The 144,179-nt window shown below is 41.0% G+C and overlaps 7 protein-coding genes across 14 annotated transcripts in view; 2 read left to right on the plus strand and 5 right to left on the minus strand.

Moving 5' to 3' along the window:
- Window positions 1-27,829: 27,829 nt before the first annotated feature.
- On the minus strand, window positions 27,830-35,983 carry LOC311050235 (aldehyde dehydrogenase, dimeric NADP-preferring-like; the record flags this gene model as incomplete). Its single annotated transcript, XM_084064229.1, has 9 exons — window positions 27,830-28,444; window positions 28,818-28,917; window positions 29,463-29,629; window positions 31,405-31,546; window positions 32,092-32,209; window positions 33,188-33,396; window positions 34,308-34,393; window positions 35,067-35,298; window positions 35,828-35,983. The coding sequence occupies 9 exons, from the start codon at window positions 35,981-35,983 to the stop codon at window positions 28,125-28,127; spliced, it is 1,530 nt and encodes a 509-aa protein (XP_083920355.1). The 3' UTR covers window positions 27,830-28,124.
- Window positions 35,984-37,706: 1,723 nt separating this feature from the next.
- Window positions 37,707-51,434, minus strand: LOC311050236 (aldehyde dehydrogenase family 3 member A2-like). Of its 2 annotated transcripts, none has more exons than XM_084064231.1 (11): window positions 51,311-51,434; window positions 49,834-50,001; window positions 48,634-48,865; window positions 47,734-47,819; window positions 47,404-47,612; window positions 41,930-42,047; window positions 40,944-41,085; window positions 40,652-40,818; window positions 40,069-40,168; window positions 39,433-39,671; window positions 37,707-38,293 (listed from the first exon to the last, which is right to left on the minus strand). In XM_084064231.1, the coding sequence occupies exons 2-11, from the start codon at window positions 49,993-49,995 to the stop codon at window positions 38,273-38,275; spliced, it is 1,476 nt and encodes a 491-aa protein (XP_083920357.1). In that variant the 5' UTR covers window positions 49,996-50,001; window positions 51,311-51,434; the 3' UTR covers window positions 37,707-38,272. The 2 variants fall into 2 exon arrangements, with proteins under 2 accessions (XP_083920357.1, XP_083920356.1); XM_084064230.1 differs by having other exon boundaries at window positions 37,707-38,296.
- A 4,147-nt stretch (window positions 51,435-55,581) lies between these two features.
- On the plus strand, window positions 55,582-63,454 carry LOC311050370 (G-protein coupled receptor 171-like). 3 transcript variants are annotated; one of them, XM_084064405.1, is made up of 6 exons: window positions 55,582-55,735; window positions 57,463-57,639; window positions 58,239-58,422; window positions 58,550-58,756; window positions 58,960-59,085; window positions 59,452-63,454. In XM_084064405.1, the coding sequence occupies exons 3-6, from the start codon at window positions 58,255-58,257 to the stop codon at window positions 60,010-60,012; spliced, it is 1,062 nt and encodes a 353-aa protein (XP_083920531.1). In that variant the 5' UTR covers window positions 55,582-55,735; window positions 57,463-57,639; window positions 58,239-58,254; the 3' UTR covers window positions 60,013-63,454. The 3 variants fall into 3 exon arrangements, with proteins under 3 accessions (XP_083920531.1, XP_083920533.1, XP_083920532.1); XM_084064407.1 differs by having other exon boundaries at window positions 58,292-58,422; XM_084064406.1 differs by having other exon boundaries at window positions 57,466-57,639.
- A 144-nt stretch (window positions 63,455-63,598) lies between these two features.
- ulk2 (unc-51 like autophagy activating kinase 2) lies at window positions 63,599-113,262 on the minus strand. 2 transcript variants are annotated; one of them, XM_084064401.1, is made up of 27 exons: window positions 111,989-113,262; window positions 107,318-107,410; window positions 106,833-106,874; window positions 92,821-92,853; window positions 90,319-90,355; window positions 87,680-87,853; window positions 87,200-87,273; window positions 85,912-86,013; window positions 85,576-85,634; window positions 85,363-85,445; window positions 84,727-84,777; window positions 83,587-83,663; window positions 82,969-83,137; window positions 81,997-82,057; window positions 75,314-75,472; window positions 73,882-74,027; window positions 73,551-73,634; window positions 71,613-71,890; window positions 70,591-70,772; window positions 69,729-69,838; window positions 69,306-69,443; window positions 68,563-68,810; window positions 67,637-67,818; window positions 67,117-67,235; window positions 65,768-65,925; window positions 64,675-64,810; window positions 63,599-64,395 (listed from the first exon to the last, which is right to left on the minus strand). In XM_084064401.1, the coding sequence occupies exons 1-27, from the start codon at window positions 112,076-112,078 to the stop codon at window positions 64,331-64,333; spliced, it is 3,150 nt and encodes a 1,049-aa protein (XP_083920527.1). In that variant the 5' UTR covers window positions 112,079-113,262; the 3' UTR covers window positions 63,599-64,330. The 2 variants fall into 2 exon arrangements, with proteins under 2 accessions (XP_083920527.1, XP_083920528.1); XM_084064402.1 differs by lacking the exon at window positions 69,306-69,443.
- Window positions 113,263-118,526: 5,264 nt separating this feature from the next.
- On the plus strand, window positions 118,527-121,242 carry tex12 (testis expressed 12; the record flags this gene model as incomplete). The annotated part of the gene is made up of 4 exons (XM_084064698.1): window positions 118,527-118,625; window positions 119,084-119,183; window positions 119,735-119,786; window positions 121,098-121,242. The coding sequence occupies 4 exons, from the start codon at window positions 118,527-118,529 to the stop codon at window positions 121,240-121,242; spliced, it is 396 nt and encodes a 131-aa protein (XP_083920824.1).
- Window positions 121,243-122,289: 1,047 nt separating this feature from the next.
- On the minus strand, window positions 122,290-138,346 carry bco2b (beta-carotene oxygenase 2b; the record flags this gene model as incomplete). The annotated part of the gene is made up of 13 exons (XM_084064699.1): window positions 122,290-122,444; window positions 122,568-122,678; window positions 122,885-123,067; window positions 123,322-123,459; window positions 124,189-124,356; window positions 124,748-124,908; window positions 125,197-125,325; window positions 125,912-126,014; window positions 126,225-126,340; window positions 127,159-127,370; window positions 128,164-128,402; window positions 132,528-132,599; window positions 138,329-138,346. 13 exons carry the CDS (start codon window positions 138,344-138,346, stop codon window positions 122,328-122,330), a joined length of 1,767 nt encoding a protein of 588 aa, XP_083920825.1. The 3' UTR covers window positions 122,290-122,327.
- The window catches only part of col4a4 (collagen, type IV, alpha 4), a 141,020-nt gene continuing 123,110 nt past the window's right edge, over window positions 126,270-144,179 (minus strand). For all 4 annotated transcript variants that reach the window (XR_014601356.1, XR_014601357.1, XR_014601358.1 and 1 more), the window contains one exon: window positions 126,270-126,282. The gene's annotated coding sequence lies outside the window, so the exon portion shown is untranslated. The remainder of the gene's footprint in view (window positions 126,283-144,179) is intronic.

Here is a 144,179-nt window from a genome sequence, read left to right on the forward strand (position 1 = left end):
ACACATGCACACACACAACTTGAGATGACTGACAGATTTGATACAATTACAAAGATAGCCTATACATTTATTTCACAAAATACTGACACAAAATATGTATTATTTATTTAGAGGCCAATTCATATAGGCCAAGTGGTGTAAAGTAACTAAGTACGTTTACTCAAGTACTGTACTTAAGTACAATTTTGAGGTATTTTTACTTTACTGGAGTATTCAAAATTTTCAGTATTTTTACTTCTACTCCACTACATCTCAGAGGCAAATATTGTACTTGTACTCCACTACAATTATTTGAAAACTTTAGTTACTAGTTACTTTGCAATTGTCAATTATTATATTATAAAACATACCATTAACCACTTTAGCCTGTTTTATACATAGGCTATTTGAAAATAGCCGATCAACAAGCTCACAACGCGTCGTATCGCGACGCTTAGTGAGCTTGTAGATCTGCTATTTTCAAACATTTTTACTTTTACTTTTGGTACTTTAAGTACATTTTGATACCAATACCTTTGTACTTTTACTCAAGTACATTTTTTATTCCGGACTTTAACTTGTAACGGAGTATTTCTACATTGCAGTATTGATACTTTTACATAAGTAAAATATCTGAGTACTTTTTCCACCACTGGGCCATATATCTCTGTATAAAAGCGGGTAATGCCTCCCAATTACATTTCTGAACCTTCTATACAGAATAGTGAGGCATAGCGATGCTACTGTACATTCCTGCCTCTAACAGGCTGTGTAAAAAGGGCTGCAGATTGCTGCCAATGTTCTGAATGTATGCAGTGTGAAATTAGATATTTATTTTAAGTTGAACTGCTTTTAGTTGCAAGCATTAGGGAATAGTTACAGTAATGCATGTGCATTCTCAAGAGAGACGCGGCCAAGGGAAGTTAGGACACACACAACACAAAGGGATCTTTAGTAGCCTACAGTAACAGTGGGTTATCCATACAGGCATTGTTCCCATGATTCCATTGGTTTTATCTGTTCTACTTTACTATTCTGGCACACTCAATTAGTTGTCTGACCTGAACTGAACCTGAGACATCAGCCATCTTTAGAGTTATGGTGCATTATGCTACTCTATCCACCAACCGCAACAAGCGGCAAATATAACTCAACACAGCTAATGACATATGCTAATTGAATAAAGCCCTGCTCTGTTCTGCTGACAGATCACCAGGCACCAGTTTCCGAACCAGAGTAACCATAGTGTGGAGAGATGATGCCACTAATGTAAGTAAGTGATAGTACAGTGAGTCAGGACTGACAAGGTCAACAGGAAGTTACTATCAGGAAGTAGGAGGAACTGGGTATATTCTGAAAGCCACAAAAATATAGTAGCAGTGGTAGTGATACCAAAACATGTTCTCACCGCCTAGATGAGACTTTTGTTTGAACATGTGTCCTTTAATGAACGGGAACAACAAAACACACATCATATTCTTAGAAGAAGTGGGTGGAAATCCCTCTCTGATTACCTACTTTGATAATACGTTGTTTCGTTTCAAGACCTGCTTGACCTGTCCTGTGACGAATCATTGGATGTGTGTAACTTGTCACCCCGTCGACATACTGAAGTCTGAGGAAGTGTTGCTCAGAACTTCACTGCATTAAATTCAATCCTCTTAATCTGAGTTACACCATCAACAAACACTTCTCTTGTTTACTTCTCTTTGTGAAATGTAACGACAATTCTGTGAAGACTCTTATTGCGACACTACCGTAACTACCTGTTTCATCAACTCACTCAAATCCGTTTCATTTTTTTTTACCAGAATCAGTCAAAAGGAAGGGGAGAAAATGCATGCAATCCAAAAAACAAATTGGAAGGGCCTAATTGTCATCTATCTATTTGGTGTCTTATCGACCTGTATACTGTATATGAGGCAGGTGTTTGGCCAAATAAAAGTCATTATGCCTAGGTTGTGCTCTCTGGCTTATGAGACTCTCTGAAGGCTTTTGCATCTCTCTGTCTGCCTCTCCTGCCATTCCCAATTAGTGGCATAGAGAGCATCTGGGCTGATTAGTCAACAGCTTTTCAAGTCCTGCCAGGGAAAGAAGCCAAAAAACGAGAGAAGGAGCTCTTGGCCTAGATACCCAACTAAGCAAAGTTTAAGAGTAAAAGAGCATGTAGAAAATAGAAACATCAGCACAATGAAAATGTGACAACGCGTCTGAACTTCCCATCTCTATTATTTTGGGGATGCTGGAGAGAAGACTGCAGAATGGAATCCCAGGGGGAATGTGCTGCAGATGGAGCCATAGTCGTCCTTACAAAGACGAAGACACAATGTACAGTTCCTGTGACAAAGTAACCATGCTATTTGTCAGGTAAGTGTAATTTCCACCAATTATATAAGGCCACGTAGTCATTAACAGACATTATGATTTGCTGTACATTGTACAGCAAATCATAATGTCTGTTAATGACTAAGTGTGTATAGTACATCACTTCTCACCATACCTTCTTGTTCAAGATTTTTCCTGACAATATGCCTTGTTGTAGGACTACAGTAGGACACATTACAATGGCTTATATCACAGGTCAGTGCAGTAAACAGTATTAATACACAGATCCTATATAGCCGTGGCCTCTGAAAAGGAAAGCTAATAGACCAGTACTTCTACGCACGCACTCACACACGCATGCACGCACGCACACAGTCTGTCCATCTAGTTTAATTGCAGAGAATCAGGTCATACCCTAGAGTAAGCTGATCATCAGAGTTTTGTTTTGGGCAGGGCAGGGTGTGATGACAGATGAGGAGGGTAGGGGACACTGGCAGGGGGTGACAGACAGACCAAGGTGAGAGACATGAACCACTGATAGCCATTATGGTCCATCAAAATCATCCCTGTGTCAGGAATAGATCAGTGGTGAAATGTTATGATATAGGTCACAAGAACACAATACAGCAGACCTGTGGTTCACACTGACAGACGAACCAATGACACCGCTGACCCATGTCAAAGAATCTTCAATCTCACTGATTACACTCCAGTCATGCTTAAAAATTCACTGTCAACATGACTTGGATAAGAGAAGAATCATGTCTGACAGATGATGAAGTGGATTCACTCCTATAACTCTCCCGCTCTATTAAAATGATGAGATGATGCAATCATTGTGGATGTAATGTAATTCTTGCAACACAGAGTCGAGCGCATTAGGGAACAGCGAGGTCATTGGGCACACAAAGGAAATGTCTGACAATAGTTTTTTGAAGGCAGATAATTAAGATGTTGATGAATGCTGACCACAGGCAGTTTAATGATTTGATGAAGAGATTGAGTGTAAGGAAGGCTGCAGACCGTGAAACGGTAATTTTGTGTTTGTGACTGCAGGCAATGCTGACCTTCCCAGGGTAAATAAAGGTGGAATAAATAAATAATAACAATACTTTTATTTCATCATGCATACTGTAATTCCCTGTACTCTGGGCTCAGTAAAAAGGCATCGGTCTAAACTGGTGTAAAATCCAGAAACCCATATTACACCCATCATAGCTTCTCTTCACTGGGTGCCGGTGTGTTTCAGAAGGGATTTTAAGATTTTACAGATTACTTTAAACTTAGAGCCTTGCAAGGTCAGGTTCCCAGTTACATTTTATATGCTGGTCCCGTATAAGCCTGAGCACAGCCTTAGATCCTCAGTTTTGGCTGTTGCTAAAACTTGCCTCATCACCTGGGGGGATTGGGCTTTTGCAGCCCGGGTACCTCGGCTCTGGAACACCCTACCAGCGGATATAAGGCTAACGAAGTCAGTGTCATCCTTTTAAATCACTTCTAAAAACCTACTTTCATATCAGGGCCTTTTCATAATATTTATTGCTTCTTTTATCTGTGCTTGCATTCCTTGCATACTGTTTGTCTTAATTTGTTTAAACTGAAGCTATGTGCTATTTGTGTGTATTGATGTTTATTTTATCCTTTGACTTTTTACAGCGTGGTTCTGCAGGAGTCTAGCCATAAGAGACAATGGGGCTTTGGTTGGGCTCAAACCTTGCCCGGATGTCATACGCCATAGATATGTCATAGACAACTGATAGATGACTGACATCATAGGCTCGTCACATGAAGGCCGACATCCACATTGGAGCCATGCCGTTCCTATGTGGATCCCTATGATTAGATCCACGTGATTAGATTGTTTCCTTATGGCTGAATTGTATCTTGCTATTGTAAAGCACTATGACCCTGTTTCAAAAAGCACTTTATATAAACACAGTTTACAACCATTATCATTGTGCTAGGCCAAGTGTGTGTGGCCTTCTTAAACCACACCATGGGATATGTGGAACTCTAATAATACTAATGCATAAGCTGTCATGTGTCAGTGAAAGGCATCTCAGATATAACAAAAAAACACAAGGATTAGACATTACATGTTATGTAGGCCTATATGATTGTATATTGCCTGACACTTTGGCTTGAGAGACATTGAGACAAAAGCTGCTGTGCCTCTGAAACATTGTCATCACCAGATGTAGATGTCAAATGAATTCTTAGCACAAAAAATCCCACAGCTGCCTCTGAGCCCTGTAGTTAAGGGAATGTTTTATGATAACACACTCCAGTTAAGAGACACTTTGCAACTATGTGGGCAGCCACGCTGAAAAAAAAAAAAAAAATGAGTTTTAAGACATTTAACCACTTAAACGCTTTGTAAACAAGTAAACAAATACAAAGTTGACTGGGGTCGGATCTGTACTTGGTCCGTTCTACCAAAAATAGCAGATCTAGAAGCTCACAAGCTCTCGCCACACGCAAAGCATTGAGAGCTTGTGGAGAGGCTAATATTACCCCCAGAAAAGGGATACTATGGTTCAAGTGGTTAATGTTTTTGCCTATTAAATCAAACTGAAACTAGTGCATCATCAAACTGTGTTAACAATGGCACTGTTGGAGCAATGACACTGTTGCAGCAACTGTTGTAGCAATGACACTGTAGTAGAAATGATACTTTTGCAGCAATGACACTAGTAGCATTGACAATGTAATAGAAATGACAGTTACAGCAATGACACTGTTATAGAAATGTAATAACACTCTTGTAGCGCCCATACACACTGATCCAAACCTCACTACCTTGGGCTTAACGTAGAAGGCAAATAATAATCATATTCATGTAATAATCAATAATTCATTCATTGTCTTGCCTTGTGTGGTGGATAGACGGATGACAAAGCTTAGAGTGGAATCAGGTATCAGGTAATGGTATGTGACTCACAGCAGAAAGCCAAGTGATCATTTGCAAGCATCAGGCATCTGTCTAGTTAGCTAGCCCAGTTAGATGCCATGTTACAGATTGACCCAGAGAAATGGATTCACACCATCTGAAAAACAGAAACGCTGTTATGAATTCACAAATTCCTTTGTATTACACTCCACTCTCAAATAATGTTCCTAAAGTTTGCTCTTGATATCTAAGCAGTTTTAACATATGGTCATGTTATCCGCCCTGCTTTCTAGAGCAGGGCGCATAAGGACACAAGAATTGAAAAAATGCCGCATCACTGCCAAGAGCATAGAGAACATACAGAGCTCAGTTTTAGGAAACTGTTTACTGGCACATGACAACTTCATGGAACACGTCTTTATTTTCCTACAGATGGTCTTCAGCCAGGCTTCCCTACTTCTGTACTGGAGCCTAATTCTCTCTCTCTCTCTCTCTCTCTCTCTCTCTCTCTCTCTCTCTCTCTCTCTCTCTCTCTCTCTCTCTCTCTCTCTCTCTCTCTCTCTCTCTCTCTCTCTCTCTCTCTCTCTCTGCTATGAATAAACAGCTCGGAATCCAGGGGAAAAACAAGAAATAACCAAAGTCATAATAAAGCCACATGCGGCAGGCTTTTTTTGGTCCAATCTTTTCATAGACCTGATTACTTGTTTTTGGATTGCTTGTTTCTCTCGCCAAACCTGGCAACATTAGCGTCACAGAATCTGCAACGCTAAACGCTCTAATGTTTTTATATAAGTGGTGGCAACATTTTGTGACACCACACGGGTCTTCCCAACAATAGCTAAGATTGAAGTCTGTGTGAACATGGCCAAATAATAACTTAATAGCCAAACTAGGTCTAATGAAGCACGCTAGCATTTAGGCTAACCCTCCTGCCTGAGGCTCTCTCCCTCTCTCTCTCTCTGCTGCAAAGAAGGAGAGGCGGGTGCTGCAAAGGGCCGTCTCCCCATTGGCTTAAAAGGGGGAAGTGTGAAGGACAGCCAGGACAGCCAATGACAAATAGGTGTCAAAGGAGGAGAGGCGGGTGCTGCAAAGGACCGTCTCCCCATTGGCGGGAAGTGTGAAGGACAGCCAGGACAGCCAATGACACTTAGGTAGGTGTCACTTGGGTGTCGGACTAGGACTAGTGCTGTCTGTAGAGCCGCCAGCTTTCAGCATGCGGCTAAAAACTGTTGCCAGCTTGTGAACTTACTGTATATAGAATATTTTCAAAATCAGATCAGGAACAAGCAAAACAAATAGTGCAGGGAAGTGGTAATAGATTGTTTAAAAGGTCAGCTGTGAGGCATACATTGTTATCAGCTTGTCCTTTAAACACTGTGCATATTTACCCAGTGATGTGGGGTTTGGAGCAAACAGATTATGTGGTCAGTGTTTGTCATAGATGCAACCTTTTTAAACAGGACGTCATTGAAGGTAAGGTAAGGTAAGGTAAGGTAGAATTTCATAGTGCGCATTTCAAAACAAATGTTACACGGTGCTGTAGAAGGAACAAAAACATAACAATAAAAACAACGTAACAGAAAAAGAACGAAGCAAAATACGAGTGGGGACTAGGACTGCAAATGCTCGGCCACCACCGGAAGTTTGTACTCCCGAGGCGAACGTGCAAGTCTGAACTTCAGAGGACGCAAGTACAAACTTCACAAGTTCGGGTATTGAGTTCTACGCCAGGCATGCACCATTGATGCACCTGGGAGGAAAATCGATGGAATGCATTGAAGTGAATTAGAGCTGTGCAGGCCCCCCGAGGTCACTGATTATCTCTGGAGGAACAGCTCATTGGAGTTAACTTGACCATCTATGACAAAGCAACAACACCTCCAGCAACGCCGGTCAGAGCCGAGGTCAACGCTGTTTGTCCAAGATAAACTGTCACACCATCAGCTTGCCATCTTCTCTCTCAACCTACGAGCGAGGCTCCTCATGGCCAGAAGTCATCGTCAGAGCTGTTGTGTATAACTGTTGTGATCATTGACTGTTTAGTCAGAGAGATATTTTTGCTGTACGGTGCCACGTGTATTGATTCTTTCTCTTAATACAATGTCAACCTTTTAATTTGCGAACCGGCCTGTGTCTGTCTTTGATTTCGTCTCATCCTTTTTACACTGGGGTTTCTGCTGTTTAACTACAAATAGTCTTAATTAACATAGAGCAGGATTTATGACCCTTATCTCAACTCTATTAAATATATTTTTAGTGATTGCGACCATGGTCAGATAATCAGTTAAAAAAAAAAGAAAAAAAAAGAATCTCTGATATCTGATTCTGATGATTGACAGTCTCATGATAACAGTTCAAAGTTACTGCACAGTCAGAAACTTTCACTGTCTTTAGATGTAAAATTATATATAGTGTGGACATAGAAAAACAAGACAACCGGAACCGGTGATATGTCTCTTCTTTCCTGAACCTATCATTTTATAAAGGTCGCAATTTCTCAGAAATATTATATATTCATACACTTGTCCACCCAACTCTCATTGACTCCATTGCATTACATCGAACTTCCAGCTCCAATTTGCCTTCTTGTGCGACAAATCTGCCAGCTGTAATTGCCAAGACAAAGAAAGTGATGTGAATGTCCTTTCTTTCTTTACGTGGCCTTGCAGGTGATGAGGAAGGGAGGGAAAGTCCAACATATCTGGTGGACAGGTGGAGGACGGCAGTTCTGGGGTGTTGAAAGTACATGCATGGCCTTGAAAAGGGGATAGACACCCTCGTTCAATTGATAGTTTGGTCACACAAAGTCTAGCCTCGAGAGCCTTTTAGAGCAGCCACTACTGAACTTTTAACCACAGTGGGAATATTCCTGCATTCATATTTTATATAATTTACATTAGGAGTGGTCTGCTCATCATTAGTGGCAGCAGAGATTTTGGATTTCCATAATGTATCTAAAGTGAAATCTTTAACAAATGAATGCCATCTTCAATTATTCATCACACATTCATCACAATAATTACTGGCTCTATTAACAGACAGAAGTGATTCCAATGCTAATGTGATGCTGATTAAAATGGTTGATTATATAATTAGTTACTGGAGTAAGAACTTTGTGACCCACTTTCTAAAACTATCATCCAACACAATGAGCATCATTAATGCTTCATTTATACTTTGTCCATGACTGTGTCAAGTGACACATTGTGAGCTTGTAGTCTGGCTATTTCTGGCATGCGACACTGCTGTACGATAAAGTATCAGTGTTGACACTGCTTTGCTGAGCACCAAAACATTGATACCAGCAATGATGTGCCTGCCTCGATAACTAAAATTTAACCCGCCAACAAAAACTCTACATGTTTCAAATTATACAAAAGAATGCCAAAATATATACATACTGCTTCTATTGTGTACGCTATATTGAAAAACGTACTATATAAAATCGATTCTAGGGTCCAAAATATATTTTTAAATGAATTTTAGGGCAACTTTGTATATTTGAAACCTATAAAATGTAATGTTGTGTTTCCTATGGTTAAAAAACACTTTCATGATAAGCCTACTGTCAGCATTTCACTAAAACATCCCTTATTTAATGGCCTTCCCAATGAAAGGAAGGTTATTGGGTTTCTGGTATGTTGATCCAAACAACACGCTCTTGCAACATTTTCGTATTATCATTTCACAAACGAGGATAGACAATTTTATGAATCTCTTCAGTGCAAAATAAGGCAGGACGAGCCTTTGCAACAGGATCGAATGTATTTATTGTTTAATTGGCCCTGACACTTTATTGTATTTCCATCCCACTTTGCTAATGCCCTGGGGAGCCTTGGCCCCGGCTGGTGCCTCATTGGCGAAACTTGAGCTCAATCAAGACGATAGACTCCTCCAATAAAGATCTTGTGATTGTGCCGTGTCAGAGATTCTGCCTCCAAGTCTATGTTCAAAGTGGGAGGAGATGTGCTCATTAAACCTGACAAGGCCACCACTAATCACGTCTTCGCCTGATGATGCAGTAACCGATAGCCAACGCGATGGACGGGAGGGTAGAAAAAGTGGACTATTTTACTGCTGCTCCGACACTTTCTCTGTAATACTTTGATATTGTGTTTCAAAAGGCCTTTTTCCCGTTCTCTGTGCAAGGACCTCAGGTCAACAGTGAGGAAGTGGGCGTCTCTGAAACAGTTGATATTGGTATACTGCAGGCATTGATATGCAATAGTTTCAGATGACATGTACAGCATACCAGCATCAATATAGAGAAAGAAATATGAGGGATGAGGTGCACAGGGTCATGACTCAAGCAGCTCACTTGCTCAGTCATCCCAGCTTTCAGAGAAATGCCTCCTAATGATATTCTGTTTAGACAGATGGTCCATCTGGGGCTTGTGTCGTCGGCCCACTCCCTGCTTCCAAGAGGGTGACAGTGAGCAGGCAACCTTGGCATGGCCATGGAGACATACAAATAAACTCCCAGGATATGGTAATGCTGAGCACTGTCTTCAGATCTTCTTCCTCTGTTATCCATCACACCCCTATAACCTTATCCCCTGAAACATAACATGATACAGGCTAGTCTTGTGTAGCCACACAATAAGAGATCTACACCTACCTTTGCGTATGGGGGCATCTAAATTCAATGTAGGGGCTATCACAACGGCCATAAAAGCCACTAACAAACTTACGGCTACCACTATGAAAGCCAATCCTAATTACTGTCCCAATATGAAGGATCATCCTAGAGTCTTTGCATAGTTTTTTTGTGTGAAATGTTTGTGAAAAAAAGAATGACAGTGGCAACATTTTCCTGTTGTCATCAATGTAATTGACAGATGCCAAGCCTTAATGTTCAGTAAATCAGCACAAGAAATGACAGGAGAGTAATAATAATAATAGCTTGAATTTATATAGCGCCTTTCATAAACCCAAGGACGCTTTACATCAGAACAATGAACAACTAACAGACAAATGAACAAACAAACAACAAACAACTATATACCATAAGCCTGAGAGAATCTTTTCAAGTCAGCTTTAAAAGAGTCCAGTGTTGGAGCAAAGTAAGCAAATAATTATGAAAATTATGAAAATAGTTTATAGTGCTTCTCCCAGTAATGTGAGGACAAAAAAAAGCAAGAACACTGTGAACAAACGAAAGACTGAAGTAAGGTAATGTTTTACCGCAGTGAGTTTGTCTGGCAGCCAACACAGGCTATGATGATGGTAGACTACAAACTGCCTCAGGTTCAAAAATATTGCCAGCATTACCACACAGATTCTGACCTGCTCTGATTTCACACACCAGCTGCAGGGTGTATGATTATAGTCCTGTCCTGTGGAACTTGCCTTCAACCACCTGGATGTGACTGCGGGTCTCACATGGGAAAACAAAACATCCAGAATTCACCCATTGGCAAGGAAGATGTTAGGTTTCTGGTCTTCAAGCAGAGCTGATCTACATTGCCATGGTCAAATTCTGTTAACATTCCTGAGAGCGCAAAAACAATAGAATCCACCCATTGCTTGCCAAATATACTTTACATGCCATGAGAAACTGTACACATTGGACATATCTTTGTACATATTGTTAATGTACGGAAGTGAACATAATATATATTGATGTATTTATGTCTAGCCCTGAGGTCTGACATTTGATCTATTCTGTTTTCATTTTGTTGAGACTTGAGTGATTATACACTGCTGCCAAATTCTCATCCGTCCATTGTGACCCCATCCAAGCTGTAGCTACCCAGTTTCCCCGGAAGAATTAATCAAGTTTTATCTTATCAGATCTAACAGGCCTCTTTGTATGTTTCAGAGACTTTGAATGGTGTTTTAAATCTGTTTAAGGTATCAAGTCAGACAGTTTGTCTCCTTGAGTATCTCTGGTGAAAGGAGACCATTATCAGGATGAAGGCCTGGTACAGAGATCATGTTTTAAACACAGTCTGTATGTCTGTGTGTCTGTGTGTTTGGGGCTAATCTTGGAGACTGCTGGACCGATCAGAAACAAACTTTACTTGCACACGGCCAGTAGGCTACAGCAGTACCTTCACGCAAGTTATTTTTAAAAAATCAGCCTCATGTTGGCACTATATCAGCCGCTTTTTATTGGCCTAAAAGTTGTACAATCAAAAATGTGATTCCTGGATCACGCCCATTTCGGCACAGGACACCGTTGTACATCTTTAGCCGGCATGAACAGAACCTGCAATGTCCTGCATTTCAATGATGATTGAGAGAGAGAGAGAGAGAGAGAGAGAGAGAGAGAGAGATAGAGAGAGAGAGAGAGAGAGATAGAGAGAGAGAGAGAGAGAGAGAGAGAGAGAGAGAGAGAGATAGAGAGAGAGAGAGAGAGAGAGAGAGGGACGGTAGACCTGTATTAATCTTGTAAGGGAAATTCAGTTTCAGCTTCACCCAGCTGATGACTGCTCACAAGGTCATGATGAGCGCTCGATATGGGGAGCCCATAGGCTATTGGTCGGATCAGTGGTTCAGGACAACCAGATCTGCAGTACATAGGCTACCAATATGGGCATATTGGTCAGATCGGCAGTGCTGGCTGGACAACCACCAACCGACTGACTCGATGCCGGGCACCGCACTCCCTTGGGTTGTCGATGACACGCCGAGTTTGAAGTTGGACGGACGGTTCTCGAGATACATGAACTACAGACGCACGCTCACGCACGCTCACACACACACACGCACACGCACACGTACAGACAGACAGACAGATGGACAGAGATTTCGCAAATTTATAGTAGGATTATTATTATTAATAATAGTAGTATACATTAGGCATAACAGTGTGGAGGCAAATTGAGTATTTCTGTGAATTCCTGCTGAGAGGCAGTAAGATAGGCACCAGTAAAGAAATGCTGTGACCTACACATCCATGCTGGTGAGTGACAAGTGAAGCAGAGGCTGAGCTCAGTGTTTTGTCAAAGCAGGACAAGAAAACGTTTTATATCAAATAGCTTACATAAATCCTCTACATCTGACTCCTTATATAAGAAGTAGTGAATGAGTGAATTTGGACAAAATGCTTATAGTCTAGACGTATTGCCTTCTAGCAGCATATTCTAACAGTGCAGGTTTTAAACAGGAAATTATTGTTCTATTGTTTCTGCTGTGAATTGTTTTAATAAGGACTAATGTGAGGGAAATATTAAAGTGCCAATATATGTAACTATTCATTCTATTTAAACCTTGTATTGGGACTGTTCAGCTCCACTGCAGAGGTTTAGAGTTAGGTCATGAACCCCTGCCGCTGTCATTTGACCATAGAGACCAGTCAACAGCTGTTTCCAAACAAGGACTGCTCAACACTACTATTTTCAAGTTTACCTGTCGGTGTAACTATTGTTGTTATAGTGTCTATTAATGTAGCATGCATACATATAGAATACGACTATTCAAGGGTGGCTTCTCGGTGTATAAGAAGCGTCTGCGATTACTCTGCAGTGGGCTCACTGATGGGAAATGTCTTGCCCTTTAGGGGTTTGTGGACAAGACGAAAAGTGTTGGATAATATTTGCTTTTCCTGCTGATGGATTTCACAATAAACTTTGTTCTTATACTTCACCCTGGTGTGGAATATATTTTTTCCATAACACAACTTCTGATCTGATATAACTTCCTTATATTCTGATAATTAGCATAACTATATGTATGAGCTGTATGATGTCACTGTCCATGGTACTGAATCATTGCATTGTCATGTCCTGATTTACTCAGAGGGCCTGCCAAGGCCAAAGGACTGAGAAACTATTATTTTGATTTGATTTGATCATTGTTATACTGTATGATGTGGAGTTTCTAGAGAGTCAGACAAACCTTTATTTGATCAAACCTTTATTTTCTGATTTTTTTTATTACTGTCTATTTACTTAAGGTATTGTTAATGTACGGTTAATGTATGGTTATGTTCCTTCCTGTAATGTATGTATGTATGTATTGTTGGTGTTGAAAAATCAATAAAAACAATTCAATAATAAATAATAAATGTTGTCGTGGTTTTTCGCTCAGAGAGAGGCATTGAAGACACTGTTGTGTCTCCTGACACAGAGATGGGAGACTACAAATCTTCTCAGTCCCAGGGCACTGATGGATATACTGTACAGCAGTACATCATCATGAAGAGATGAAAGGAAATGGATTATGGCAAATGGAAAATTCCTTCCCCTGGAAATGACTGGAAACCTCAGATGTCGGATGTTTGTGCAAATTGTGCAACAAGTATAATGTCACTGGGTCGATGCTTTAATGACTACAGATGACTTAAAAAAGGTCCCATCTATCTACCTAACAGCATGTAATGACGCACCATCCTGACAGCTGGTAAACAGTGGTGAATGTCTGAGTCAATCAATAGTCCAGTCTGAAATTCACCTGGAATACAACCATGGCAACTGTAGGGGCTTGAAGATGTCGATGATGTGTTTGTAGTGGAAATTCTGGAACTCCCTCTAGGCTGGCCAATAGACACACGCACACAGATACACGCATGCACGCACAGAGTATCCTTAAATTCATACAGCACACTTTCAGATCAATACTATGCTAATGTAGAATGATGGTTGTGCAAAAGATTGATTTTACTTTACCATGTTCTCAGTATGGAAGGAAGCAAATGTGGCACGGAGAACAAATACAAACTTTAACACTGTGTTGGTAATACCACGCATGTGTGCTTAATGACATCATGGGGACATTTTCCCTGCAGACGTAGCAAATGACACAACTCAAGGTTCCCTCACAACACGCGAACCTGATTATCAGGACTTCACACAAGCTTCCAGTTATGACCCAAGACACGTTTCCATGATATCATCTGTAAAACACTTACTGAAACATGCGGCCAAGTCTCTTGTAGTGAATGCAGAGTAGCGCCGGGTCAGATGTCAAGCTCTCATTCAGTAGTGATCCATTCAACTCTCTAACAGCTTCAAGCCTGGATGGAACATGCAACTGCTTCAGTATCACTCCAGGGATCATGAGCTCATTGAATAAATGGTGCCAGATGTCATTTGGTTATGCACTCGTCTAATAACAATCTATATGCAAGATTTACAATATCTATTACCATTTACAGTACGTCATGACATGAAAATTTCAGTGTGATGTTGCCTGGCGTCTGTCTCCACGTGTTTGTTTTAGATTGCAGTGTTTGTGTGGATAAGTTACACATGAGCTGTGGAATATGGATTTAAGATAAAGACTAATTTATTATGATCACAGCCAAGCCAGCACATCCACTGAACTGTAGGCGTTAAGTGTGAATGGTAGTGAATTCATTACATTCTATGTTCCTGCTACAAACATTAATATAATCTGTCAAAATATACAACACAAAATTGATAATGGGGAGCGCTCACTTAATGGCAGTCTTGTTTTTTTTAGGCCACTAGGTATAGAAATATTTTGAACTTACGCCTGTGTAACACATGCTGAAGGCATAAGGTCTGCTGTCTACTTGACTGTCCTCAACTTCTCCTCCAAAGAAATACATTATTATTAAAAAAATAATGACATCAAAGATTTCCATCAAGTCAGTGCTCATCATTCTTTTTTTATATTTCTTCCCCCCCAATTCATGGACCTGATGAAGTCTGCATTGGTCAAAACGTTGGTAGTATGACCTGTTGACTTGGATGTGCGTGCATTGTCCTTGCACTGGTTTGACTAAGTTATGGCCCACAAAAATGATGACCTTTTTGTGACCTTTGAGCTTGACCTAGTTGCCCAGTTAATAAATCAGGTAATCTAGAGCAGTGGTTCTCAAAGTGGGGTCTGGGGACCCCCAAGGGTCCTTGAGGGGGTTCCAGGGGGTCTCAGCAAAATGAGGAACAGTTTAAACACTTGAGCGCTAAATGATTATTATGAAAATAGCCAATCTAGGCTATTAGGGGTGCAACAGTTAATCAAACTAATTGATTTAATCTATAGTTTAAAAAAACAAAAATAATCGATTAAACTTACTTAAATTATCTATACGTATTCGAACCCTGTTTCGAACATGCCCCTGTTTGGGGCATGTCGTTATAGGTGGAAATCCTCAAAGAAAAACATTCTAAAATAGTTAAAATAGCTGATCTACAAGCTCAAGCTCAATATGTGTTGTGTATGTTTTTTTTAAAAGTGCATTTCGATTATTCAATTGGAATTCAATGGAAAAACTCATCGATAGAATAATCACTAAGAAAATAATTGATAGTTGCAGACCTACATGGAATTAATTAAATTCACATCATATTCTCTCTCTAAGCATTTATAATGAACCAACCAGGAAGTTGTTAGGTTGAGGTTAAAGATCCTTCGAGCTCATGTATAGGATGAAAAATCCATTTGAGTGAAAAGGATGGGACCTTAGTATCTCAACCAGTAAGTATGAACAACACCAGGCACATAAAGTATCCAATTACACAGAATATCCAATTGCGTCATGAATCATGAATCATGTCGACTCATGTGAGGTCCATATAATTCTTCCCACTAGACCTACCTCACTACTGTAACTAAATCAATTTCTGGAGCAGAGTTGTGCCCTCAGTGATCCAATGAAAGTTTACTCTAAAGAATGAATGATTCAACAAAACAACAACAACAACAAAAACATTTTAAAATCCTCAATGTTACTGATTTTTGTTTTGCTCACCTAGGATTGAAGATCATCAGCCAGTATGACTTCTATTTTCCACAGCTCATGAAATGATTAGCAGTTTGATAGCAGCGCTGACCTCCCTCCTAACAGCTCAACACTGTTGGGGGAGACTCCCAAAGCAAAATAAATCTGAGCTTGACCCGCTTAGAACAAAAGCTACCATTGTTATAACTCCTGCATGCTGGATCTTAAAGTATTATTGGACTCCATTGGAGAAAGACAGGGGCTTTACACTCAAATTGTTGGTCAAGCTAAAAGCCTGTGTCCTGCAGGACTTCCTACTCCTGTGTGCTCCGAGCATCTGGAGAATCACTCAAACAGGCATGATACATCATACGTTTAATCCTGTGTTCTTGAGCAAGACACCTACCCATTTATTTTGAATGGCTAGATAATAAGGTCAGTTGAAGGTCACAAATGATACTCCTTCTTAAAGGTGTAGTGAAATGAAAAATATGTTTTTCACACTTTTAGAGCATATCCGTGGTCATCATATGGGCATACCTAACAATAGATGCCAAATAAAATGAAAAACCCATTTTTGTGTATTTTTACATCTAAAGTCCCTAAAAAGCCAATCTTAATTACTTCCTGTAAACGAAAACGTGCTGCGTGATGACATAACGCAGCCTTCATGAAAATAAATGAATCTTGATTACATGCACCTGTTTGATTCCCATAGCTGCACGTTCTTCAAACACAGCTGATTTTAATTACAGAGATACTCCGTTTTGAATCTCATTGAAGATGAGTGTATTACTCATTTTAAATTTCATCTGCACACTAAAATATGTATCTGAAAACATTATAGGTTAGAAATAAGCCAGGTAGTAGCAAACGTGCTTCACTGGCCGTCTCTCTCTCACTTGTAAACAAACACTAGCCGTGTTGCACACAACTGAAGTGATTGAGATCCAACGTCCCATAGCCTGAAGGGATGGGACCTTCTGATTGGTTTAGAGTCGTTGAGCCGACGTTTCAGGCTGAACCTTCAAAATAAAATGACCGAAAATGTCACTTCAGTGCGTCTTTAAGGTCTTTGAAGTTGTTTGCTGAAAATACCACTCAGAACACACATTCTAGCCTGCCTATATACCCCTCTGTTTCAGTCCTTTCGATTATTCCTGCGACCCCGCCAGGCCAGAACCTCCAAAGGCGATGGATTTTGTTTTCACTCCTGTGAGTCTGTCTGTCCATTGATGCGCAGCCAAGAGGAGCCAGGGATCAAACCAGGAGCCTTCTGTTTCCAAGATGGCCGCTACCTCCTGCATGTTCGCCCCACCCACACACGCAAATAAAGTTACCAAATACAAGTAAACCCATGAATTTATAGTGTATGTTCATAAAGAAAGAGTGAACATGACTGAGTCAGGGAGTGAAAGGAGGTGGAATTGGTGATCAGCAACAGTCAGGTCACTCCAAGTTTAAAGAAAACTAAGATGTTAACAGATACAGTATGCAAATATGCAAGAGCATTATGATGTTTAAACTTTACTCCCACACACACACAATTGCCATATGCAAAAATGTTCACAGCTGGCTCTTGCAGTTCAAACTCAAAGGAGGAGGTTCAACCTAAGGTTCAACAGACCAAACATATTTAGCAGAACTATTGAGTCTGACCCACACAAGCAGAAATACCCCACTGGACCCCACTGCAGCAAAATTTCTGAATTCAGCTCAGTTCTCGGTTCGTACTCGGAGTCAGAACACAGCATGGATCCAGAAGCAGACAAAGGAAAATATTTCACCCATTTTCTAATTAGCTGAATCATTGTCCAGGCTTGTGACATGTCACAGCTGCATTCATTAAACTCTGAATCTGCCTCCTGTAGTAACCCATGAAATGCAGTTTCATCCATTCCAATCCCAATCGCTCTCCATACTCTCCACACCAGAGCGGTGCCCTCCACTATAGGCCTACTGGTCAGTGGGTGGTATGTCAGGTGTACACACAGATTGTTCCACAAGGTGATATGTTTGACATGTGGCGTTGATGATCCTTGTTATGTCCAGTGCTGCTCAATGATCAGATGCAGGAAATAAAGAAAAGGAGGGGGAAATTAAAGAAACAAATGAATAAAGAAAATCATCACACAGCTAAATGCTGTTAATTCAAACATAATATACTCAGTCCAATAACAGTGGCCAATGACATTTTAAAGATGTTTTATTTTGCATCCATCCATTTACGTGGTCCTTTGTGCTGCCATCAATGAGTGAGTGAGTGAGTGAGTCATGATTACTGCGGGGTGTGATAAAGGGCAAAGAGAAAATGAAAGCGAGAGAAAGTGAGAAAATGGTTGAGGAAAGTCAGTTTAAAACATCATCATAATTCCCTTGCATTTGAGTATATTCTACTATTGGAGTGAACTGATTCTCATTGACCACCAACTCCACCTCCTGTCTTTTTGTCATTCTCTGAGCACACGATAAATCCATGGATTTATTTGCTTTGCATTTTTTGCATAAGACAATTGCGTGCGTGGGAGGAGAATGCATTCATTCCAAGAAAGGGTGGGGGTGGAGGGAGGGTGTTGCCATAGCAACAGTACCTAAGTAATGGTAAAGGGCCTGTCTGTCACAGATGGCTGAATGCTGTTCTGCTTGGCAGTGGAAGCAGACATCTTGGGTCTTCAATAAATGTTTACATTCTTTTCAAGATTTGTATTTTTTTGTCCACTTTTTGTTATGATGAAACTGCTAGATGTACAATGTAATGTTAGACTACATGCAGGTCTACAGTATGATGATGAGTATAACATAATGTTCTCTATTGTGATAGGGAATTGCTCCGACCTCTGAATTTGATTTTTTTGATTTTTTTTAGCCTGGCGTCCCTATTTTGGGCATACTGTTACAGGCAGAATTTTCTAAAATATAGCGAAAACAGCTGATGTATGAGCTCACAACATGTCTGCGACGTGTTGTGAGCTTGGCTTGGCTATTTGTTCTATTTTTTAAATGGGGCTCAAGTGGTTAATCTATATCTATCTATACTGTAACTGTGTGCTGTGTGATAGCAGGAGGTAAGGTGAAGCACCACAGAATGTGCGAGTACAGCTGAGGTTCTATTGCATTTTATAACCTGCATGTGTATTGGCACCCTGGGGGTTGTCAAGTTCTGCCATGCGACTGCACCAGTACAACAGAAGCTAGCAGTCACTACTGAAAGGACGTGCATTACATGTTATTCAAAACCATGAGATTTGGATTCAGAGAGGCCATTTTTAGCTTTATTTTAACACTAAATGGCTTTTTGGGGGAGCATTTTATATGCTTTATTTCAGGTAGTAGAATGTAGATAGAGATGATACCAAGAGCAGAGAGACATGGTTCATATTCCGGGTATTCCTCAGAAAACTTTTTTTTTTAAATATCAGATTTACATAATCATTGTGAGAGAATGGGAAGTGTGTTGTGTTTGCGTCAATGTTTCTGGCTTATTTGATTTCTAAAGGGGGGGGGGGGGGGGGTTGTTGGAATAGGAAGGATCTGTTGAAATATAAAAAATTGAGGAACTGTGGCAACATTTCTTTCACAAAGCTTTTTGTGTAAATAAGGACCACACGATCATCTGTGCTTCCTGCAGTTTGTCATGGAGGCAAAGAACACAATAAGCCTTGGCCACTGGTTATGAGCACAGAGTATTTAGGGGTCAATCGTCAGTGTTCATCTTCAGAGATATAGTTGGAAAAAAGGTGAAATGCTGTGTACATCCAACCGAAATGAGTTCAGGTGCAGAATAATAACTGTGACATTAATCTCTTTGATGTACAACAATATCAGTATGAGGGATGTCAAGCCACATTGCTCTGTGAGCCAGAAAGCACCATCTATTTCATTTCATGTTGGTAGCAGAAAAAAAAAAAAAAACAATTAAATTACACAGACTATTATTGATTTTAGTGTTTATTGCTGTTGTTTTACCTGATGGCTTCCTTATGGCTGTTTTTTATAAAGCACTTTCTAACCCTTTTGTCAAAAATCATTTTATAAATATAATTATAATTATAATTATTGTTACTATTCTTATTATTACCAAACTAGTAGGCCAGTCCCGTAGGCCTGTCTGTGCACATTATATATGTGTTAATGGTTTCTTATGAATGCGAATAGACAGGGAATTCTTGTATTTAGTGTACATAATGCTGCTACCTTTTGCACCTTACTGTATATCTAACCACAAATAGAAACAAAACTCTCCACTTGCATCTCAACATTACATCTCTGATGACGATGTTCCCCGTCTCACTGGCTCTCATGTTCAAATGTGCCTGCGTGTGTGTGTGTGTGTGTGTGTGTGTGTGTGTGTGTGTGTGTGTGTGTGTGTGTGTGTGTGTGTGTGTGTGTGTGTGTGTGTGTGTGTGTGTGTGTGTGTGTGTGTGTGATGTATTAAACTGAATCCAGCCGGAACCTCTTCTCTTACTTCAAATTAACTTGAACTATTATGTTTACAGATCCAATTTCAGATGACTTTCATATACACTATGTGTTATATAAGAACATAAAGTGATGTATTGATTTAATACACCCCCTCCAAGCCAATCTCCATGGGAAAAGACAACCTATAGTTGCCTACTTCTATAATGAAAAAGAAGTGCCTGAATGGACAATGTGAGTGCTGGCTATCATTTCTTATATAAAAGACAACCTACAGGTATACCATTTGTTTTAATGACTCTGTTTAGTGAAGATCTTTGTCTGTAATCACTGGGCATTCAAGCATTATTTTTTTCTTTTCTTTTTTTTCTTCTTAAGGGTGAAATCTCCAGATGACATCTTGACTTAGTTGTTTCTACTTAACTGTCACTTAAAGTGCACTCAGGGTTACATGCATGGTAGCTGTTTCCACCAAGTGGATCTAATGGCAGGTGGACAAAGTTAATGAGATGTTACATACTGTAGCTAATGAGTGGTCCCGTTGCTTTTATAAGTTAAAGTCAGCAGCAAATGTTGCTCTGTAACTCTGTCCTTATAGCTCTTACATCTACTAAGTGGGCATGTGGGCATGTTTTGCCGGTGTATCTAGTGAACTGTGTGATGTGATGCAAGAGTGTGGGCTAGCCCAGTGGTTCTCAACCCCCAGGGGGACCGGGACCGGGACCCCCCCCCCCCCACATGATTTTGGGGGACAGATGACAGTGAAGTGAAGACAGTGAAGTGACAATTTAAGTAACCGTTTTAATACCTAAAAAAAGAAGGAAAGCAAAGAAAAAGACCATTACAGCATCAAAAGTAATCAAAAACTATAGTATAAAAACTGGTCAAACATTGACCAAATTGTCAAATAATATAAGAAAGAGGCAAAAATTGTGGTGCGAGGTGTTGTAAACTTGTAGATCTGCTATTTTCATATATTTTATATATATATTAATATTTATCTATGGAACCAAGTCAAACTAAATGTAATGCCTCAACTCCTACAATTCTAAGTGCTTGTCAGGGTGGGGGGTCCCCAGTTCAAATATGATTATTTTGGGGGGTCCCCAGTTCAAATATGATTATTTTGGGGGGGGTCCCCAGTTCAAATATGATTATTTTGGGGGGATCCCCAGTTCAAATGTGATTATTTTGTGGGGTCCCGGCCTGAAAAGGTTGAGAACCACTGGTCAAGCCAACACCAACTCGGGACTCCAGGATCGCTGCCCTCCACACTCGCACTCTCCTATCTAACATCAGGGTCTTGAGCTCTACAGTGTTGTTAGCAAAGCTGTCGCACCGCATTGCATCTATGTAGGTGGTGCTCTTCTTGCCTTTCCTGGCTTTGCCCTGGGTTGACTTGGCTCCCATAGTGTCAGCTTGCTTACCGCTAGTTCTGGGTGCCTGATGCAGTGAACTGTAGGAGTCACTGTGGAGCAAGTGGTATGAGACATTACCCCCTTCTTGTGGCAGGACTGCATGTACCATTCCTTTAAATATCCACACACTGAATAGCTCCCAATATAAAGGGATTCCCTTCCAGATTTCATTACAAGACATTTTGGTCCAGTAGACGGAGGCACTCTGCATTAGGCATCCTGATTAATCAAATATTGGGAGCTTATTATTAGTGTGCGGATATTTCTTTTTTTTTTTTTTTTTACCCTGCACCTGAAACCATTTGGGTTGAATGTGTACACCACTAACCAGTTCACCTTTTTTCCAACTGTCTCTGTACCAATGAAGATTGGCCAATAAATGCTCTGCATCACCAGTGGCCTAATCTCTCAAGAACAGATTCCGACCTGCGGTGGAATCTGTCGGAGCGGTTCGTCCTAACCAGTGCGCATTGGATACAAGTGGGCGTGCCTTCAGATCAGGAAGTGAGCCGCGCTTTACCCAATCAAATGTAGTGGGCGGGATTCACGTGTCCATCCACCATGATCCACCCTCCCCCCCTCGAAACTAGCCGAAACTAATTTAACAATAGCGTCCTCGGAGCGGACAAAACCACGGAAAGATATTCACATTTTAAATTACTCTTTCATCATAGAAACAAGTGGGCTTATAACCAAAACCATCCATGTTCTCTGGGAGAAGTGGTGTTAGTGTTCCGTGTAGAAATATTGTTAGTGGGAATGAAAACATGGTCGCACCAACCGGAAGTGATGCGCTATAGGCAGACATGAAACCGGTGTTTCCCTGCGCTCTAGTCTAACATTATACTCCTGCCAGACTCCACAGAATATCAGAAAAGCAGAGGTCGCTGTTTTTCATTTTCTGTGGGGTCTGGCTACGCGAGACTACCAGTGGCCAAGCAAAGAGGACAAGCTGCGGTGCTGCTGTGCTGCTTATTTACCCAAGCTCTGTGAAATAAATGTTGACACATTTCCTCAATTTTTTATATTTCAACAGACCTTTAGACTTCAGAAATAAATGAGCCAGAAACATTGACTCTTTCTTCACACAAACACACAACAACCATTATTCTCTCATGATGCAAAAACAAAGGTATATCTACATATTTACAGTACACATAGCATATCCATCCGGTACAGTATGTACATACAGTAATAGGGTTAGACAGTATGTGCATGAGCATAGCAGCATGTATATTATGACGATGTATCAAAATTCTGAGGAATACCTGGAATAAAAGAATGATGATGATTACAAGACATTTAAACCACCTGGCCAACCTATGTATCTAAGAGTTACGAATTTATTTTTGCATCAAGCTCCATGTGTTATTTAAATCTCAGCTTTTTGGTTGATTGGAGACAGACAGTACTGAACTATTGGACATCAGACAAGAAGTGTGTATGCATAACTTTATCATTTTTCCATGGGCGGGAATGTGAAATTCTAGATTATTTTATACTTTCCACCATTTCTTGGGACTTTTGATGTTATAAATGACATATGTATGAGAGTAGAACATTTGGCCAATCAAGTAACAATCATTTCTGTTACAATGTGTGTGGTGGGGTCATGTTATACAATGCATGCCCTGTATTATTATAACGAAACTCTATACAAACGTTTTGGTACAATTTATGCACATAGTGTGTGATTATGGATGTGGTATAGTGTAACAAACATCAGAGTGGGAATAATGTGTGTAGGAGGGAGCCGTTAGCTTGACACCCCGTCCCCCCAAAAGATCTGTGCATGGCCCTGTAGAATATCATGCTGGGGCCCTCTAGTTTGTATTCATTTGATAGACTGACTTTTTATATACACTATAACAATAACAAATATGAGTGCCACTGTAATTAACATTTCCAGGTAGATTTTTGTTTCCATTCCGCCCCTGCACTCAATCATCTTTGTCTACTCCGTAGTTTGTAATCCATAGCTACACTAACTCTTCTCAGCTAGTGCAAATGCCTCTCACCGGTGTATGACCTCAGCAATGCATTTCATAATACATAGTACATTTTTAATACAATTGTAGTGATTGAACTAAATTTGGCCCAATACCGCCTTCAGTTCGGTCACGGTGGCGTTTGGACTCACCAAAAGTTTGTTCTTGACGCGCTCGCCTCGCTCACTCCAGCCTGGCTCCTTCCAGCAGCACTTGTATTGGCAATAATAATAATACCCCAAAGTTACCCTTGTGTGTGTGTGTTTCCTAATTCTTTTTGTTTCTATGTTTGTCTCCTAAATTCCTAAGTGTGTGCTATAACGTGCGGTAAGAACTGTTGCTTCTCTCCGAGTCCAAACACACCGGAGTTGCACACGTGTCTTCATTATATCATTGAGTAGGTGTCGTGAACCACCACCAATGCGCCATAACTCCCTTGTGGCTTGGCAGTGCAATGACACCACCAAATAAGGAATATAAATCAAATAAATTAAAAACACCCATATTGGCTCCTACAACAATTATTATCAAACTTATTAGGTATAGGTCATTGCTTTATTTATCAGTATGGATAGGAATGAAACTTACCACCTAAACCTTTATCCACCATTGAAAATGAAAAAAAAGAAGTTTGTTTAGCTTTTATTTATCCATTCATGATGAGATACAGTATTTTAAAGGAAAAGCATTGTAATAGGCTTATGGAAGTACACAATACACACACACACACTGACATAAAAGACCCAAGTCTTTTATGTCAGTGTACAGTGCAAAAGGGACCGCCAGGCAGTATAGGACTCTGTAACAGTAGATAATGAAACAAGCTAGCCTGAGACATATATAAATCTTATCGTAGTGACCTGCCATGTGCCATCAACAACCAATTGTTCTACAGTAGCATATACAGGAAGACCAGGGGCCCTGTGCAACCAGTAAGGACAGCATAAATACATAATAGTCTTTTGTGAGCCGAGACGATTCTTGAGACTGTTGGGACCCTTGGCCTGATATGCCTGTTCAGGGATTCAGCTCAGGGAGGCCGTCTGGTTATCAACCGTCCGGATCACATCTCGGCCCCCAGTCTATGTATTGAAGTGTCCCTGAGGTGTTTCATTAGAAACATTGAACTCAGTTAGACTGTGTTGTCTCAGTGTGGAATTGATGGAGGACTCTTGTATTCCATGCTGTATGTTCATGTGCCGGCCACGAACAATCTCCCTGTCATCATCGTACCTGAGGGGATGGGGTCATTATCACTGATCTATACTAGATCACTGTTCATTATCGGCTACAACACTTGTTGGCAGAGAGGCTGCTTTATTACTCAGTGATTCTACCACGTATTCCCAATACTTAACTGAAATTAGTATACTGCAGAGGAATAAACACAGAGTAGCCTAGGTCATCAGTCCAGTTTGACTGGAATCCATACAGAAAGAGTTTATTTACACATCTGCACTGTAGACATTTTACCACATTTAGGACAAAGTGTAGTTATATGTATATACAGCGTTAGAAGAGCAGCGTTTAGTGCATTTGCAAGTCATTGTGAAGAGCTGAATGTTCTCAGACCTATTCCCAGCTCAATGCTGCCATCTGGCCAACAGACAGGCTTTGCACTGTAACTGTAACTATTATGCCAAGTCTGTTGCATACATTACTTTATGCGATGTGGTTGTATTTGCTAAATTATTACTTTGAATTCTCACTCAGAATAGCCCAGGTTGGACTGCAGTGCTTATTTGTCACTCAGTCATACAGGTACAAGCAACGAAGTGAGAACACCAACATACAGTATCTCAAAAACTACTGACTGGATGGCTTCATCACGGGATGAACCCTACTGATTTCGGTGACCTCATGGCCTTTCCTCTAGCACCATTTAATTTGTCTGCCAATTTGTAGGTGGAGCAGCATCTAGGGACTGTTAGCTGGGCTTTAAGACTCTAGCCTTCTTTAGGCTAGGTTGAAACTTCAAATCATGGTCACTAAATAATGTGGGTCCCAGTGTGAAAGTTGCTGAGAAGCACTGCTTTGGATCACATTATTGTTTTGATAAAATCAACAGTGCGCTCTCGCGCGCGCGCACACACACACACACACACACACACACACACACACACACACACACACACACACACACACACACACACACACACACACACTAGACACCAATAGTTAAAAACTGCATGAATTCTGTCAGTCATAGTTATGCATCTACACCGTAACTCTGACAGAACAGGGTGAACACACAATGGTACACAAAGACATGATTCTAGAGCAAGGACCACCATGCAGAGATTACACAAACACAATGCTGACACGTGCTTTTCCCTTCGTTTTACTCTTTCCTGACTTTCCTGTCTGTTTATTTTCATAGAAAGAAAACACATGTTCCACACATAGTCTTAAGACCGACTATAAGAGTACAGAACGGTGTAGCATTAGTAAACAAAAATGACCATCAGTGCTGTTACATTTAACAATATTTAGATCATGATTTAATATAAAAGTGAAACACAACAACAAAAGCCATCAGTTAGGTGATTTTCTTCCCAGCGGGGTCCCAGTGTTAAATCATTTAAAACTTTGTAAAAGTTCACCAGTAGGTGTCAGCACTGAAAATAGCACAGAAGCATTGCAAATAGCCTACAGCAGTGAGGTTGTTTTTAACAATAATAGAACAATAGACAGGAAAAACAAAACTGACAACAGCCCAGTATGTGGTCTAATGCTGCGTTCACACTAGCGATGACAAAATGTGCAAAACAACCAAGCGTGGCCAGCTACATTTCTGCCACGTTGAAGTGTTTGTTGCTCGAGTCACACTGCGTAAATGAAAAGGATAGGGTTGAATATCACAGGGAACATGCGTTAATGGCAGGAATTAGGTTTTCTTCCTTTTACGGAAGAGCTAGAGCAAGAATTGTGGGGAAAGAGAAGGGGAGTGGAAATAGTCAAACAAAAACATTATGATTGATTGACGCGTCACTGCGCCATTGTAGCGCTGAAAAATGTTGAAGCCAGCTCAACTTTCTTTTGCAGTGCGTCACAATGTCACGTGAACATAACTTATTGCTTTGTCGCCGCTAGTGTGAACGTAGCTAGGGTTGTTATTTGGTGTCCATGGTAACTGCACTGAATTCTTGAACTTTATGCTAACCTCATCATACTATACTGACGTTGTTTTATCATTACCTCCACCACCAAAATTACCTTCACAGTAAATGAAGAATCCAAAAAGGAAGAGAATACTTGATGAATTGAAGAAAATAGGGGTCCAAGAGATTAACAATAGCAAAGCTATATCAAAAATAAATATAACTCTAACACAAGCGAGGAGCATGCCTGGGCGAGCTCGTGCATGTGAACTGAGCTTGTGTTGAACCAAACGAGTACACCCAGCCGCGTTCCTTGTTCCATGAATTCAATGCTTCAAGGTTGAGTAATTGGGGTGAAGTGTTACTTTAAGATCAGCTGTTAATCAGTGTTATTATTTTGTTTTTGTTAAACCACCCCTCTCACTGTCCTGAACTGTCCTAAACTAATTTACCATGACCTTCACCTGTGACCAACTGTATTAAATGATAGTAGCATTAACGTTTATTGGTGGGTCGAAAGTTCTAACAATAAAGAATGTAAGACAGCAACTAATGCTTTTATTCCCGCTTGTTTTGGGCAGGTCAATTGTCCTTTGAATGTCTCTCAGGCAAAATGTCACATAATCATGTATGGTACTGCAGCATATTTTTTAGTACGTATTATTTGGCCCTTCAGGGCATGACCAGCATTATTCAGTGTAATGAGCATTTTTTCTTTTTGAATCAGAGCTCTGTTTGTGTCTAAGGTCAATTCAATGTTTCCTCCAGTTTAAGAACGTTTCTATAATACAGTCCTGACTTTGAGATGGTTAGACTAATTGTAATTCTTTTCATATGTCCAGCTAATTCAGAATGCAGCAGCCAGGCAGTTAACCAATTCTAATAGATCACTCCCATCCTGGCCTCTCCGCACTTGTTGCCTGTATATTTTAGAATTCATTTTAATATTTTACTGATCAAGTTTTAAAACTTAAGTACATGACTGTGCTCTAAGTTATGTTTTATTGTTTTCTTTCATAGTTTATTGTTTAACTTTTTATGCTACATCTATGTTCTGTTTTCCTTATTGTCTTTATCTCAATTGTATTTTACCTCTGTTACTCCCATTTCATTTTGTTCCTTGTCTTAGCAGTCAGTTTATAGCAACCACTGACATTAATAGAAAAGTGAAGTTAAAATTGAACAGTGAATGTTGTTGCTAATGCTGGCAACCATGTTATGAAAGCATAAATACACGCAACACCATGGTATATCATGATCATACCACGGCTACATGTGTTTAAGGCACTAAGATGCCGATCATGAGATAAAAAATAAAAAAACGTATTACCTAAAAATTAATGCTTATTACAAGGACCTTAATACAAAGTGTTACCAATAGGTGTAAAACCCTCGCCAGTACCAACAGGTGCAGTTGAGCCCAGCTGCGATTAACAGAATCACCAGTAGGGTGATGAAGAGGCCAAACGCAATGACAGAGACGGTCACGGCCCAGACGAAGGTCTTTTTGGAGAAGTCGATCATGGGCGACTTCAGGGCCATCCGGGCCCTGCGTGCTCGCTGGCGGTCCTGAGGCGGGTACCGTGCCAGGTTGACGCTTTCCATGCCCAGGGACCTGACGAGACATGCCCTATGGTGGCTGAGCTGGTCGAAGGAGTGTTTACCGTGGTACCGACCCATGCCACTCTGACCTGCAGTGGTCAACAGAGTTCATGTTACTGAGCTTCAACCACTGTGTCTTTTGCTCTAAGATTAGGACCATTTGTTGTGCAAAAGAAATATGTCTTCATCAGTGTATATATCATCTTAACTAAATGAAGGTAACATGTATACTGAATTAATTCCTGCAGGGTTACACATGGGATCGTTTACTTAAAACAAAGGAAGACCATAGGATCCGCTAATAATAAGTAAAACATTGCACTGATGATATAGGGGAAATTAAATTGTTACCGTAGCCGGTAACAGGATACACGCTAAAAGGATACAGATATGGATACCAAAAATCCATCAATGTTTCACACCAGGAAGTGTATTTGAACATGAAGTTTAAAGTAGACGTACCGACACCACCGAATGGAAGAGAGCTCATAGTGTAGTGCATCATGACGTCATTGACCGTCACTCCTCCACTGGTTGTTTCATCCAACATTTTCTTCACTGCCTTTGAAAGATGAGGAGAAAGATGGAGTGAAATGGAAGAAATATCTGCATGAGTGAAGGAGAATTTCACACAAATGCCAAAACCTGATAAACTAACGGATGCTTATCTTTGGTATATTATGACCATAAAATGTGGTATAATTGCATTTATTTTCAACGTGAAAGGGGGTATTTTCTGGTCTCCAGGGGGGAAATTACTTATATTGCTTCACCCAGGAAAAGGCTCTGATGAGTGCATGGGGAGAGCTGTTGCTCAGGGACACTTCGACACATAGGCCTATCTACTGAACTATCTATGGCCAACGCTGTCTTGAAAATATGTCTTGAAATACCACCAGTCTCAACTTTTGGACTGTTTACAAATAGCAGTGCAGTAGCCACACATGCACAGGACTAGCTTAGAAATGTGACGTTTGTGAGATTTATGTCTTCAACAAGGTAAAAGCGCCTCTGCCCCATATGAGCCCAGAAGGGATTGCATTGCCTGCTCTCTATCGCCTGAATGTTTATCCTTTTGTGGACCGTCGGTGGTAAATGTTCTCTCACCTTCTTGTCAGAGCAGAAGATGTAGAGGGCAAGCGGCTTCTCTCTCTCGTTAATGAAGCGAATGGCATCGTCCATGTCACTGACCGTCACTATAGGCAACAGAGGTCCGAAGATCTCCTCCTGCATCATCCTGGCGTGGGGGGGCACGTCCTTCAGCACGGTGGGGGCTGGGGATGGATGGGGTGGAGAGACAAGGTCAACACTACAGACAGGAAGTACACAGCTGCAAGTTAGCAGATGACTAATCTCTCAAGAACAGATTCTGCACTGCAACGAACAGCAGAGGTCGCTGTTTTTCCTTTTCAGTGTGTCTCTGGGTTCGAGATTGGCAGATGACTGCTTAAACCTAGCCTGGGTGCCAGCCTGCTTCGCTACGTTCGGCGGATGTTTTTTTCTCTCTGGGCTTCTCAGTCTGGAATGCCCCCGATTGACTCGTCTTGTAGAACTACACTGGAACTACATATGTTACGTTAGGCAACGTCGTTGCTGATTGGATGTTGTTCAAACGAAAGACGAATCAAAACGATCACACCGTTTTTTTTGTCCCGCCCCGCACCACAGACCAATCAGAAGCCACGGTAGGTTTCGAACCTTGGCTGCTGTGTCCCGCCTCCTGGAGATAGGAGGCATTCCAGACTGAGAAGCGCAGAGAGAAAAAAAAATCCGCCGAACGTAGCGAAGCAGGCTGGCACCCAGGCTAGCTTAAACCGTGCTATCGTTATGTTCAGTATGACACAATCCTTTGACCAAACTGAACATTTCATATGTTAGCTTACTAGTAACTGGCAGCCATTGGCACCCAGTTACTAGTCTGGGACCAGACGAATCTGCGAGTGCAAAAAAAAATTGCACTCTGTGATTTGGGTCTGGCACCGCTCCATTGAGAATCCATTTCCTTCTCCAGAAGACGTGGGTGGCCAATCAGGGCCCAGTATTCAAATATGGGAGACTGTAATTGGTAGTTTGTTGTAGGTCTAACCAATTGCGACACTGGGTGGCAGGCTCTAGTTTGAACAGCACTAGGTGTTACTTAAAGGGTCACAGGTGCACTGATTAGTTAGTGCAGAGGACACAGGGTGGTGAGCTTTTATACAGTCTATGGTGGTGAGGAGCCACACCATTTCTACCAGCAGCAAGGAAAAACTGGCAGACAGGACCACAATACAAAGATTCACTACAGAAATAACCCTGCAATATTCAATGGTATGTTCATAACAAACTGCAACTACAATAAATGCACCTAAAACTGGATTTTTGGACTGGACTTCCATCTGTTATGTTTTTTACTTTTCTACTGCATAGGATCACTCCATACACCACCTGTTGAAGTAATGTGCAATATTGGAACATTGAAAGCTGGAAATTGCCATTACAGATGTATTATGATGTACAGTATTATGATGTATTATCTTGTGTCCTTGCTTACTGTAAATCGCTCTGGATTAAGAGCGGCTGCTAAATGCCTAAACTGTAACTGTAACTGTAAACTGTAATGATAAATTACCTGTTCTGTCTGCTGACGCTGTTGACGGAATTATCGATGAAGGCATTTTTGTTTTTTTAAGCTTTTCCCCACTGCCGGAAAAGCTTTACCGCGTTTACACGGTAAAGTTTTTCCTGCAATGTGGGAAAAGATTGGGAAAAGATTCCTTGTGCCTTCAATGACAATTCTGTGTGGGAAATGCTTCCCACGGGCGGAAGTCGCCTCATAGTTTCATCATTAAACATTAATAAACTGCTTCACAACAGTGCTGGGTACACCAATGCTGGTGTGAATAAGGGCAAATTCACACTGTGATTAGTTTGATTAGTGTGAACACTGCGTACCGTACTCAGGAACGGAACGGTAAATCTCAGGATTCACTGTTCCGTTCCGAGTACGGTACGCACAGTTGTGGATCTGGGTCTAGATCCGAAACCCTAGTGTGAAAACACATCCTACCGATGTAGCGCAGTGAGGAATCGCTCTGCCCTCCCACCACAGCTGTGTAACCCTCCATCAGATTCATCACACGGTTGAAGTGGCGCTGGTTGATGATTCGGCCGTAGTCTGGTGAACCTTTGGGGTCTGCGCTGTAGAATTCCTACATTTGAAAAAAAGAGTGTCTGTTGAAGTTTTGAGTTAGACTATAGAGGTGTGTTTTTAAATAATGAACTGAAATGTGACAACATGTGACACTAATTAACACTCATAGTGGATGGAACCAAATAGAGAAATCAGCTGGTGTAGAGTTGGGCTGGGATGAAAGCCTAAACTCGCTCCAGATAGGTAGATAATTGAATAATATACGACTGCTCCACCCAATGACTAAGCAAGGCCATAAATATCAGGGTAAATTAATGTAGATATGGCAGAACTGAGAACAGGTTTGATCAGAGATGAGAGCATGTGTGTAGAGAGGAGCAGCTAGTTGCTGAATTAAGTGTCCATTACCCACCTAAGCTCTATTTTATCATTCATTCAAGGTGTCAACTCTTGAACATTTCTTGAGAAATATTCAACATTTTCGACAATTATTGCTTATAATGACGTGCCCAAAATAGGGATACCAAATTCGCACTGTGATTACACATGTGGTTAAAATAATAAAATACATAATAATAAATATCCATGAGGCTGGCATTTTACCAGGAGGGTTTGTCGAATGGCCTCCACCACTCGGCCCTGGATGCTGGATTCACACAAGATGTAGTCGGGCGCGATGCATGTCTGACCACAGTTGACAAACTTTCCCCATGTGATACGCCTGTGGACAAACTAAGGCTGTGTCAATTCGTGTCCATCTGACAAAATGGCAATGATCTCTTAGGAGGATATGTCAGTAAATCACATATACAGCTGTTATGAGTATACACACGCATGGTGAGTGTGCTTCTATACTTAAACTATAAAGGTAAGCAGTGAAAATAGATATAATGTTACATTTATCTACTTCAGGCAGTCAACTAGAGTTGTACTGCCAAACATGTGATACTCGGTCCGCCTTTGTTATAAGGTGGTCTATTTAATCAGTAAAATGCACTTGCTCACTCTCACTCTGCCTATGTTGCTGCTGCACTGCTCTAGACTGCAACCAGTTCTGCAACATTGCTGCTGCGTACTACTGCATTACATCACCCCTCTACCTCGGTATCCACCTGTATAGGCACAGATTTTAGATTTCCCCTTTACTATCATTCATTCCCTGCTCTCCAGCTTTAAGGTGCATGCTTGCAGTGAAAGTTTTGAGCCTACCTAGACACCAAAATCAACTATAATTTATAATAATAATTTAGTCTGAATACAGTATACTGCCATTTATTCTCAATAAATCTGACTGTTTCATGTGAGTTGTCTGGCAGAAATAGCCTAACATTATTACACGGCTTTGTTGAACAAAAAATTAAATTAAGGCATTCTGATGCCTTAATTCATTCATTCATGCTGCGTAATATCCTCCTGATCATGTACAGCGACTCAGCGAGCCAGCTCTTTATTATAAAATAAACTAAACCCCTTCATGGGGAAGCAAATGGCACGTCATATCACTATTAATTAGTGGTAGATTACCGTACATACTCCTCAATGTTAAAAAGCACAGTATATCACTATTATTAATGATAGATTACCATACTCCTCTATGTTAAACAGTACTGTATATCACTATTATTAGTGGTAAATTACATAATACATACTCCTTTATGTTAAATAGTAGTGTATATCACTATTACTACTGGCAGATTACCGGCAGGCAACTCTGAGGTCACAGTTCTTATCTATGTAGCAGGGACTCTTTCCTCCCAGCTCCAGAGTGACAGGGGTGAGGTGGCGGGCGGCAGCCTCCATCACAAGTCTACCCACTGTGGGGTTCCCAGTGTAGAATATGTGGTCAAAGCGCTGCTTCAACAGATCCTGGGTCTCTGACACTCCACCTGTCACCACTGGGTAGAGCTCCTGAAAAACCAGATCATCAACAAATCACTGACATATATTCAGACTTCTGATGAGATTCAATAATGAAAACGACCTGTAGAGCCATTTAGTGTATTCTGTATAATTATTATTATTGTTATTTTATCTATTTTATCAAGAGATGGTGGTCATTTTACTTGAATATGATATAGATTATAGATCCATCAATATCTTGTTACTGTTGTAAAAATAATTGATCAGTTTTGGTGCCTAAATGTCATGCTTGATTACAATTTTTCTTTGTGTTAGGTTTTCACATGTGCTGTCTTTTCATCACAGTTTTTTAAAGTCAGATGTCAAGTGTGGTTATTATCTGTGAAACCATCCTGCCAGGATGCTACATTTATTGATTAAAAAGTAAATGTACCAGTTTCCTATTTAACGAGGACCAGCCAAGTGTGACTTACCTGTAAGTTGTCATTGATCAAACATTGGTCAAATATACATTTCTTGTTTCTTTGTGACTAAAGTCTATGGGTATGTGATTGTGGATAACTTCTCTCCCTCTGGATAGACCTCGGTAATAAACCTTGCGCCTGGCTGCATCTGCCCTAGAAGTTAAGTCCCTCGCTGGCCTATAGGAACAGATCCTTTCTGTGTCCCAGCTGTTCAATCAGCATTCCACATATCCACATCTTCAGCTTTTAACCAGACCTCTTCAAAGAAATGTGTCAAATGCTAACCTGGCCATTGCCGAATTACATTTCTTATGACACTGTATATGGCACCATTTAGTTAGAAACCATACCAAGTATGCTGTGAAGAACTGTGTTGGTGTTGTGATTCAAGTAGACTATGGAGAACAGTGAGGGCAAAACAATAGTCCTACTTTGCACTCACATTCCACAATAACGCTACTCTCACAACAATAGCAGAGCGTGCTGGCTACTGACCTGGTCCACATAGCGAGGCAGCAGACCTCGGAGGAGGAGTGACGAGTACTCACTCAGCTCGGACGGCTTCACCACAGCTGCATTGCCTGCACACAAACACATGCGCACTCACGCACGCGCGCACGCACGCACGCACACACACACACACACACACACACACACACACACACACACACACACACACACACACACACACACACACACACACACACACACACACACACACACACACACACACACACACACACACACACACAGAATGAGAACCTATGAATGGGATGACATCACAAGTGATGATAGGACAATAATATGGAGGTCTCTGGGTTACTGCCAGCTCAGAGCAGGTTCAGTCTAGGCGACGGCTTTCGCCATATTCTGAAGGCCAGCGTTGCAAAACAATAGTCAGTTCTCCATTGTTAATCTAGTGTGGTTAAACAAGTGGAAAGAATTAATAATTTGTTTTTTTCTGTCAATACTTTTCCGTTCATTCAAATCTTATTGACTGAATACTTATTGATGACTAAGTATGGAAGGGTGGAGGGAGGGCATAGAGACACTTTTTTACCCCTTTTTATCCGACCTTTGTACATATAATGTTTTGTATGCTATTCTGATGAATTGAATACATAGGACCACAATGGAAACAAGTCCCCAGGACATTTTTGTGTTAGCCTTATGTCTGACGGTACCTCGTGCTATTTACATTTTTGACTAATAAAGTATTCAATCAGTCAAGAACAGAGAGAAAAGCCTGGTTACCAGCAGCGATGGCTCCAATGAGAGGCGCCAGAGTGAGAGCCCAGGGGTAGTTCCATGCCCCGATGATGAGCACCATTCCCAGGGGCTCTGGCTGGATGTATATTTCGTCTTTTATGGTGAGGAGGTTCTTCTCCACGGGCCGAGGGGCAGCCCACTGCGCCAGTTTAGATATAGCCAGCTCGATTTCTGCCTCCAAGCCGTTTAGCTCCAAGAGAGGTGTGTCATACTGGCTCTGAGGGAGGAAATACAACTTGGTGACACAAATTGGTGTGAAAAGTGCTTTAGGAATATGGAGTTAAAACACTGATGACAGTATTATTACTTCATCTCTGACCAAACTAAATGGGCTGATATTCAGTTGTGGGTTCTAGTCATTGACTGCTAATTGTGAAGCCAATTCATGTAGCTGCAATATTCACTGCTGAGTACGGTAGGTACGTGACTTTACAATAACCTGGCTTTTATCTAATAGCTGAGGCATGTGTAACGCCCAGGATTCGAACCCGGATCTCCCACGTGGAAAAGCCAACATCTTAACCACTAAGCCAAAGGGAATTCCCTATAGCTCAGGGGAGATATTAGACTTTCAGGCCATCAGGCTGAGGTTGTGAACCACTCTGTTAGACATGCATTATTGCTTTATTGACATCGACATCTTCTCATACCAGTGTAATGCAATGTGTCCTCTTTTTTTTTAACATGTGTCTCCCCATAACAAATGCACCTGTCTCCTACAGGTGGCGATGTATAATACAACTCACCCTGTTGATGTCTTGCTTGAGCGCCGTGGCGATCTCAGCCTGTCTGTCTTTAAGCATCCTCTGCAGGCCTTGGAGCTGTTGCAGCCTGAACTCCAGGGGTCTTGTCCTGCCACTCAGGAAGGCTTCCCTCGCCCGGTTAACAGCCTGTCTATCCATGTGAGCCTCTGTCTACTGTGCCAGTGGTGGAAAGAGTAGTCACATGTTTCACTTTAAGTAAACGTATCAATACTGCAATGCAGGAATTCAAAATGTACTTGAATAAAAGTACAAAAGTATTGGTATCAAAATGTATTCAAGTAGAAAGTACTCATTATGCAGAATGTCCCATTTCACAAGTTTTCAAATGTATGAAATGTATAAAAATCCTTTGAAAATAGCAGATCTACAAGCTTGTAGATCGGCTATTTTCAAACGTCCGAAATGTATATAGGGCTGAAGTGGTTGTGTATGTTTTGCAATTAATCTAAATCTACAAACTAGTAGGCGGAGTAAAAGTACAATATTTGCCTCTGAGATGTAGTGGAGTAGAAGTAAAAGTAGACTTCTGAAAACTGGAAATACTCCAGTAAAGTAAAAATACCAAAAAAAAGTACAGTACTTGAGTAAAAGTACTAGTTACTTTATACCACTGTCTACAGCACAGCCACAGTCAGCTCTAGACAGGGGGGGGGGTGCATCTCAGTTTTATACAATAGGAAATCATTGAAAGGATTTCCATCATCTTCCATCATCTGGATCCAAGTTGTTCTTCTACATGCAAAAGTTGTCATTTGCTGGGTGTAAATCAATATTTAGAAAACATGATGCTCATTTGCTTGAGATAAAAGCATTCAGGAACACACCACTATTTGTTTTAAATGTAGTATGATTTTGTAGGCCTATTTCACCTCGAACATTTCCACCAATATCTATTTATTTTTTTACTGAAATGTAGATAGATAGAATATGCCTACTTTATTTGAAAGCAATAATAAAAAAAAGCTAATTTGCTAATATTTCTCGGTAAAGAAATATTGATTGATTGAATACTTTCTTAACAGTTTGCAAAAACAAGGCACAGGTACAGATTTATACAAAAGGATACTAAAAGGATAACCCAGATAAGCCCTCATGGCTTGTTTCCATTAAGGTCCTGTGTATTCAATTAATCGAGACATTTAAAGACAAACAATAATAAAACTTACCGAAGTCTATGAGAGCAAAGGTTAAATAGATATTCCTGCTGTCAAAACAGTGTGTGAGTGTGTGTGTGAAATGAATGCTGTTTAAATCCCTGGCCATTGACTGGAGACTCAGGATCAGATATCATCACAACGTCAGTCCAGCGCCCACTGCGTCCCTGTAACTGGCTCACTGACTGACTGACGTGTCTGTGGGCGATCGGCGGACAAACGGCGTTTTGTTGTCCGTTCACATGCCGTTGGTATCAGTTTACCGCCGGTGAAATTACCATGGAAGTCACTTCAGTCATTTATGATCGGCAACATTGATACAATTATAGGCAAAAGAATTAACTCATTAACTTATACAACTACAGTTGTATAAATTAATGAGTTCTCATGCCTATTTCATATATGCATTCCAACGGACAACAGCCCACTTATCGTTACTTTTACAGTAGGCTATGTAAGCTCATCTTTAGGTCAATTTACCGAAAGCTAAGCCCAATAACCCCCCCCCCTGTAATCTTTATCAAAGGTGCCAGTCCAGACAGTCATAAGGGCACTTAGGAGAGAGCTAGGCTGCCAATCATAATTCCAGCTAACAACCATAAAAATAGGTCTTTACATGAATAGCCTTTACACACAAAAACAAAGTCAGCATATCAGGACAATGTGATGTATTTCATAAAAGTCAAGTTTTTTTTAGATTTGTTTTTAATCAGATTTAAATATTAATGAATGAACAATTCATCATGGTTTGTCAATGCAAACCATTACAGTGGTGTCACTTCTGACAGTTGGAAATCAAAAATAATATATTTCACATTAGTGTATGTTTCAAGATATACAAAAGTATGTTAAATATATATTTGAAAATACATATTGGACCTTGGAAATACATACAAGTAAGTATACTTAAGTATAATTGTTGCATTGTAACAGATGGAATTTTGAGACCGACAGTATAGGCCTACTTTGAGAAAAAAAAAAATATTTACAAGGTTACCTCATTTCATAACTTGATATACATAAAACATTTCATACAAAAGAAAACTGGCAAACATTCATAACGTTGTAAAACTTATAGCAGCATGTTCTCGTATTCAGTGTAACATGAAATCCTCAGGACATAATTCAACATGTGAAAATAAGAACCACCTTTTAACAAACCAGTACCATGATGTGATAATAAAACATGTTGCTACATAAAGATGAAATGACTAAAGCCAATACAGGAAGTGTCGAAAGAAGAAGTTTCCGCCTGGGTACCGGCTTGTCCTCCTCAGTGTCCTCGAAGGAACCTCTGCTAAGAAAACACAAGACACAAGATACTAAAGTTAACCATAATCACTGGTTACACAGGGCTAAAGTCAATTTAGCTGCTCCCACAAGCAACGAGTGTAGATGTCAACAAAGGTAAATAGTTGACCAAAACAAAAGGGTCATTTAGCTGAGGGGAGTGAAGCATGCTGGGTAATTAAACCGGCTGGGGTGGAGAGGGGGGGCTAGGAAGATCATAAAGCATTGTGTGGCTGAATTTCCCTGGACAACACCACACATTGTCTGGTAGAGACAAGGCCATTCTTGTGTGAACGTCTGTGGTGCTGTGGGAGTGGGGCACACTCACATCTGGCTATCATGGGGAAAAATGTCATTCCCAGGATTTAAAAAGGCGAAACACAGTCATGACATAAATATCCTGCTGTGAAATGAGTAGGCTACTGGGATTCTCTTCAAGCAATAATTGAAGTGTAATCAGGTCAAATCTAAATGTATGATCTGAATTACAGGGAACAATTAATCTGTCGCACTCATTTCCCCCCTCCTTTCTTTATGCCATGTCTTTATGCCACACTGCACATAACTGAGATTTAAGATATGACATTTATATCTTTTCCATTCAAAGACATTCAGATTCATATTTCCTTTACTTTCCATGAATATTTCCTGACTGACTGATTAATGACCCTTTGGGAATAAGCTTCTTATCTCATGATCTCACCTGACTTAGATCAAATGTGGTTGAAACATATTTGTGTTTTGCACAATAAATGTGGTGAAAAGACTTTTCATTTTCTGTTTATCTTGACGATTCCATATAATATCTCATCTTAGGATCAGTGATGACTTTATGCGTAATGTGTCAGGTGTCAGACTGACAACATAGTGTACAGTACATTACTGTATTAGCCGGAGGTGAATTGTGCCGTTGTAATTGTTACACAGATCTAAAGCTTGAACCGAAACAAAAATATTTTGTTGTCCAGCATTAACAACCGTGATCTGTAGTCGTAATTTGTCTTAGAAATACTGTAAGAAGTGATGGTATTAAAAACTTGAAATCAGCCACTAGCATGGGGAAAAGTCACCCATCCGCATATCCCGTCATACAGAATAAAAACAGACCGCTCACACATCAGACCAGTAGTTATTACACTGTACCTGAACCACAAAAGCAGCCAAGGCTGCTATCATGGCCATCAGGGCCATGCGTCGCAGCCTGCCAGGGTTGACCTGTTGGAGCAGGAAGAAGCGCGCCCAGCCCATCTTCTTGGCGGTGTGTGGAGGGTAACGCATGGCGTTAACCCCCTCCATGTTAAGCTTCTTGATCAGACAGCTGCGTAGGTGGCTGAGCTGGTCGAAGCTGTACTGACCATGGTAACGGCCCATACCACTGTTACCTAGGACAAGGATCACTTTATTTCAATGACACTGAATTACGTAAAAAACAGTACAAGTTCCAAAAACTGTGTACTTAAAATTTGTAATAACCAAGAGATAAGATTACCAGGGTGGTGTTCAAAGGGTAATTACATTTGAGTTGTAAATGACGTGCTTATATGCCTTTAATTAAACATTAATCCATGCAATTGAAATTCAACATCTGAAACAATAATATGGCAGCTGTTATTCTACTGCCATCTAGTGTTTGAAATATTCACTCTGCTGCCCACATAAAGGAGTCTCTCTCTCTCTCACACTCTCTCTCTCTCTCTCTGAAAATGGTCAGCAGTTATGTCAAGTATACTGTGAGTCACAATCAATGGGCAAAACATGACACTGATTCTGCATACTCACCCACTCCTCCAAAGGGCAAAGCACTGACAGTAAAGTGGACCAGGCAGTCGTTGGCCAATAGGGCTCCACTCGATGTCTCTGCTATCACTCTTCTGATCAGCTGTCAGTGGAGGAAGTAGCATACAGCATAAATGGAACAGTGCAACGTGAACTACTGTCATTTTGTAAACATATTTTATTTTACTGTTTGTTTTCTTATTTTGAACTTTTTATCCTTTTCATTTTATCCCAATTTAGTCAATGCCAATTCCCAATGTGTATTGTGGTCCCGGTCGCTATCAACCCCATAGAATATCACATACCACCCAGACTAAGTCAGTCACGTTTTTTTAACTAACAGCAAGGAGCAGTGTAATAAGGATTGGGGAAGATGCTATCTTCCCTAGTTCTCCTCCCTGCTGAAAAGGCGCTCAGACAACCAGCAGGGGTCACTAGTGCAGTGAGAAGGACACAGTCCCTGTCTTGATTCACTTGTGAATCCTGCCAAATGTGTTTGTTGGAGTATCTGGACCCGGGTTGTACCTCCATACCACCTGGATGCCATAATGTTTAGTTTGTTAAGAGAACTGGTGGTGTGGTTTACCTTGTTGTCTGAGGAGAAGATGTAGACTGCGAGAGGTTTCTCTCTGTCGTTGATGAACTGGATGGCCTCGTCAACACCACTCACTGTGATGATGGGTAACACTGGTCCAAAGATCTCCTCCTGCATCACCTTAGACTCAGCAGTCACATCCCTCAACACTGTGGGAGCTGCACACATGGAGGCATAATGATGAGAAGAAGAAGAAGAAGAAGAAAAGATGACTCAAATAAAGAAGGTCAGTCTACTCTATACACACAGTGACATTGATCTGTATCATGCACATGCCACACACCTATATAGCATTCGGATTCGTCGCTGTCCCCGCCAATTGCAATAGTGCTCCCTTCCATGAGAGCCATGACCCTCTTGAAGTGGCGCTGGTTGATGATGCGTCCATAGTCATCAAAAGTCTGAGGGTTTTCTGTGTAAAATTCCTGCCAATCAAATAAAAAGATTAATGTAATTACAAGACAAGTCCTTCCTCAATTCAATAGACTTAACAGGTTTTGTTACTAGAGGTCTACTTGGTTGAGTGCAACCAATTAAATCTAGCTGTAATTTAATGTAATAAAGTGATGTCTACATACATAAAAACGATAAGCAAAGCAGTAAAACAAGAATAGCGATTTGTGCTTGTACTGCCTGACAAGATGTTCATTGTATGTTATCTTCACTCACTTTGTTGTGTTCGCCTGGTACCCATAGCATGAGGAGTTCTCCTTAGCGATATGGTACTTTCGAGCCGTTGCATGCACACCCCCGGTAGCGCAGACTGCGCAGCCTCTGGTCCTTAGTAAAAAATGTAAATACACTTTCCACCTCACGTCTAAAATACACTTTTCTGGCCAAAAAGTGTATTTTAGACGTGAGGTGGGGGGATTCGAGGGTTCCCACTAAAGAAAGTAGGCTTTCAACATCTTAAAACAGTCTTTGTTTTGGTGAGTAGCAAAAGTGTATTTTTTATTTTTACTAAAGACGAGAGGCTGCGCAGCCTGCGCAACCGCGGGTGTTCGGGCAACGGCTCGAAAGTACCATAGCGTTAAGGTGAACTCCTTCTAACACTATGGACCAGAGCTAACATTTTGCCAACTAGTAGCGACAGCCCTAAAGTGACAGAGCAGGAGCTAAAGAGAATCTTGGGACACGTAGGTAACGCTAATACACCATTATCACTTGAGGTCACAGTGGCTGCTGTTATGCAAAAATTACATAGACTGGATGTGGTGGATGGGATGCTAATGGGACATTGTTATTCCATTCATTTAATTTCAAACTGACCTTAATACATTTCCTGATCTCATCCACCAATTGGTTCTGGATGCTGGGTTCACACAGGATGTAGTCAGGGGCGATGCACGTCTGACCACAGTTGACAAACTTTCCCCATGTGATCCGCCTTCAGGGGCACACAAAATAAATAATCTTAAAACACAGATTCTTCACTCAGCGCTGCTGTAACAAATACATAGTCCTCAAGACAAAGCTAATCAATACAGCAGTGTCCTTGTTGCCAGTATACAATTAGGATTCTGAAATGGGAAGTGAAGGAACACCTTGAGATTTAGATTTTTTTTACTTTTTCTTCAAGTACCACTTGAAGGAGCTTCATTATTTGCATTTACAGTTTCCCTAAAAGAATACCAACTACACAATACTACTTTTGTTATCATGTTCTTGAGCTTGTACATACAAATTGCACCCACTGGTGATTCAATATACCAACTCGTTAAGTGAACTAATCCACCATATACTGGCAGGCAGTGATGGGCAAGCTACTTGGAAAATGTAGCAAGCTACACTACTAGTTACTCTCGATTAAATGTAGCTCAGCTACAACGGAAGCTATCGTCAGAGAAATGTAGTAAGCTACACTACAAGCTACATGGCAAAAGTAGCTAGCTACATTGACACTACTTTTTTTTTTTTTTTTTTTTTTTTTATCAACTTCATGATCAAGAACAACTTTCCACCAAACAAATAGGCAGGCAAAAAACTGCCCAGTTTGATTGTTTATTATAATGTATAATGTGTGATGTCAAACAAAACTGACATTTTCAAATAATATTCCTAAGTATTCCTCATTTTGTAAGTAAAATCAATTGATCAATTTAGACTGTATTAAATGTATATAAAAGATATGAATTATCAACACTGCTCTAGATCAGTTGTTCTCAACTTTTTCAGGCAGTGACCCCCCAAAATAATCAAATTTGAACTGGGGACCCCTCAAAATAATCATATTTGAACTGGGGACCCCCCAAAATAATAATATTTGAACTGGGGACCCCCCACCCTGACAAGCACTTGGAATGTAGGAGTTGAGGCATTATTTAGTTTGACTTGGTTCCACAGATACAAATTGTGAAAATAGCAGATCTACAAGCTCACAATGCCACACAATGCGAAGCGTTGTGAGCTTGTAGATCTGCTATTTTCCAAATGTTTGCCTCTTTCTTATATTATTTGACTATTTGGCCAATATCTGACACAGTTTTTATAATATAGTTTGTTGATTGTAATGGTCTACTTTTTGTTCTCTTTTTTAATGTATTAAAAAGCCTTAAAAGTCCATAAATGGTCACTTCACTGTCATCTGGGGACCCCCCCAAAAATCATGTGGGGACCCCCCTGGGGATACCGACCCACAGATTGAGAACCACTGCTCTAGATGATCTTTTCCCTCTTATGTAGCCTACTGTATGTATTTATTTTAGTTTGCCTTTTCTTTTCCCCACCCCATAATATTATTCATTTTCTGCCTAAAGTGAAAAATAGCAGCTATCTACTATTAGTTATCTGTTGACAAAAAAAAAGGGCATTGACTTGTGTGCTGTTTGGAAACAGTTGACAATGGTTATGTAAAGCTTTTCATCAGCTTATTTGGGGCTTATTTTTATAGACCTGGTTGCTTGTTTCTTTCGCACAATTTGGCAACACTGCTTCTAATGGCTAAAAAAACTAGCTGGCTCCGTCTGTGATCATAGAGTTATAATATATCGTCTGTGATCCATGCTCTGTGGCTGCTTTCGACAGCCATGGCTGGGACGGTGGATAGACGTTTCTGTTACTGCATGATCCATCTAAAAGTATCACACACAGCTGAAAAGTATTGCGGACACGTTATTATGGATCCCACAGCGATCGCGGACTGCACTTCATGTGGTCTCACGCGAACCCTTTTTCTACCCCTTGTTTTTCAGTAGCGGGGGGCGGGGGGCAGGGAGCGGGGGGCGCCCTAGTCCCTACGTCACATCCTAGACGGATAGCTCCGCCCACACTGGGCGAGCGCTGTCAGTGCAGCGGAAGTCGATGCGCAGACGGCTTTGTTGTTGAAGCCCGACTGACGCACGCTCATGAGAAACAGCAGAAATGAAATCTGGCGAAAACAGTTGCGTGCATTAAACTTTAAAGGAAACATGCAGTCTAAATATATAATAAATATCCATTTGCCTAATTCACCACTACTTTTGCGACTGTGTCTCAACGTGTTTTTACTGGTTAAATAAAGGTTAAGTAAAAAATAAAATTTGCGTTTGAAACTTAGTATTTCTCTAAATATTACACTTTCACGACAGCCTAAGTATAAACTGTTATATTAGATGAGTGAAACAGCTGTCTCACCACTACTTTTGCGACTGTGTCTCAACGTGGTTTTACTGGTTAAATTAAAAATAAAATTTGCGTTTGAAACTTAGAATTTCTCTAAATATTACACCTAGACTTTATTATATATTTAGACTGCATGTTTCCTTTAAAGTTTAATGCACGCAACTGTTTTCGCCAGATTTCATTTCTGCTGTTTCTCATGAGCGTGCGTCAGTCGGGCTTCAACAACAAAGCCGTCTGCGCATCGACTTCCGCTGCACTGACAGCGCTCGCCCAGTGTGGGCGGAGCTATCCGTCTAGGATGTGACGTAGGGACTAGGGCGCCCCCCGCTCCCCGCCCCCCGCTACTGAAAAACAAGGGGTAGAAAAAGGGTTCGCTGGTCTCACTGGTGGTCTGTTTTGATTTCCTTCCTGGTTTGGCATGCATGACCCGCCCTATGCTGAGTTTGCTGACTCTGATTGGCCTACCCGTAATGTTCCTTACCCAATCGTGAGTCGTCATATCTAAACCAACCAATCACCTCCGTGGATTTCTTTTTTCTTCACAAAACTATTTAGTCAACTTTTCTCCAGTGAGAATAGCGTGTAGCGATGATGGACGTTACATCGCTACTTGGGTCTAAAAATAGCTACACTACAGAAAACGCTACTTGGTTCAAAAGGAGCGACGCTACCGTCACGCTACTGGGAAATGTAGTTAAGCTATGTAGCGTCGCTACTTGTAGCTCGCTACTGCCCAACACTGCTGGCAGGTGGCAGTCCGAGACAGGCATTACATGTGGCATGGTCCAAGTCCATTCTGTGACTGGGATTTCAATAATTGAGTCTTGCTTCCATCGCAAAAGGGCCACTTAGCTGCAAAGGTGAGTGGGTGCATATTATACACCGGGGTCATGAAAGTGTCTGTACATGGACAAACGTGTCCGTGGCAAGACTTGTCTATATGTCCCATGGCACTTTCTTTGATTTTGTTTTTCTTTCAAACAAATATAGCCTACATTTTCATTATAATGTAAAAACATATTCTAAATATTCACAATCTAATCTTTAAAAATGTATTTGAATCATTTTCGTGACTCGTAAAGTGTCGGGATAACATGCTCATTAATATGTTGCGGGAGATTTGTGGTATTGCACATGGTACCCGTACATGATTGCAAAAAAACAGATGGCATATCATCTGTTCAGAAGGAGCTATTTACTACCAAGGCAAAGGAGATTTTCATCAGTTGAGAAAGTGTTTCAAAGTGTCCAATATAATAAGACACTCCACAATCAATTCAATTAAACGTTGTGCCCTTCAATAATAACTCATCATGTACATATCTTATACATACTGTACCTTAGACTTTCTCATCAACATAATGCCTGTTCACCTTAATGTAAACCACAAGTATTGAAGCTACCTTGCCAAACAACTGGTAGAACTTGATCTCCTCATGTCCTCAAGTAACACTGTTCATTGAAAAGCCAGAAATCTCTCTATAGCTATATGATGTATAATACGCACCCAGCCACCCACTCACCTTTTCAGCTAAGTGGTCCTTTTGCCATGGACTCACTGTCTGTACTGATAAGACTCAATTATGGAAATCCCAAACACAGAATAGACTTGGACAAGTCAAGTGGCTAAGTGGTTAATGCAGAAATACTATCGTTTTAAAATATGTAGCACAGTGGAATAGACACTATGGAGTCCATTATACATTTAGGGCTAAGTCTTTGTGTTTCTGGTCAAATTATTGACCACTTATTTTGCATGTCTGTGGAAAAAAAAATAATGTTGATGATAATGTCCATCACAAGCTGGCATGATAATGACCCCTGATTATCAGTGGTAGATTACCATACATAATTGTCTCCGCCAGGCCGAAAGGCATGGCGAGAGAGTATGTTTTTTCCGTGTGTGTGTCCGTGTGTCCATCTGTCTGTGAACAGCTTATCTCCGGCACCGTTGGCCCGGTCGCTGCGAAACTGTGCACACACACTTCCTGGATGCCAATTCAGAACCTCTGGCCCAGTCTTTTTTTACATGGCCCTGTTAAAGCGCCACCAGGAGGTCGATGTGTGCAAAACCCATTTTTTGATATTACTCCTACAGATTTTATCCAAACATCACGCAAATCAGTACACAGTATCTCTATAGTCATGTGATCAACACGGATCTGTCTGATTTTCCATATTCCATCCTGATTGGCTAAGGTTGGCTTCCAAAGTTTGCAGGATTGGTCCATTTTGAACTAAATGCCTCAAATCATGAACGCAGCTTGCGATTTCCGTGAAATTTCACACACACATTCTCACTAGGCCAAGGAAGAAATGCCACTTGAAAATGTTCAAATCAGCCTCATGGTGGCGCTATAAAAGCTTTTAACTGTAACTGCACGGATCTGCGTGAAACTTTGCATGCCTACTCCCTGGAGGCCAACATCTGCCCTGCATTTTTCACATTAGCCTTTTATAGCGCCACCAGGCCGACTTATGTAAAACACATATTTTGAGATTAAGCCTTCAGATTGTATCCAAATTTCACGCAAATCGGTACACATGATCTCTATATTCATGTGATCAAGATGGATCTGTTTGATTTTTCATATTCCATCCTGATTGACATCTAAAGTTTGCAGGAGTGGCCCGTTTTGAACAAAATGCCACAAATCATGAACACAGCGTCCGATTGTGGTGGAACTTTGCACACACATTCGCACTACGTTGAAGAACAAACGCCACCCTTTTAACATTGCCCTATTTTAGCGCCACCAGGAGGCCAATTTTTCTTTTTTATATTACTCCTATATATTATATTACTCCTTTTCCGAACATCATGCAAATCAGTACACATTATCTCTATAGTCAAGTGATCAAGATGGTTCTGTCCGATTTTTATATTCCATCCTGATTGGCAAATTCTGAACATTGCTGGCCCACAATAACCTACCTGACCTGGCGGAGACCTGTGCTCTGAGGAGCACTTTTTCTAGTTCTCTATGTGAAACAGTACAGTGTCTCACTATTATCAGTGGTAGAGTACCATACATACTTGTCTATGTTAAACAGTACTGTATATCACTATTATTAGTGGTAAATTACATACATACTTCTGTGTTAAATAATAGTGTATATCACTACTAATAGTGGCAGATTACCGGCAGGCAACTCTGAGGTCACAGTTCTTATCTATGTAGCAGGGACTCTTTCCTCCCAGCTCCAGAGTGACAGGGGTGAGGTGGCGGGCGGCAGCCTCCATCACAAGTCTACCCACTGTGCCGTTCCCAGTGTAGAAGACGTGGTCAAAGCGCTGCTTCAACAGAACCTGGGTCTCTGACACTCCACCTGTCACCACTGGATACAGCTCCTATGAGGGAACATGGATGGATACTCATAATCAACCTTTCATTCATTCTCCACAGATTTTACATACAAAAGCATGCATGACAGTTGTTCCTTACACATCAATGAGAGTGTACAAGCCTTACCTTGTCTAAATAGAGAGGGAGCAGTTCCTCCATGACCTTGGCCGAGTGACAACTGACCTCAGAAGGTTTTATTACAGCTGCGTTTCCTTAAAGGTTCAAAGGAGAAAAGCAGTACATTAGCTGAAACTATGATTTCACCTCAGTGGGTTATGGCAGTTCTTTATTGTCTAAAGTGAGGTGAATGCATTTCACAAATAATCAATACATTTTTCCTCCTCCATCAACATTCATAAATCACTTCAGAGGAACCCTGGTATCTCAGTCTGCTGTTGTGACACAATGTCCTGGTTTCTGTTCACAAGACCATTCAACCAGAAGTCTAATAAAAAATAACACTTAAAAACAAGTGCAATAGACTACTGCAATAATCTATGCAGTAGTATAGGTTAAGTTAAATGTATTTATTTCCAAGTATATTAATATATTACACATAACTTGAATTGATCCACCTATCCTAACTATTAAGAGCAGTGGCAGCCTTTCTCTAGCACCCAAGCTCCAACTATAAGGCCAGTGCCTTTTTGGGCAAGGGAAGTGGCAGGAGTCTCTATCATATACTGTATGTCTTTTAGTGGGAGGAAACCCCAGTGAAATCAAAGCGGGGCTCGGAACTCACTTTTGAATGCTCCAAGTTCTTTATTTGCGACAAACAGCAGATACAACGTTTCAACCCTTTCTGTCTTTTTCAAGTGTCTCCAGTGAACATGGAGAGAACATGCAAAAAGAAAGGCCCCAGGCAGCCTCCAGTGGGATTCAAACCTAGTCATTTCCAGCTGTGAGGCAACAGCATTAACCACAGAGCTGAAATAATCATTTCTTCAGAGGCTGTGAACTAGTGACTGCTCAAAGCACGTGGCTTATCTAATCACCTATCTATTACTGAATTTGCATATTAGTTACCAGCTGCAATCGCTCCGACCAACGGCTGAAGGGTGATAGCCCAGGGGTAGTTCCATGCCCCGATAATGAGCACCACTCCCAGGGGCTCCGGCTGGACGTATACCTCGTCTGCTATTGTGAGGAGGTTCTTCTCCACGGGTCGAGGGGCGGCCCACTCTGCAAGTTTACTTATAGCCACGTTGATCTCTGCCTCCAGGCCGAGAGTCTCGAACAGCTCAGTTCCATGTTCACTCTGAGAAGAAGGTGTGAGAAGAGCTTTTAATGATTCCGAATACAGGAAAGGTGAGCACTAGGGTAGTCTGGGCACCGTTTTGGGAGGAATACTGGGCACTAAGGAAGAGTGGGCACCAGGAAAAGTGGGCACTTTGGGTGAGAAGAGTGGGTCCATTTTGGGGGGAAGGCACTGATGTTGTGAGCTTATAGATTGGTTATTTTTGGTGCAAATAAGCTATAAGTATGAACAAGGAGGCATCGAGTCCCGACAAATATCTCAAACAGTAATAGCCTATGTAACGACTACGGTCATCTGCACGTGTGTGAATGTGCATGAATGGCTGTGCACGTGTCAACCGTGTTCCTGGTTTGGGGGCTGAAATAGTAAGAACAGCTCTAATGAGGAAACTTGTTTGACATTCCGTCTTTGCATTGGCTTCACAAATTAACACATAACAGCATGTAAAGACAATGTTACAGTAGTTTGTGGTTGTTCCATTCATGCTCATTCTTTCAATGTATTTGCATAAACAAATGCTGTGATCAAACGTGCTAATGGCCACCTACCTGGCATTGAATAGCTAGATCACCTGTGAATGAGCACAAATTTATCATCATAACTATGCCTAAACCTAACCTCAAAACTAACCTCAGTAAAACTATGCCTAAACCTAACCTTAACCCTAAACTCAGTAAACTGGTGCCTAAACCTAGCCTTAACCCTAACCTCAGTAAAACTATGCCTAAACTTAACCTTAACTTTAACTAACCTTTAAAAAAAGGTACCGTCTTTATCACATAAATGCATGACAGACACATGCAAAACACTTTCTGTGGACACAAATCCAGACAAAGTATCCTGTTTAGGTGGCCACTCTTCTCTAGCGCCCACTCTTCCGGGTGCCCACATTTCCCTAGTGCCCAGTTTTCTAGTGCCCCGGTCACAAGCCTACATTGGTGCACTGGTGTGTCATGATTAGACCTCACCTTATTCAGGTCCTTTTTGACAGCGTCTGCGATGTCTCTCCGTCTCTCTGTGATGAACCGGTGCAGGCTCCTCAGCTGGAGGAGTCTGAACTCCAGAGGTTTAGTCTTACCTGTCTGGAAGGCCTTCCTCGCTCGCTGAACCACCAGCTGCTCTCCAGACATCTTGGACTGAGAGGTGAGAGAGGCCATTAATTGGGTGTGACTTTCTAGGTATTTGGGGATCTCAGGTTAACAGGCTAAACTATTGATGGGTCCATGGCAAATAGATTGTTGATAGAACATGGTGGCCCAGTAACATCTGATGAAAACAGTCATTTACATTCTTTCGGTAGAAAAATAGGCGAGGTGCTTGTTATGCACACCCTGCAGCCTTTCAGAAACACACAAAGAAAGCTAGCACTTTCAGTTGGGTAAACAAACAGCAATTCTCAGTTCATGCCTGTCCCTAAATAACTAACAGTGAAGACTTATACCTACATAATAGAAGAGATTTAAAGTCCCCATCAATGATATAAACCTAAACAAATGGGTGGTCCCCAAAACAAACAAATAAACAAACAAACAAAAAAATGTGCCGTGTGGACATGTTTTTATAATAGATTATCGACTCAGCTTAATTGATATTAAGACTAGCGCTATAACTATAAATAAGAAATACATGCTTGTTAAACTGTACTTGCTGTCAGTGGTGTAAAGTAACTAAGTACATTTACTCAAGTACCGTACTTTCTGTATTTCTAGTTCTCAGTACTTTTACTTCTACTCCACTACATCTCAGAGGCAAATATTGTAAATATCTTTTACTCCACTACAATTATTTGAAAACTTTAGTTACTAGTTACTTTGCAGATTTTGGTTATTACAAAACATACATAACCACTTCAGCCCTATATACATTTTGGCCATTTGAAAATAGCCAATCTACAAGCTCACAATGCCTCACGATGCGACGCATTGTGAACTTGTAGATCTGCCATTTTCAAAAGATTTTTATAGATTTTAAACATTTGAGATTTTGTGAAATGGGACATTCACAATATTTTAATTACATTTACATTACATTACATTTTGATTCCAATACTTTTGTACTTTTACTTTTAAGTACATTTCGAATTCTGGACTTTTACTTGTAACAGAGTATTTCTATATTGCAGTATTGATACTTTTACTTGCTGTAATGAAGCTGTCTGGTAATGATAGTAAACAACCCATTTTGTTTCATGATTGGGGTAAAGACCTTCCAAATAGCATATTTCCTAGTCTTACAAATCAAAATCTTTAAAATGTGTGTGAATATAACCCCAATTATCTTTAGAATAATCCCAGATTGGGCCTTTAAAAGTAGAAGATGTCTGTACTATCACAGCTGTCACAACACAAGTTACATTGTTTTTGCTAGCATGACTGCTATAGCTATTGGTACAGTATGTTAGTGTGTTATTGTTACACAACGGTAAACAGGGTTAGTTTGATGTACCTGCAGTCAGTTGATCGCCTCAGTCGAACAAAAATAGTGCAAACTCAAAGTTGCAACAGTGGTCGAGCCTTCCTTCCGTAGTACACAGCTGTTACACCGTTATTACACCGTTATAGTATCAGCGTTGCCACTTGCCAGATTCTGCGAGAGAAATAAGCAGCCAGGTCTATGAAAACAAGCCCAAAAGAAGCAACATGAGACTACATGGCTACATGAGACCTTGCGTCGGCTATTTGAAAATAGGAAACAGATCTACAAGCTCACAATGCGTTGTGCAACACGCTGTGAGCTTGTTAAATGTGGAATATTTTGTTAGCATTTTAATAACACAAATCTTGTATGGGGGTCCCTTGAACAACATTTTTTCAGATGGGTATACGTCATAGAGTTAAAGGATACGCGGACAATTTCATTGGGTCCTTGACATGGAAATGTTTGAGAAACACTGGTTTAACCAACATTAAGAAACAAGCCCAAATAAGCAACTATACACTTTATAAACAAGCCCCCCCCAAAAAAACTGCAACCCGCCACTACACATTTTTACAAGCAACTTTAAGTAGCTTTAAGTCGCTGATAATAAGCAGACCTGGCAACACTGTGTAGTATCCGTAAGTGTTTTAGATCCCATAACCTGGAGGGCGGGATCTCTGTGATTGGCTAGTTGTTTGTTGTCATGGAAACAGGTGACACAGAGCAGAATAGGTCTGTCTGACCCAGTTGTTGTTTTTTTGGTCTGCCTTGTATAAATTATTCTCAAATTGTTGTTAGGATTATGCCTTATTTAAAACACATTGGATTTCCTTTGTATATTAAATGTGTTTACAAATATACTTGCATGTGTAGCAGTGGTGGAAAAAGTACTAGCATGTTTTACTTAAGTAAAAGTATCAATACTGCAATATAGAAATACTCTGTAACAAGTAGTAGTTCAAGTCCAGATTTCAAAATGTACTTGAACATATTGGCATCAAAAGTACAAAAATATTGGCACCAAAATGTACTTAAAGTACCAAAAGTAAAAGTACTCATTATGCAGAATATCCCATTTCAAGTTTTTAAACGTATACAAAAATATTTTGAAAATAGCTGAACTACAAGAGCTTGTAGATCTGCTATTTTCAAATTTTCAAATGGCCAAATGTATATAAGGCCGAAGTGGTTAATGTATGTTTTCTAATAATAATCAAAATCTACAAAGTAACTAGTAACTAGTTTTCAAATAAATGTAGTGGAGTAAAAGTACAATATTTGGATCCGAGATAGTGGAGTAGAAGTAAAAGTAGTGGAAATTGGAAATACTCAAGTAAAGTACAAATACCTCAAAATTGTACTGAAGTACAGTACTTAAGTTAATGTACTTAGTTACTTTCCACCACTGATGAGTAGCCTACTTACATGTGCAGCGATGACAGCAATGGAATGACAGCAAGAGACAAATGTATCAACCGGGGCTTATTTATAAGCCTTTATTTCATAACTTTACTGGCCTTAATTATAACTTGTAATATCTATGGGCACTTGTGGGCACCATGGCCCAGATGTAACAGGAAATGTGGGCACCAAAACAATCTGGGCACTAAGGAAAACTGGGCACCTAGGAAGAGTGGGCACTAGGGGAATGTGGGTAGGCCTACCCGGAAGAGTGGACAGTCTGGAGTGAGAAGAGTGGGCACTATGGAAATATGGGCACCAAAACAGAGTGGGCACCAGACCTTGGAAGAGTGGGCACTAGGGGAAATCCGGGCACCGAAATGGGAAGGTTAGGTTAGGTCTAGGCATAGTTTTACTGAGGTTAGGGTTAAGGTTAGGTCTAGGCATAGTTTTACTGAGGTTAGGGGTTAAGATTAAGGTTAGGCATAGTTTTACTAAGAGGTGCCCAGTCTTCCCCCATAAGGTGCCCACTCTTCCTGGTGCGCACTCTTCTCTAGTGCCCACTCATCTCCCCCCAAAGTGCCCACACTCCTCTCTAGTGCCCACTCTTCTCCCCCCAAAGTGCCCACACTCCTCTCTGGTGCCCACTCTTCTCCCCCCAAAGTGCCCGCTCTTCCCTAATGCCCAGTCTTCCCTCAAAATATGGTGCCCAGATTTCCCTAGTGCCGAGCTTTCCTGTATTCGCCCAGAGTGCATCAAAAATATTAAGTCTATGGTGGTGCAAGACGATTGGTTCTTCTGTCCAGAGTAATACAGTGATATTAAGATACCTTTCAATCCATTTCCCATAGATGATGGACCTCCTTCCAGTGGTGGAAAAAGTACTTTTTTTTTTCTTCACTTAAGTAAAAGTATCAACACTGCAATGTAGAAATACTCTGTTACAAAAGTCCAGAATTCAAAATTCACTTGAGTAAAAGTACAAAAGTATTGGTATAAAAATGTATTTAAAGTACAAAAAGTAGAAAGTACTCATTATGCAGAGTGTCCCATTTCACAAGTTTAAAAAGTATAAAAACATATTGCATTGCAACGGATTGTGAGCTTGTAGATTGGCTATTTTCAAACATTTTATAGCCTACTTTTACTTTTGGTGCTGTAAGTATATTTTGATGCCAATACTTTTGTAAGTTTACTCAAGTAACATTTTGAACACAGGCCTTTAACAGAGTATTTTTATATTGGTATTGCTACTTTTAACTTAAGCAAAATATCTGAGTACTTCTTCCACCACTGTTGATAACTTGCTGTCTCTTATGTGGTGCAGCTCATAGGGAATCAATCAAACCACACTAATAGAATCAATGCAGGGCAGCTGGGTGACTTTTTTTCTTTGGAAGAAGTTCAAGAAGTTGAGGCTCAATGGAGAGAAAATAATGTTTACATCAAGTGAATTGCTCACCCCGACCGTGTTGCCTGGACTGGCCAAAGAAAAGACACTTTCCATTCCACTTTTCATATTCACGGAAAATAGACAGTCTGAAGATGGTAGCCATTTCTACACTGAGGTTGATATTATTTTCAACAACAGCAATCTGACATAGAATTATCCAGAACAAAATCTCAAACTACTTGTGAGTAAAGTGCAAGTTTCGGGTAGATTATATCGAGTTGTATTATTGTGCTCACTGCTCAGCACGTCTCACACACACTGCCCTGCTCAAAGTAGCCAATGAAATATTTTCTGTGCACTTTGTTTCTGATCCACGGTTGTGTCGCGCGGACGCGCGCAGTGCCGCGCACCCCCTGCTGGCCTGCTGCATACTGCATAGGATTTCACAGCGGTGTAAAGTAACTATTACATTTACTCAAGTACTGTACTTAAAAAAAAAGGTACCTTTACTTAAAGTATTTCCAATTTTCAATACTTTTACTTCTACTCCACTACATCTCAGAGGCAAATATTGTACTTTTACTCCACTACAATTATACGAAAACTTAGTTACTAGTTACTTTGTAGATTTGGATTATTTATTACAAAACATACATTAACCACTTCAGTCATTATACATTTCGACCATTTATTATCGACCATAGATATTAATAAAAACCTAGAATAAATTCCTTACCAAGAAGTCATCACCAATGTGTTAGTAAAGGTGTCTAGTAACACATCTCATAAAGATTGAAATTCAATTTCCCGAGGGGAATTTGTGACAGCTGCTGAAAGTTGGGGTACCCTTAACCTTATGCGGGAAATAAATAAATAATTAGATTCTGCTTTAAGTATTTGTAAAGTAAAGTTGATGCAATGAATGTTTTTGTTAGGATGTCTTTCTGAAGCCAGGTGGGGAGGGTGATATTTGTCACTACACGTACACCTACGGGCTGGGCACCTGTCAGTGGGGAGTGTTGAGTGGGAACTGGGAAGATTAGGACGAAGGCTATGTCTTTCCGGTGGGGGCTCCTCACTGGCAGGTGAGCCAGTAGGATACAACAGCAGTGACAACACACAGAAATGTGTGTGGGGAGAAATCAATTGGCATAATGACCAAATTAGGGAGAAAGGGGGGTAAAAAGCAAAACATTAAATACAAAATTTAAAAAAATACAAAAACGAAATAATGACAGGCCCAGGCTGACCTCCTCCCAAGAAATAGATGCGATAAAACAATTATTCACCTTCCCCTTGGTGATGGTCATGCATGACAGAAATGCTAGAAAGGATGGGTGAGACGTTGATCACATGCTGCACATCTCCAGTTAGATTCTGACTGGGTGTGTGTGTGTGAAATTACTTCCTGTATCTCTGCCTAAAATGTTATAGAAAAAGCACCTAACGGCAGAGAGGAGGCAGGGCCTTTGGTTTGTTTGACTCATTGACTGACAGCAGAAAGTTTAGGTTTGATTGACGACAGCAACACACTGAGAACCAGGAAGATGGTGGAAGGTAAAGTGTTAGTGTGATTCTATTTCTATCAGTCTCACCACCATGAACCCCAAACACCAGCAATGAAATGAAACAGCTCTGCAGCGACAACCACAGATGAGGTAGGATGATGTCTTTGTCTAGGATCACATGGTGCTGTCTGGGTAAACTGTTGCTCTTGTATTTAATATAATGTCTCTGTAGGGTGGAAACCTCAAAATATGAGGTTTCCACCCCACAGAGACGCTATATTAAATAAAGTTTTGGACATAATTATGTCCAAAACTGTTACTTTTGATACGTGTTTCGAGCTTAGCTGATGAAGATAAGAAGTTTCTGCCCGACAGCAACGATAAGTTCAACATACAGTCATTTGATTACAGCACAGTCCACTGCCTTGCTCAAAGGCACATGGCACCTGATTGACAGACACATGTTGTTTTAATCTGTTTTAACCTTCTGCATCTCTGAACACTGGGCTTACCTATAGTGTCTGTCAACAGAGTGAACAGACGTGTCCAAAATTATGAATGTATCAATTCAAAGATTCGCCATTTGGTTGTGTGTGCGTATGTTTGAGAGCTGTGCTGAACCATAGACTGTAAAGTGGTGAATTATGTACAGTAGCAGAGTCCCCTATAAGACCACATCCTGTTAAACTGTGCTTCCTCCCGTGCTCAGACATTGTACACAGTATATCGTATATTGTAAAGAAAAATCTCGCTGGCTCTTATTTCTTTCACTAGGAGAGTCTGAAGCATTACCAGAATAATTTACATAAATATGCAGTACTCACATAATACAACAGAATATTGCACAACACCAGTAGACTATTAGTTGACAAAACATTCATTCAGACATTAGACTATAAATTATACACAACATTCATTCATTCAGATATTCCATAATGGTGCTTACATTAATGTATTTAACTGTAAGTTTCTATTATGACTTTATGTAGATCTTACTGCACGCTATTGCATCGACTACAGGTATATTTACATATGTACTGCATGTGTGCACTATGTGGTCTTTGTAGTATTTTAACAGCAGATTATGTGTCCGTAACAAATTTCCCATCTGGAAAATAAAGTCTATCCTAGAGAGTAGACTGTTAACATTAGACAAAAAAAATCATTCAGACAAGTAGTCTATACATTAGACTGGATGCAAGGTATTATTTGTAATTAATCCTGTTTCAGTAAAATCGAAGAGAGTTTCCTTTATATATCTACTCTAAATATATCAAACAGGAAGGCGATACGACATCAGAGACATTCTTATCTTAGTATAAAGTTGTGTTTCCTCCACATGTTTCCCTGCTGAGAGCAGCTGATCTACAGACATGGTTGATGAAAACATAGAACCATTTGAGAGGAGTATGTTCACGGTTACATTTTACATATCGTTGATGTCGGGTGGAAACCTTAAATTTCCAAAACCATTCCTTTTTTAATATTATTTTTTAAATGTTTTTATAATAGTGAAAATTGCAGATCTACAAGCTCACAATGAGTTCTGTGGCCTTGGAGATCGGCTATTTTCACTACTTTTATGTGACACTCGTTTATGGTGAAGGAGGGCATTCATTTACGAAAAAAATATAAAGTTGAAATATGGACATACAAGGTTTCTGCCTGACGATATCATGCATTCAGTCTAAGCCCTTAAATGTGTATAATTCCCTTATTCATTAACAATGAAACACCAGAGTTCATCAGTTAATTAGATAAATAAAATGATTGACTGACCCAACAACCTAGAGACAGACCAATTGATCAATCAATCAACTAGAAAATTAGTGAGTGAAACATGAAGTGAGGGCTTGTTGTGTTTTCATTTGTTCCAGCAGGGTTTGTCTGTCAACACCAGAATACACACCATGCAACTCCAACTCCATACAACCATTCACCTCCATCTGATAATCCAACCGCCCATCTACAACTGCCCATCCAACCTCCTACCTACCAGCTACAACTGACCATCCAACTACCCACCCCCAGCTGGCCATCACACACCACAGCTGGTTTCACTTCTACGTCATTTTTAAGTGAAACAATCCTCTTCACACTGTGTTCAAATCATGAACAAATTTGTGCATGTTATTACATTAAGCATAATGTGCAGTATATACCTTCTTATACTCATTGTCATTTAATATACTTTTATATTCATATTGTTCTTTTCTGTACCTGTACCTCTCTTTTATGTCAGTTGTAAGTTGGCTGGTAAAATTGTGAATACAAATTTGGTGATTCATCAAATGTTATTTTATTGAACTAGCCTGTGGCTAGTAAACACTCTGACAAGTGTCTAGTAGACTCTAGCATATAGACTGGTAGACTCTATGGCTCGTAGAAATTGTGTCAAGTAGACTGTGGCTAGTAAACACTCTGGAAAGTGGCTAGTAGACTATAGACTGGTAGACTCTATGGCTATAGAAATACTGTCAAGTAGACTGTGGCTAGTAAACACTCTGGCAAGTGGCTAGTAGACTATAGACTGGTAGACTCTATATGGCTAGTAGAAATACTGTCAAGTAGACTGTGGCTAGTAGCCTAGACACTCTGGCTAGTAGACTTTCTGGTCGCTGAGTAATAAAGGCAACGCCATTTTCATTTCCAGGTGGAGGAGGTTGTTGATGATGTCTTCTCTCTTCAACTCCACTGGAGGAGGAGGTGAGAAGGAGGAGTGCATTGTTAATGACCAGATGGGGCCCTTCATCGTTCTCTACATTCTCATCTTCATCAGCAGTCTGGCTGGTAACCTGCTGTCTCTATGGGCCTTCATCCACAGCTGTGGCAGCGAGGTACGGAATGTCATGTTTTAGATCAGATATCAACATGTTTTTCATCTTTACTGTACAATACAGTAGTAGTGTCACATGCTATTCCTTTTGCTAATAAATCCCTCTGGTTTGATAAATCCCTTTTTAGAAGAGCATCTATGTGTACCTGGTGAACCTGCTGGTCTCAGACCTGCTGCTGACTATCGCCCTGCCCTTTAAGATCATTAAGGACCTGGGTGTGGCTCCCTGGGGTCTCATGGTGTTTCATTGTCAGGCCAGTGCTGTGCTCATCTACATCAGTCTCTATGCTTCTATCATCTTCCTCACCTTCATCACCATCGACCGCTACCTGCAGGTACAGAGTGGCTTAGATGGTATGGGTCTTTGGTCTCCAGGTTCTATGACAGCATCAGAAACATTCAGTTTTAGTTGTTGTGTACATGAAGTCCCATTTGTAACTCAGAGAGTTTATTTGGTTATATTTGTACAGTCTCAGAGCTAAATTAACGAAATGTATTCTAGACCAGCCAACGCTTTGATGGTATTGTTGGTCTGCAGGTGTCTCCGAAGGCTCCGTCCTGCCAGGTCCAGGTGGGTTCCTCCAAACTGCTGTCTGTTATGGTCTGGATCATGCTGCTGCTCATTATGGTGCCTAACATGGCTCTGCCCATTCAACATGTACAGGTAAAAAGACCAGCATTACAGAACTATTACAAACTACTACAACATCTCAGAATTATATTAAAACATGAAATCATAATCAAGACACGTGTGTGTGTGTGTGTGTGAGAGAGAGAGAGAGAGAGAGAGAGAGAGAGAGAGAGAGAGAGAGAGAGAGAGAGAGAGAGAGAGAGAGAGAGAGAGAGAGAGAGAGAGAGAGAGAGAGAGAGAGAGAGAGAGAGAGAGAGAGAGAGAGAGAGAGAGAGAGTACAAAGTCAAATTACTAGCATTGTGTGACAATTTACTTGCCTTGTGGAACTGACAGACTTGAATTGATTCCTTTTGAATTGGTTGTGATTGTCCTTCCTTCTTCCTGCGTCCTGCTTCCAGTCTCAGCAGTTCCTGAGCTGCTCATCACTGAAGCATGGTGTTGGACTCCATTGGCACACGTTGGCCGTCTTCCTCTGCATGGCTCTCTTCCTCAACTCCTTTGCCGTCGTGCTTCTCTGCGCCGGCCTGGCTCTGAAGCGGCTCCTAGGATGCAAGAACAGACCGAAAGACTGGAGAGCTACCAGGCGCGCAACAGCCCACATTGCAACCCTGTCAGTGTCCTTCGTGGTGGGCTTTTTACCGTACCACGTAATCCGCACGCCGTACACCATGGCCCAGACCAACACAGTCATCAGAGACTGTCCAACCAAGAGGCGTCTGTTCTTGGCCAAGGAGTGGACACTTCTGCTGGCCATGCTGCATCTATGCCTGGACCCCCTGCTGTACTTCTGCCTCTGGACGCCCTTCAGACAGACGCTCAGAGGACTGTTCAGCTGCAGAGAGCAGCCTGAGGCTGACACAGGAACAGAGACAGCTGAGGAGATGATGGACGCAGATACCACTGTAGCACAGTCAGGAGCATGCACAGTGCACACACATGTGCAGGGGTTTCCAAACTGAATACTGTGTTAGAGACTGTGATAAAGATTTAGGGATGCATGTGTAATGACTGGGGTCATGCACTTTGTGTTCTACATTTTACTGCCAACTGGGTTTGATCCACCAATCTTAAACCTAATTCATACTGCATCATACGATCGTATTGCATGACTTTCTGACAAAATACATGAAAAATCGACTCGGTCTCTAGTTTTAAACATTTGCACAGGTTGATATTGTGGAATGAATAATAATAAAAAAAAGCTAGGACCTTCTAGCTGTGAGGCGACTGCGCCACCGTGACCCCCAGGATATTACATTTCTTGATTGCTTATTAGCTTTGGCAGTCATTATATAAAAAGATATTCCGCATTAATATTAATGTTAAACGGGATCTAAGGAAGGAGTCACACAAATATTTCATTTGGGAGCAGATGATAATAGTATTTTACTCCACTGGGGATTGCATCAAACACAATAGCATTAATCCTTGGACTGATGGAAGTTCACTGAGGAAGTCTTGTGAGTAGGGTAGATCAGTGGTTCCCAAACGGTGTAGCTCAAGACCCAAAAGAGAAATTAGACGTTTGTCCGGTACCCAAACTAGTGAAAATAGCAGATCTTCGAGCTCACTACGCATGCTTCGCACCAGGTTGTGAGCTTGTAGAGCTGCTATTCTCAGTACTTCTTAAACATTTGTTTTCTAATTTATTGATTTATTTTTTAATTCATTAAAAGTGTTTTATTTTATTATTATACATTTTTTTTAATACTTTGACATTAACTTGTGACCCATAACAATTTGTCCGTGACCCACAAATGGGTCCCGACCCAGTGTTTGGAAAACAGTGGGGACTGAGCAACTATAGTACTCCTCCATCAAATGACCTCCTATACCGTGCATCAGAATATTTGGGAAATCATGGTTTATTTTATTTTATTTGTATATACATAGTGTATCGAAGTAATACAGGCATTTGAAAATGTAATACAACACATAAAATATCACCTGAGCAGCAATATATTAAAACAAACTTTTAAAATTTGCTAAATAAACGAAAATGATATGGGATCAACCATCTTCAAATAACACAGTCTGAGGGCACCATTTTTTAACAATACCAACAGATATGTGTTTGGGACCTACTGAGTGTACAGCTGGATACCTGAGGCTTTACACAGCACAAATAGTTTGAGAATTTGTTATGGACGTCTTGTTGTCATTTAAGAAAATAATCAGCATAAAATATTTGGAGATCCAGTCCAATCAAATGAATCTTTCTTACTAGGTGACTTCCGTTCAGGACTAGTTGGGTAAATTTGCTTTTGTTAAACATTTTTTTGTAAATACGCCATTTGAAAAAAAGAAGAAAAGATTATTTTTTTAAAATAGCATCAGTTATCACTCTGTTAACTTGTGGCAAGCTTTTTTTTTTAGCAGAGCAGACAAAAGACAATGACCTCTGTATTTCTTTCTTCTTTTTTTTGGGTCTGTGTTTAATAAACAAAGACTGCATTTGAGTTCCATAACGAACAAAGAGAGATGCCCCTTGGTGAGATACACAAGAAAAAACATCAACACTTCTGAAAAATAGGTGTGTGGAAAAGTCTGTTGCAATTTCATGATCAGTTCATTAGCCACTTAAGCCCTATTTTATACTTCATTGTACAACAGTGTCGTGCGAAAATAGCAAAAATAGCTGATCTGCTATTCTCACTATTTGTGATAATGTTTTTGAAAATTTGCCCACACCTGCCCAAAATAAGGACGCCAGGTTGAAAGTGGTTCTGGGGCTTGTCTGTTAACAGTAGAGGTTTCTTAGAAATGCATTCAGCACAAGCTAGGGGGACACAGAATGACAAGGTACATACATTCAATTTCCTACAAGCTCTACGGGGTGCAATGTGTAATTGGTTGCCCATGCGTTGTCTAAAAACAGTCCAGCTTTAGCACTCTACTGTCCACTCAACAAAATGATACAAAAGGGAGGAGTGTGGCCTAAAATCTAAAGCATGGATAACTAGGCATAGATTTTGGTACACATTTCAAACAGGTTCTGATAAATGTAATATAATATATTTTTTTCCTCTTTTACATTTTTACTCCCTCTCCACTCTGCACAGTAAATCCTTTGTGTTAATCTAACACAGAAGGGTGTACAATGCAAGTGTACAAATGGAACTAACCCGCTCTTCAGAGTTAAATGAACACTGAGGACTTTACTGTGTGGGTGCAGTACAAGGCTTTAAGTGGTGCAGAGTGCTCACGTGAGGGTGGGTGGGTTTTGGGGAGCACAACAGACAGAGCACAGAAAAGCCAGATACGTCTATAAAATAAAACAGTACATCAGAAAACAGGCCCTAGTGGTGTCCATACACACAGTCTATTCACACCAATACAAAGGATGTCTGCTTTTAGAAGGGGGGCACCTTCTGCGGTCAGACTGTAATATCACTGGCCTTGCACACTCTTGAGAGTGCACACATGCAGAAAATGTGCAAGCACGCACGCACGCACACACACATACACATAAATACTGTTGGGAGAGGAGGAGAATCGAATGGATGCGAGGCAGTGCCATTTGTGACTGCATACACATTTAGACTAGATCTCCATACAGAAATCAACTATGTACAACAATGAACAGTCCTTGTAAAAAGAGAATGGTGAAGTCTTGGAGCTGCCGTGTGGTTTATTTGGCACACTCCTGCTGTGCCAGATTAGGTTTAATATCAAACCTTTGGCAGACATGAGAAAAAATGTATCAAATCCGACTATGTACATATAAAGTTTTGTGCTCTTTGACAGATAGGCAGGGTATCCAATGGCATCATCATTCACAGACAACTGCATCTCACACTGTGCTCTCTCTCTCTCACACACACACACACACACAGAAACACATACACACACACACACACACACGCACACACACACAAAATCAAAAATATAGGGAAAATAATAAAATCATATGCACCACATACAAATATTTACAAGTTTGCAAACATCAGGTTTCCTGGAAAATAAGCTACAGTTATTGAAGTATGAACATAAAAAAGCTGTACTATATTTTTTTTTTAGTAAAATGAAACTTACGGTAACTACTCAAGTAATTTGACCATTCAAATTCACTCTGTCAGGGAAACGCCCCTTCAAAAGTCTCAATCACAGGACCCCTGGCAGTTCACCCCCTTCAAAGTTCTCATATGTTATTTTCCTTTTTGACTTGAACACATGAACAGAGTGATTCTGGGGTGCCATCCCCACCCTGGATCCATCCAATGTCGTCCTCCATTACAAAGTCAACAGGCAGGCTGCCTGGCCAATGAGAGGGAGAGCTGATTTGGAGCCGGCGGACTTTAAGGGCAGGAATAGAGGCTGTGACATGCCCAAGTCCTTTTTCACAAAGCCCGCGATAGCAAACAGCTCGCAGCCTTCACATTTATACCATCAAAACCTTTTTACCTCCCAAACTCTTCACAATAAAGTGCTTGAGCTAAAAACCGAACAAATTAATATAATTACAAATCTACAGATTCCACTGCTATTCAGACTGTTTACCTTGCTGATGTCTCCATGTCTGCCACTACTTTGTACTGTATGTGTGTATATATATCGTGTAAATGACATCCTGCTTGTGCGTCTAAATGGGTGTTTTCTTACAGTGTCGGGCTGCCTGCCTTTAGTAAATATCTGCGATCCCTTCCACTTCAATACTTTAGTTTAGGCTGTCAACAACAGGCAGGAGATTTGAAACATCCGTACTCTTTTGAAATAATAAATAACAGTAACAACAACAGTAAATAACGATTCATAATAAGAAGTGTGATTTAAAAACAGTCCACAAGAGCTCCCCATTGTCCTGCCAACTTTCTATTTTTTCCTTGTAAAGAAAAAGCTAATAAAATCCTGCAAGGTGGACATTAATATTTCTTTTCTCTGGTGTCTTGTCATCATGATGGCTAGCAAAAGAACAAACAAAAATGCACTTGAGATGGTGCAGGTTAAGTCCATGTCTGGTTTAAGTCTTTTTAAGCGTTTCAGGATTTATTTTCATCTTTGGTAGTGAAGCTGTGCATCAGTTGCTCTTGGCGTTAAAAGTCTGTGATGCAAAAAGTAATACTAACTGCTGCATGGAGGTTTGTGGACTACAGAACAAGATGGAACCAGTCAAATGAAAAGTGCTTGAGCTGCTACAAGAGGGAACTGCGGGTTTGTGGGGATTGTAGTCAATAGTCTTAAGAGAGTGGTCCCTCTGGAAAAGGTCAGGCAGAAAGGTCAGGGTTGTCCTCTCCTTTGTGTGTGTGTGTGTGTGTGTGTGTGTGTGTGTGTGGTCTGCTACTCGTACAGTGTGACTGTACAGTAGCAGAGGGCGGAGATTCGTCTGTCCACGCTTGCCTTGTCTGTGGGGAAAACACATACATAACAGAGAACCATATTAATGCATAGAATGACAAAGTTCAGTACAGTTAAGTTTATGTCCATCTATTGGTTTTGCGCTTTCATTTATTTATAATTTCTTCTTATTTAACCAGGCTAAAGCACATTAAGATGTTCATTGCTATTTCCAAGTGGTCCAACACAGTCCGTCTCTCATCTATCTATCCGTCCATCCATCTATCTATCTAACAATGTATCCATCCCTCTCATCAATCTGTGCGTGCATGTGAGCAACTACTCACATTTGGCCACATTCTCAATGTCAGCTGGGTCCTGCAAGATCTTGGAGAGTCCCTCCAGCAGCATGGCAGCCTTGTTGTAGCGGTATGCTATGTCTTCTGTCTGTTGGAACATCTCATCCAGAGCAGCTGACTGGACCTGGAAAATGCATGAGACAAACACCCCATAAGGACTGAAACCATTCAGAAGCATTTTTCTTGAAAAGTGTGAGGTCGATGTGAATAATTGGTTTTGGCCTTCAAAATAAGATGATAATGATTAACAGATGAGCAACAAGGAGTATGAAAATACAGGATGATGTGTTGGGTAACAGGACTCTGCATCACACACATTGTTGTTATCTAATATTTGGAATTTAGAATTCAGCAGTCACTCTTATCCAGAGTCACTTACAACAAGCAAGATCGGACTGGCATGAACCCTAGTCAACAAACGTCAACGTCAAAGTTCAAGTAAATAGCATGCAAAGAAAAATTATAAATTGCTACAAAGTAACTAGGATACCAGGTAAACATCAAACCTAGCATATGCCTGAACAACATGCTATCTAAATAACATACTTAGCATTTGTGGACAAGCAAACTGTAAATAACATACATAGCATAGTATGCTATATGTATGTTGGTATTATGAGAACAAGTAACCAACATACATCTGCATAGTATAACTAGAATATTTTATTTGAAGGTATGTCTGACGAATGTAGCTAGGACAGAGAGCCAGCAAGGTTCTGTATGCCTCCATACAGCTTGGTGCTTGTTAAAATCTGGGTTCAGTATTTATGTCTTAATAAATTTGGTCGGAACAAATCAGAGCACTATTCAAGTTCGTCATATGCCCTAGGCCAGACTAAAGTCAAAACGACATCAGAGTTTTCTATCTATCCGCTACATCTGTCACTTTGATATGATTGGAACGGAACTGTCCCCGCATGGGGCTGCATTATGGAAACTGCTCTTCGATGTAATTTAAACAGGGAAAAATAGATTTTAAAACACTTGCAATTAATGTATGGTTACATTTATGTTCTAATATCTGATTTATGTTCTAATATCTGATAGTGTCATAATATCTGATCGAAAGGCGGCCACGTACCATTTCCACTGCGTGGTTATAGATGAGCTTCTCAGCTGTGACGCTGTTGATCTCATCGACGAAGCGTTGCTTGTCTGAGAAGAAGTGGTTGAGCTTGTCGGTGAGCCGCCGGCACAGAGAGATGCAGCTCTTGTAACGCTCGTTCAGGCTCTTCACCACTGTCAGGACAGAACTCCAGATTAAAATCATCATAGAATAACATAACAAGTGTACAGAATAACACTTACACCCCTTTCTTATAATCCACTCCTAAGTCATGTTGAGATTTTATTCCTGTCCTATCTTCTAACCTAACCTTCATCTGCATCTACCATGACTGAAGCAGAGATTGACAGGTGACATCATTGAGCTAAAAACGTTCATCTGGTCAGTCTAGTACAGTGGTTCCCAAACCTTTTAGCTTGAGATCCAAAAGGGGACCCAAGCTATAGTGAAAATAGCTGATCTACAAGCTCACAACGTGTCGCATCGCAACACGTTGTGTGAGCTTGTAGATCAGCTATTTTCACTAGGCTACTACTTAAAAGTTTCTTTCTTTTTTTAATATGAAGTTCTTTTGAAAAGTGTGTTATAGAAACACTGGTCTCCTAGTACTCTAGTTCAGTGTTTCTCAGCCTTTTCAGGCCACGACCGCCCCAAAATAATCATATTTGAACTGGGGGACACCCCCACAGCCTGACAAGCACTTGGAATTGTAGGAGTTGAGGCATTTAATTTTGTTTGACTCGGTTCCACAGATAAATATTGTGAATATAGCAGATCTACAAGCTCAGAACGCCTTACAACGTGAGGCATTGTGAGCTTGTAGATCGGCTATTTTTAAAGATTTTCGCCTCTTTCTTATATTATTTGACAATTTGGCCAATGTTTGACCAGTTATTTTAGTATAGTTTGTTGATTACGTTTGATGCAGTAATGGTCTTCACTATCTGGGGACCCCCCCCCTCCCCAAATCATGTAGGTTGAGAACCACTGCTCTAGTTCATGAGATGATCAGTTGTCTGTAACATTTTGTAAGTACCTTTCCATGTAAAATATGAGTTTTCATTAAGTAGAAAATGAAATTGCTCAGCAACATCAGAAAAGCAGATAAAATGGTGAAAATTGTTAAAATGATGTGAACCTTTCCCATCCATATCATCATCTTTAACATTTTTGGAGAAATCAGCTCAGTATATAATACTTTGGCATCTTTGCATGTTGCAGTTTGCTCACTTCAAAACTGCTGACGCACTGCATTTGAAAGCAGTTTAACAATGTCATTTCAGAACTGCTGCCCTTGCAGAGTACAAATGATCCCTACCGAGCTGTGGAGTCTGTGGACACATTCCGAACTGAAATATCTTTACCTTGTTTGACAGCAGTAGAAGGATTGAGCTGGGCTGATTTGATCTGAGCCTTGGCCAGATGGAGGGAAGAGGCCAAGAGCTGAGCCGCCTTCATGTACAACACCAGCTGTTCCACCTGCCTGAAGGGGGCAGCAGAGTCACACTACAATCAGTATGTTCACAAATGGAATCGTTTGACTTGGTCATAGTTGCTTCCTGGCCTCACAAAAAAATAATCACAAAAGCAAAGTGAGAAATAGTCAAACACAAACCTAATATAGAACAAGAAATCTCATCATGGGGAGTAATATGCATTGCAGGGCCTATGTTAAATAGTAATTATATTCTACAATACACACAATGATTTGTACTCTGCCACAGAATATATTACTTTTCCTTTTCAAGTTATTCTAAATTTGATTATGTAGTTTTCCTACAGACGATGACTGATAAAACAAGACAGATTATTAATTAGGTAAAAGGGTAAATCCTTTGACAAGGAACAGTATTTGTATAGTTGTGTTTATTTATTTTCACACACCCCCACTCCTTGCTGAGTTGGCTGATCTGGTCGACAACCACACTATCCTGTGGTGGGTAGAGCAGGCATGCAGCAGACATGCCCAGATCTGCTCCCCCGGCGCGCACCGCAGCGATCTCCAACACACAGTCGGTGAAGGACAGCATCATCTGTAGATGTCTCAGTGTGTCTGTGTGCTCACGCTGCAACGAGAACAGATTGGACTTTTTAAGTTAATGTGTTACTCATATGTTTTCTGGCTGATACTGGAGTTGTTATTGAGCCTGTAAGTTTTAAGCTGTACTCCAATTCATATCACTCACTCACACACACACACACACACACACACACACACACACACACACGTTTGTATTACTATACTTGTGAGTACCTCAACACTTTAAGACAGCCATGTTATGAATGCCATTTAAAAAAATATATTTACATTTTTAACCGTAAGCCTAAAGCCGAAAAACAGCAGATCTACAAGCCCACAACGCGTCGCGCTGCGACGCGTTGTGAGCTTATAGATCAGCTATTCTTCGGTGCATGACACTGGCGTATATGTATAAGTATAAATCATGTTTAACTCTAATTCCAATCCCTAAACCTAACCTCTAAGACACCTAAATGTCTAATCCTGACCTGAATGTTTTTCTAATTGTAAACGTAGCTCTGAAAATCGTTTTTTAACTATAAAACAACCATTTGTCTTGTGAGGACCAGGAAAACGGTCCTCACAATGTATATTTCTTCAAATTCTACTATACTTGGTCCTCGCAAGTATAGTAATACAAACACACACACACACACACACACACACACCCTCTTTCACTGTCTCCTCTCCTTCCCTTCCCTCTCTCGCTCACCCCCCCCCTCCCGCTCTCCTCTCTGTCCCTGCATCCCTTTCCCTCCCTCTCTCCTCTCTATATCCATCCAATCCGAACCTCCATCAGTGTTTCCTCAGGCAGCTCTGGGGCCTCAAAGGTGATGAATCCTTCCAGGCTGGGCGGAGACGTTCCATAGGGGACGTAGCGCAGGCTGCTTGGTCCCCCTTCTGCGACGGGCCCCCCGTGACCCCCGCCTCCCCCACAGCCCCCTGGGGGCGAGGTGCCAATCGCCATGCCTGGAGGAGAGCCCACATACACCCGCCCGCTGGTGGAGCACAGGGAACCTGCTGAACTGTTGGAGCCCACTGGGGAGAGAACGAGAACGTTTGGTCATCAAAACCCAGGGAGTTGCACAATACATTTCCCTGCAATTTACCAACAACAATAATAAAGGAACTGAATTGAACATGATCCTTTTCAACTCTGGAATTTGAAAAAAATTGTCTAGTGTTTCAGGTTTTTTCTGCATTTCAGTATATACATGTAGAGCCAAGCAGGAAGATGAAGTAAGAACAAGACAGAACGTCCTCCATGAGAGAAGGCAGAAGAAGTGAAAGTCACCCGGCAGCAGGAAGGGAAGGCACACAGTGTGCAGTACAGAGAGGACACTTTATCCTTATCAGCAGTTCTTACAGCAGTGAACCAAGTTGTTATTTCAAGCAACTTTAAAGCAGACGTGCACGTGCTATCCTATAGGTGCTTATTTTGTGAGGAGCTCACATAAGGGTTAGCTTAGTGGGTGACCTAACCCTAGGCCTGGTGGGGCACAGCCACTGGTAGAAGTGGCATGTGGGTCTCACCTGAGGTGGTGCGTGGCCTGGTGCCCAGGTGGCTGCAGGTAGGGGGGGTGCTGCTGTATGGCGGCGAGCCCACGGTGAATAGGACGGTGCGGGGGCTCGCCGCCCCACCCTGAACCAGCGCGCACGGACCTGCAGGGGCTGGGGGGAGGGGGAAGGGATGAGGATCTGTCATTCAACACTCTCGGCCACTAGAGCAACTGTACATGTGCAGAGCCGCCATGCGAGGGTGACAGCCATGCACAAGAAACGTGTCACAATTGTTTAATGTGCGAGCTTTTCACCCCTTTTAGTGAGAAAACACATCCGACAGCCATGATGTTGAACAGCTAGTCAAGTCAACGTCATAAATGTGAATACTCTCCAGACCATGTGAGAGGAAGGGTGGTTAGTTCGATAAGCAAGGGAACAGACAGCGATGTGTACCTGTGTCCATAGGTCGCTCTGTGTTCAGGCTGTCTGTGCTTCCCTGATAGGGTTGCCCACCCAGGGTGATTCTGATTGGCTGTTCAGACAGACGGCCGGTGCTGACGGACCTGTGGAGATAGCACAGAGAACGTTAAAGGATGGTTCCACAGAAGACAAACGGATCATCCCACAGTAGACACAGGAAAGAGCTGGGTGTTGACACGGCCAATTGTCAAATGTGGACTTTATCGACCCTTTAATAATATGTTCTACTAATACAATGCATTTGGATGTTGTGTAGCAGTGGTGGCTCAGAGCCTCTGCCTGATGATCAAAAGCCCAATATATCCCCCCATCAAAGGGGAATTCCCCTTTAGGCTAGTGGATAAGAGGCGTTACAGTTGCATCTATTGTACACCTGTTCACCATGGAAGGGAGTCCCCTCTTTCCTTTCCGAGGTTACCTCCTAGTCTTTTTCTATCAAGGTTTTTTTCTTAGGAGTTTTTCCTTGCTTGATTGAGAGTCTACAGACAGGGAGTGTGGTTTGTTTTCATTGTTAAATGTGGGCATGTAAAGGCCTTTGAGACTGTAACAATGATTAATGTACAAATCAATTTGACCTAACAAGACTACAAAGCAGAGAGGGTGACGTGTGTCTGAGTGACAAGGGTACGGAGAAGCTGAGGCCAAGAAACCACGATTCTACCCTTAGACTTGAAACAGATAAACGGACAGATAAACGCACACACACACACACACACACACACACACACACACACACACACACACACACACACACACACACACACACACGTGAAGACATTGGGAAGAAACACAAGCAGACAGGAAACAGGAGGAGCTTTTTGTGCGGGTGTCCTACCTGCCAAATGTGGTTCTGCTGCCTTCAGGAGCAGCCTGTCGTCCGCTGGGGTAAGGGGTGCAGTGGTGGGCGCAGACGTCTCGGGCATCCGGCAGTGTCTTGGCGGCTGTGGGGCTGTCAGCCAGGGCCATCAGGTTACAGGACGCCTGTGTTTTGGGGATTTTGAATGGCGCCGAAATGGTCTGAATGACAGAGGAAACACAAATGAGCATAGGAGGAAACGGTTATGCATTTATTCATGCTATAATGTCTGTAGTTTGTGTTAGCACCACAGTTGTTAATTCTCGATATTTCTGTTAAAGACTGCGATGAAAATATTTTATCTGGAGTGTAAGAGTGCAAGTCTTCCAGTTAACCTAACAATTATCATACTTCTATAACATTGAGTTCATTTCAGTTCAATTTTATTTTATTGTCCCTCATTCACCTTGGAGCAGCATCAATCAAAACAACACTAAGTACAACAACAATAGAAAAGACAATAAAAATTAGACCAAAATAAAATTCAAACAAACTATTCAAATTCCTATGGGCAAATCATTCTGATAATGTTGCTGGTAACCAGTGGTGTAAAGCAACTAAGTACATTTACTCAAGTACTTACATTTGTGAGGTATTTTTACTTTACTGGAGTATTTCCAGTTTTCAGTACTTTTACTTCTACTCCACTAGATCTCAGAGGCAAATATTGTACTTTTACTCCACTACAATTATTTGAAAACTTTAGTAACTGTAAAACATACATTAACCACTTTAGCCATGGCTATTTTCAAGGATTTTTATATATTTGGAAACATGTGAAATGGGATATTGTGCATAATGAGTACTTTTACTTTTAGTGCTTTAAGTATATTTTGACACCAAGAATTTTGTACTTTTACTCAAGTCAATTTTGAACACCGGACTTTAACTCGTAACAGAGCATTTCTACATGGTGGTATTGATACTTTTACTCAAGTAAATCATTTGAGTACTTTCTCCACCACTGCTGGTAACAACGTTAGCTCAAATGTTAGCCTAACCTTTGTGGGCGATCCAATAATGGTGGGCAGAGGGGACTTCTGGAGCCAGTCAGAGGTGCGTGGGGAGGAGCCCAGGTGCTTGGTGGGGGAGGTTCCCAGGCTGGCGGGGCGACCTAGCTGGGGGGAGTGACTGGCGGAAGGGTAGTTGGCGGAGGAGGTGCCATGCAGGGGGTCCGACATCTGCTTGTGAAGCTTTTGCCTGGTCTGGTAGACCTCCGTCAGCGTGGGGGAACTCTGTAGCCGAGCGCCCAACAACTGGGACGACGGGATGGGAGAGCCTGGTTGAGGATGGGGAGGGGTTAGCAGTGGATTGAAGTGAGCTGCTTTGAATATTGTCGCTGTCGGGCAGAAACCTTGCATCTCCGTGTTTCAAACTTTTAATATATTTTTAATGCCCTACTTCGTCATACCACAGTGTCACACAAAGGTAGCAGAAATAGCCCCATCTACAAGCTCACAACGTTGTCACACTGAAGTGTTTAACATCATGCTGCTCTCGTCTGTCTCCTTTCAGGCAGCCATAAAAGTGTTTTGAAAAGTTTTTGTTCAGACTGTCTTAGGTTCAAATCAAAGCAAATCTTACCTAAAATTTGAATGATCACAAAACATGAATGATCAAAAATACCTTTTAAAACATATTCTGGAATTTGCCACTTAAAATATGTTGGTTTAGCAAGATGTACAAATCACCACTAGATGGCACTAGAGTCTGCTAACAACCACATTTCACATACTTCCAAACAAAGTCAAACACAGCAACAGCAGGGAGAGTTACAGTATTTCATGAACCTTCACTTCACTGTTGTAAAGTCAGCAGAATAGAGAGTAGAGAGACAGGCGTAGTTTCTAGGTCACAAAATCTATAGAAAGGGTTATTTCTCTGTGCCTTGGCTATAACAGGCAGGCCACGGTGCGTCTCAAGAGCGGGACACGTAGCAAAGAAAACATGTACTGGAAAACATGTACTGGAGCACACAGGCAGTTAAAGCCTTTTATAGTGGGTGAAGACCAATGTTTCGATTGTTACATCTTAATCAGTCATAAAATCTGTTTGTGTACTTCTGACAAAGTGCAGCACTGCAACCAGTCTGATGTAATACCTTTGTTTTCCTGACAGACAGCAGAAACTGCTGCTCTGCAATGTCTGTCTGTAGCAGTTACCATGACAACAAACCACATGACACAACAAACAGAGGCACTTGTGAGACATGAATGTGCTTGTGCATATATGATTGTATGTTTGTCTGTTTGTGTGTGTCATGTGTTCATAAAACACCAATAGCCTAATGTTTTAAGAAACATTGACTCACTGGGGATTTGTTAATAATAAACTGCTGATAAAAAGCTACGGAGAGAGAGAGAGAGAGAGAGAGAGAGAGAGAGAGAAAAGAACAAAAACAAACTTATGACAGCTGCTGCTATTTTTGTCTCAGCAGAAACAGTTGTTTATCTTTTGTGCCTGACGTCAGAAAGCTGTTTGCATCCTGGCATCTTCACGCTCACTTCACAGTAAGTGGCATGACTACATGTTATGCTGCCATTACACTAGCAGTGACTAAGCGACAAGCTACAATTCATTTTCAATGGAAGTCACTTTCATGAAGCTACAAACTGACGCCCAACAAAACTTTTGTCAGCGCTCCAGTAACGCAGTGCAGCGTCAATCAAACACATGATTTGGTTTCACCATTTCCACTCTCCTTCTCTCTCCCCACAATTCCTGCTCTGTTCCGTATATGGAAGAAAGAATCATTCTTGCCGTTAACCAGTTCCCTCAGTCTCAAAGGCCAGCGGATACTTGCAGCTTGTGTCGCTGCTTGTGTGAACGCGACATTTACATGTAATATACTTTTCTTGGGTCACGCCTTGGTGTACTGACAACAGCCGTGTGCATATGATCAATTTCAACAGTTAACTGGATTTACTGGAGGAACTCACCTCCAGATGAGCTCCGACTGCGAGACTCATGACTCTGGGGATGCCCACAGCAACAGTGGCCGAGCTGCTCGGGGATGGTGCCCACTGGGAAACACACAGACACACCACCTTTAGCTGCTGTTCCAACATCACAATCACATCAAGCATCACATCATCTGACATTCACCTCAGATTGCATTTAACCATCTATCTACGAACTTGTAGATAGAGTTGCTATTTTTGGAAGAAATATGAAATGAGGTTTAAGTGGTTAAAATGTGGATTTAGCAGTGGGTTGTGGCTGAGATGCTCTCTGCCGTCTGGAGACGGACATGTCAGGACATGTCCTTACCGAGAGGAGAGGGAGAGTAGGGGCGGGAGCTGCCTGTGGAGAGACGTCGACCCACTGTCTGGGGGACATCGGCGGAGTTGGGGGAACCAGATGACGCCTTAGGGAACCCCATGGGACTGGTGTTGGAACGCCTCACTGTGCCAGACCTAGACGACAACAACAACAACAACAACATGTGAAACATTCATATTCACCACAACATACAACTGAAAACTGGCATCTGTAACAAATAACCCACGGAAAATAAATAAATAACCAAGACCAATCACAGTCAATATTGATGTAACGTTATGGTTTCTAAGAAATTAAAAATAACTTTCAAGGAATGTCTTGGCTTCAACCCGCTGTGTGTTTTGCTTTGCTTTCTTTCCCGTTTCAGTCCACTTCCCCCAGTCGTCTGGCTACAGACCTCAAACACAGCTGCCTGTACACGTGAGAGGCAAGCGTTTGCTAATTACTGAGCACTTTTGCATTATGGGATTCTTTCTTTCAAAACAAAAAGAAAAGTCACACTTAAATTGAACGTCCCTTGTTGCTTCTGCTTTGTCTCATTCTCTGGTTTTTGGGGGGTTGTAAATATTATGGATACATTCACCTTCCACATGAAAACAATATTATATTACTATAATACAGAGATAATGGGTTTGGTGAAAGTGTTACACACTGATCCACTAACAAGCTATGTCAAAGGGACAGGATCTTGGTGGCACAGTACTATTCCTACCTAGACAGACAGACAGACACATGAGTCCAGGATCTATGCTTCAAACTATACAAAAATGTCCAAATAAAATGTATTCTATATATATTTTGTGGCCCTGGAAACACAGTTGAACAAATTGTAGATGTTTTGTTTTGTACATTCTGAAACATGAATGATTTCTTTGCTGAATGGAAAGGAGGGGCAGGTGTCAAGGCGCTGAGGCCTGTGATCACAGGAGAACCATAATCCTCAAAGCAACATATGGCCACAGAAGAGATTAGGGTAAAAAACTCACAAACAAGGAGGTGGAAACACACACACACAATACAATTAAACAATGCTGCAAAGCAAGCCACCTCAGGTAGAGAACACAAAAGAGGTGCTGACAGTAAATACACCTGTTCCTCATGGCCCTCTCCTATTTCTAAAGAAAACAGCCTGTTAACGGGAAACCACAACAGAGCTCATCTCCTGAATGAAGCTACCCCCCTGTACCATCTGCTTCAGTTCCTCCACACAGCAACATCTTGCCAGTTGAAGGCTGATGCAACCTGAGCAGAAGTTACCTTATATCTGATGAAATAAGCGTCTTTGATGTGGTTACAGAAATTCTACATTCACACCCAAATGAGTCACGAGACACATTAAGAACAAAGACCTTTAATGACTGTAACTGCCAAGGGGGTTGGGCCTCAGTCATTCCTCCACCCAGACAAACGCACGACTTACCTGGGAGAGCCGTACAGCGTGGTGGTTGGGCTGCTGGAGAGGTTCTGCTTGATGCGCTGGTAGTTGCGCACCTGGGTGGGCACTGGGATGGGGGTGGTCTCGGCCCGGGGTGACACCATGGCGGTCTGGCCTGGCGTGGGCTGCTGCTGGGGCAGAGGCCTGGCAGGGGAAAAGGGGGAGAGGAGCAGCGTTAACCAGTTGTGCCGCGGCTGATGCCTCCACAGCTGCACCACGTTCGCAGGGGGCTCAATACCCATTCCCAAACCCTGCTAGTCCACTACGGTCGTCTTGTTGTGTAGAGAATGGATGAAACAATGATGTTAAAAAGTATTGGGGGGGAAAACTGAACCTTCTATGTCCTAGAGGCACTTGTTTTCATCAGAGAGAAAGCATTGTGTCAACTGAGTATGTTCCAGAAACTAAAGTTCACCCCTGCTTGAAAAACAAAAAAGGAAAAAGAAATAGGGCAGGCTCAGTTACAAAGGGGGCCGGGCTTCCATGTAAACACACAAGGGGACAACCAATGAGGCTCAAGCAAGCCTGTGAAAGGTGGTAGGAGGCAAGGGGAGGGCCATAACAGCTGTGCTCTGGGGGGATAGCCAATGGCACGTGCTGGGGCGGTCCCCTTCTGTTTAACAGACACAGAGAAGGGGAAGAGTAAGGAAAAGGGCTCATTTACATTCCTTTGTTATGTTAGCTGGTACAAAATGTTCTTGACCAAAAAGTCACCTCTGGTTCACCCACAGGGGGGGGGGGGGGGGGGGGGGCACAACAACAAAAACAGGGAGAAAGTGGCAGGGTGTGCAAGAAAATAGTCTTGTCTTATGTAATGAGCTGGAGTTGAGGGAGGATCCAGATGCAGGAGTGAGAAATACACGTGAGAGAGACACAACACACACACACACACACACACACACACACACACACACACACACACACACACACACACACACACACACACACACACACACACACACACACACACACACACACACACACACACACACACACACACACACACACACACACACACACACACACACACACACGGCAAAGAGCCATAAAGAGGTTCCTTTGTTTAATTCATGAAGTTCTAAGAAGTGAATAAAGTCGTTGTCATCCACACTGTAGAGCAGAGCAATGCCCACCAGGTAGGCAAACCACGTTCAGCAGAAGGTCAAGTGAAAAAGTCAACTTTATTTGTTCCCTCCAGGTGGCTCCAAGGTTTATCGACTGAAACCAAGGTTTATAGGAGTTTTATACGAGGCTTCCTCGCAACAAAATACATTTTGTAGGTCAGACGGGCTGTGTCTTTAGAGAGCAGACTGGAGAGAGGCAGATATGTAAAGTGGCAGAGAGAGAGAGAGAGAGAGTATATATCTATAAATAAATACAGAAAAAGCAAAACACTTTGGCTTGGATTTCTATGTTTAAGTTATTTTATTTTTATTTTGTACCTACTACTTTTTTATTTCAAATTTGCTCCCATGCCAATAAAGCCCCTTTGAATTGAATTGAATGAGAGAGATAGAGGGAGAGAGAGAGAGAGAGAGAGAGAGAGAGAGAGAGAGAGAGAGAGAGAGAGAGAGAGAGAGAGAGAGAGAGTCTGTAAAGCCAATGACCTGTTTTTTAACCATCAGCCTGCTAGGGGGATGGGAGCTCTTGCCAACCTATACTGCTGTCCTCTCCTCTCTATAATCATTATCTTTTCTTATGACCATTTCTTTCATTGTTGCTAATTGCTATGTCCTCATTCATCACTGGCAGCTGCTCTCTCTTTCTGTCTATCTAGCCTCTTTGCACACAGCCTGATCTTCACTGCCTGCAGTACCTCATCCCCCCACCTCTCTCAATCTCATTCCACGGCCTTAGTTCCCCTGCTCTGTCTGGTTCTCTCCTCTCCCTCACTCCATCCAATCGATTAGGGTCATGCAGAGATGAGGATAAACAAGTCACTCAGGGACATGGATGTGATTCACAGGATAAGTGTGTGTGTGTGTGTGTGTTCTCAGAACAGGGCATGACTCCTTTGGCCCCGAGACAAGTTGGCACCTTACCAAAAAGATCATGCCAAGGTGTGTGTGTGTGTGTGTGTGTGTGTGTGTGTGTGTGTGTGTGTGTGTGTGTGTGTGTGTGTGTGTGTGTGTGTGTGTGTGTGTGTGTGTGTGTGTGCGCGCGCGCGCGTGCACGTGTTTGTGCGCGCGTGTGTGTGTGTACGTGCGTGTGTGTACGTGTGCACTCTTGCTTGGATGGTTTGCTCGATTACATGACTGCTACAGATTTATTATTATCAGGAAAAATAATTTATAAAGATCCATGAAAATGGGAGAGTGAAAAGATGAAGAGGGCTATTTTTATTTTAAGTTATCTTTACTTAGCTATAAATATAACAGTACATTGCAGGCATCTCCCAATTCAATTCAGACTCAGAGTGGCTTCATTGGCATGGGAAGCATGCATAAGGAAAATAATAAAATCAGCACATATTTGTTTCCACTTTTGATCCAGCACCCAACCTAGTAGGTTACTTTGGGATGTGCATGTCTTTTTGTCTTATGCTTACAGTGCTTACATAATGGACGTTAGTTCTATGAACAAACTGTTCTATCAATAAAATGCTTCATTAAAAACAATGCTGGTGTAAGAGATTCACCGATAAAAGCTCTTGTATGCATCAGGGTTTCCTCTAGGTCTTTGTTTGGCTGGCCAATGTGGCCAGCTTCTAATTTACCGGCCAAATGCAAAATTTAGCCACCATAAACATCAAACTTGTTTATGGTGGGTAAATTTAGCATTTGGTGCATGTTTGCAGATATGTGCGTGTTTACCACAAAACTGATCGCTGCACCTCTCCCCAATAGTGCCTCTTAACACCACTTTAACATAGATGCACTGTGCTGTTCCTGCTTTGTATCCTATAGACCGTACCAACGTCGCGTCACCAAAAGTTAGCCACGCCCCCTTTTTCGACGCTCCAGCCCTTTGGGGATCAAACTGTACATGGAGACGGGTTTAAGACTAGAGAGTGACGGTGGTTTGTGTTTGTAAACATTAACTTCTTTGCCGACTACATAGTGATCAGTGCACACTGTACATGTGTGGCTGGTCTATGAGAAAGCTGTTCACATGTCGCAGCTCCCCTCTTCAAGATTGAATACAGTGTGAGGCTAACAATGTATTAAAGAGAAGAGACTAGTATGGCTTGGATCTCAGCTGTACCACACAAAGAATTAACGTTCAACAACCTGCCCAAACACAGCCGTGTTTGTTCACGTCATTTTCTCAAAGGTACATTTTTACCAAAAACATGAAACTGCTATGTTGTCTCTGCTAACTAAAAGTAACTAGGTAATGTAACTAGACTAGGATAGCCTAGGGCGGTCCATAGTGTTACTGACTTTTTTCTCTCTCTATGCTACTACCGTGTGAGGTCTCCAACTTTAATAAAAAAATAAACAAAACTATTTCACTATTCACCGAAACAAAGGCAGTTTTGTGTTGTTGAAAGTTTCGGTGAGTAGCAAAATAGCTTTGTTTATTTTTATTAAAGTTGGAGACCTCGCACGGTAGTGGAACGTTCGGTCTATGAGCAGAGCAGCGCCCCTGTCAGTGCGTTAGAGAGGAAAAAAAAGTCACTAACACTCTGGACCATCCTAGTTACATTACCTAGTTACTTTCAGTTAGCAGAGACAAAATAGCAGTTTCATATTTTTGGTAAAAACAAACACGGCTGTACTTGGGCAGGTTGTTGAACGTTAATTCTGTGCGTCGTACAGCTGAGATCCAAGCCATACTACATCTATTTGAGCTCCGTGATGTTGCCTCTATGCTGGAAAGCTGACAAATTGTACTGCTTTATCTACCACATTACCTCGACCCGACCTGCTATGGCACTTGTGAACTGAGCAAGTCCTCACCATTGTGACTGTGAGTTTAAAAAACAAACACGGTCGGGTCACTGTTTACAAGCTGTTTATGTACCCTCAACCCTAAGCCCAATCCTCCCAACATGGCCGCCGCTACCAAAAGACACTTGTTGACGCCCCCTTCAGGATTTTTTGGTACGCTCTATACCATAGTTTCCTCATGCATAATCGTACAAGGGTGCCAAAAGGCGGAACAGAAAATAGTCAGGACGGATGAGTGACAGATCTACAAGCTATCAACAGAACTTCACGTTTTACACTGTTTTTACACTGTGTCGTGTGGTGTAAGCTTGTAGATTACTCTTTTTGGTATGCAACACTGTCGTACTATGGAGTATAAAGTGTAGGCTGAGCATGTTTCAAGCTTTCCATGTTTCCATACATAATCTGCATTTTTTGTTACTGTTATGCTTACTGCTTGATTTTAAAATGCCAAGGAACTCAATTGCCTGCAATTTGTTAACCAAGTTCTTCCACCAGTTCTCTCCAATAACAATACTGTGACATGTTATGTTATACATGTCACAGTGACCAACCCAATGCTGCGATATGAGTTTATCTGAAGATCATGGCTTCGCTTTATCACGTCCATTAGCCAACTGCTACGATGTTATCAGTGTATTGACTGATCTTTTATTGCTCCATTTTTCATGTTGGTCACACCATTTGTATGAAATCTAATCGTGTAAGAAAGGTGTCAAAGGATTTCTGTCACACTGCCACAGTGCAACTCAGGCCTTTGTGTGTGTGTGTGTGTGTGTGTGTGTGTGTGTGTGTGTGTGTGTGTGTGTGTGTGTGTGTGTGTGTGTGTGTGTGTGTGTGTGTGTGTTCGTTTGTGTTTATTGTGAGGAGTAGGCTGAGGCTAACATTAATATAATTATATAATAAACAAAAAAACTGCCAAGATGGCCAGCGATATTTTTATTTAAGGGCCATATATACACCCAATAAAGGCCCGTCTATTTGTGCCAGACTAGATTTTCAGCCATTTTTCATTTTCTTCAAAACATACTTTTTGCTACTACTCAAACAAATCGGTACACATGATCTCTCAAGTCATGTGATCAACATGAATCAGTCAGACTTAACATTCCGATTTGCTATGATTGATTGATATGATTGATATGATTGTTTGTGGGCCTTGGGTAGCAAACTCAGCCTGGTAGGGATCTGCGCTCCGAGGAGCGCACATTTCTAGTTTGTTAACCCATTAAAACCGGGAAAGCATCTGTGTCATTTTAGATTTTAGTGTTGGCTATTCAAAATAGCAGATATACATGCTCACAGCGCGTCACTTCATGCCACACTGCAAGCTTGTAGATCTGCTATTTTAGAAAAATAGTGAACATTTGTGAAAATCATTGAATATATAAATGTTTTAAAGCGAAAATCTTTAACTCAAATCTTTGCTTCTGGGGGGTCCCTGGAACACATTGTTTTTCGATGGGGGGTCGGCGGCCAAATACATATCAATTGTGGGGGTCCTTGACATGAAAAAGTTTGAGAACCAATGATCTAGCAACATAGGTTTTTCAGAAAACTGTTAGGATTTAGAAGGTTAATGTGGCAAAACCTTTCTGTCCACTCCACTCTCGAATTAAAAAATCTGAAGATGGGAAACAAATTAATTAATAGCAACCGCATGCCATTCTACACAGAGCGATCATATACATGTATGTTGTAGCTATAAATGAAGACGTGTTGAGAGAGACATGAACCAAATTTACGAGTTAAAGAAGAATAGATAAACTTAGAAATAGAAGCCGAGTTAAATGGTGGACCTAAAAATGCAATTGGAACCTTTCACAGCCTCACACACACACACACACACACACACACACACACACACACACACACACACACACACACACACACACACACACACACACACACACACACACACACACACACACACACACACACACACACACACACACACACACACACACACACACACACACACACACGCACACACACGCACACACACACACGCACACACACACACACACACAGTGGTTGAAATGGCATGTGGCACTGAGTCATATTCGGTTTGTTTTTAGCCTCAAACCTCATCTAATCAAAGGCTGTGACCTGTTTTTAGAATGCTAGCTATGCTGACTCCAGTGTTAGTAAAAGGTTACAATACAGACCTACACAATCGCTTTACTTGCGTACTTAAAGTCTTAACTGTGTGACATCCATTTTAGTGGACACATCTGGTAAGATCTATGTATTTATCTAAAATAATAGATAAATAAGTACATTTGCTTGCATCATTTTGGCACAAGTGTCCAGGTTAGACACTTGCCAATAAAAATGTTTAAAGAAGTTGTCGTAAAAACACATTTATATGCATTGTGAAAAATATACCAGTGAAACATTATATCAGAAATAACTTTTGTTAAAAGTTAACACACACACACACACACACACACACACACACACACACACACACACACACACACACACACACACACACACACACACACACACACACACACACACACACACACACACACACACACACACACACACACACACACACACACACACACACACACGGGTTGCATGCTCACTTGAGAACATCCAACAAAAAAGGAAAGTGGCATAAGCAGGTGGGTTTGGTCTGTGAGCAGTGTGCTCGACAACCGGTGATTACCGGCCATTCTTTGGGTTGTTTATTCAGGGTTATTTCCTGAGCGGTGAAGGTACAGTGAATGTAAGCATCATGTGGTAAAGCTATAGTAGTACACTCACCCTCCACACAGGAGGAACTCAGTGGACGCCCGACGCCCCATTGCTCCCATTGGCTGGTCGTCTGATGAAGAAAAGTGTAGAGAGATTACAGGTGATCATTACACTTTGGATTACAGGTGAAATTGCAATTCTGTATGCCGTTTGTCCAAACTGAATGTTCCCTTACAGCTACAATGGCGTAAAAAAAGAAAAGATGGGATAAAATGTCCTGGTTACATGCGTCACATAAATAATTAGAAAGAACGGGTCTGACATGTGCAGTATACTGAAGCCATCACTCCATGGGCAAACTATTTAAAAAGATGGATCTCCATCGAGCACTTGGCACCATTATTGTTAGTGTTTTACTGCTCTGCTTTCTTCAGAAGCAACAGCTTTGGCAGAATATAGAACTCCTGCATTAATTAAACAGGCGAAGGCGAGCATTGCTGAAACTGCACGTTGATGGAGAGGTTTATGGCCCCAGAATCGTTCCAATTCTTGTTAATCTTGCAAATGACGGTCGTCTTGTACAAACTAGGGAGCTGTGCTGGAAATAGGGTCATCTCCGAACACTACTGCAACCACAGCAGCACAGGGAACAATTCGGCGAAGGTGCACAGAAAAAATATAGATATTCCAACCTTAGAATGTATGCAGAGTGTTTACATGACAAACTCTCTTCTGTCCAACAGATTTCAAAAGCTTTAAAAGACTTTTACAGAATTACATTTATTTCGGAATGGACCAGTTTATCAACATTGAGGTGGTTACATGAAGCAGTTTTATTCAGAATGGGTAATTATTCAGATTATTAGTGGAACAAAAGGCACTGTTGCTGCCATTCAGAATGCCAGCTAGATAAACTGCAGGAACTTTGTTAGGATTTTTGCTGCATGGACACTGTACATCCCGAGCCACTATCACCTCTTTGTGTGTGTGTGTGTGTGTGTGTGTGTGTGTGTGTGTGTGTGTGTGTGTGTGTCTACTCACAGCTCTCGGTGGACAGATGTGGTACCAGCACAAAGTCATCTGTGTCACAGGAGGAGTTCTTGCTACTGGTGCTGCCGGCAGACTCTTTAGACAGCTGTAGGTAGTTCGGCGGGCCGAGTGGGGGAGATGACAGAGTGTCCTCAGCCAACATCTGCATGTCAGGGAGTGACTGGAGGAGAGAGAGAAGGAGGAGGGAGAGGAGGGAGGAGGAAGGGAGGAGAATGAGAGGATTAGGTCCTATAGGGACCGCTGGACAATGCAATTAAGAGACCAGACGCAGCAGATCTGCCTGTCAAACTAATGTAATCACCTTGTTATAGAGAGAAATCACATCCTGGGAAAGTCATTTCCACTGCTTTCACACGACTACTAAGCTGAAGACATGGCTACTGAGATTCTGTGCATAGTAAGACAACGTGCATACTAGGACACTCCAAACTGAGATATGAGCACAGATCTGTACATTTTAAATATGCCAAATAAATCAAATCTATGCTTATTCCTATTCTGTGTATGAAATTCACATGAAAAAACACATAAAACACAACACGCTGAGTCATGTTTGAACAGCTGTGCATGCAAAAGATAAGTTTGAAGGTGTTTGTGTTTTGAACTCACAGGAGGGGAGTTGTAGCGGACACAGGGTGAACCGTCTGTCACTGGGTTGGAAGAGGTTGGGACAGGGACAGGACACGCTGGGTGGGAAAACAGAATTAATTTGTCATTAGAATGTATACCTTTTAGCTGACACGCGTATATACAGAGTGACTGTCGTGAATCCCTCCTGATCTCCCTGTACACTTTCATTCGTTCAATTTGCTTATTTGTTTTCATGGTCACCAACATGCCATGTTATCACCTCATTCCCTTCACCTGGGTTTTCCCTGCCCATTTCCCCGCCTGCATTACCTCATTAGTCTCTAAGTTCACTTGTTCCTTGCCAGATAGTTCTTTTTTGTAATATGCTATCTACGCGGTATATGCTGAGCCTTCTAGTAGTTACTACCTGACTCCTCAACCTTCCTGTCTGCTGACTCCTCAACCTTCCTGTCTGATTCCATGGATCCTGATACTCTGCCTGATCCATGTTAACATATTATTAATTCTGGCGTCCCTATGTTGTGCACATTTTATAATTATTATTAAAATAGCGGGTCTACAAGCTCTCAACGTGTCGCATTGTGACATGTTGATGTCACAATGATTGATCTCCTGATTGATCTACTGTTAAGTAGATTAAACCTTGCAGACTTTGATTTCTTGCCTGATCATTTCATTTCTGTGTTGTGCTTGTGGATTCTTACTCGATAAGTCACTGACCCTTATAGCAGCGGTCAACGCTGCAGTCGACGGTCAGTCTAAGGTCGAAGTAACATGAACCTTTGTCAACCAACAACCGTGTGAGTGGTCGAGTAAATAAAGTGCTGAGAAAACAAATATGTTGTACAAAGAAACTATGACAACAGGGAGACACCAAACCTAGCATCTATACAGAACATAACACTTTGTGATTTCTGTATTTAGTTTTTACTCTAATGACCTTTTGTACAGCACTTAACTAACAACTATCTAAACATATCTAGCATCTGTCTAAATGAAATGACTCAAATCTAACTATTAATAGTCAACAAGCAAGATATACAAATCGAATATACAAATATAACATGTAGTAATTTGTTCAAATCTAATAATCTACAGTATCTATCTTAAAGCACAGGAGACGGATGTTTAACATTATTGGGTTTGTTTCCTACTTACATTTTTTGATGGCAGACGATGGATCTAGGAAAGGATGGCTGAAAAATGCATCTGCACAGGTGGGAATAAATGAGAAAATTAGAATGATGAAATGCTACAGACTTGATGTGGCTAAAATCTGTCTAAATCAACCTGTGTGTGTACTGTATATACAGCATATACTACAATGGTAAAACAAATACCTTCTAGGAGGCAAGGAATTAGTGCTGTCGTATGTGTAGTGCTTTACATAAGTCATAAAAAGGAATTTGCAGCCATGGTTTTACTTTTTCCTCACACTATCAGCAATAAACACAAATTTGTCAGGAGTTTTGTATTGTGTTAGAGCACCATGGTGACTTAATGAAGTATCTAGACTATGAAACCAACAGGCACGAACCTCTGTCACTGTTATTCAGTTACAGTAATTATAAGCACCAAACTCTATACTAAAGTGCACAAAAAAAACAACAACAACGCTTCAAGTAGGAACAAACTTCTACAAGTAAAAAGAACCAAACATTAAAGCACATAGAGTTTGCTTCACATAAACTCATCTAGACTGCAGAACCGACAGGAACGAACCTCTGCGCGTGTTTGGTAATATGGTCATTCTGAGTTCTATACCATCACTTTAGGAAATGTATTGGTGCTCACCGAAGTCCATTCTGTCCTTCTGGTTCCTCTGCAGGAGTCCTAACAACAGGTTGCTGAGAGGCGGGGACGTCTCCCGTGGGATACTGGGTAACCGGGGCATGAGAAGATAAGAAGTACATTATTCATTGTTTAATTCTAACTTCATTGAGAGCTATGGCTCTTCAAAGTAAAAGTCCTTTTCCTAAGCTACAACACATGTTTTTCTTGACTTACACAGGTTGTAGGCTCTTGTTTTTCTCATAAAACATCCTCAGGTCTTGTGGACTGTTGGCCTGCAAAGGTGCAGAGTTATTAGAAATATGCACCCACATGCAGTATGCATAAACACAACAAAGCATCGAGAGGTGCACACACACACAGAGGACGCACGCACACACATGCGCACGCGCACAGACACAGACACACACACACACACACACACACACACACACACACACACACACACACACACACACACACACACACACACACACACACACACACACACACACACACACACACACACACACACACACACGTCCCTCTTCAAGTTCCAAGTACAGTACCAACCTGAAAGGGTGGCTTGCCAACCAGACACTGATAGATGACTGTTCCTATGCTCCACAGGTCTGCTTTGGCATCATAATTCTGAGACATGATGACCTCTGGGGCCTGGAAAGGAAAGTGTCAGGAGTTCAATATGTCAGGAGAGAATATGAAAATAATTTGAGACTTGTGGTTGCTGTGAGGTTGAGTGCGAGTATGACACATATGCCAGGAATTGTACATAATGATTCAATTCAATTCAATTTGATTAAAGCGTCAAATCACGTTCATCAAGTTGTCTCAAGACACTTTTCATGGTTGGGTTGTGTTCTGTCCTGTACTGTGACCCTGAATAAAATGTTCTTTTAGTTCACTGCACATTTGACAGTAACAAAAAAATGCATTGAAGGGCTGATTACCCTGATTTGAATCATAGACAACGGCAATGATTATGAAGGCAAACACTAGGCCTGACCTTGCATGTAGTTGGGAAGCCTCGCCACTTCGGGGCGAGGTTTCCCCTATTGGGCGGGCGTGCGGGCGGGGACTTCTTTCCTCTACATTAGAAGAGTTAGGACGTCACACATTCTAATACAGCCCGAATACCCAATCTCAGCACCGGCCTCAGTGGCGCACCTCGCTAATCATTAGACTCTAAATCCACTACCACTGGGAGTCTGGGTTTGACTCCCGCTTGGGACATTACTTTTTCAAACAACCGCGGACTACTTTTTTTCGCCGATAAAGTATAGTTTTGGACCATGACGGAGGCGCGCCGACTCAGCAGACCTTGAGGCTGAGGAGTCGCGCCCGAGCGCCTCCAGGCGCGAGTGCCCGCGACGACCGGCCGATGGTCTGCTAGTCGACTAAGCGCCGTCCGAGTTATGTACCGATAGGCACAGAATCGTAAATGATGTTGTGGGGACTGCGTTTGCCCCAACTGCCACTCAGTGCACTAACATAGCTTGCAGGCTCTCTCCCCACCCGCCACCCCGCCCCCTTGCGCTTCAACTACATGCAAAAAGGCTGTTCGCGTCTGAGTCGACTGATAATCTCTTAGTCGAATTATAAAAAAAATATAAAAAACAAATAATATTAATAATTAATTTAATTATTCGACTGAGAGATTGGCTCGACTGAGAAAAACATTTTTTTGTATTTCTTTTTTTTTTGTGTGTTGCATATGTCGACTGCCAGTCGACTATTGGCAATTAGTCGCCAATCAGATTCGACTATACAAATCCTTAGTCGGGGACAGGCCTAGCACACACAAACAGAAAAAGGACACACACACACTGACACATTCATTTACCATATACATGGGTGAGCCGCACAGCGTGGCTGCCATCATGTTGCTCTGAAGGTATCGTGCGAAGCCAAAGTCAGCTGCAGGGCAGACACATGAAACGAGACAGTCAGCACCTCAATGTTATTAATAGCAACACTCCACTATTGTTTGAGTCTCGCCACTCCCAAGGAAAGAGGCTGAAAACAATGGAACACTCCATAAAATATGGTCAATCGCGTGCTCTATAGCTACCATTGTGCATTTCCAAACAAGCGGAAAGTGACCTTGAATGCTATCGATGTTGTAGGCCAGGGCCTGTTATATATGCTCCTTGTATAACACTGGACATGTTATGAAATACTGTACAGTCTACTGTACATGATAAAGTTGTATTATACTGTATATAAACACGCAATATAACGTATCATCAATCAAATATGTTAGAACTACTATACTTAAGTTAACCAGACATTTATGGGGAGCTTTTGTTTGACTTTGAGTCACCTATTTTGATGCGGATGCCACTGATGCCGGACTTCTTGCGGCCCACATAGGACAGCAGAATGTTCTGAGGCTTGAGGTCACGGTGGATGATTCCTTTGCTGTTGAGGATGCGCATGGCAGCTGATATCTGCTGCAGGAACACCCTCAGCGTGTCCTCTCTCAACGTCCCCTTGGCTGTAGGACACAAGAGAGGAGCAAAACATCACAACCAACCCAGCATACCATTGCAAAACACTAGGTGCCGTAACCATATGTTTGATAAATTCTTCACTTTATAACATTATGTATGTACTCAAAATGTTCCAAGAGGTAGTTCATATTACAAATAAACGTGTCACCAAACTCTGGGTTCAAAATAAACTTCTTCCATTGTTTACTTTTATTTATATTCAATGTCTGGCTGTTGTAACAACCTCTGATCTCTTCGCGTATTTTATGAATGTCATCTTATTTTATTTAGGCTTATAGAGGGATGAAAGCCCTAACTGAGACAGCAATACTCGCTAAAACCTCTCATTAAGATGTATCCATTTGTCCTGACCACATGACTTGGACATTCTCCCTAATAACTGTCATGAATGTTGGATTGACTCAGTGGTTTCCTGCTCTCTAACGGGCAGCATTAATGACTTGCTGAGTTTGGTTTGTTCTCAGCCACATAGTCTAGAGGCTAGATGGAGTGTTACGACAAATGCATTAAGCAAATGCTTATGGAAATGCACTGCAACCAATCTCTCTGCATGCTCAACATTTACACAATATTGTTTTAATAAAGGCTGAGTTTGCATATTACTGTTCTATGTTAACTTAATGCTGGGGGAAATAAAGGAAATGTTAGAGCTAAAGTACCTGGTGGCCAGTGGTAGTGAAACCAGTACAGTATAATACCAGTTAATCTCACAGGAGGCTAAGAGGATTACTCTCTCTCTGTTCACTAAGCCATTATTATCACAATATACAGTAGGTCAACATCAAACAAGTAGGCTTATCAAAATTAATCTGAGATTTGGGTTTTCTAATAACATGATGCCCTACACACAGGGTACAAGTAACGTCTTGCATGGAAAAGTTATGCAAGTAGTGAACTAACAGTGTTACAGATCTCATAAAAGCAGTACATGTGGTACTGTGTTTATCTGTGTGTGCCTGTGCCTGTGTTTGTTCTTGCGTGGATGCTTTAAGCACATATGAATCAGCGTACAGTCACAGTGTACCATGGCCCCACACAGTGATGCATATGGGTACAAAGCAACCCCCCTTTGATAAGGAGCCAATCGGAACAAGCCAGAGGGACGCAGCTTTCCTCATGGCTCCAATATCTCAGATACACTGGATTCATGTTGCTACTTGCTAGTGGGACATGTAGTACCTTCACGCTCTCCCCTTTGACCCCAGTGTTTCATTTCACAACTGTAAATAGGTTACAGATAATCAACCCCTGTCGGTCATAATTGTCTTTATAGCCCTCACTGAAAATATGACCAGAGGTGGTCAGTTTGAGAATGTGGGTTAGTTATCTTATGCAAGTGATTGTGATAAGAGAGTCAGGCCATTATTGCAATAAATGGCTTTGTAGGACAGCACTATTTAAAAGTTAGGGTTTAAGAGGATTTAGAAATGCATGCATTTTCATACATTTTGGAGGGTTCCGTTTAAGACAATCCCATTCCCATCCATATCAATAGATCCATATAGTACAGAAAATAACACACTGTTCAAAGAGATGTGTCAACTGTCTCAGTATAGCCTCTGCCAAGTAGAGTAACTTGGCTGGGATGGTGTCTGTCTACAGTCTCTCTTTTTTAAATCCTTCTATTGTGAAAAGGATGAAAATCTGACTATTTCCCAATGCGTTCTGTCTCGAAAGCTAGGCACTGGCAGAATTACACCAGCTGACAGCAGAAATGTCAGATTTTCACATATTGCTCCTCACACACGGCACAATGTGACTGATTTAAAACGGTCAAAGTTGCCCTTTAAACCTCTGGTGCCATGCTGAGCATGCCTTCAAAAGTGTCCTCAAAGCTTTCTTATCCTTTGTCTCAATAAACACAAACTATACAAACATTTGGACTGCCTACAACTATACTAAAACAAAAACCCCAAAATAGCTTGGTTGACCCTTTTATAGCTATTGAGGAGTTCTTCAATAGTGGACATGACTGAAGAGGAGACAAGTGGGGGACGTTAACCTTTAGAAGTCGTCATGGTGGCGTCACTGTTGTGTTTCAGAGAACCAAGCCTTTGTACACAACTATGGTGATTCCTACGCACAAGCCTTCACAGCAAGCAAGCAAATCACACACATACGCACGCACACACACACACACACACACACACACACGCACACACACTTATTCCGTAGCACTCATTCTTTCCTTCTCCCACCCCACAAACAAACTGTTTATGCATGTTACCCATCACACAAATTCATTTTCTCTCTCAGTGTCCTCTGCACTCCCACCCCCACACACACAGAATATGAAACAATCATATACACACACACATACATTCCCACGCGTCCTCTCATAATAGCCCCAGTCAGAAGGCCATCTGTGCTCTGTGGCGTTGGTAACTTTGTTGTGATGGATAATAATCCCCTCTGTGTGTGAGCAGCAAGAGATTAGCATGATGCTTACCTTGCAAATAGTCAGCCAGATCTCCACCATTGCAGTACTGAGGAGGAAAAAACACAACGTAATCACTCTCATTGATTCTATCAGGAACACTGTGTGTGACCAGAATCACACAGGATTAACAAGATTATGCCGACAGCAAAAGTTGTGTTTGAGGGTGCATGTGTGTGTGTGTGTGTGTGTGTGTGTGTGTGTGTGTGTGTGTGTGTGTGTGTGTGTGTGTGTGTGTGTGTGTGTGTGTACGAGAGAGCGTGCGACGCGTGCATGTATGCGTGCATGTGTCTCTATATCTGTGTATAATATAATGCCAGGTTCATCAATTACTCTAACAAAAGGATGTAGCTGTATTGCTCCTGACAACCTCTGAGAGAGAGACTGCAAGAAAAGAAGGATGGGGAGAGTGCAGAGAGAGCATTTTGGCAATGCGCTGGCTAAGGCCCACTATGGTGAAGGCTTGTAGCCAGGCCAGGCTTAAAGCACAGACTTTGGGGGCTGCAGTTCAGGGTACGGGGGGGGGGGGGGGGGGGGGGGGGTTACAGCTGCTGAACTAGCTGTAAAACGGTGCCGAAACAGGTCAGCAGCACTCCTCACCCCGCTGGGGAAGCACATTTTTTGAGCAGCATCCCCCGCTGTCGAAGGTCTGTCCCAGGGGCCACCGAACCAGGTCGTAGCCCCGGGCACCACAAAGGGTTAATCCGGCCCTTCTTATAGCTTAATACATTAACTTCCTAGTTCCTACATGCCATTAGTGTATTGATTAGAGTTCAAACCGTGCCTGCTATGTCACAACAACATTTCAGAACATTTTCCCCGACAAACATTTACCCTTCAATGCTGACAGGAAATATTATCTTGTTCAAATAAACAAAATGTATTTTTTTTTTTTTTGCTTTATTGCAGTTGCTGCTGAAAGGGAAACGAATCCTACAGAACACCATCTAGAACAGTATTGTGTTCCCCTGCTGTTCTCGTTAGAAGCAGACCATTCATATGATACTTATATTAACCTCTGAGACTGAGTAAGACAAGCCCTTTGCATGAAGCAGAACCATCAAGAGCTGGTGGACACATTATCTGTGTTAGCATGTCCGCTAACAACCCCCATGTCTCGTTGTACTTTCTCTCCTTAGTTCGTGCTCCAGGTTGCTCAGGTTAACTCTATAAAGATTTATTTAAGGTTCTGAGGCCAAACACTTGGTATTAATCACAATGTTGGGTCATCTCAAGAATCAAATCATCAATTAAAAACCAACTATGATTAATGTAATTATTTTTCTTTCCTGGATGCATTTGAACCCTTTTAACCACAGAAATGTTCACAAATATACAAGTTTTCTTTTTTTTAATAGCTAAATTAGCCAATGCAACATGATGTGAGCTTGTAGATATTTTTGCAATTTTTTGAAAGTTTCTTTAAGTAAAAAATACTGCTTAAGTGGTTAACACTCCATTCTCTTTAAACTCTCAGATTATAGGTTGGGCACACATGTAATTATTCTTAGCTTGGTGTCATTGTAAAGCTTTCCAAAGGCTTAAATAAAGGTTTCCTGAAATTGACTGAAATACCAGCCGGGGAAAGGAAGGCTGGTATCTCACTCTTAAATGGGCATATATCAACATGCCCAACTCGAGCTTGGTTTCCTGCCAACAGTTTTGATGAAAACGCTAAGTAAATGTGCTCATGTGTGGAAACGTTCTACCTGTGACTACAGCACTCCGTCCCACATGTTGGTTTAATCAAGTCATGATTTTACTCCATTAAAATGAGTTTCTCCCATTACCCGGTCAGAACATCTTCCAGTCCCTGCTTGGGTCCCAACCCACTGGTTGAGACACTCTGACCTGGAGCACCCAACCCTCTGAATAGTTTTTCATTCGTGGTGGGCAAGCTCAGATAAAAACAATGGACAATGTCATTACACATTAACACAGCTCTGGGTCAAGGTAACCTGGTCCCATGGCACTTGACACTCAAGCATGCACGCGCGCAGGCACGCACGCACACACAGATCCCAAACGGGTTATAATATCAACAGGTGGTGCGTGTTTGAGAGGTTGAGACATTAATATACAGTGAAGCAATAAGCACAAATAGGTCAAACAAACATCTAGGCATTGCTTTCGGAGAACGGTGTTCTTAGAAAATAGTGTGTGTGGGGGTGGGGGGGGGGGGGTATTTGGAAACTGGGAAACTTGAGGAGCTGGTACAGTTTGTTTTCAATGCTGCAGGCAGTTTGTGGTGTTGTGAAACTATAGCAGAGACAAAGGGAGACAGAGAAAGAGTGTCTGGGAGTTAGAAGAAAAGGAAAGCAGGAGAGTGTGCCAAGGGACATCACAGTTGGAACATTAAGAAAGGAGATAGGGAGAGTGAGACAAGAGAAGACAGACACTCTCCTCCTCTGTGAGACAAGCAGGATGGTAAAACACATGGCCATGCATCAAAGGATTGAGAAAACATTTAATGTCTGACTGCACATGTTTCATAAGTCATGCTCCTGCACTCACCTCCATGACCAGGAACACAGAGTTAGGGGTTTCCTGGAAGAGAACAGAGAACAGAATCAGTTAGGGCCATTAATCACATAAAACGTCTCACATCCACCCTACCACAACAACAGGAACTGCCCTGCAGCTCAAACCGCAGTCAGAAAACGGTCATTCTGAAATCCACGTGGCTTCCAGCCAACATTAAGATGTAACACAATCTCAGTGGGGTGGTTTGTTTATGAGGACTGTGGCCGGGGTCCATGTGTTGTGCCAATCTGTCTTTTTAGTGGACTAGATATCTGCAAAAAGGTCGGAATTTTCTGCATTGCCAACTGCCAATTCATGCCTTCTTGCCTTCACGCACAGAGAAAACAGACACAAAAGCCGCCTCGTGAACCCTGGAGCCGTAGCGCAAACAGGCAGCCTGCGGAAAGCGCACCAACACTGGTTTTGGAAATGTTGCAACAACGATATTTCAGTGCCTAAAGAAGCCTGTTTGTGACTTTCTTTGGTATGAGAGTATGTGTTTAGAATACTGGGGTTCAGAGAATCATGGCAAAACAGGAACAGGTACATTGTCAACGCTGAGATGCTGGAACAGAGCCAAGTTATGCAAGCACATGCTACTTGCCTCAACGTGTGTGTGTGTGTGTGTGTGTGTGTGTGTGTGTGTGTGTGTGTGTGTGTGTGTGTGTGTGTGTGTGTGTGTGTGTCCAGCAGACATAACATCTGTTGGTGTGTGAGCAGGCCGGGGTGACAGTATAAGTCATCAATGACACACTGATCTATCAGCTATGGTAGCAGGTGCAGTCTGACTATTTTCCATATGCATATGTACGGTATGCGTGTGTGTGTGTGTGTGTGTGTGTGTGTGTGTGTGTGTGTGTGTGTGTGTGTCTGTGTGTCTGTGTGTCTGTGTCTGTGTCTGTGTGTGTGTGTGTGTGTGTGTGTGTGTGTGTGTGTGTGTGTGTGTGTGTGTGTGTGTGTGTGTGTGTGTGTGTGTGTCTCTTAATACAATTATACTATGCGATGTGAGAGTGTGGTCTAGCCAACACGAACTCGGGACTCCTGGATCGCTAACCTCCACACTCTCCTATCTAACATCAGGGTCTTGAGCTCTACAGTGTTGTTAGCTAAGCTGCCGCGCCGCAGACAGTGCCTCTACGTAGGTGGTGCGCTTCTTGCCTTTCCTGGCTTTGCCCTGGGTTGGCCCCCGTGTCAGTTTGCTTGCCTTTAGTACTGGGTGCCTGACCCCAGTGCCCTACCAGCCTCAAATATACTATACCGTATACTATATACCTATGTGTTGGACCCGGCGACCTGCATGTTGTGTGTGTCTGTGTGTGAAGTGTCAAGTTGAGGTATCGGTGGCAGATCAGGTACCACACCATGTGCATCATGTTCCTCAATATCACTAATCGCAAATCTCCACCTGTAGGACTACAAATCCCAGCAGTCCCTGGAGGCAGCCTGATTCCTGCTCATAGCGCGGCACCGCTAGCTTGTATATCTGCTATTTTTGAATAGCCAAAGTATAAAAAATGACTGTGATGCTATATTCACACATTTTGCTGGGGACCCCCTGGAACCCCCTCAAGGACCCCTGGGGGTCCCCGGACCCCACTTTGAGAACCAATGATTTACACTACAGTACATTCATCACATACGCTCCTGAGAGTTTCCAAATACATCAACAGTACCAGCTACACCGAGATATCATAGGTCCTGTCTTTAATTGAATAATAACCTACTTGATTGAGTGTTTTTTTTTGCTTATTTTCTTGCTGCTGTACCGTCTTTGACTTCTAAAATGACCAAATGTCCCCTCTGAGATTATATAATCTTGGAGAGAACATACCATGTCCAAATCCACAACATAGCATCACCAGTAACTACGGCACAATAGTCATTTGTAAGGGCTTCTGTTTTTCTTTTAGTACAGCAGCTTGACAGGCACGACCAAATGCCAAGGGCCTACAAGCGTTCATTCAGAAATGTCAGCTGTTTCCTGTCATGTGACCTGTTACCCAGGCCCACGAGGCCTGAACCAGAACCACTCATTGGCTGGTATGCAGCTCCATCCTGTCCAATCCCATTGATGGAAGGACAGTAATGGGATGTGGGAATCGATGAGGCACACTGTGATGGTTTGGTTGCTGCTTTATGGGGGATGGGCAAGCTGAAAGCACAGCCTGCCATTATCCGCTCTGAGGTGTGTGTGTGTGTGTGTGTGTGTGTGTGTGTGTGTGTGTGTGTGTGTGTGTGTGTGTGTGTGTGTGTGTGTGTGTGTGTGTGTGTGTGTGTGTGTGTGTGTGTGTGTGTGTGGAGGGGGGTTGTTGTGGTGGGTGGGTGGGTAAGCATGCTGGGGCCAGTGAGAAAGCCATTACATAAGAGGGATGTGTTCAGCAGTCCAATGTGGGGGGAAGGGAAAAGTCAGCACTGGTCAGACTGGACGAGATACCCTAGTTGTGTCACATGCCATGCCTCCCCCCGTACACTATGTCTCACACCCACCCATCCACACAAACACACACAGACCCCTTGAAAGCATGAGGACTCAGGTTTGAATCCGACCCATGACTTTTCTTGAATGTCTCGTATTTTTCCGTCCTTGGTTTCCTGTCTGTCCTTTCATTACAGTGTCACTCAAAAGGTTTTGTAGATGTCTGTCGTTGGAAATACCACTACTGAGAAATGCAAGCACACCCGATACTTCTAGGAAGAACTGCTACCCAACCGGGGTGGAGAAAACACGTCTATTTCATTCAGTTGGGTTTATTTGGGACTTGTTGTTGTCCTCAGTCTCCGTGGTGGTGTTGTTCATTTGGCTTTGTTGCTCTAATGGCATATGCACGAGAAGCATTTTAAGAGGCAGGTGGTACAACAAGCATACAGGCCCTTCTTTGTGTAGGCTCAGCAGCAGTGGAGCAGGTGTGAAAGTAACGGAACTGATTCTAGAACTGTTTACTGTACATGAGAGAACGTTGGCTTAACTCACGCAGAGGTTAGTATCACAGTACAGCATTCACACCTCTGTTATATAACGTTGCCAAATCAACAGGACTTTGGACATGGCTTGACTGGCATACTGCCAAACACAGCCAGAGTCAAAAACAAGTCTTTCACAACAGAAACACTATACATATATACTCCATTTGCCACCATGAACCCTTCATGGAGACACAGTTGCACGCACGCACGGCCCGCACGCACACACGCGCACACACACACGCGCACACACACACACACACTTTTGGTTCCATTTATAAACCATTTAACAATTTGACTGCTTGTCACCCTTTAAAGGGTTTTGAATGCAACACTAAATGGTTGGTGGTCTGGTATGATCGCGTTATTGTTGGTTTTTGAAGCTTGCTTGATTTTGAATGGCAGCCTTTGAGCACTGAGGCAAATCAACAGTATTCCTGTGCACTAATTACATCACATGAGAAATGGTTGGGGATGGGGGTGTAGACCTTAGGGAATAGGAGTGGAAGAGACCAGTGTGTTTGTGTACATGTGTGCAGCTATGTGGTCGGGGGATGGGGAAGATAATCTCAACGTCTTGTTGTTTGGGGGCTTTGACGTAACAGCGACATGTGATACTACTAGACATACTCGTCATTCCATGTTCGTAGGAGGTTAAAGGTTCAAGGTTCAAGCCAAGGTGGTCTTTACTGTTACATCTTGTGTACCGGTACATAATAGTAACATGTATTTCCGTTCAAAAGAAATTAAATCAATGTATACACCACGCATATATATACACAATGTATATACAAAGTACACAGATGTACACAAAAACAAGAAAAAAAGAACTAGTGGAGGGAAAACAGGGTGGGTGGATGTGATGTTTGTCAGACAGATAGTCTGGGTCAACATCAGGGCACAGAGGGAACATCCTGTTGCATTTGTTTCATTTTGCTTTGTTGTGGGTGTGGCAGTAGCACAAGTACAGTACACACGCATGCACGCACGAGAACACACAAACACAGACAGGATGCTTGTGCATTTAGGAGTGCCTGGCCACAGGGGTGCGAGGTTTCCCAAGTGTGTGTGTGTGTGTGTGTGTGTGTGTGTGTGTGTGTGTGTGTGTGTGTGTGTGTGTGTGTGTGTGTGTGTGTGTGTGTGCGTGCGTGCGTGCGTGCATGTGTGTGTAAACACATCAAGACACATCTCAAACAGATCAGTCAGATGATGTCTTTATGGTGCCCAAGTCTTCTTGCAAAAGAGATTTTTAGTCTCAGTAAAATGTTACGTTTTTTAAATAAGGTTTAACTACATCAACATAAAGAGGACCCTGCTCTGGACATAAGGAACACATTTTTGGCCCCTTGAATATTTGTGTGCATGTATGTATATATATGTGTGTGTGTGTGTGTGTGTGTGTGTGTGTGTGTGTGTGTGTGTGTGTGTGTGTGTGTGTGTGTGTGTGTGTGTGTGTGTGTGTGTGTGTGTGTGTGTGTGTGTGTGTGTTTCTCTAGACTCATGTCTTTAATAGACGTTAAGGGCAGAAAGCCAACACACAACTATGCAATGAGTTTTCTAGGAAAATTCACTGAGCCAACCCCTCCTCCTGAAAAGACCCAAGAACAACTACCAGCCCCCTCTCTCTCTCTCTCTCTCTCTCTCTCTCTCTCTCTCTCCCTCTCCCTCTCTCTCCCTACAGTATGTCAATCCCCTGCCCCCACATGCTCTCTAAGAAATGAGATGGGACACGTGTGCACGTGTGTGCGCGCACAGACACACAAAAGAGGCCCTCTCTCCAGACTAGAACACAGTGTTCCATTGGAGGAGGTTCAGGCTTTGTTTTGGAAGCTCAGACCCATGCGACTACCCTTACACACCCCATGACTCCACAGCTTCATAAACAAACCTCAGCTCCCTCCCGCCCTCCTCTCTCTTCCTCTCTGTGACGTTCTGTTTTCCTGACATCAAGTTTCCTCATCATGTGTCTTATCTCTTCTCCAATTTCGGACGGCACCAATACTCTCTTAGTATAACCTCATAGAGGAACATTCACGGGCATCCAAGACTCTCAGCCATATCGTGCGATATCTTTGCAAGCAGATCTTTGCAAAAATCTATTTAATGTGCATGCACCAGACTCCTTTCTCTGCAGTGCTTTGCAGTTGTGTAAAGTAACTTTACATTTTTAAAGTACATTTAATCAAGTACTGTACTTAAGTACAATTTTGAGGTAATTTTACTTTACTGGAGTATTTCCATTTTTTAGTACTTTATCTTCTACTCCACTACATCTCAGAGGCAAATATTATACTTTTACTCCACCACAATTATTTGAAAACTTAAGTTACAAGTTACTTTGTAGATTTTGATTATTATTACAAAACATACATTACCCACTTTAGCCCTATATACATTTCAGCCATTTGAAAATAGCCGATCTACAAGCTCACAATGTGTGAGCTTGTAGATCTGCTATTTTATTTTGTATATATATTTTCTATAGATTTTTAAAGATTTTATACATTTGAAAACTTGTGAAATGGGACATTCTGCACGATGAGTACTTTCTACTTTTGTTATACCAATACTTTTGTACTTTTACTCAAGCTAATTTTGAATTCCGGACTTTTGCTAGTAACAGAGTATTTCTACATGTAACAGAGTACATTTTCCACCACTGGTGCTTTGCCTAATGGCTACATGTATGAGGTGTCTGGGTTGTGTGCAGTGAGGGCTGTATATGAAGACACTGAGAGAGCAGAGAGCCAGGGAGCCCTAGAAACTCGACACCCTATGATTACAGCCCTCTACCTCGCACCACTTTGTCTTGCTCACAGCTCCATGGCTCCATGAAGAAAGAGTGACGTAGCCCACTGCGCAGGACTGTGATTAACATGCTAATGTTAATAAGCAGAGCTCCTCAGTAGCACGCACAGCACCGGGAATAAGAGGCTGTAATCTCTCCATTGACACAGACCAGTGTTGCCAGATTTTTACGAGAGAAATAAGCAACCAGGTCTATGAAAACAAAGGAGGCGACTAGGCCACATGAGCACTTCAAACCTACACGTCGGCTATTTGACAATAGCCGATCTACAAGCTCACAAACGCGTTGCGAATTGCGATGCGCTGTGAGCTTGTAGATCTGCTATTTATTTTTTTATCTTGAGGGGAAAAAAATGATAAGTGTGAAATATTGTTGAGACATTTTATCAACACAAATCTGGTACGGGGGTCCCTGGCACAAATTAATTTCAGATGGGGCTCCGTGGACAAATACACGTTAAATTGGGGGTTCTTGACATGAAAATGTTTGAGAACCACTGGTTTAAACAATAAAAAGGAAAAAAATGGAAGCAAGCCCAAATAAGCAACTACACTTTAGAAACAAGCCAAAAAAAAACGAAACCCGCGACTACCAATATTTACAAGCAACTTTACAGAAAAACATGCCCAAAGTTATAAGCGGACATGGCAACACTGAGACTGACTCCTTTTATTGACTTGTACATGTACAGCCATTCTGAGTGCAATTTCAACCGAGAGGTTGCTTTTCGTTGGAGAGGTTGTTTTTCGTTGTTTGTCTCTGTGGTAATTCACATAAAACAAGGGTTAGGTTAAGAGCCTGTTTCCAGATGTGTCTGGGAAGCTTCAGCGCTTCACTTTCATCCCCATCTTAATGAATGCTGGTGTTTCCACCAGCAGGGCGTAAAGTGGTCTTTTACACTTTGACTTTGGTTGGGATCTTCTAGAATGGCGAAGCCAAACTAAGTTGATGATCTTTGTGTTTGTACTTAGTTATTGAAAAACTTTCTCAAGGCACCTTGATGCCCTACCTATAGAGTCTCTAGGGGACCTAAACTAACACAAACTGTTGTGTGGTGAGACGGTGAGTCAACTGTAATCATAGATTTAGGCAGGGGTGTGCTGTGTATTTCTTAGCTAGTGGAGCTCTACGTCGCGCGTACATGCCAAGGGGCAAGGCTGAGATATTTACTATGAGGCCAACCCGGATGTTTAGTAAATGTCCAGCGAGAGGCGCTGTTTCACCCGTGCCGACCTGTGAGTTCAGAAAGAATTTATTTTAACGCAAGCCGATGGGTTTTTACCAACTTTCAGACTCGATTTTCTTACTGTAATAAAAATTGTCATAAATTCTATATGCTTCCAGTCGCTAGTTTAAAGTCTCCTTTCAATCATCAGGATATGCGTTTTGCTAAATTATGGTTCTATTTATTATAAAATTGACGATAAAGTAGGCTATTCTCTAGGAGGGGCGGGATGATTTGATTGACACGCTACACAACCAATATTATTCATTCCCCGCCCCCCGCTCTTGATTGACAAGTTACCCAACCAATAATGGTCTGAACTCATTCTGACGCGTAGTGAAAGATGGCGGACCCACAGTCTGCAGCAAAGGATTCATTTTCGGTCTGTAGAAAGCAGCGGAGGGGGTTTGTCCATCTCATTTATACAGTCTATGGTACATGCACACGTGAGCGATCGCCGATTGAAATAACCTCTTTAATATGTAGGCCTATTTATTAACCCACAATATACTGTATATCCATTGCATTTACCTTGCAGGCGACACCTCTGTAATTTAATTAGTTCATGAATCCATCAGCCACTGTTATCCATAATCCAAATCTTATGACTGCTCCAGACAGAACATCTGACACCTACAGTAGGACTGCTTCAGACGGGAACATTTGACACCTACAGTAGACTACTTAGCAAGTCACACCATTGATATGCATCCACCCAGGTCGGTCATTCCTGTTAATTGAAGTCATTCCTGTTCATTGGAGCCTAGTGGAGCGCACCGGCAGCCCACCCCTGGATTTAGGTATGGGTGTCCTGACCAACTTTCAAAAAGATGAAATTTTGGTTTGCCTAGGACTTTTTTCCACATAGCAGGTTACAGATGTGTTCTCACCTTTGATCACTGTGATCACTTATTTGAAGTGTCAATATAGCACATAGCATAATTCAGGTGTTGTTATTGACATAATTATGTTTCTGTTTTCACACAACTGCACAACTAAAATGTGATTTGATCGAGTGTTACAAGATGGCAAACTGGCTAACCAAAACGAATGCTAATTACTGAGCTGTGAAGTCAAAATGATAACATAAGTTTGCAAAATTAACTGTATACGAACCTACAGCCCTTGACTACAATATTTTTGTGCATTGAGCAACAAATGAAATGCAGAGGCATCAGATACAGCCCAGATTTTTGTCAATGTAGGGTACAAAACTGTGCTGAGAGACGCAGGCTCTGGCTCTAAGCTACACAGCAGGCTAGTTGTGAAAGCGCAAGATGAGGAGTTAATGCATTATGTAGAGGTGTGAAGCTGAGCTTGCTTCTATAGTGAACCTAAATCACACGCACAAAAGGCCATGTGTAGAGCTACTCAGTGTTAACAAAGTAGTTACACCAACACTATGACGACATTGTGTGACTACGTTAGTCACTACATATAGTACTGGCCTATATTATATGAGTGTGTGAACAACACACAGAGCAAAGTCAACGGTACGCCGTACGTGTAAAAATGGTAAATGGTGTATAGTGCATTAATGTGGCGCCTTTCTCCAAAGTGCTTTACAATGTGCATTACATTCACACATTGTGTGTGTCAGTTATTGATCCGTTTTTTAAAATATTTATAATCACATGTTGTTATCCACAGCAGTATGTGTGTGTCTAGCCTGCTGCCAACAACAATGCAATCCCTGCGTGGTGTATGTTTGCAGGGGTGCACTGGTCGCTTCACGCGACACCACGGCGTGGTGTCAGCATTTTCTTCGCACACAGGTACGGTACGGATGTGCACGCGAGTGCACGCTAGAACGCGTCCCCCTCGATTCCTGAGCCAAGTACCCAAATGGCTACTAGTACTTTGCATAACAGGTTTACAAGTGAGTGTGCAAATGCATCCTCACACTCCTCACATACACGGTATTAGCAACATAGCCTTTTGGCTTCAGTAGTTGCTGCTGCCAGTATCCTATCTGCACGCAGCAATGCCTCAGCCACCGTCGAAGAAGAGAATGATCCTCGTGCAAAGCAAACGTTTACTTTCAGCTCCTATAATTCAAAGTATTCCTTGAGAAGATTTACAAAGACTAAAACGAAAGTTAAAAACTAGTCATTTCCTATACAAACATGTTTCTTACTATGTATGCGGCTATACGCTACATTAAGGTAAAATAAAATGCGTGCAATGTGCGTGTGACATTATTAAAATAGCGCTCCGTCAATAAATGAAAAAATCACCATTACACCCCTGAATGTTTGTACATATGCTGACGAAGAGTTCAAGTCACAGCTCCCACCTTCCCAAAGGTCTCTCTCTCGCTCTCTCAGCCTCCTCTCAGGCTTCTACTGCTACATCATCCTGCCCTTTTCAAACAAGCCACCATCGACTGATGCCAATGGGTACAGAGACAGCCCTGTGGTGTAAACTGGAGCCCACACCACCTCCAGTTACAGACAGAGGACAGAAAGGTTTATAACAATGCCTATCCACTCTTAAATAGGTGACCCACTTCCTGTCTCACTGGACAAGAGCTGTGAAGAAGCCGAGCTGAATGAGTAGGAGAAAGGTCACCGGGCCCCAAGCATGCATGGTGGAAAACCCAATGCCCTAAACCCTTAGTCACACTTCATCCAAAGGAATGAGGTCACAAGCAGCTGCTGCACTCTTCCAAATTCAGCACATGTGACCAAAGTGGACCATGCTTGTCCACACCACCATGTTTTGTCATAGTTCTTGAAGAGATCAGTACTCAGCTAGCCTTGGATTTCAACCATAGTTTTGTAGGTAGCAACGTGGCAGGGCCTAACCGGCATCAAAAGACTAGATTCACTAAGGGTTTGGGCTGCTTAAACCCCCCTTTTACTTCCTGTTGGGATTTACAAAAGGCAATGTGGGTAAAAAGCAAAAAAATATGCGACGAAAAGAAACATACATGAAAGTGAGCGCAGGACAGGGGATGAAAGACAGAGAAATCTAAGCTAAAACCTCTGCTAGTTAGAGAATGAATATACACAGCATCACAAACAAACACTGCTTCCAACAACAAGAGAGAATGGAGAGAACGAGAGTCAGGGAGAAGCCACAGGCTCAAACAGCACTTTTAGTGTCAGCAGCAAAAAAAAAAGAGGAAAAAAACTAAACAAAACAAAAACAGCACAAGGAGCCGAGGAGACCAAACCACTGCATCACTCTCTGTGTGTGTGTGTGTGTGTGTGTGTGTGTGTGTGTGTGTGTGTGTGTGTGTGTGTGTGTGTGTGTGTGTGTGTGTGTCTTTCTCTGTGCTCCATGTCCAGCTAAAGCAATGGCCTCTCCTGGCTTGTGTTACAGACAGTGTCAAAGTGACAGCTGCTGTTTCACTTCATGATGATGAAGATTCTGATATACACACACAGTACACTCCCTGAACGACCCTACATTAGTATCACATGGCCGTCCTGCCTCTATATGAGGCGATGACATCAGCAGCACTGATGCAGTGATGGAAGGAGGAGGACTGGATGGTGTGACCAGCAAGGTCCCTGGGAGAGGCTTACGCAAACACAGGAAGTATTTCCACTTCAAGGGTGCTCTCTCAATCTCTGTTGCTAACTTGATCTCTTCTTGTTGGGTGGATGGATACCTAGCTTTAAGGGGATTTTATCTATGGGGATAAATGCTGGACTGAAAATTAAAACAAGAAATGTCTGAAATGTTTGCTGATGATTACTTTTTTAGACGAAAATAATCCATATTTTCAGGCAGAATTGGCTTTTAAAGAGCAGTATGCACTGCTGACAAAAGGAATGCACTGAAAACTAATTGCACACTTTGTTAAATATTACCAGTGGAATGCATGCCATTAAACACGGTATGTTGTGGTTTTAACACATGCTAATAATGGAACCCATGCTCTCCAATCGAAATAGAGAGGAAGTGAGCTGTGCTGAACCAGGCTTATCAGAGACACTGATGTCATTCTATGTTTTTGAAGTTATTTTTAAGTCATCACTGATCACTGTTGGTCACAATGGAGAGCGACAGGAGAGGGCACACAGAATGTTGCACAGGCCCTGAGCTGGACTCAAACCCACGTTTATAACCCATGTTTATATGGTTAGCACACTAACATTAACAGTTTGAGCTAAAGGGGACGCCACAGCCCACAGGGTGTGCTTATACAGCTTCACCAGGTGAGAAGACTGGTGCAGAATCTTTAACAGTACTGTTAAGACTCAGCATTGTGTTCTTGTGTGGCAAGGTTTTACAGAAATCACAAGTGATTTACTTAGGTCCAGCTCTGAAGCCAGGTTGATACTACTGACACTACTGACTGATATACTGCAGCAAGGCCCAGTTGTTCTTCTAAAAGCCCTGGCCCCTGACACACTGAAAGTGTTTTGGACGTGTCTGGATGTGAAAATATTTGTTCAAACGATGCGATTACAAACAAATACGTGACTTGACGTGAAGTTGCTCAATCACCGCGAATGAGGTGAACGGGGTGACACGAATGAAGCGTTTCGATGCTTTAGTATCTTCACTACTTAAACACTAGCACACACTGCAAGCGACTTAAGAGGGTATCCATAACCTTCAAGTTGCAATTCATTCCATTGACAAGCACAACCCTTGTCATGAGCTAGAAAATCCTATTGTATTTAAACTCAACGATTAAATAGTGCACCTCTACGGACAGCTTGGGTTATCCTCTTTGTCTCTGGAAGCTTTGGTTTAGAAAAGAAATCACTGTTGTCATGCTGTGAGCAACTTTCTGACAATAAACTCAGTGAATTGACACTGAAGTGTTGAAGTGTTCTTCTTCTTTTGTTGTATTTTACACCCGCGTTACGTGTGTGTGTGTGTGTGTGTGTGTGTGTGTGTGTGTGTGTGTGTGTGTGTGTATTATTACCCAGATAGTGAGCTGAAAGCCAAAACAAGTCGTTTAGGGGAGCATGTTTTGCTTATCACCTGTTTTTAAATGGCAGTATGGCACATGCGCAGGATGTTGAGTGATGTAAAACGAGCATTCCGGCCAAACGACTGCTTTGAATTTCATCTCACAAGCTGGCGATAATGAGAGTACAGCAAAAGAATAAGAACACAGATTTTTGTGAAACAAAGGTTTGCATAATTAAAAAAAAAGAGAAAAAAGAGAGCGAGGTCGCACAGCTCCTAGCCACGATGCAGAAATTCGTTTTAATATGAAACCAACGTTTCGACCTTACAAAGAGGTCTTCTTTTTGTAAGGTCGAAACGTTGGTGTCAGCACCTCAGCACTACCGGTGTGTGCCCTTCCAGCCTGTTTTGTTAAACAAAGGCTTGCAGACACACAGAGGATAATCCAAACTGTCCGCAGAGGTCAGGTGAGTTTATCATCACTGAATACAATCAGATAGGCCTTTTCTATCTCATGAAGAGCGCTGTCATTGGAAGGAAGTTAGAGGTTTATGTTTACCCTCAAATCACTTGTGGCTAAACACTACCGAAGACAATATCTCAGCTTCTCTGCATTGTTACAAGTGCAGCGCAGTGGTCACATACTGCCAACCTGCTAAATTTACCATGAGAGCAATCCATCCTTCATTACAGTGATGATAATGATGATCGTTGTAGACAGAAACTGATGGAGTAATGGAGGTAAAGCAGTGTGTGCTGGACTTAGCCAGTCACATGCTCTCATGTGAGCACACTGTTATGTAATGGACCTGGAGGTTACGCTCCATAGCCTAGCTACTAGTGCTCAGAGCTAATATTTGTACTGCAAATAGTTTAGAAAGTCTGGAAATGATTTTGAAAGCTCCATTACGTAAACTGCTGTAAGGTGTCCTGCTGAATCTAAAAAAAGTATACATGGTATTGTACGTATTTTACTGAATATGTCTGAATTGATAAGTGGACATTTTCTGAATGGCAGGGGGAAAATAATAACAATAATAATAAACTTTACTTGTTTAGAACCATAGTGACAATGTTCATTTATTGGTGTGTGCCAATAACAAAGTGGAAATGTGAGTACTTTGTCCTCCATTGATTTGAAATTTTGTGTGTTTGATGTGCTACCCTTTTGTGATTTTTTCAATTCCTATTTGTGATACAATGGCTCAGGAGGTAAAGCAGTTATCCGGGAACTGGAAGGTTCCTGGTTTGAACCCTGCTCCTTCTGGCATCATATTGAAGTGTCCTTGAGCAATAAACCACTAACTGCTCCCTGTACATGGCTGTCTAATGTGAATGTGTGTGAATGGGAACCTGAGACGGCCAGCACTATCGGTGACATTCAGGTTCACAGCAGATGGAAAGCAACTCAACAGGTGACCGGAGGGTTTGCTGTTAGTAATGAACGTGCTTTTTTCCCCCTGAGACATGCTCCATACATACTGGGGCAAAGAAAGGCAGTGGTCACTCTTGCCAGAATGGCAGATTGAGATAAGTACCTATACAGTAACAAATAGTCATGGTGGACACATACTTGATCTCTATTCATCAACCTTCCCTTGATGGGTTTTCTGAGCTAGGATGCTCTGCTGGACAATATGCAGAGTTTCTCTATATTTCTATATACATAATATCGTTGCTGTCCGGCAGAAAACAGCTAACTTCATTTTGACGCTTTTGCATTTTTTCCATAAATCAGGGCCATTGAACACCCTTTACGTCTGTGTGTTTGTTGGTAAAAAAAAATATTGAACCAATGAAAAGCATTAAAAAGCACTTCTGACAAAACCAGCTAACTCCATTGGATCCTCAGTTGACTCCAGGCTCCACCCCCTTTTGACCTCCAACCTCATTGTGAGCTTGGAGGTCCATTCAGCTGTTCTAATCAATGATGAACAAAACCTCCTAACTCCACTTTTTTTTTTTCATTTCCTGGAAAATTAACATTTTGGAGTTATCTGGTTTCTGCCGAACAGCAGAGATATATTGGTTGCTTGCTTGTCTTACAAGTCATGTGTACATGCAGACCTGTACATAGAAATATTTATATATGAACAGTATTCAACATTAGCTGCAGAAAAAACAAGAACATACCTGGACATCGTAAAGTGCCACGATGTTTTCGTGTTGAAGTTCCTAGGTAAAGAAAATAATAAATGCATTAGCATGCAGCACAATTAATATTGATATTTCTTATTATTGTTTTGTTTTTAAGAGAGAAGGGTTTACTTTATTTCAAATTTAATTTAAGGAAAAAAATGCCCTTATAAATACATCTAAATATCTATATTTTAGATAGTAGAGTAGTTAACTGGGGGCAGACAGGGGGGGGATACAACATTCATAATTACTGTGCAAGATGCTGGGAATCATCTGTACATGTGGTGGGACAGTGCACTGTGCCCGTGAGGGTTGTAAATCTAGTTGCTATCCGGTCAGCTACTGGCTATTAATTGATTTCTAAGAAGCGAGTCATGGCCATATTCTTTCTTGGCACTCACTGAACCAAGGCCCACGCCAAATTATTCCTCAAGTACATCTGAGAGATAAGCAAGGTGCCATTAAGTGTCACTGATCACCTTCAGGATTTTGATTTCTTTGCCAAGGAGGATCTGGGACTTGGAGAGATTCTTCTTGTTAATGCTCTTGATGGCCACCTCCCAATCGGTCTTCTGCACAGGACAGAAAGATGAGGGACAGAGAGAGACAGAGAGAGGGAACGAAGAAAGATGGGAGCAATTAGTTAAAATGCCTTCTAGTAGTTCTTAATACGACCTTGATTTAATGCCAGGTGTGTGAGTGTGGGTGTGTGTGTGTGTGTGTGTGTGTGTGTGTGTGTGTGTGTGTGTGTGTGTGTGTGTGTGTGTGTGTGTGTGTGTCAACAAGGCTATAGCAACATTGTTAGCATCATTGTGTGAGAAGGCTGAGAGGACAGGGGAAATCTTAGATGTTTCAATGACACAATAATACACTTTCAAGCTCACACCGGCTCATCCCATCACCGCTGAATGACCAGTGAAAGAACAAGACACTCAAATGACAGCTAGAATGAGAGGCTGTGACCTGCTCATGCTAAACTAAAGGCAATGTGGAGGTCTAATTTCTACCCAGGTTGAGATAATGTTTCTCTACACAGACACACAAGCCCCCTGGAGGGTTCGAGTTCATATGAGCTGAACCGCTCTTGATGCATCAGCTGCCAAATGTCCAACATTTGAAGACAAATAAACTCATGAGTACTAAATTGTTCATTTCATTTGCCCTTAAGCTAGAGTGAAAAAGAGAGAATTAGAGACAGAATAAAAAAAAAAAATGACAGAAAGAGAGAGACAGAGGAATGACAACTGAAGTGGGTAACGCTCCCGTTGGCATGAAAATTCTAGAGCAGGAGAATCTCTGAATAAAATCGAGGCTTTCCAAATGAATCTAGGTTAATAGGAGATGTACTTGTTCTGCGCTTGCACACTCTGCCTCTGGCATGGCACTGACACGAAATCAAGAGTGTGTGTGTGTTCCTGTAGTAGCCTACACTGCAGGCTCTACCCATCCCAAACTGACTAAAGACGCACTAAAATGTGACTGCATAGTGCAGGAAAATATATAACATTTTACAATACGATGCATGTACAGTAGTATGTTAACGAACGCTCAAAGTCAAGATATAACTATTCTTACTGCATCTTTCGGTGTAAGGGAAAGTAGGTCTAATCGACCAATATCATCAGGCATATCATATAACACGTCTGAACATTGTTGAATTGCACTTGCATAACAAGGACAGCTCAGAGAAAACATGGCAACACTTACATTATGGAGTATCGACAGGTCAACATTTCAATGTGAAGCCTGTTGTATTGTGAATTTATTTGGGACATATCTTAAGTGGGCCTGATACGATGCTGACTGTGTGTGTGTGGGGGCAGAGTTTTGTGAGTAATCAGATCAAGCTAATGATTCCATGGCATGCCACCAGGACTTCATAATGGACAGTTCAGGAGTGCAGAGTAAGCAGTTTGTGGGTGCAGAAGACGTCCGGTCACAAATGGGAGGAGGACTTTCCAGAATAACACATGATCTCATTGTGAATCATATGAGATTATGGTGGCGTGAGCAACAAATACCTCAGCCTCATCAGCAGCACTCTGGTATCAACATGCTGACTGAAGTTATGATAAAAAGACAACCAGGCTGGACAGGGTACTGTACTAGCATACAGGTTGCTCACTTTGGTATTCTAGAGGAGAGCTACCAGTTACATAGTTACAAAGTGAGGATAGGCTACTGGCAGAGTCTAAGCAGGACATTTATGCCAACCCAGACTTAAGTTAATTTAACCACACTAACTCAGGCATTCCTATTTTGGATTACTTAAAAAAATAATGTATAGGCCGGGTCTTTATTAGGGAATGGATAGTACTTTTTCTTTTTTTTTAATAATAAGGTTACTACTGGAACGAATATTACACTTTTTCCTGCAAGGCTTGTGTCAATAGATCATGAGATTCATGACCAGTAGTAGCAAATGCATAGTCAAAACAAGGTATTCAATTAGGGATGTAGCAATGTTGTTGTTATTATGATATCGCAATAACAAAAATGTCTCAACGTTATCATGGGCCTCTCAATGTTATCGTGGCCTGAGTAATACATTTTCAGTTTGGGAGTTAAATGCCAACATATCTGGATTAAACACTAACAGAAATACCTAGCCTTGATTCAGTATAGTAGCATATAACCTGTAAGAGATTCCTGCTTAAAGGCTGAAGTGATCAAAGGCCAGTGTCACAAGCAGAGTTGACAGTAACCTCTGTCCTGGCCTCGAACTCCTGCCTCCTCCTAGGAGGAAATTAGCCTATAAATAGAAATGCAGACACAAAGGATATAAATACACCAATCACATGCAGAGTCCATTTTAACATCAGGACAGAGGGGATACATGTTAAATATCACACTTGTATCCATAAAGCTGTCCACTTTGACAGAATAATATAGTGCCTAACTATAGTATTTTTATCAGATAGGGCTTGGCATAATAGACAAATCTGACCAAATAACTCGATATACGAATATGTGTGGATGACACTGCTTTCACAAAATATTTACAAAATAATATTTTTTATAAATAATAATCAGTTCATATTAACTAAGTGGGTAACATTTACACGATGACTTTTGATAAATCATCAGTACTCACTCGGTCCTCTCTTCTCTTATTAATGTATTCATTCATTCATGCATTGTGTGTGTGTGTGTGTGTGTGTGTGTGTGTGTGTGTGTGTGTGTGTGTGTGTGTGTGTGTGTGTGTGTGTGTGTGTGTTTAAAGTCATACAGTTTAACTTGTTCAAATGTAGAATGTGTTTTTGGACAACTTCTCTAAACACTACTAAACCTTTTTATTTGCGAGTGTCTGCCCCTGACACTCATATCAAAATGACATAGGCACTGGAAATGTACCTTAAAAAACAAGAATTATAATAACCAGTAAGTAATATATAATAATGACTAAGTGGGTAAAACACGATGAGACTTTTTCTAAATAATCATAATATATAATAACTAAGAGGCTAAAGTAAAAGAAAACAGCTAGAACAGTTAGCACAGCTAAAAGACAATTATGCTATTTCATGATATCACAATATCCAACATCCCAGATAGATCACTATAATATTGATATTTGCAGAATGCCGAACCCTATCTTGAGACATAATCTCATTTGTCAAAGCCACAAAAACGTATGATTCAGCCCAAGACAATGACTTTAAGGCCACTTATGTAACTTCACTGCTGGATGGATGTTCCATATTAGGTTACTCCCGACATATAGCCTCCGAGTTATACTTAATACTCTGTCGTACATGACACATTGTGAGCATGTAGATCGGCTATTTTCGGTGTGTATACATTAGAATTAAGTCTTCAATATGGGAAAACAGAGAGCCAGAGTCCTGCAGAGAGCCATGTGTGTTATGACAATAATAAAGGCTGTGTAGACTCTACACCGAGTCCATTTGGTTACATGTGCACACTCTCAGAGTTAAATTTACACTGAGGATTTTATGATGTAATATCTGTGTGTCTTTCATTGATGCGGCTCTCATTGAGGAATTCAGCTGTTATCTGATTCACTCAAAGAATATGGGGTGATATGATGATGTCATCACACACACACACACACACACACACACACACACACACACACACACACACACACACACACACACACACACACACACACACACACACACACACACACACACACACACACACACACACACACACACACACACACACACACACACACCTATGCCTCCACTCAACAGCCATATTGCAAGACAGGCATCTAAGGTCACGTCTGCATTTAAGGACAATGAGGTGAGAACTCCCATCCACAGATGGCATGAATCAGAAGAGAGAATATATACTGTACAGTAGGTATATCATATATAACACAGTGGTTACATAATAAGATACCTCCTGTGGTTAAAATAGGTAGAGGAAAAACACTGTCTGTACCCCATCCTCCCACCCAGTACGTCAGTGCTGCTGGGAGTCATTTGAGTCATCCGTTCATGAATGGATGGCTTCTACAGTACCAATAAACTCAGACTCCCAGCCGCATAAGAGTCTGTCTGATGAAATAACAAGCAATGAAATCCACTTGCACAGTCAAAATAACATTAGGTGAATAGCTGAGTCAGTGTTACGATGCTTTAGATGCAGGGTCTATAAATCAGTGGTTCTAAATCTTTTCAGGCCGCGACCCCCCAAAATAATCATATTTGAAACTGGGGACCCCCACCTGACAAGCAGGTGGGGGTCTACAAGCTCACAACTCGCAACGCTATTTTCAAAATTTTTGCCTCAGATTATTTGACAATTTGGCCAATGTTTGACCAGTTTTATATTTTGTTGATTACTTTTGATGCAGTAATGGTCTTTTTTAGGTATTAAAACGTCTTATAAGTCCTTAAATTAGTCACTTCACTGTCATCAGGGGAGTCCCCCAAAATCATGTGGGGACCCCCCAACCCACAGGTTGAGAACCACTGCAGTAAATAACATTGTCATGCAGGAAATAATTTCCCTTTGACTTTTTCAGAACAATGACACCAAAATGTTGCAGTATGACAATGCGATCTGCATCGTCAATGACCCACATGTTCACAGGAAACCTCACTGTTATTCTAACTGAAAGAGAAATGGGGCAAGAGGGGGGGGAGGGGGGGCAATGCAGTTCAGCTGCTATTTACCTTTCTGTGTCTCCCTTTGAAAACAACAGCAAAAGCTCCATGTCCAACCAGGTCTTTCCTGCTGTACTCAAAATCTCCCACAGCTTCCATTGTAGTAAAAGGACAGTCCAATTTATGCCAGGTTTCTCATAAATGGTCCAGGAATGCACCTGAATGTCACACTCTTCTCAACTTCTAAATATAAAGGCTATATACACATACATAATATATAGTATATCTTTTTTTCCTTTGTTGTGCAAAGTGTTCCCTGTCTGTCCTGTTGGAATATTTTCAGTTTATTCCATAACTGGCTGACAAGCACAGCTTCTCATGAACTGTTCTGATATGTTTATTTATTGCTTAAATAATAGATGCAGATGCCATGATATGAGGCTTCTATAGTCAGTCAGTATCAGTCAGCTGAGAGAAACACTGGGATACTGTCTTCTTGCAGCACTGCAATCATACATAGCAGGTGGCTCTAAGCATGGCCAGCCAGGGTCCAAATGTACACAATGTTACAATACAGTGCCAGCTGTCCTTCTCTGGCCCTGTGTGTTCACTACCTGCAAACAGCCCTGTGCTGCATTGGTTCAAAAGGCTCTCGAGAACCAGTGTATTATTATGTCTATCCTAAGCGGGTATATGACTGACAGTCTACATGATGTCAGGTGGATCTGGACATGAACCAAAAGCCCCTACAACACCTGCCGACCAGAGACCACCTCAGCTATCTGACGTTAACCTGACAGTGACATAATGCTGTCGCTGTACTGAGCATCATATTGACCACTAATATCGTTCCTTGCAAACATGCTGCCTGGCATGAACAAACCGATGCTTGTTTACCCGTTAATGTCAGCTGAGTGCGTTGATTTCATTTAACACGCTCACACTCAGGTTAAAACGACGGACTAGACCACTAGTAAACATAGGGCTATAGTGTAAATAATATGGTCGGATCCTCCTGACAAACGGAATTCGTCCTTGTTACAGTTCCTCCTGGGTTATGTCCTCCTCCCAGACGGTCCTCTGTGTTCGGGTCGGGATGTCCAGTTGCCTCCTCTTGGAAACATGAGCGTTTAAATTCCGTGATGTTTCATAACATTTGGTTCTTCTGCGATGTCTCCATCGTACCAACGACGTCTCTCTGATCTGCCATCCGAATCGAATTGTTATTTCCCTTTCGACGCTGTAGTCTTTTATCTTGACGTTTAGATATTATGTTCTTATTGCCGTGATGTGTCCAATCCTCCTTGTTACCAGTGGATAATAAGGACAGAGATCTGACTCATCTGACGTCACGGTGAACAATACAGGAAGAAAGTGCCCTGGTGCAGCTTTATACCATATCCCTCCGCGGACTCTTCCGGCCGGTGCACAGCCTTTCTTTGTTCACGTACCGTCCGCTGCAAGAGACAGTGCTGGATGACAAACTGTCAGTTGTGGGAAAAGGTTTTGACTTAAATTAAAGTAAAGTATCAATACTGCAATGTAGAAATACTCTGTTACAAGTAAAGGTCCGGAATTCAAAATTGACTTGAGTAAAGGTACAAAAGTATTGGTATCAAAAATGTACTTAATGTACCAAAAAGTACTCATTCTTCAGAATGTCCCGTTTCACACGTTTTCAAATATATATAAAATGTATAGATTTATTATTGGAAATAGCAGATCTACAAAAAAATGGCCGAAATATAGGGCTGAAGTGGTTATTCTGGTTAATGGATGTTTTGTAATAATAATCAAAATCTACAAAGTAACTAAAGCTGTCAAATAATAGTAGAGTAAAAGTACAATATTTGCCTACTCAGTTACTTACTTTTAAATAATTAAATAATTGAAATTGTTAATAGGAAAATGCCATACATAGGTTGTATAAGAAATGTGTGGAAAGGCTATACTGTAAAATGCCAATCCGAGCCTCTCTTTCCAAATAGAGATATTTAAAGGAGAAAAAAATATAAACCATGAATTTGACTATTTTATTTAGTAACAATTCAGAAAAAAAGGTTGTGTTTCATTTGTGAGGTCACAGGGGGAGCTCAGTATGTAGGCTACTACTGTATGTTGTTTTGATTTGTCCCCTGGTGGATACAAAACGTACTGTTTTAAATTGGACCGGTAGTGTCTCTAATATCAAGCAGTGGGTCAGAACTAAAGTGGCTCCATTCAGACTTCAGAAGAACAATGTGGTTAAATCAGATGAATGCCCTCATAGCTTAACTATATGTGCATGAGTGAAGTCAATTTTAGGTTCCAGTAAGAGAACCCTTTTGAGAATGAGAACCCCCCCCCCCCCCCCCATGCTATTTAGTTAAATCACAACAAATGTGGAAAATGTCCATCAACAATATGTAATGTAACATGTAATTTCATATGCTTTAGATTTACTGACTGTGTAGGAGTTAACTGATTGTAGGCTATACATTATGTTCTGGATTGAAAATCTGGATAATGTATCTGTACAGACTTGAAGACCAACACAAAACAGGTGCTCTAGACTCTGGTCTAGAACAAAGGTTCCAAATGGCATTTTCATTTGAAGTTATGATAATAATAATGCATTTTCCTCAGAGCTTAGAGCTTGAAATAAAAATGCCCAACACATTTGTTTATGGGCTTTCATAATAGACCCCTTAACAGACGACGCCACTCTGATAACCACTATGCGCGCGCAGCCGGCACCAAATAAAACCCATTCTGTCATGTCTCCCTAGGACTAGCCAACACACAAGGAGGTTGAATGTATACTGAAACCAGCGCACCCCGAAACAATTATGTTGGGAATTGATGATTGCATGAAACAATCACCTGTGCGTCCAGTCTCAATGTTGGTAAACAAATAATTGGTCTATAGGCTAATCTATCAATAGCAATTATTGTAATGTTAAATGTGTTACCCAGCTACATAAATTAAAGGCAGACCAAAGTGTAGGGTATAAAAATAGCAATTATTTTATTATAGAAAAGCTTACAAAATGGTACATTCATTTATGTGCATATATTGAAATGGTTAAAAGTGTTTGAGCAAATATAAAGGGAAGAAGACTGGTACAAAAAAGTTAAGTAAATCAAACATAAATCAAGGGAAAAGGAACAGCGGTCCCTAGTGTGCCGCTTGTTCCACATGGACCAATCAATGACAAAGCAGACATTTCACAATAATCACAAAGCATGTAATACATAAACACAATATGCACTCAGCTACAAAATGTCACATGAGATACAATGGGCAAACCAATAAAAGGATTACCTTACCAATAGCTCTTATAGTCTTATTATATACACTGTACGGTTACATGGCGGCTTTCCGACATGTCGCCTTTCCGACGTTAACGAACCCTATACCTAACCCTCACCCTAACCCTAACCGCACGCGGAAGCCACTAGTCGGAGTGGCGAGATGTCGGCGTGGAAGACTGTTACCACACTGTACACATCAGAAGCCTCTCAATGTTTCCACACATCACGCTCCCCTGTCTGCACCTGTTATACAATGATCAGATATATAGGTTAAACCATAATGTCATACAAAATCATAAACAAAACATACATAGACCGTTGTTCTCCTTTGCACATACATAATCTGATACTCACATATCTCCAGTTTAAATGCCCATTTCACTGGAGACTAGACCACACCCCAAACAATTTCTGAACACTGGACAGGCATGACAAAGCACCAACAGTGAGTGGCACAGACCTGACGATATAAAAACACTCACTGTAGATCATATAAAACAATACAACAAACAATACAACAATGAAAGAGAGGATACATGATGGCTTACCGAGTTAACAGGTCAACACTCAAACAGATTACTGACCTGTTAGCTGCCTGTTCAGAAGGCCTTAAATACCTGTGTCTATTATGACATCATGTTCTCTGCCTCCCTCTAGGGGCTACAAATGTTAAAATGAATATATTTAATAATAGTCGGGGATCCACAGGCCCAAAAGCTCTTGAAAATGGGTTGAACCTGTGATGTCATGCTATACTTTTTTGTGTGTTTTTTCTATTAATTTGGTCATTAAGGTCCACAGAATGAGAGGCCTGCTCTGCCGGAAACATTGCGAAAAAAAGTTATGGCCATTTTTGTATAATGAAGCCTTTATTTTTTTGCCAATTTTCGCCTATTGTAAAAAACTAGGTTTCTTTTCTTAAAGTGCTCAGTAGGTTGTGTAGGATGTCTATAGACCCCTTAACAGACGACGTCATACTGGCTGCGTGCAGCCAGTATGCGCGCAACGAAACCCATTATATCAGGTCTCGTTAGGACGCGTCTCACTAGCCAACACACACAAGAGGGGGTTGGGGTGTGCTGAAACCAGTGCACCCCGAAACAGGTTGGGAATTGATTGCGTGAAACAATCACCTGTGCGTCCAGGCTCAATGTTAGTAAACAAATAATTGGTCTATACATTTATTGAAACATTTTCGCAATGTTTCCGGCAGAGCAGGCCTCTCATTCTGTGGACCTTAATGACCAAATTAATAGAAAAAACACCAAAAAAAAAGTATAGTATGACATCACAGGTCCTCTCAAATTTTTGGTGACTGGATCCCCGACTATAATGTCTTAGCTATTTTGCAGGAAAGTACGGAAGGCTTGATAATGGCTGTAAAAAGAAGATAAAAGTATTTTTTTAATGAAAATAGTAGAAACAGGATAACAAAACATTAACACCTGACTTATTTCTTTCAAAATGTTTAGGAAAAGCTATTGACAAGGTCATTTCCGTTTTAATTCAAAGTGTTAAAACCTTTTAACTCTATGGTATTTTTAACTCTATGTTCCAACCACAGATGTAGGAGATGGTAAATAGATTTTGCATGAATGTAGCCTACTAGCAGGAATCAAGCACTAGATGGCAGCGTTTCGCAATGAACAATCACCCTGGGACCACCACAGCACTGTTTTGTAAAAGCCTTTGCGAAATACTTTGTTACAAGTCAAAGTACGGAATTCAAAATTGACTTGCGTAAAAATACAAAAGTATTGGTACCAAAATGTACTTAAGAGTACCAAAAGTAGAAAGTACGTATTATGCAGAATGTCCTATTTCACAAGTTTTTAAATGTATAAAATGTATCGATTTGATCAGGTATCAGATTAGGGATCAAATCGACAGGAAGTGATGCCCACCATGGAAGTGGTGTATGTTTTGTAATAATAATGAAAATCTACAAAATAACTAGTAACTAAAAATTTCAGTGATTAGTGGAGTAAAAGTACAACATTTGCCTCTGAGATGTAGTGGAGTAGAAAAAGTACTGAAAATTGGAAATACTCCAGTAAAGTAAAAATACCTCAAAATTGTACTTGAGTAAATGTACTTAGTTACTTTACACCACAGTTTTTCTTGTGTTGTTGCTATCCATGTTCTTATAAAACTTTATAAAGAACACAATATTCTTCATTGTTATTGATGTATTAAACACTGGAGTGAACACAGGTCACCAATTTCGGTGTAACAACTGATTCGAGCTGAAAAACACATCTACTATTACTGTAAACGTAATATAGTTTTCCTCAAAAACGGTTTGGTACGCGGCTGTATTACACATTCGCCTATATTTATCACTATATACTTTTTGGGAGCAACATTTGGTGAGATTAAACCGATGTTATTTATTATGGGTTAATCACCTGCGTAGGTTCGTGGTTGTTTGCTAGATAGTCCGCTGTCGTGGTGTCGCGCGCCGGAAACAGCAAATCTATAAGCTCACACGGCATTTCATTGGGAGGCCTTGCGAGCTTGTAGATCGGCTATTTTCAGCGCGCGACACCGTCATACGACGAAGCATCGGGTTTAACGTAAATTAGGTTAATGTCAGTTTTCTGCTACCAGTCATAGTTAACATTGGGGCGCTTTTGCTAACTTTACAATAACAATACATTGTATTTAGTAGCCTAAAACACAAAGTGACTTTACCACAGTGCAGACTGTCAGCAGGTCAATAATTTATATATTTTATTTTTTCAGTTCTGAGTTAGCTAGTGAGTTAGCTGACAAGCGATTTAAGTCAATGGTTCAACCCTTTTTCATATCAGGGTCCATTATTTATTCGGCATTTGAGCCACGGATTCACCGTTTGATGAGATTTAGACTCTCAGACCCAAAACTTTAGAATATTTTGTCTACGTTGGATAAGATTTTGTCCACAATTCCATGCTGTATTGATCTGATTTGATAATAGGCAAACGTTGATCAAAATAACAATTCTTCTACATTCTCTAATTGTGTAGACTTAACAATAATGTAACTCTCATAAAATGAAGAGTTAACGATCTATGAGGGTCCATTTGGTTACCAACTCTCCATCATTTAGCTGGGGACCACCTGGAACCCCCTCAAGGACCACTGATGGTCCCCCACTGGTTGAGAACCATTGATTTAAGTGAATACAGCTGGTTAGCACTAACTGGACCTGGTTAGACTTAATAAGTGAAGACTGGGTTACTAGTTAAGCTGTGTTCATTGTTTACTAAAGTTAAACTTGGGTATCATAAGTAACATGTCATATCCTACATTTGTCATTTGCAGTAACACAATGGAAGGCTCAACAGTGACAGGAAAGCTGATTCTACTACCAGCCAACAACACAGGACTGAATAACAGCAAAGGTCCTCGACAGAAAAGAACACTGGAGGTGAGAACAAATGAGTCTGTGATTTAAAAAAAAAAAAAATAGGGTCTTTTTAATTTATGCTATATTTTACCTTAATTCAGTGGTTCTCAACCTGTGGGACAAAAACCCTTTAGGCTATATCATAACAAAACTAGAGCAGATAGCAGCTTCTCATTGTTTATGATATGTTCAGTAGTCCCAGTCTCCACACAAATCAAAGAACAAAAAACATGTCTGATAATAAGATTGGACAAGTAAACACATTGAGCTTTAACTGTTAACAACAAGTCTTGCCATTTCCTCAGGTAACCAACTTTGTCAGAAAGCACTCACAAGGCTGGATGCAGATGGGGAAACTGGATTTTTTGTTTTGATTGTTAATTAGCCTTTTGGGCACAGTAAATCGCTAGGGATCTTCTCAGAATGGCATTTATCAGGTTGATCACTAAATACAACTAGTCTTCTACTCATTATTGTAGATGGAAGCCTACAGAAACGAGCCTCCACAGCAAGACAGCTCTCCACCATCAAAGAAAAGGGCTGTGGATCCAACAACTTTATTTGAGACTGCAGTTGCAGGTAACGTTATGCCTAAAGTGACGTTTTTAGTCTCATACAAGATGTTGTGGTCTGGTTAAGAATGGGTATTCCATTATTACTATTATACTATTACTATTCTATTACCAAATAAGAATCCACAGTATTGTCTTGACATGTTTTGGGACTACTAGACCATTGGACAAATTATGTTGATGAAACAGAACTCCACAGGTCATGTCAGCTCTCTGGTCCAAATGTTTCAAATCTTATTCATCTTTCAGTCACAAGCTGATTGATATCAATAGTTTCTATCTAGACCAGTGCCTCCAAAGAAGTTGGTTTGAACCCGAATGGGTCACAGGAAGTTCTGACAGGAACATGAAAAAAGGGGAGCAATATTATGTAAATTATTATGTACATTATTATGTGTATTGCAGTATATTTTATCTACGTTGCCAGCTCATGTCATATCCCAAGTAGACTTAAATGCAACTGTTCTCTTCTCACCACATTAACTGCTGGATTATCAACTTATTTTCATTCTGTGAAGTTGAAGGCATCCCACTAATTGATTTATCTTTTGGTATCAGGTGCAAATGAGGAGCTCAACATGATGTTTTCAAAATATGGGGATGTCTTAAGGTAAACACATTACTACATATATCAGTCTTCTTGTATGAAGAATGTGATGTAAATGTGCTTTAATCATGTATATGATCGGAGCAATAGGTCATCAATATACAAAGGTACACCGTATAATGCAAGCAACAAAGACGATGCTAGTAGGCACTAGGCAAAATGGGCAGCAGTCGACTCATCCAGCACTGGTCTCAAACTACTGGCTGGACTGCCAATTTGCTGTGCACATCGATGCTTCCTAGACAATGACTGTTACTGATTTTTTTGACCCCATGGTCATTATTCTAATCTTGTGCCAAATCTTAGGCCAAAACATTCTGTTGCATATATGTATATATTGTAGATATACACAAATCAAATGAGCGGATTGCCATGAAACTTGCTGAGCAAAATGTAAAAATTTCACACAAATACACATGATCTAATAAGCAAATTGAAACTGTCTCTTTTGACCAATCACAACACGGGTTTCATGCACAGAGAATGTAAACAGATCTGTAAAACGTAACTTCTTTGGGCGGTACTTCCACCAAATTCTAGTACTTCCGTTTAGGCACTCAACAGGCTAGCTCTCGCCCTGCATGTTTTTTCCCCATTTCTTAAAATGTATTGAATTGTATAAGTAGGGGTATTACATTAAATCTGGGACAGAATGAATAAACGAGTCGCAAACAAACTAGTTGCTTTTCACTCCATTGTTTTTTTCTGACTTCGGCAGACTGTATGACAAACAATGTAATTGTGCCACCAGGAGGTCGATTTTTGCAAAACACAAATCTTATTTGTACATATTTTGTCCAAACATCAAATAGGTATACATTATCTCTATAGTCATGTGATCAAGACGGTTCTGTCTAGTCTTTCATATTCTATCCCGATTGGCTAAGATTGGCTGCCAAAGTTTACAGGAGTGGCCCGTTTTGAACAAAATGCCTCAAATCATCAACGCAGCGTTCAATTGCTGTGAAACATTGCTGGCCCACAATAAGTTACGTGCCCTGTCTCCGAGGAGACATTTTTCTAGTTTTATCAAAAAATATTGTATTACATTCTAATATAGCCATTTTTATATGCGTGGAAAATGTTTTCCTTACAAGTGCTGCATTTCAAACTGTAATTTTAGCTTAAAGAGGGCTTTTAACAATTATTGAATTGTCCTATAAAAATGTTATTAAGCTGCAGAAAAAATAATGACGGCAGTCACATGCCAGGTTATTCCTCTTTGTTCTATCATCACAAATGACTTAATTTACCACTTTAATATGTTTCATGGCTCAGATTTGTCAATTCTCTCTATGGATTTCTCTCCTGTAGTGATAGAGTTGCAGCAGATGCCTCCCAGATGAGGGAGCTGGAGGGCATTCTGTTGGAGGCCAAAAGCCTGGAATCCTACCTGAAAGAAAAGAAAAATCACCTCCGACGCACCCTGGCTCATATTTCTGACAAGCTTACTGGATAAATAGTTTTCCTCCTTAGAAAAGCAAACATTGCATATGACCAAGTGTCTTACAGTGTGTAACTAATCTACCAAAACAATTAAATGTTTGTTATTGTGTTCTTGCAAACACTACCAAAACCTTCAAGTTATTTTGTAAGATGTAACCCCCAGTCTTTATTTCTAATGTCTTTATTCAGTCTTTATTGGTAATGTTTTCTGTCATTATTACCAATTCAAGTTATTTCCAATGAACAAAAAAATTATTCAATACTTACTCAAACCACTTACTAAGACCAAATGAAATGTAATGTTTTGAAGAAATAAAATGCAGTCAAAGTATTTGGGATTTACACACCTTTTATTACATTTATGATGCTGTGATTCTATATACATATTTATTTACAAACAACATAAACGCCTCCACTTTCTCACATAAGTAAGCCTTGCCGAGCCATGTGGCCCATATAATAATAGGGCAGGAGCCTATCTCCTCTCCTGTTTCTGTTGCAGTGTGATGTACAAGTACACCCACTGGACCAACCCCCTGATGCTGAGTGCCAAGCAGGGAGGCATTGGGTCTCATTTTTTTAGTCTATGCTATGACCCGGCTAGGGATCAACCCCTGAGCTGGCATCCCAATCACAGGGCTGACACCCTAACCGCGAGGCCAGTGAGTTGGCTCTTCTTTTTCACATAGCATACCATAAATTGTATTAATAACAGTTATCAATACTAGATATGGATTAAAAACATAATTATAGTCATTTGAACATATAGTTTTTATCCTGTTGTGAGGTCTATCCGATTTTGTAATCCAATCCCTGTAGTAAATTGAAACAGGAAGTGCATGGGAATGCTGAGAGGGAGCTATTTGCAAATAGCTGATGTGTATTAGGGTTAAAGTGGTTAAATTGACTTCGATGCTATATTAGCAAATTTTGGACCCCTGGGGGTCCCCAGATCCCACTTGGTAGAGAATGCTGTGGTGGTATTAGATGCCTGGCCAGAAGAGGCCCCAATCGACCACCACTCTGCAGTATTAGTTTGAAGTCAGTGGTGGCTTCATCATTCAGTCCTTTTTTTTCTTTTTTGTTCTTTGCATACATCTATGCAGCTGCATTGAAAGTCCCATGGAATCCATAGGGAATGTTGACTGGTACCTCAGCCCTGCCCAGCTCCTCGAATGTCTTGGCATCCAAAACCAGGAGGAACGTACTTTTGTCCTGAAAATTGCAACAAGCCAAATGATGAGAAAAACTCATTATGTTAGATCCAAAACTTATCCAGCAGTTGAGAGCTAAATGCCATGAATGTAAGTGTGAATTTATAAGTAACATATGTAAGACCTTGTTCGGAGTGATGACCACGGACATGACAACACCATCATCCTCCTCAGTAGCATTAGGAGTGGGTGCAAAGACAGGTTCAGATGGGTAAAAACCAGGCTGCTCCCATACCTTGAAAATAAGAGTTCATCAGGGTTAAATTAAAATAAACGGTAAATGGTGTGTCACAGCCCCACAAACACCCCACACTACATTTACCACACATCCATACATTTCTGAAACTACTGACTCCACTGAACACACCATGCCATACAGTACTTTAAATTGATGTTAAATAAACTTATTTTATACACTTTTAAATAGTATTTCTGTTATACCTTCATTTTTTTTGTTTGGATGTCCATTTTGATGAGTGTGTCGCCCACCATGTGTCTGAAGCCGCAGCCGTAGAAGTAACGGTATGGGCGGGTGTTGTACTTGTTATAGTTGATCATAGGAAATTCCAGACCTCCGTATTTATGGATCTCGTCTCCATGGAGATCTTCATGCGTACAATACACCTGCACAGAGAGAATGACACCGAAGGAGTGTTTAATATGGGTCAAGTAAGCTAATCATGAAAAGTATTGCATAATCAATAACAGGGATATAATGCCTTTGAGCTGGGTGTGGGATTCAGTGTAGAAGCTATTCTATATTATCTTATTTACCTAAATGTGGCTGAAATTCCAACCCCTTACCTGAGCTTCATATTCAAAATGTAAAAAATATGAATAGTTTTCTATGTATTGCTGTATGGTGATGTGCTACCTACCTTGTTGTTGTTGATCTTGATAGCCGTAGCCGAGCTGTCGGGACGCGTGTTCAGGTTCACACCGTGACGTGTCTCACTGTCCACATTGAGAGGTAGGACAAACCGTCTTGGGAAATTTCTGGCCATGGTGTTGTACACCTGGTGAGAAACGAAACACTTCACTTTCAACTTTGACCCAATCAAATTAAATCATTTAATCAATCCACTGACAGCATCCAGTATAGTAAAGAAAACAATTACAGTAAATTCAGTCAAACCAGCAATGGCCATCATGCCTCGGTTTAACTGACCATAATGTTAGCTGCACACTGGTATACACAGGTATATGCAAAAAGCATACTGTATGAATACAAATGTTTGCTTTCCATTCATATTGTCAAACTTACTTTTAATTAATATTTGTAGAAGTAGTTTGCACCAGAATCATGACTGACTTAAAGGTAGGGTAGGTGATTTACTTTGGCTAAAATAAGAGTTAAATAGCTCTATATTCTGATAGTACTCATTGCTATAGAGTGTTTGTTCAGTAAAAGGAGTCTCCCATGTCTCTCCAGCTCTTTATTAAACAGAAAATGCATTTTCAGTGCTATCTCCTGATTGGCTTAAATTTTGTCACCTACCTGAAAATGTATTATATTCTGTTTACTGAAGAAGTGGAGAGACCCCTGTGACCAAACAAACACTCTGTAGCAATGATTACTAGAATATAGTACTTTAACCTTTAAAAAAAAATCACTTACCCTACCTTTAATATCAAAGATCCAATAATCTTATATCCAAATCCTAACCAAAGCCTAAATCTTAAAAAGCTCATTTTCAAACAACGGGACGCATTCATAGTGTTTGTGATGAATAGACTGAACTGACCTCATCAAGGGCTTCTCCAGACTGGCGGAGGTTCTGGATATTGTAGTTGGTGATGGCATTGCCATCATCTGAAGCACACTGGTCCATGATTATAAATCCGTCCTCTTCATAGGCGTTGATTTGATGGATTGTAGCAAAGGCTTTGGTGACGTACTTCACTGAGCTTAGCTGAAACACAACAAAACCGCATACATTATATTAGGCCAAATTGGTCTGATCCTGCAGAGGGTATTTTTGTTCACATAAAATCAGGTTGAAGAGCAGGAAAGTAAAAGTTGAAGCAGGTAAAATGTTATGATCAATACAGTGGAGCCATCCCCAGCAATATGTTGTCTTTCATAATGAATGTCTGATGAAAAGTACTGTATTAAACAAGAGTAGAACAGAATAGATCAGTACAGTGCAAAGAGGAAGAAAATGCATGGTTTGGAGGGGGAATGGCATTAAAATCCTGGACATTAGTCTGCACGATATATGACGGGTCCACTAACTGCTTGACCCACCAGACCAGACTCCCATAGACTGCAAATGATGAACGGCTCAAATCTGAAAGTCTCACCTCTCCTGTTTTTTTGTGAACCAGGTGGAAGATGGTGTCAAGTTTGGGGTCCCAGTACATGCTATCACTGATGGTATTTCCAGTCAGCTTGCCAGTCACGATCTTCAACAGATCCATCTTGATTGGCTGCTCAATGAAAATCACGTAGTTCTCTGACATGGCTGGAACAGAAGCAAGGAAGAATGTCTGAAACCACTTTTTCTTTACACAAGTGAAACAATTAAACATTTTATTTCAGGGCACAGAGCAGAACAGATATGAATTGTAAATGAGAAAAAAGGACACAATACAAACAGAACTAAATTGTGATCGAGGAAACATAAATGTAATAGCATATACAGTGTAATATATAATGAGCATGATGGCTCCTATGACAGGGATTTATGATTAGGATTTATGAATAACCTAAAGCCAATGTCAGCTTTGATATGAATGTAGGGTTAGCTTACCAAAGCTGTGGTAATAGGAGGGTTTGGCCTTGTCCACAGAGGGAATTGCACAAAGCACGGTGGCTCCCTCTAAGGTGTCCTCCGGAGAATCCTTATTTGGGGGCACACGGATGATGTTGTAGATTGCTCCTGTAATTACATTTACTTATTTTCTTCATTATGTTTTATTTATTTTATTGAAAATACGCTGAATAAAAGGGATTGATTTAACATTTTTCATGTCAGTGCTGTGCAGTGTTGCCAGATTCTGTGAGAGAAACAAGCGACCAGGTCTAGGAAAACCAGCCCAAAAGAAGCGACTATGGGCCACATGAGCACTTTAACATATACATCAGCTATTTGAAAATAGCAGACCTCCAAGCTCACAACGCGTCGCGATGCGACGCGTTGTGAGCTTGTAAATCGGCTATTTTCAAATAAAATCTTGCGGGGAAATTATAATAAGCAGATCTGGCAACCCTGGTGCTGTGTGAAAGTGTGTGCATGCATGTTCTATTACTTTATGTGTGCCATTTTTAAAGAGCATAGTCCTACTGTGGTGAGATTTAATAGTTGGCCAACAGGGCTACATGACACAGGTAAGTAACTGTGACCCTATCTGATTCTGTGAGCGCAACACAAATATAAATTGTCCTTGATAAAGTTCATCTGGGCTATAGAGGTAAGCTGTGTGCAAAACTCTGTGCCATTTATGAAAACTGCAGATCATAGTTACCTTTGCCGGAATAGGAGTTGCCCATGTTGTATGTTGTACCGTCGGGGTCTACGTGAGGGTGTGCAGTGGCTCCATTGACAGCAATGAACTTAGTCCAGTCAACCTGATGTGAAATAAATACAGGATTAGACCCAGTAGGAGAGAGAAGACAGTTCTTGCTTTGTGGCGAATTAGAAATCATAGTTGTCTTGCAATTTCTTTTGGCTCAAACACAAACACAATATATCATCCACCCCCCCCCCCTCATATTGTCTTGATTCTGCTGTTGTACCAATCTTTCAGATTTGTACAAACATTATAGGACTGGGTTTACCTTCTGGGTGGACTGCAGTGTCTCAGGGTCCACCTTGTGCATGAAGTTGGTCTCTGTGCTTACATAATAATCTCCCCTGTACAACACAAAGCTGACGTTGGCATTATCAGTAACGCCTGGAAGGAAAGAGACCAGAGTTAATAACATCCCATTGAGGACACCATCACCATCATTATGCTGGTTGTCAGCTATATTTATTATAAATAAATATATATATATTTTTTATATTTACATGAATATGTAAATATTGGAAACTTTGCTTTATGCCTCATATTGGTAAAGACACACCCTAGTGGCTCAAAGGATTGCAATTTTGGGTCTTCCGTACATCACCACTGGTACTGGCATAATTGGCATGGACTTTGTTGATGCGAGATGGCCTCCACTTATTTACACCCTTGGCTTTTACACTAGTGCAACCGTCAGGCCAAAATTTCAACTTTGCCCTCAATATATCTCATAATCTAATGGGTGGATTTACAAGAAACTTAATGTCTTTTGGAGGCCATAATGATTTTGGTTACTTGATGGTCTTTTCTCTATAGTGCCACTTTTAGGCCAGAATCACCATTTGCATTCAATATATCTGAATGTAGAAAATGTAATGGGTGGAGTTCCTTGAAACCTGCTGATTGCATTTGAGGTCCTCAGGATAAAAGCTAAGATTTTGGTGACATGAAACCTTGTCAGTTTTAGCGCCATTAGTGAGAGCATGGGACAAGAATGTCTCAGTTGACTCAGCCACTTTGGTCAGTTAGGTTTGTGAAGGAGCAGCAGAGCCTCTAGAGAGGCTGCAACTGAGGCTTTTAGACTCTAGACAAGGAATAGAACCGCAAAATGGGAAATAACTGTTGGAAAGAGAGAGTGTGGAGTGCAACAGGCAAACTCCTTTCTGTTTGAAGGTACAGCACCGGAAACACAAGGAGTTACTCACTTGGCAGTTCAAATCTGGACAGGAAGCGCTGGAAAAGGGATTTGCATGGGTCCGGCATTGCCATGGTGCCAAACTCCGTCACCATGACTCGGTTGCGCTCAGTGTTGGCTTGGTAACAATGGCTTGACAGGAAGCGGCTCTTGTAGGTCACCTCACCCTTGGTGATTTTGAACTGGTGCAGAAGAGCCTGGCCATCAAACCAGTGGTTGAACCTGATAGAGAGACAGCAGGTAAAAATGACAAAGTTCTGGAGATTTATATAATAGGTCATTAGGCCTATACATATTTGTATTGTGTTCATGGTTTGACTCTTTGTTCTTGTTTTTACCCATATTCACCTTGTGTTGTCGCCTTGCTAAACTAATGGCCTAAGTCATTTTTTTTTAAAGTTTTTCAGGAAAAATAAAAAACTGATCCAAAACAGAACTATATGATATTTCTTAATCATTTCACCCAAAATGTTTATAACAAATTAAGACTATTTAAATAGAAATAACAAATAACACTGTCTGTCAGTTATGTAACATAAGAGATTTAAATCGGATTAAATAGGATTAAATCTGATTTAGGCCAACAAAAAAAAGCAAAAGAAATTACAAAATTGCCTAAATCAGTAAATAATTTGGCTTAAGTCACAAAACCATGTGACTTAGGCCCAAAAAAAGGCCTATTTTGTCCTAAGTCACACTAGGGAGTTAGGCCATTATACTAAACGTGGAGTGAACAGCATGATCCTTTTCAATTAGGAGACAGGCGATTTTACCAGAGGTGGCCAGTGTCATGAGGAGCTGACTTCTGCAAAAATATCATTTTCCTCAAAAAATGACTTAGTTTAGCAAGGTGACGAAATACGATGTGTGATTTTGGCATTTGGTAAATTATAATATAAACGTTTTTGTGCCTTAAGTTATTATTGTTATTATCATTATTTATTATTAGACGAAGAATAAGAATAAGAATTAGAATGGAGACCTCTTGATGGCATGCCGTGATTCTTTTACTCACTTCTGGTTTCCAAACTCAAACTTCCCAGGGCCGTTTCTGAGGAAACTTCCACTGATCCATTCTGGGATGATGCCAATAATGTTAGTGTTGATGGGCTCAGGAGTCTCGTCCACTGAGCGCACAATATTCTGGATACAGGGCAGACCATGGACGTCTGTGTAGTGGTGATTGTTCTTCCTAGACTTGCTCTTTTTGAGCTCTGTAGACAGAGAGTGTAGTCTCAGCTTAGAAGACTTGTTCTAAATATCCAATCCTGGAACCGACTGGTTCTCAGCTGTGGTCCCTGAAGCAAGGCTATAGATAGTTCCTATTCTACCAGACAAATGTAATTAACTGTTATACCCCATCTAAATTGGTCCTTGATTAGATGACTGAAATTAAAACCAGTGACCAGGCAGAGTCTCCATAGTAAAGTAGATACTGTGACATAAGAACTAACAAACAACTGTATTGAAATGTTTATTTCAAGGAAGTTGAAAGTTGAAATATAAACAATACATATAATACTAAGAACAAAATATATAATATAACTTTTCAGTGAATTCAAGACATTTGGAAGTATGTACTTATTACAACAATTACTATGTATTAATTCATTAAAACTTGAATTAATTAATTAACTGTGATAATTAAACATTTACCTGTTTTGTTGGTCTCTATAGACATGGCGGTGGGTTAAGTGGTTTGCTGTGGAGCTGGGGAAGAAAGGCTTGCTGCTGTTTGTCACTGCTTTGTCTTGGCTATGTTTTATACTGTCTGTCCGCCCCCCCCTCCCCGCCCAGGCAGAAGTAGGCCTACTCTGTAATCATATCTATCACAATGAACGTTTCTTATCACCAACTCATGTGCAGGTCATGAGAATGTCAATCAGATCATAAACGATGCTCTGACTGCAGACAGCTGTGGATATTATATTGTTACTCACACAAGGCTACACAATTACATGACAACTGTTCACGCTGGAGCCTGAATTTAGAATAATCAGAATCAGTTTATATGCCAAGCATTTACACATGCATGTACATACAAGGAATTTGTGTCACTTGTTTTTTTTATTATTAGTGTTGTATTATTATTATTATTGTGGTTGTTGTTGGACAGACTACAGTATATTTAAAAAATAAAGCACAATGACCTTCTGGTTAGCCTAATTTAATCATAAATGCATTTTCAATGAGCAACATTGTCGTACAACAAAGTATAAATTAGGCTTTACCCAGTTTGATGAACAAGAAGATCAGCTATGTTCGTTGTATTTATACGATGAAAGTATATAGGGCCTAAGTGTTTAAGACTCATTTCACATCCATTTTGGATAGGACAGCACTCGGTAGAGCACTCGTCTTTGGTTCACATGGTTCTGGGTTCGATACCGGGCTCCACCAACTCAGTGTACGGGTGCTGTAAGTACTGGGAACTGATAGTAGTTGTTAAGCTCCTCCTCAGCAGTCCATTTCCCAGTCTAGTACAATGACACAGGGATGGATGGAAATGTCATCAGGCCCACATGTGCTTGTTTGAACATGTGGAGTCATGAGTGACTTGAGTTTTTTGTATTTAAAAAAAACAAAAGTTTTATTGGATCTTGTTTATTCGATACACTTATTTGTTTTAGCTCTTGCTCATTTCATTTTCCTATTTGTCTCATCTGTTTAAGAAAGTAGGTAGCTGATATATTGCACTTTTACCTTAGCGCTAGGTATACTCTTAGTTGCTTGTTTTAGAAAAGAATGCACTTAAGACTCCTGGAGTTTCCTTCCTTACCTATGTTGAATGCACTTATTGTAAGTCGCTTTGGATAAAAGCGTCTGCTAAATGACTGTAATGTAATGTAATGCGTTTTACATTGGACAACACTGGTCCCCCACAGACCAATCAGAAGCCGCAGGTCGTTTTCTCCCGTTTGTGCACGGAGATAGGAGGCTTTCCAGACTGTGAAGCGAAGTGAGAAAAAAAAAAAAGCGGAACGTAGCAATCAGTCTGGATCCCAGGCTACTCCCAGTAGGCCAGGGAAGAACCTCCACCCAATTTCTTTTCAAATCGGCCAGTTATAGGGCCACCATTTTTATTACTACTACTACAGACTCACACAAGTTGGTACACATTATCTCAGGGGTCATGTGATCAAGATGTATGAGTTTCATTTTTCAAACCCCATTCTAAGTGGCTATGACGAAGTTTACGGGCCCTTGGTAGGCAACCCGGCCTGGCAGAGACCTGTGCTCCGAGGAGCACACTTTTCTAGTTTATAATTTGTTATCAGTTTATCGGTTTTTCAGTGCTAACTGAAAAAAGTAAAGTGGATAACATTTTTAGGATAGCTGAGGAATAGTGAGGACAAGTAAGTACTGGTGGAATTTGATCCTAAGACAACAGGGAACGTAGTTCTAACCAGCAGGTACTATATGGACATTGTTCTTGTTATATCAGGACAGCTGTATAATAAAAGTGACAGAGATACAGTATACGGAGAGCACAAGCACTACTTGATAGCACAAGTGGATAAGGGTATGTTTACACATAATTCTAAGAAATGTATGTTTTTGCACAGAAACAGTGTGTAGTATTATTGTCTATCTGCTTTGGCATTTGCCAGAGTTTGAGAGTATTCATGACCCATAAATGATATTAATGTATAGGTTTTTATAGGAGTGCCTTGGTGACTCAACCTGTCAGTGCAGCCACAACACAGCCTACACAGTAATTGTGTTAAGAGACTTCCTGAGTTCAATTAACGACGTGAACCTGATCATCCCTATTCTGGGTATATAATGATAGGTAAACATTCAGTAAAAAAGGTGAACATTCGCAGATAGCAGATCTACAAGCTCACAGCACATCACATACGGTAGCAACGCATTGTGATTTTGTTATTGTTTGCTGTACTGTACCTCTCAATCTGTGTCTCTCTCTGTCTCTCTGTCTGTACTAACCTTGCATCCCTTTCCACCTCGGAAGTCTGTATGCGATTGACTCTTCTTCCGGGTAGCTCAGTCGAGCACTCGCCTGGTGTAGGTGGGTGGGGGTATTGAGGGGGCAATGGGGTTGGTTGGGGTGGTTGGGGTTGTGCCGTGGTGGGTTATGGGTTTCAGGCTTCATTCAACTCACTGTTCTGGTTGGATTGTAATTTTCAGGCCCGTTGAAAACCCTAAAGCAGTGGTTCTCAAACATTTTCATGTCAGGACCACCAAATTGATATGTATTTGGCTACAGACCCCATATAGATTGCTATCAGAAAAAAAGAGCTTTAACTTTAACTAAAAAGCTTTATTTCTACCCCAAAAATATAGCTTTACAGCACCTCTAAAAACCATTGGAAAATATACAAATTAAGTTAATCTTCACTGTGGCTACCATAGCTGCCATAATTCTTATCATCATTATTTTGTTTTCCTTTTAAATTCAGTTATTTGCCAATATGATTTATTCATTTTATTTCTATTGGTTGTGCCGGAAGTGCCAATTGATTCAATTCATGCGGGTTCATACGGAACACTTTATTATGGTCTGGTGTCAGGTAGACACCTAGGTGGTTACGTACACTTCCGTTGTTTGACAGCGTGACACAGGAGATCAAGGTTTGTTTGCGTGTTGCTTTTGTTTGTTCTATATTGATGTGAACGTCTTATTGATTGATTCATTTTATTTCAGTTTGTGCGTCGCTGTGTTCATGGGCAGGCCAGTGATCTCATTCCCTTATTTCTTGTAGAGCAGCCAGTGAGGTATGTTACTATTTTGGAGTGAATTTTCTTTTCACTCCAAACGTTCACTCGACGTTGGTTTTGAGTGCCTGCAAGAGTTGCACAATAAATCCAGCAGTATGCAGAACAACTGACTTGTTTTTGGACTAGAGCTGAGGGAGTGATATTCACTTTGGTTAAGGTCAGTGTTGCAATGCTGAATTGGAAGGTGGTTGCACTCTATTTTAAAGGCGTGGCGCACATGTCGCTTAACACCTACAGTACAGGTCACACAATGGACAATTGATATGCATCTAGACTCATTCCTATGTTAATTCCCTGGTGTGAGTCGGGAGCCTTTGTAAACTTTGTTGAGATGTGAATTTTAAGTCGTTTTAAATCTATGCGTGTGCCTGCGCGTGCTCCTGGTCAAATAGGTTCCTGCAGGTGCAAGGCCGTCCAGTGAGCATTGCACCCCTGGTTAAGGTGCTTCAATAAACAATAAACAATAAACAATAAACAATAAGGTCAATGGCAGGAGTGTGTAAACATTTCTCTTTTGGAAACCAGTACCCGGAGGAAACCTGCGCAAACCTTCTTGCTGTGAGGTACAGTAACAGACTGTCAACAGTGCTAACCACTGTTCCACCAATACCGGCAGTCTACGTCAACCTAGATAGCTACCGGTGAGTCCTTATCTTGATATTCTGCTCTAATGTCAAAGCCCTGTGTCTGAACTCCTGCCTTGTCCTTGAACTGGATGTACACAGCAACATGACTTCACATCACAACTATAAAGTCTGACGTCAAAACCATGCCCCCTCATAAAGAAATGTTCCCATTCGAAAATACCATCGACCTTTTGGCCGCCTAGAAGAGGGTCTGTGTGTGTGTGTACAGCTGTAGCATTATCCATATACCATGGATATGCGCTGTATTCAGACAAAATAAATGTACTGCATTTTAGAAAGGGTCCCTATAGCAGCCAACCAGAGAGCTCTATCTTCTCTCCACCAGCCCGCTTCTACTCGTGACATTCGAAAGCCGACCGTATACGGCCGAGCATGCTTGGTCGGCTTTCAGCATCTTTCTATATACAGTCCGAAATGCTAACGGAAATTAATGCTATTGGCTGCAACCACAGCGAGGACGGGTCTTCACTTGGTAGAACCAGTAGAAACCCTAGAAACATACCCTACTTTATCATTCATTAAAACATTTATGGGACCATAATTTACTAAACACATATCATGATGATTTAAAAAAAAAAGAAAACATAAAGTGTTTATGAAAAGGTTTACTAAGGTAATAAAATCAAGTGTTAAGTTCGCCCGAAACCTTGCATTGAGATGTTAATGTATTGCTAACGGTAGAAGGTGAAATATCAACATCTGCTGGGCCATAATGGGAACAGCAGGCTAAACGAGAACCCAGAAGTGAGCTTCCAGCGAAGGGGATTTGCCCCTTGGTTCCAAACCGACGCCACAGTGTACCCATCCAACAGCAGATTTTTGGCAACCGACGCTTTCCAACGCTTACTGCCGCGGACGCCGGTGCGGTGGAGAGCTACCTTTACTTGCAACAAAATAATAATTTCTGCTATCCAATACTGCAACAACAAACAGTCAAACAACAACAAACAGGCCAATCACGGCATTCAGTGGATTTTATTTATGTCTAGCAGACCACTGCTATGAAGAACAAGTCATTGCTATGGATGGAGACTGAGCATCTGAATCATATCAATCTGTGGTGTGGTTTTAGACGTATCCAACATTGTGGCCAAGTATACTAACACACAATGTAATTTTACAGCTAAACAGTACACTAAAGAATGTTTTTAAGTGAGAACTAAACAATGCAGTAACATAATCAAGGGTGTGATGTGTGTGACAGTATATGGTCAGTAGGAGTCACAATTGTACTTCTCCATATACTGTTATGAGGAAACAGATAAAGAACCAGTACTGTTTAAGAGCAGTTTGGATGCACTTAATAGAGAATGTTGATGTTGGTTCATTCACGTTCTGCCGTGCTGCACCCAATTTAGTGTTAGCTTAATATCAATCTGAGAACCCATCGGCAAAAAGAAAAGGGGGAAAAAAGGTTTTCCTTTTAATTTGAGATATTAGCTTAATATAGACTCTTTCCTAGACCGTTTCCTGTTCCGGATAATTTTCACAGAGCTTCATTGGATTGGCTAGGCAGAAGATTTGAACCAAAAACACATGAAGGTATCATAATTGTTTTTGGTTCAAACCTGATGCCTAATGAAGCTATGGGAAAATGAACTGGGACAGGAAACGGGTATGCCACCTTCTGGAAACCTGGGACTACAGTCATGCACAGAGCCTATAGCTAATAGCAAATGCCATGAGTTCACAAATGAGTTGGCAAACTGTATATTGAGATGGCATTCTGCCACTGGCACTGAACATAAATTATATAATGTCATGTAAATTCTTGGCCTGCAAACTTTAGCTGTTAGCTGTAAGGGATTGGGTTGATTATTATTAAATGAGTTAGGAAAATGTATAGGCCTAGGTGCAATTCATGATTCAAGATGATTATTGATTTGGCAACCATAGGGTGTAAACCTCTTGTGGCTTCAGTACAAATAGGCTACAGAGTCACTGAGGATGCATGACTTCTCAGTGACTTGCTTTATGGCTTTTATCTGTTGTATGATTGAAGTGACAGAGGTTAAACAAAGTTTAACCACTACTCTATGCTGTTCATAGATATGGAAGTCCTCCCCCTGAACTCAACAGTTACAATGATAGTTCACTATTGTACAATGTTATCATCTTTTACATTATCTTTTACAACTGAGTTGGCAGTAAACATTTAGTGTTTTAACTGTTGATATATTTGATCACCAATGGCTCCTTCCTCTTTAGTATCCATATAATTTTGGATGAAATATGTAAGTGATTACCATTGATGCACTGTGAAGTTTATTACAAATTCAGGAAGCGTTTGCTATTTCAAGTTTAATGATAGCTTAGCTAATGTTAAATAACCGTCAGCATGATTTCTATTATTTAGAACAGTGATGCAGTTGCTATGATAAAGGTATGCAGTTATCTATCAGTTATTTATGATCAAAAAGCTCAAAGCAATAGGTTTTGATTAGGGTTGTCCGATATTGGCTTTTTTACCGATAACCGATATACCGATATTGTCCAACTCTTAATTACCGATACCGATATCAACCGATACCGATATATGCGGGGATTATTGTGATTAGGGTAAGCTCAAATTTCATATCACACACACCATATACAGTAAGAACTCCTGTAACTTATTTATAAAGCAAAAAATAATAATAATAATAATAATTTTTCAAAAACCGATACCGATATTTTCCCGATATCAATTTTTATGCTAATATCGGCCGATAATATCGGGAGGCCGATAATATCGGACATCCCTAGTTTTGATGACACGTCAGTGAACTGGATGAGATCCTACCTGGAAGGGAGGGAGCAAGTGGTGGAAGTAAACGGCACCTAGCCCCCCCCCTCCCAGTGACTTGTGGTGTTCCCCAAGGAAGTATACTAGGACCCTTACTGTTCCTGATATATGTGAATGACATGTCTTCAGCCTGCGACTGCAACCTGTTCCTGTTCGCAGATGACTCGGCCCTGCTAGTCTCGGACAGGGACAGGCTGCAGGTTGAGAAAACTCTCAGCTCTGAACTCAACAAGATCTGCATCTGGCTCTCCGACAACAAGCTCTCATTACACCTGGGCAAAACGGAATGCATCCTCTTTGGGTCCACTCCTAACCTCAGAAAGGCAGAGAGCTTCACGATCAAAGCGGGTGATGAAATCATCAAAAGAAAAAACGAAATTACCTACCTGGGCTCTATCTTGGAGGCTGACCTCTCTGGTGACAAAAATGCTGAAAAAACGATCAAAACGGTCCAAAAAAAAAAAAAAAAAACACGCTATTTGCGGAGTATTGATCGTAAAGTCAGTAAGAATACCCTGAAGACTCTTGCAGTGGCCATCATACAAGGTCATTACGATTATGCATGTACTTCATGGTATCACAACACCTCCAAGGCCTTAAAAACAAGGCTCCAAACATCCCAAAACAAACTTGTAAGGCTACTTCTTGGCCTCAATTACAAAACCCATCTAACCCCTGATCATTTTGATAGGATTGGATGGCTTAGGGTTGAGGACAGAGTACAGCAACTTGCTATGGGCCTGGTCTTCAAGATATACCACAACATTGGGATCCCCCTGTATTTGTCAAAATACTTCCAAAATGTTAATGATGTCCATGATCACAATACCAGAGGCAGCTCCACAAACCTTGTCCAACCCTTTTTTGGCTCAACAAAGGGAAGTAACTCGTTCTCATGCTATTCCTCAAAAATGTGGAACGCCCTACCAAAAGGAGTAAAGGAGTGTAAAACCCTACTCTTCAAAACTGCCCTAAAGATACACCTTCAGGAGGCTGCAATTGGAAAATGGCCCCTGTCTAAGTCCTAACCTTACCTACCCCCCCCCCCTCTCCTTCTTCTTTTGTACATATTTCTCACTCTTTATACCAGTAACCTGTAAACTGATTGTATGACATTTCTATGCTGATGATACCCAGCTGTATCTTTCGGTAGCTCCAGACGACCCCTGCGCTCTAGACCCATTGTTGACCTGTCTGTCCAGTATAAAATGCTGGATGAGTGAGAACTTTCTTAAGCTAAATGAGGATAAAACAGAAATTCTCATAATTGGCTCCAGTGAGCAGAGAGAATTAATAATAAGTAGACTTGGTAACCTGGCTGTAGAAAGTAACACCACAGTAAAGAACCTGGGGGTTATTATCGACTCTGAATTGAATTTTAATGCACACATTAATCATGTCACCAAGATTGCTTTCTTTCATCTTAGAAATATTGCGCGAATTAGAGACTATCTGTCGTTAGACGACGCAAAAACGCTGATCCACGCTTTTGTTTTCTCTCGGCTTGATTACTGCAATGCACTCTACTCTGGCCTGCCTAAGAAAACAACTGACAGATTACAACTTGTTCAAAATGCGGCAGCCAGAATTTTAACTAAAACTAGAATGAGAGAACATATCACTCCAGTTCTAGCTTCACTACACTGGCTCCCGGTTGTTTTTAGGATTGATTTTAAAATTCTTTCAATAGTTTATAAAGCTCTAAATGGTCTGGCACCTTCCTACCTCTATGACTGCCTAGAGAGACATGATCCAAACCGGACCCTCAGGTCTTCAAGTGCTGACCTACTCGAGGTGCCTAAAATGACATATAAAAAATACGGTGAAGCAGCATTCTGCTTTTACGGACCAACAGTGTGGAATAAACTCCCATTACACCTAAAACAGGCAGCCTCTGTTGATAGCTTTAAAGCACAGCTCAAGACCTATTTCTTCACTCTTGCTTTTAGCTGACTCTTTGGTTGATTTTTAAGTCCTCACTGTATTGCCTATTTTAATGTTTTATGCTTTTGCTTTTATTTTATTTTATTTTTTGTTTGCTTTATTGTTAAATTGGTTGTAACTGTAACTGTATTCTTGCTCTGTAAAGCACTTTGCGCTGCATTTCATGTCATGAAAGGTGCTATACAAATAAAGTTTATTATTATTATAGTAGTTGTGTATAACTGTCTGTCTCTTATATGTCACCATGATTTGTGTGCATGGGGAACTCATTTGAAACAAGCTCAGTGCTTTTATGAGTCTTCCAGTTTAGTAGACCTCGTATTGTGAATTTGTACTTCCATGTACTGTTGTTCTCATGTCTTACTAAATAAAGTACATCAATCAATCAATCAATCAATCAATCAATCAATCAATCAGTTATCTGAAAATAATGATCACCCTCCAGCCAATCACAATCAAGTATTCTCTATGGCCATGTTATAGAATATACTCATTTTAAATATTGTAAATGTGAGAGTGGTATTTAAGTAGAAAACAATTTGAAAGACAACAATCTCATATGTTTGACAATTGACAATATTAACACTTGCTTTGGTTTAGTTTTTCCCTTTGCCAGTTTATTATCCGGTCTAAAGAGAATCAGAAAATAAAGAAACAGACTGTGTGCATGCATGTATGTGTGAATGGAAAATACCAGACACCGCTTTGGAGTTGACAGGCTCAAAATGGAATAAAATAATGTTTTACACACAGATACATGCATTAAGTTTGATGATGAGAGGTAAGTTATTTTAGCACTGAAGGGCGGCACATACAGAAAGTGTCGCAATAGAGGAGAGATTCTCGTATCCATAGTGCACAGTACCATCCCACTAGGGGAAATAACTTTTACCCTATAGCTCAGGCCATGTAGTATACAGTATGTTCAAACACTTATGTTCAAACACTTCCAATATGCTCATATGCTCGTTTTATGTGATCAATGTTTCTTCTGACAGAATTATTTGAGGCTACCAGTGATGCCCCTCCACCAGCAAATGAGGTCAGAGGTTTCCTTCCTCTACCTTCCTCCTCATCTCCATCTCGTTTTCAGCTGAGAAATCTGACCGTATCTCCTGCCTCCAGTTTGTAGCCAATCCAGACAGGGATCATTCGCTTGTCGGTGACACATCCGGTCTAGAGCCCTTCTCCTCTAAAGAAAATACAGGTTTCTTCAAGCAATTCTTGGAATACTTAATTTGGTATGTCCATGTTCTATTCTAACGCAGTTACTAGGCTACACAATTCGGCATTTATGTGGGGGATACAATAACACTGCGGCTCTCGCTCCATTCTCACAGAAAGGTGGCAGGCCCAACACTTAAGATTTTTGTTAGATTGATTGAATACTTTATAAACAGTTCGCCTCCTGTACAGTTTGGTCACATTATACATTGGCACAATAACAGAGCATGCAAAGAGCCATTCTGGTTGTCCGAAATGTTTCACATGAGGATACATTAACTCTAGCAAAGAAAAGCACAATCAGGGGATGGGTTCCTGAATGATTCAAGAGCCCTGGAGCATGCCAGAAAGAAATACTGATACTAGGCATACACACTACTGGAAGGTGAGCCAGTAAATGTTTGCAGGTACAAGACTACACAGGAATGTGTGTGGAATTCAGAAATTGGCATAGTGAGCGACTAAAATTAGGAGTCAAAGGAGGAAAATAATTCAAAACTCTAAAGTCAATACTCATACTCTGTCTCAGCAAGTAAGCATTCTCTGCCATGAAACAGTGTTAGAAGTACCTGTAGTTTTTAATTTGCCAATAATGAAATCGTCATATAAATAAATATAATTAATGTAACAGAATTCTTCATGGTCACTGTAAGCATAATATGTAATGTAATGTAACAATCAGTAACAGTAATTTAGTAAAGTATTAATTTTACAAAAAAATATTAACATAAGCGGGAAGTATTTGATTCTCCTTAACCATTTGAACCCCTGCAAACTTATTCTGGGGGAACCTTATCCAAAAATAGCCACTCTACAAGCTCAGAACCTGCTTGCTTTCATGAAACCAAGTCATGGATAAACATATCCAGGATAACTGGCTAAATTAATCTGGCGAGATAACTCAGCTTTTATTAAACAAATTCATGGCTAAAGATAAATTCATCCAGGATAGCTGATAAATCCTGGGTTAATCTGCTACAGTATCTAGGTTTCGTGAAACGGGGCCGGCTGGTCGTGGACCCTAAAATAACCAAATGGCTGAATTAGAGGTTACTAAATAAACCAAACACTACTGACCATGCCAGTTGGAATTGCACTAACAACCAATTAAGGCAATTAGAAAAGACAATAGTCAAAGATGAAGGTCAACATTTTCATTGTTTAATTTACTTGTGTATATATACACTACCTCAGTCATAGCTATACACAGCAGACTATTTATGGCTGTGTGAAGTTGCAGTAGCCTACAGTATGTGATGTTTTCTTTCACATCTCCAGGGATTGAGAAAATGGTAAATGGATCAGGAACAAGAACAACTAATGTGATATTGCATTAATTCTATTCATGAGGTAATTGTTTAACCTCCCAAATCATGAAGGCTGATTTGACCTGTGTTTTGAGTGCACAGTATATGAAGTCGAAGTTTCCTTTTAAAACAGGCCTTTCCTCTGGTGTTATGAATCTCACTTGGAAGATTATTCCAAAGTACAATTGACCTGTAAAATGCAGCTCTCTTCATGGAATTGGACTTTGGTAGAGGTAAAGTTATCTGTCCATCACTCGCCCCACGAGTGGAATATGTGAATATCTGAGCAGCAAGTTGTATTATTATTTAAAAAAAATAATCTGGGTAATAAATAAACTATAGCAGAAAGTCTTTCTTTGACACTTGGCCAAGCAAGACGTTCATGCATGTCTCTCAAGCTTGTAAGCTTGTAGATCTCCTATTTTGGTGAATGTTCCTACCAATATAGGCATGCTGTGGTTAAAGTGGTTGTATCTTACACAGCTACTGTAAGATATTGCAAAGTAGGGGGCATGGTATTTTGATAATTATTTTCAGTTGGTGAATAATGGGTCTGTATTTTTAGTTGGTTAGGGACTCACATGGGCTGATGGGCATGTGATTAGAGTTAGAGCAAGATACATTGTGGCATGTACATTTAAGACATGTCCTGGGCAAAAAATACCACACTGCAGTGGTAGAGTGGAATAGACTTCCAGCTGAGATAAATTCTGCCCTGTCATGGGGTTGAACAGGCATACTGGTTATTTGACCAGAATGAGAGAGAGTTATTGTGTGTGTGCGTGCGTGCGTGCGTGCAAGCGTTTAGCATGTATGCACAGTATTTTTGTAGGAGGACACAGGGTGGGCCAATGAGGTGGTCACACGCTAATATGGGAGTGGCAGCTAACTAAAGTTGTTGGATGTGCGGTATGCCTGGTGAGGTGGCCTATATAAATTATAGGGACATATTTATTTCTTTATTTTATTTTATATATATATTTTTATTTTATTTTGCTGTGTCATTTTATATTGAAGGATATTGTTTAAGGTAGCCTACATTGTTTTAGCGTGGCTTTTTTGACGGTACAGCGTGCCTTAGTCTTCGGTTATTTGTTTGGCTATATTTGTCTTGCTGGAAAGAAGACTGTTAGCTTTATTTTTTGATTTAGTTAATACCATCTTATTTCGGTCAGATGTGAATTACATCAATAAACGGTGGAAACTTCTTATTATAATAGTATTTGGGTTTATTCCAGAGAAGAGATCTTACAAGCGTCAGAAAAGCATGGTTCCAGATATATTCTTCTGACGTAAAAATAGAGATACAGAGTAGTTTTATACTGTATACACAACGGGGGGTTACGCCTTTCGTCATCACATCAGCCGTCAGCTGTGGCTGACGTTTCCAGTAAACTGGCTTTGTTTCCCGGGCAACCAAGGTTGTGGTGTCATTTATGCACAATGTTTATAACAAAAAATCTGTGTGGCAACGAGGTTAACCTGCTATCTAATATTGTTGACATACCAGAAGGAGCCCATCAGACCAAAACAATGTCGCAGGCCGCCTGAGAAGCACAGACACTTTTAACCATATTAACACATACAAATGGTAAATGGCACACTTTAGATCCATCAGAAAATGGTACAAAATGAGACCCATCAAAAACCACAATGGTTATCCTTTTTAATTTATTGTATTATACTTGACATTTTCAAGGAATATGTATGTGTTAAAGTTTATGCTCTGTAACATATGTATTTTTGTTATGTCAAATTATGATAATAAAATTAACAGTAGTGATATTATAGTAGCAAAGTAGTAATAGAACAGTGCAAATACAGACCAGTAGCTCAAACTACTGCATTGATACAATGAACACAGCAGATGTCATTACTGCTCAACAATATAAGTTGCTGTAAAGGCTAACCCTAATCTTAACCTTAACTTTAATTAATTAATTAATTTTATCTGTATAGCAAGCACATTTCATCAACAATGCAATTCAATGTGCTTTACTCATCGTAGAAAACTGTCCCTGAAACATGAAAAATGCTTCAACCAGACATAATAATAATGCTAATAGTAACACCAACAATAAACTATTTGAAGCACTTATCAAAACACATTTACATAAAACTTCTTCTATCTTCATCCCTTTCCAATGATTTTCTAGGACAGTCTTCCAGACAGCATTGGGAACACTGGGGACCAAAAAGTTTTACTGAAGAGCATCACTGCAATCAAGCACACCTACAAGATTGAGCCATCTCCCACTTGCAAGGATCGGCTGACAACAAACTGGTTGTGCGTCCACAGAAAGAGGAAGTAGATGACTGTTCTTACTTTGTCTGCAGATGTAGCCAAAAGAGATGATCAGGTCAGGCAACATCCATTCTCAACATTGTTCCAGCCCAGTGGTGCTCAACCCAGGTGCTGCTGGTTGTCTATATCTTGCCATCTTTCTTAACTGGACCCCAATAACCAAAGTTTAGTATCTTTTCAAGTGATCGGTTCTGATATTACTGCCATTTCAACAAATGTATGTTTCAACTATAGAAAAATACATACACAATATATTTTGGTCCTTGGATATGCTACGTCGACTTCCTCCCAGAGCCAAGTGAGATAAAAAAAACAGCAGAGGGCGCTGTTTTTCCTTTTCATTTGGCGATGGGTTCCCAGATTGTGGGAATGCTGACAGGCTACAGGACAATCGACATTGTGGGTGCAAGTGAAGGAAACAAAACGTACATGAACAAGTTGGAGAATGAGAAAAAATAACCTGGGCAAATTTGATGTTTTGGTGCAGTAAGCTACAGTGCTATGAACAAAAGGTGAGATACCCCAAAAAAACAACGCATGGGTTCCAACTACCAAGGCTAAAGGAGAAATAATCCAACCAAACGAAGGTTTAAGAGGTGCTGAACTGGATGGCTTAGAATCCGCCGTAAACCATCACATGACTTTCTAGGTAGACAAAAAAATCTTGGTGCAAGGGTGACACACACACACACACGCACAGACAGACAGAGGAGGTATAATATCTATGAAAGCATTACAGAGTACTAAATAGGCTCTATTCACAGCAGCCATATTATGAAGACATTCACAGGTGTTACCAATGATACTAATGAAGGCTATGTTCCATTCTGGTCAAACAGAGTCAGGGTGCTGATATTGTGCATGTTGGCTCACTGGAAACACTCTGCTACACCAGTGGGTCTACAGTTGGGGTCCAGCGACCCTCATGGGCTTCCAAATGACCCCTTACAGGTGTGTAACTCTGAGAGTGTACAAATGGAACCAAATGGACCCGTAAGGGTCCATGTGTACACTCTCAGAGTTATGGGGGTCGTGGAAACCACTGTGCTAGACTAAATGGAACAGAGCCTTCATTACTATCATTGGTAACACCTGTGATTGTCTTCATAATATGGCTACTGTGAATAGAGCCTATTATCAAGTATATGAAGCAGACAAGTTATGAATTTCATTGCGGCAACAATGGAAGTTTAAAACATCTCACTAGTGGGTTCCCACTTCCTCTTTTCAGCCCTGTTAGATATCTGCTTTCCAAGAATAGTCACTTTCCCCTGGTTACATGACATGTCATTGTTCCGACATTACTAACCCTATCCCTAACCCTAACCACACACGGAAGCCACGTAGTCGGCTGTCGGATTTATGAGCACTTATGAGTCACCATTTCGCCTGAGGGAAAGCAAGTTGCCTCGATCAGCAACCAGCTGCAAGAGACAAAGGGCTAATCCCATTGACTACACCTTGGCCTTTCCCCTGCTTTTGTAGTGCCTAGGGCTGTCACGATTATGAAATTTCAAGTGACGATTAATTGTCACACAAATAATTGCGATTTAATTGCGTTTTTCACGTTGAACACTGGAACAAATGAATATTTTTTTTTATATCTGTATAGCTTTTAGGCTTTGAAGTTGCACATGATATTGCAGATATGACAAATAACCTAATTATTCAAAGAAATTACTGACAAATGTAATAACTTTATAAAAACATGAATAGAGGAAATGGCTGATCTACAAGCTCACAACGCATCAAAACTGCTACTTGCACTACTTTTTGAAAATGTTTGAAAAAAATAAGAACATTTTTTTTTGTAACTAAACAACTAAGCGACTGCAACAACAGAAATGGACATTTGTGTGACATCATACAAGACAATGCAACATGGTCTCTGTGTAGCAGGGCGGTATGAATTAATATATCTATATAGCCAACTACACCACCTGGGGAGTTGCACCCCAGGAAATAGGTATAATATAAACCAGGAAATATGTATAATATAAACCAACCGCCTGAACATATATTACTCCTCACACAAGTTTGTTTGTACAATTAATTTAAAGGCAGAAACAGTGTTTAAGT

This window comes from Gymnoscopelus microlampas, assembly GCF_963454915.1.
Source record: "Gymnoscopelus microlampas genome assembly, chromosome: 8".
In the NCBI taxonomy this organism is placed as follows: domain Eukaryota; kingdom Metazoa; phylum Chordata; class Actinopteri; order Myctophiformes; family Myctophidae; genus Gymnoscopelus; species Gymnoscopelus microlampas.

Coding starts and splice junctions, on each gene's coding strand:
- ulk2 (XM_084064401.1), bottom strand. CDS start 112,078: ATGGAAGCTGTGGGAGATTTTGAGTACAGCAGGAAAGACCTGGTTGGA. Junction 87,854..90,318: donor TCTGGCTGACTATTTGCAAG/GTAAGCATCATG, acceptor TGTGTCCTACAG/CCAAGGGGACGTTGAGAGAG. Junction 84,778..85,362: donor GAAGGACAGAATGGACTTCG/GTGAGCACCAAT, acceptor CCACCTGTGCAG/ATGCATTTTTCAGCCATCCT.
- LOC311050370 (XM_084064405.1), top strand. CDS start 58,255: ATGATGTCTTCTCTCTTCAACTCCACTGGAGGAGGAGGTGAGAAGGAG. Junction 58,423..58,549: donor TCCACAGCTGTGGCAGCGAG/GTACGGAATGTC, acceptor ATCCCTTTTTAG/AAGAGCATCTATGTGTACCT. Junction 59,086..59,451: donor TGCCCATTCAACATGTACAG/GTAAAAAGACCA, acceptor TCCTGCTTCCAG/TCTCAGCAGTTCCTGAGCTG.
- LOC311050236 (XM_084064230.1), bottom strand. CDS start 49,995: ATGTCTGGAGAGCAGCTGGTGGTTCAGCGAGCGAGGAAGGCCTTCCAG. Junction 47,820..48,633: donor GGTCGGAGCGATTGCAGCTG/GTAACTAATATG, acceptor TGAACCTTTAAG/GAAACGCAGCTGTAATAAAA. Junction 40,169..40,651: donor TCTTCTCCTCAGACAACAAG/GTAAACCACACC, acceptor CTCCACTGACAG/CTGATCAGAAGAGTGATAGC.